This window comes from Oryctolagus cuniculus, chromosome 15, assembly GCF_964237555.1.
Source record: "Oryctolagus cuniculus chromosome 15, mOryCun1.1, whole genome shotgun sequence".
In the NCBI taxonomy this organism is placed as follows: Eukaryota; Metazoa; Chordata; class Mammalia; order Lagomorpha; family Leporidae; genus Oryctolagus; species Oryctolagus cuniculus.
Genome location: NC_091446.1, coordinates 51,897,208 through 52,041,386, shown reverse-complemented (window position 1 = coordinate 52,041,386; position 144,179 = coordinate 51,897,208).

Here is a 144,179-nt window from a genome sequence, read left to right as displayed (position 1 = left end):
CATCTCTGCTGATTGCCTTGTCTCTGGTCTCATCTCCTACAGCATCAGCACATCCCCATGAGACAGATAAGCTTTGAATATCCTCCTCACTTTATCACAAGGAAGGTGAATAGTAAAAAATTAACATGTTCAAGATCACACCATGAATTTTAGGAACCTCACTTTATCTCTTGATTCTCATTTAGTATTCTTATATTCACTAAACTACCCTCTATCTCACTTCAATTGCTATCTCAAATTCTATTGGTAAACCCATACTCCACAATCTGTTTTCTCTGGGGGAATAGAGAATGGCAGGCTATCTATCATCCATCTTTGCTTTAGAATGAAATGTGACGTTTATGTTACTATAGTAATATATGTATTCTGTAAAAATGCCTCGCAGTCTGAAAATGCTGCAAATAAATTTGGAAATGAAGACAAATGCACTACTGAAAGGTTATAATTTTCAGCTCTCAGCATGAATTAGACTCCTTGTGACAATGTACCCTTGAAATGAGGCTGACAGTTCTCCAGCAATAGGCAGAAGCACAGTAGAATTATACATGTCTTGTGCCCACCCCCACAAAAGACACAAGGAACTAGGAACTTCTTGTTGGAAGAGTGAACCCCAATGCCTCATAGCCTGACAGTAATGTTCTCCTGTTAATTTCATAGATATCCAATTTGTTGTTACTGAATTGTCGTTGTCAGGGGTATTTGACATCTAACAGCCCTGTAACTTGCTTTCGGGTATATTCTCATGTAGAATGCTGAGAGAATTAAGTACTGGAGGTATCAAACATCCTCAGTATCCAAAGTGATCTTCACAAAAGCTACACACACACACACACACACACACGGCAGGAGGGAACATGCATGTCAACAAAAACCCGATTTTCCAATTACTTCATCTCTTCTGTATTTATAGGTCGAAGAATGAAAGATCAGAATTGAATGATTATATCCGTGAGTCTGTCAGGAAGTCAAAAGTGAAATTCTCCACATTTTAGGATTGTGGGCTCTCAGAATTTTAAAAATTGTTCAGTTTTCTTTCAGAGTGGTTGATGGAAAGACTGTAGATTGAGAGGCCTGATTTCAAGTTCAATATCAACACTTACTTGCTGTAGATTTTTGAGTAAATTGGATCATCTCTTTGACACTCACTTTTCTCATCTGCAATATGTGGACAGGAACACCTACCTCCTAGGGTTAGAATATTAAATAAGGTATTATAAGAAATGACTCACATAGTGCTTGGACAACCCATTTTAGGTTCAGGAGCTTGAGCTGTTGGGAAAATCTGCCCTATCTAAATATACTTCTCTAACTAGAACATTGGCCTTTGGTCAGTCTTCAGAAGGACAGTAAAAGAAAAATCTAAGCTTTCGGGGGCTGTGGTATGGGTAAAGCTGCTGCCTGCAGTGCCAGCATCCCACATGGGCACCAGTTTGAGTCTCTGCTGCTCCGCTTCTGATCCAGCTGCCTGCTAGTACACCTGGAAAAGCAGTGGAAGATGGCGCAAGTGCTTGGGCCCCTGCACCCATGTTGGAGACCTGGAAGAAGCTCCTGGCTTTGGATCTTCTGAACCCCGGCTGTTGCAGCCATTTGGGGAGTGAACCAGCAGATGGAAGATGACTCTTCCCCTCTCTGTATCTCCCTCTTTCTCTCTCTGTAACTCTGCCTTTCAAATAAACAAATACATTTTTTAAGAAAAGAAAAATATAATCTTTCTTTTAAATTAAAATCCTATTTATATGCAAGATTCGCTCTGATGGCCACACTAAGCCTTTTCTTCTTACCAGGTGTCAGTTTAAGACTCATCACCACTGTAATTCCTGCCAATGTCCCCTGTGTTTTTTTTTTTTTTTTTTTTTTAGATTTTATTTATTTATTTGAGAGGTAGAGTTAGTGAGAGGGAGAGGAGAGAGAGAGAGAGAAAGGTCTTCCATCTGCTGGTTCACTCCCCAGATGGCTGCAGCGGTTGGAGTTGAGCTGATCTGAAGCCAGGAGCTTCCTCTGGGTCTCCCACGTGGGTGCTGGGGCCCAAGCACTTGGACCATCTTCTACTACTTTCCTAGGCTATAACACAGAGCTGAATTGGAGGTGGAGCAGCTGGGATTCAAACTGGTGCCCATGTGGGATGCCGGCACTGCAGGCAGTGGCTTTACCTTCTACACCACAGCGCCAGCCCCAGCCTATATATTTTAATTTCTATTATTGGAGCTCGAGAATTGACTAATTTTTTGGTAGCTACATCTCAGAGTTGTACTAAGTTACTTTTCCATATATCACTATTTTACAGGGTGAGACAAACTGGGCTATGACATCTGCAGATTCACTCCCCAAAACTGGGAGTTAGGAACTCAATCCAGGTCTCTCACATGGGTGGCAGGAACCTAAGTACTTAAACTATCGCCTGTTGCCTTCCAGGGTATGTATTAGCAGGAAGCTAGAATTGGGAGCAGAATCAGGACTCACACATAGGATTCCCACATGGGATGAGGGTATCCCAATCATGTTCTAACCATTCTCAAATTGTTATTTTTAAAGACCTCTTTTGATTGCTGATGAAAACCCAATTAAGCCGGATTAAGCAAAAGGAGGGATTACTTGGAAGGATAGTGAGGTACTACTCTTGGAAAGGGCAAGCCATGTGGGTGACAGAGCGGCTACTGAACTTGAAGAAATTGTAAATGGAAACAGAGACCAAAACACAATCAGGATTTGATTTTGACCTCCTCTCTCAGATTCTAAGTTCTCACCTTTGTTCTTGTTGTAGATTGGCTTCTTCCTATTGGCATAAAACATTTCCTGGTAGTTCCTGAGTTTATATCTCTCTGCTCCAGCTGGAAGAGAAAGAATAACATTACTTTGGTTGTCTCAAAGACCCACCATTCTAGGGAAGGAGGTCTTTGGCTCAGCTTTGGTGGGGTATCTTCTCAAGTGATCAGCTGTAGAGAGTGAGCTGGGTCTGATGAAAACATGGCAGTGCCTATGGAAATCATTAGGTAGTGTGGGAGGCAGGTGTGCAGTTACCAGGCCGGGAATAGCAGTAGGGGTCTTTACTATTGGGCCCTGCATTGTCTGCAGAACCACCCACATGTCCTCCTTGTACGGTCATCATTGTGAATGCTGCGTTGTCATCTTTCATCTGTGGGCTTTTGCTCATTTAATTTCTCTTCCTTACATTCTTTTTCTCCTTTCTCTTAGTTACTCCTGCTACCCCCTTTACTTGCAATTTAGATAAACTCTTCCATGACCCCTCATGTCTGGGGTTGGTGTCTAACCTATTAGTAAAGCGATCCAATTATAGCCTAAATATCTCACATCAAAGCAAGTATCACATTATATCATCTCAACTCTAGTAGGCCTGTAAAACCAAAAGGGCATAGAACTGATTTATCTTATTTCTAGGTCTTTAGCACTTGCCCTAACATGTAGTGAGACCAATTGTTCAATAGATAATTGCTGAATAAATGAAAGCCCAAGCACAAGAATGGAAATGAGCACATTCTAAGAGCTGAAGAAATTACAGGAAGGTCACAATGGTAGGCTACATCGTTCGGGACTTTCTTGAATACTACTCCCTATTGCCAGTTTAAACACAAGGTGGCAGGCATTGTGGCACAGAGGGTTAAGCCTCTGCTTGGGACACCTGTGTACCATGCTGGAGTGTCAGTTTGCGTCTTGAGTACTCTCCTTCCCAGCCAACTTCCTGCTAATGTTTTCTGGGAGGCAGCAAATGATGGCTCCAGTGCTTGGGCCCCTGCCATCTTGTTGGAGACTCAGATGGAGTTCTGGGTTCCTTGCTTTTGGGGATGAAGATTCATATTCATATTCATTCTCCCCCATCTCTCTATCTCTATCTATGTCTCTGCCTCTGTCTCTGTCTCTGTCATCTCTTTCTCCCTTTCTCTTCCCTTGCCTTTCAAGTAGATGAAAAGAGAAACATGAAAAATTAACACTGATTTTTTTCCTTCCCATATCCCAAACTTGACACACTTTATTTCACTTAGTCTCTGTGAGTTGGGCTTTAGAATTTAAGTAACGTGTCCACGGTTCCACTGTAGCTGGGATGAGACATTTGATTGTACGTCCTATGTCCTTAAGTATTATCAAGCACTGACTGCTCTAAGCAGCTTGCAGATGACAGACAATGGACTCTAGATATTCCAGCCCTAAAAGTCTTCGTGACAGCAATTTTTCAGGAAGGAAGGGAATCTAGTACTTACAGGATCTTTGGCAATTACACAAGTCGCTAACAAGTTCTTTTTCTTCCTTATAGTGGATTCAAATGTAAAAAATAAAACCAGCAATTATATTTCAAATATAAGGGGAGAAAGAAAAACTATCTGATTAATCATTTGATGATGTTTGTTGAGAATCAATGGCATAAATTAGAGTAAAAACATGCTAAATTTGATCCTGATTTTCATCTTCCAGTATTATAGTGGGCATAAGTAAAATTTTATAGTATCTAATGAATTATCAGGTCCTGAATGACTCAATTTAGAAACAATGTCATAATTACTGAAGTTTTTTCATTTGCTCTGTTCTCAGAGTGCATGCTTTCACATGACAAGCTTGCAGGTGAAACCTAATTATCAGAAATTCTTTCAAATCTATATCTAGTTTATTCTGATGGAAAATTTATCTGGGCTTCTCCTGAATGCAAGTTTCTTGCATTTTCTTCTGTATCATCTATATTTCAGAAATCAAAATATGTATGTGACAAATGGAAATTTAGTTCATTATGCAGATAGCCTTTTTTTTTTTCTTTTGGTGCTGGGTGACACTAGTCCAAGAATATCCCAGGGTGATTATCCTGCCATCCCGAGGGACATGCCATTATACAAACGTGAAGGCTGACAATGTGCTTGTGACATTGACTTCCATTTATGGATATTCTACACTATAATCATTTCCTGATTTTATAATTATAAACCCTAGGGTTGATTTTTTTAATTGTAATTTACCAGAGCTACAATTCTTGCAATTGCAATAAGCTCATCAACCTTTAGGATCAGCGTTGTGTATTCATGCTTATGCTCAAGCACATGAAAAATTTGCATCTATTTCTATAGCCTTGTTCTTGTGGTGTTTGCTGTGCAGAAGCTTCTTAGCTTGCTAGGATCTGGTTTGTCTATTTTTGGTTTTATTGCCAGTGCTTTTGAGATCCGGAAATCTGAATTTTAACAAGGACCTTCAGGAAGTTGTGTGAGAACCATGGACAGGTTTGGCAAGATGGATACAATGCATGGCTCAGCCTTAAGTATGAAGAATGGATAGGATAGCATAGGATAGGATAGGATAGCATAGGATAGGATAGGTAAGCTTTGCTATGGATGAAATAGGCTGCTTGGGGTGGCTACTTGAGTTGTCTTTTTGGCAGCCCCTTCATTTTTGCACCTAAACCTAGTTTCAGGCCTGCTGAGACTCTGCATACTTGATAGATATGTGGGACCCAGCACTTGCTGGTGAAAACCATGGGGCCACAAGTACTGCCTCTTAGCTGACAATTTCACACACGTTACCCACACGCTGGCCCCATTTCCCCTCAAGAAATCAGGAGGAACAATCCCATCAACTTTATAGAATTTGCTGTGAGGGAAAAAATGGAAGAATCCATGTTAAAGACTTAGAACAGTACCTGTGGCAGAACAAGGGCACACTGCTTGTGCTACGGAATGGTTTTGTCCTCTGCAAGAAAGCTTAACCTCAGTCTCCAGTGGTAAATTCATGCATTTCCAAAACACAACCCATTCAGAACCCAGGTATGTCCAACCTACATGGCTGTGTCTTTGCCATCCTTTTGAGGACGATGGCCCACAGGGGCCACTGTTCTTCCAATGTTAATTAAAAAGGCAGAGCTGAGAGCAGCAAACCACACCCAGGTACCTGTGATTGCTTTCACATTAGCCAATGTCTCTCTTTAGAGGAGCACTGCACCCTTGATTGATATTATCAACTTAGTAAACAACCTTCACACAGCCTCCTAGAGGAAGATGTCGTATTAAAACAGCATTGTTTAAAATGAGGCTTCTGTTCCTGAAGTGAAATGGACACTATGAGAAATGGTGACTTGATCAGCATAGCCCTGACTGCTAATGGACAACTTAATACATTATCCCTCATAGTATTTTTTTTTTGTCTGTTCTACTTAATATGACTGGTTTAATTCTGTAATTATCACACAGTTATTCTTAAGTGTTGAAAATTAACTGAAATGTGATCCCTGTTAAACATAAGAGTGGGAATAAGAGAGGGAAGAGATGTATAATTTGGGGCATGCTCGGGCTGACTTGCCCCAATTGGTAGAGTTGGAAACATACCAGGGGATTCCAATTCAATCCCATCAAGGTGGCATGTGCCAATGCCATCTCACTACTCCAAGTGATCAATTTCAGTTCACAATTGATCATAATGAAAGGACTAAGAGTCAAAGGGAGCACATAAACAAGTCTAGTATCTGCTAACACCAACCGATAGAATAAATAAAGGGGAGAGTGATCCAACATGGGAAGTGAGATACTCAGCAGACTCATAGAATGGCGGATGTCCTAAATAGCACTCTGGCCTCAGAATCAGCCCTAAAGGCACTCGGATCTGGCTGAAAAGCCCATGAGAGTATTTCAGGCATGGAAAGCCAAGACACTCTGGCAAAAAGATCTCTGTGAATGAGATCCCAGTGGAAAGAACAGGTCTTCAAAGAGGGAGGTGCCTTTCTCTGAAGGGAGGAGAGAACCTCCACTTTGACTATGACCGTGTCTAAACAAGATAAGAGTCGGAGAACTCAAGGGGCTTCCATAGCCTTGGAAACTCATAACTGGTGAATAGGGAGATTACTGATGCCATAAACAGGAGTGTCAATTTGTAAAGTCAACAACAGGAGTCACTGTGCACTTACTCCTCATGTAGGATCTCTGTCCTTAATGTGCTGTACACTGAGGCTTAATGCTATAACGAGTACTCAAACAGTATATTTCACTTTGTGTTTCTATGGGGGTGCAAACGACTGAAATCTTTACTTAATGTACACTAAACTGATCTTCTGTAAAAAAAAAAAAAAAAAAAAAAAGAAAGAAATTATCAATTCCCAACTTGACTCTCACTGGGATTAAACATGACAATAGGTCAGATCTGATTTCATCATCATTTTAAAAAAAATCATCTATTATTTTTCACTTTATGTTTCTGTGTGGGAGCAAACTGTTGAAATACTTACTTAAGGTATACTAAGGTGATCTTCTGTATATTAAGATAATCGAAAATGAATCTTGATGTGAATGGAAGGGGAGAGGGAGTGGGAAAGGGGAGGGTTGTGGGTGGGAGGGACGGTATGGGGGGGGAAGCCATTGTAACACATGAGTCGTACTTTGGAAATTTATATTCATTAAATAAAAGATAAAAAAAAATAAAATGAGGCTTCTGTTCAAATATGGTAAAACATATAAATGCTTAAAAATACATCAAATGAGGGAAGTAAAATTAAAGGAATTTTATTTGAGACCCTAAGATCATTAAGAGAAACATGAAGTGTTTCAACCTAGTCTTTGTTATTTTATTGTTGTGGGTAGAAAGATAAATGGGAAATTGCAGATAATTCTTGAGGCACATGGAAGGGAATTGTGGGCATCTTTTCCACTTTGTTGGTGTTCTTAGTGGTCCATTATTTGATGTTTCCACAGTCCCAGAGTCTGCGTCTGCCTTACCTAACCTGGAGAGCATTTCTCAATAGGTCTTTCTTCAGCCTCTTGCTGCATGAACCCATTGGAGATCTTCCTAAGCGCATTCTGCATAAACCACCGTCCCACTCCAGAACCTTCGATGATCCCCTAGTACCAGAGTAGCAGCTTCTCAACAGGCTCCCTTCCTAAACATGCCCTCCTCCCGGCTTCTCTCAGCCAACCTTGGCATGCCCTTTGTGCCAGACATGTGAGCCCTCTACCTTCAGAGGTCGCCTCTGCTTTCTGACCTCCGTGCCTTTGCTCATGTTGCCTCCTCCTCTGGGCTTTCCCTGTCCAGCCTTTCTCCTGTGACATCTCCTATCTTGACTCAAATATGCATTTCTCTTTTTCTCTGAACTGAATCTCCTTCAGGATGGGAGGAAGGGTTCAGGCTTCTTTGTATTCCTTGCCTCTAGCGTCCTGGATGCTCACTAAACATTTGTTGATGGTGATGATAATGATGTTGACTAAAAATCAGATTGATTCTTAAGGCTTTGTTGTGATTAGACTCTGAATTAATAAACCTAAATTGCTCCCCACGTTGGCAAGAAGGGCTATGATCAGGAGGAGTACTTCCCAAAGAAATCCCAAGTAATTTCTTTCCTTGCTTTGGTGTTAGGTGGTACAACTTGAGAATCATGGGTGGTGCCAGTAGTCTGCTAACAGTTGCTGTTTACCACCATTGCTTCCAGCAGATCATTTAAGACTAGAGAGATTTTTAAAATTGTCTTCTCACTTCCAAATTCCATTTTTCCTCCCAGCTGCAGAAGGATGCCAGGTTTAATTTGCCACTTTCCCCCATCGCTCCCTGATTCTCAAGGATAATGCAAGAAGGGAACTAGCAGGTTCTGATTTCTGCAAATCATTAAAGACATGTTATTAAAAGTTCATGTATTTCCTTTGCCAGATTTGGAACTCATGTAGCAATACATTGAATGATGGGGAGGAGAGAAACAGAGAGAGAGAGGGAGAGAGAGAGAGAGACAGACAGACAGACTGACTGAGGGTGTCTACATGAGGAGAAACCAGCTAGTGGAGGGAGAAGGGCAGGAGACAAGCAGTGCACATCATCTGTTGCCATAGCATCCAGAGCAGCAAGGCAAGGGGGATGTTGCCTTCTCAGTCGAGTAGCCCTGATTAAGTCTCTTCCATCTACAGCCTCTCTGCTGAACCTGAGTTTTGGGGCCAGCATGGTCATGTTGAAGCTGACGTTCCTGGGCACCTGTGGACATTTGTATTGAAGGGAGAGAGAGCTCCCAGTTCCTGTAGTGCATGGTGAAAAGTGAGAGCTGCAGATCAGGGTTGGAGTCTCAGTTCCGTCACTGACTCGCTGTTATTCAACCAGGAGGTCTCACTTTCCTCTCCGGGGCTGATAGTAGTATCCCATCCACAGAGTGGTAAGGGTTACATCACAGCAGGAGGATGCTGACCAGTGTCTAGTGCATAGCACATTTGCAATGAATGGCAGCTAGTTCTATGACTACAGAGAGATTTTAGCTCTACTACTTCTGAATTGGTGAAAACAAATTCAAAATTCTTCCTGCATTGCTTCTCTCTTCCCTTCCATTATTCTTTCTGTCTTTTTCTTCCCCTTCCACACTGTCTTATCTTCAAGACTTTATCATGAGGATCTTCCAACCATGAGGAGAAAGAAAATGGACTTTTGCTTCCAGGACCTCAAGTTGCCCCACTGTAAAGTGGAAGGTTGAGCTAGAAGAAGTGTGACAGGGAGTCCAGTGGGTTAGAATCTTTCCCCCACATGACTGTCTGTATTAATGAGAAGCTACTCAGTGAGAACCCTCGGCTTTAAAAAGGGATAGGGAAGGTGAGTGCTATTCCTAGGGAGCGTTCTGAGGGAGGCCGGGCCTTGGCCTACAGAGGAACAGGTGTTGGTGCCCAACACTCCTTGGCGAGCTGGTTGCAGGGAAATGTGAGGTGGCAAGCTGCTGGGCTGAGGTCTGCAGAGCCGGGGGCCCCCCAGGGTGGACAAATGGAAGGATGGGGGTCGGTGAGTTGATCTCCAGGGTAAGCAGCTGGGTCCGACCGGGTGCTGACGACCATCTGAGAGAGGAGCAAGTGCTATCTTTCAGTCACACCGGCGGCTTCCCATCATGACTCGGCTGCTTACTAACATGGCAAATGGGAAGCTGTCGTACTTCTTGTGGCCTTGGCTTCCTGCTTTGTTAGAGAAGGATTTGGTTACTAGTCTTGAGGGCTTTCATGAGGGTTTAGTGTAACTCAGATGTGACCATGTGCTCAGCAAGCAGCAGCAACTATTAGTAGTTCCCTCCTTCTGTCAGGCAAGAAAACCAATGCCAAGGAAGTAGGTGCCTGGGCTGCTGGGTTGGGAGCTGCAGCCCTGCTTCCCTGACTGTCATGTGTGCAAAAATCAGCTGGGAAGCCCCTCCCCCCCCCCCTTTTGACAGGCATAGTGGACAGGGAGAGAGAGAGAGAGACAGAGAGAAAGGTCTTCCTTTTGCCGTTGGTTCACCCTCCAATGGCCGCCGTGGCCGGTGCGCTGTGGCCAGTGCACCGCGCTGATCCGATGGCAGGAGCCAGGTACTTCTCCTGGTCTTCCATGGGGTGCAGGGCCCAAGGACTTGGGCCATCCTCCACTGCACTCCCTGGCCACAGCAGAGAGCTGGCCTGGAAGAGGGGCAACCGGGACAGAATCTGGTGCCCCGACCGGGACTAGAACCCAGTGTGCCAGCACCGCAAGGCAGAGGATTAGCCTAGTGAGCCACAGCGCCAGCCGGGAAGCCCTTTAAAGACCTCAATCTGGTTTGGTAGATCCAGGTGGGGCCCAAGAATCCGCAGCTCTGACAAGCTCCCCTGTGAGGCCTATGTTGCTAATTCACAGACCAGGCTTTGGGTAATGAGAATCTACATAAGGCCACCTCTAAGGCTGTGGTGAGTTTAAATAAAATACTTAGTAAGCAGCCTGACCAATGGGAGCCCTCTGATTTATTGTAGCTGCTGGTGTTATTGTAATATTCCAACCTCCAGGTCAGTAGACTGCCCATTTTATTTCTGGAAGCAGCTGTAAAGGGGGTCAGATTGTCTGTTTTTCACAAGAGGCAAGAGCCTTTTTGACAAAGTGTTTGTGGAGCTGTGCTCCTTGAAGTCTGGCCAGAAATGGGCAGAAACTTTTCCAGCTCAGAAGGAAATTTGTGGAGACAGTCACAAGCATGGGTCCCAGGCTGTTTTGAGCTTTTAGCTCTCGGTGAAGTGGTTATTTAGAGGGTCTGTCTTCAGCAGCTCCAGCTGCCAGAGAGACAAGCCAGGTATGAGACATCCAGTGTTGTTGAAAAATCTGTCCTGAAAGGCAAGGAAGAGAAAGATCATCCAAAAGCAAGATGGACCCTTCTTAACTGTGCTCCTCAGAGGCTAGTTTATAGCCCAGAACGGAACAGCCTGTTCTCTGTGGGCCCAGAGAGCACCGATCTTCAAGTTTTATGAGGACATTCTAGCACTTACAATGATATTAAAAATTTAATGCCTCTGCTTTGCTCAGCTAACAGTATTCTTTTATAAATGGAACTGGATACCTGTCCAAACTTCTTAGGCATCTGTCTGGTGCCCTGTTTGAGTCACCTCTTTGTGCTAAGCTGTCCCTGGCTGCTTGGGGCAGACATTCACTTGATATGCCCGTCATAAGACTCAGTTTTGTTTTTACTTGCTGGAGATGTGTCAGAGCTCTTGGAAGTTCTTTTCAAAAGTTAGCTATTGGAATAATTTCCTATCACCAGTCTTCTGACCCAGTGTCATCTTCTATTGTAGCTTTCCATTAGATTCACAGCAGGATTAAGAAAAGGTCCTGTAGGCACCTCACCTTAATATGATCAGGTGCCAAGGAAATCTGTGGCATAGATACGTGAGGCTTATTGCTTTTCAAAGCAACTCACAAGCTTTTACATGAAAAAGCTGATTATACGAAAATAGATTAAGCCTTGTCCTAAATCCAAAGCAAAACTGCAAAGTCAGTGAAGCTCAGATTATGTATCTCAATGCTTTTGTTTTGTGCCCTTATCATCCACAAAACCAGGCTTTATGATGAAACTCTTTTACATTTATTACTGTATCCTATATCTGTGTTTATCCAAGAGTAGTCCATGGATCCCCTGGGTCAGGGTCGTCCGGGTAACTTGTACACAACACACTGCCACTTGGCACCACCCCAGGCCATCTGAACATAGGGTTATGGAAGTAGGAACCTCCACTTCGGCATTCTGGACCAATCCACACACTCTTATTCACGGTCAGTGATTGGGATGGTTAAGAGGAGATTGTTTCTGGCTCCTAGGGGTCTTCATAAAATTTTATTGCAAAATAATGTTTCCATGACTAAAAGAAAAGTTAGAAAATCTCTTCTGTAAGGAGTAGAAATGATTCTATTGAGTTTAAATTCTGACTGCCAGTTGTTTTCTGTATGACCTTAGGCCAAGGTCTGGCAGATGATGACCAATTGCCAAGGGCCAGCCAGCCTATTTTGTAAATGAAATTTTATCAAAACACAGCACTTTCCTTTCATTTACTATTATCTATGGATATTTTCAGCTATAATGGCAGAGTTGAGTACTTATGACAGACTGTGTGGCCTGCTAAGCCCAAAGTTGACCATCCTTTTTCTTTTCTTTTTTTTTTTTTTAAGATTTATTTTATTTGTTTGAAAGAGTTAGAGAGAGAGGTAGAGACACCGAGAGGTCTTCCATCTACTGGTTCACTCCCCAGATGGCTGCAACCAGGAGCTTAGAGTTTCTTCCAGGTCTCCCACATGGGGACAGGGGCCCAAGCACTTGGGCCATCCTCCACTGATTTCTCAGGTGGGTTAGCAGGGAGCTGGATTGGAAGTGAAGCAGCCAAGACTCAAACTGGTACCCAGGTAGGATTCTGGTGCTGCAGACCAGGGCTTTAACCCACTGTGCTACAGCACTGGCTCCTGACCAGACTTTTACTTGGATGAATTACAATATCTCTCAGCTTCAGCTTTTCTCATCAATAATATAAAAATAATAGCACTTATCTAATATGGTTATTAAAAAATTTAAAGAATATCATGAATGGAAATTTCCTAGTATGGTTTCTAATGGTCATGTTGGCTACAATTTATCAAGAGCTTGCTGTGTGCTAGGTACAGATCTAATCACTTTGCATAGATTTCTTATTCTTTATAACAACACGGTGAGTTCTTATCATTATTTCAGTTTTATAGATGAAACCATGAAAATGGAGAGATGTCGTGTAATTTGTCTAAATTACACAAACTATGAGTGATTAACTCAGGATTTGATCCTTGAGCCTGTTTTCTTCATTGTTGTGCTGAATTTCTTCTCATGAGCTTAGTTTCCTGTCTTTCTTGACCCTCCTGCTGGTGGAACTCCCTGTACTTGTGCTCAACAATCTTAAAATCAGCTCCCCGAACAGGAGAGGAGTCTGAGGTGGACAAGGATCACAGAGACTTCAAAGTCATGAAACCTGAGATGGTGGGCCCAAAGTTCCATGGTCAGGTATGGGCAAAGCCAGCTCTGCTACTCCGGGGAGCCCGTCTTCACCAGTCACATGAAAACAATGAATGACTGACTAATTCCCCTTGGGGTTGAACAGTTAAATCTTTTCTGCCATCCAGGTTCAAAGCTCTTTCAAATACATCCATAGTAAACGAGTTGAATCTTTAGTGCTCGTCATACCCTGACCACCTCCTAAGGTGGCCATATTAAATCTGTCAAGTCCCTGGCTCTCCTCATCCCTAATTCAACTTTCAGTGAGATCCTCCACAATGGCCATATTGGTTATTAAAATATTGAAATACTTCTGGATCCATTAAAAATCATGGTTGCCCCAAATCTGCCTGGTGTCCTCCCACTGACCTGGATGTCTGAACTTCTATTTCCCCTCAGCTGCCCATAATCCAGCAGTTAAAGAGTTAATTCCTGACAACTTAAGGGAGTTAGAGGATCCTGCCCCAGGTTCCAGGTTAACATTCCTTCTCAATGTTCACTGTGAGTGCAGAACTGATTACTAACTGCAGAAATCTGGATGTAACCCCAGCCTGGAGTTCACTCACTTAGTACAATACAACGAGATGAGCTAATCATATTCTCTCTCTAGAATTTCTACTTAGTGGCTGGTGCTGTGGCATAGAAGGTTAAGTCTCCCCCTGCAGTGCTGGCATCTCATATGTGTGCTGGTTCAAATCCCAGCTGCTCCACTTCCAATGTAGCTCCCTGCTAATGCTCCTGGAAAAGCAGTGGAAGATGGCCCAAGTACTTGGGCCCATGCACCCATGTGGGAGACCCAGAAGAAGCTCTTGGTTCCTGGCTTCAGCCTGGCCATTGTAGCCATTTGGGGAGTGAACCAGCAGATGGAAGATTCTCTCCCTCTCTCTCTTTCAAATAAATAAATAAAATATTTAAAAAGAACTTCAGATTAAAATAAATTTCTACCTAGAAGACAAGATGGTAGAACTTTAATAGCAGGAGTTGTACATTTAAGAGGATTCTGGAAACGCTTGTGGCCAGTGTGGGCTCTGAGTAAGATTAAGAGGCAAAGAAGGCCGGCGCCGCGGCTCAGTAGGCTAATCCTCCGCCTTGCGGCACCGGCACACTGGGTTCTAGTCCAGGTCAGGGCATCGGATTCTGTCCCGGTTGCCCCTCTTCCAGGCCAGTTCTCTGCTGTGGCCCGGGAGTGCAGTGGAGGATGGCCCAGGTGCTTGGGCCCTGCACCCCATGGGAGACCAGGAGAAGCACCTGGCTCCTGGCTTCGGATCAGCGCAGTGCGCCGGCCGCAGCGCGCCGGCCGCGGTGGCCATTGGAGGGTGAACCAACAGCAAAGGAAGACCTTTCTCTCTGTCTCTCTCTCTCTCCCTGTCCACTCTGCCTATAAAAAAAAAAAGGCAAAGAAGTTGAATCTCCAGGAGTAGCAAAGATTAGAGGGGAGAGAGAAGAGATGGAGCACATTTGTAGAAGGAAGCAGTGACACCAGGAGAGACAGCATCAGGTGACCCAGGAGAGGGACAGTCGGTCCTAGGATCCACCTTGGTCATTTATTATCTTCTAGGTGTTCCCTTACTCAGTCTTAGTCCATGGGACTGCTATAACAATAACAGAGACTGAGTAATTCACAAAGAATGGGAATTTATTTTTCACAGTCTGGAGTCTGAGAGGTCCAAGATTAAGGCACTAGCTTCTGGTGAGGGCCTTCCTGCTGTGTCCTCACCGAGTGCAAGGTAGAAGAGCAGAAAAAGAGCCCAGTTCCCTTTATGAAGTCCTCTTAACAGAGCAGTGATCCACCGTGAGGACAGAGCTTCCATGACATAAACACTTCCTCCAAGTCCCCACTTCCCCAGGCTGCTGCACTGTGGCTTAAGATCCCAACATATGATCCTTGCAAGACATTCAGATCCTAGTAGACTCCCCATAGGCACCTAAACCAAATCTCTTTTCCTGAATAAATCTGTTCATTGAAATAAAAAAAGATCAGTATACTCTTTTTTTTTTTTTTTTAAAGTTTTTAAGGATTTTATTCAGTGAGAGGAAGGCACAGGAAAGTGACGGCTTTAACTGGGGGAGAGAGCGAGATCTAGAAGCTAAGTTGGGTCCATACCAGGCAGAGAGCAGGACAGGAGCCACGTGGATCAAGCATGCAGGCAGGAAAGCAGAGAGTGGGTGGCCTGAAGGCCACGTGCCCACGGGGCAACAAGGGCTCAATAGTCCTCCATTCCATTTAGATCAAATCACCAGAGACACATTTAAATAATGGGATCAATTGTGAGTAGCACCATACACTGGATATCTTTGACAGCATCTGCAAGACTCTTCAGGCACTGAGAGAAATAGGCCCTCACTGTGCTGAGGTTAGACAAGATTAGCAGCTGGGCCTAGAAGCCAGAAGAATGCTCTTCTCTCATTATTGGCCGTGATTCAGGGCGACTGCCCAGGAGCACATATTATCACGTTTAATAATAAAATGGACATTGAAATGGTAATGAGAATATTATGGTTTTCCAAATGAAAGGCCTCAATCTAATACATTTTCCTTTGAGAACGCTAATTTGAAAATAAAATCATAGTTAATTTGAGTTCAGTACAAGGAACAATGGAAAATAACTAGCAAAGCCATTTATACCACTGCTGTTACACCAGCCCATGTACACCCACATGGCCATCTTCCATTTCTTATTTCCCAGGAAACTGAGGACAATGGATGACAGATCTATCACAACTGGATATTCTCCAACTATTATTTTTAAGTGAATATAAAATGTACACAAATTGAAAATATCAAAAACTAAAGAGTTGAGAAAATTTTGTGTAAAATGTTGATAATAGGCAAGATTATTGCTGGTCTAGCTCTCGGAATGGAGTTTCAAGATGATCCAACAGTCAGGAGAGGAGACATCCCAGAGCTTGCCATTCACAGTCCTCCAAGATCTGCACCAGAACCTCATGCTCCTGCCTTCTTTGCTGCATACCCTCCACGCTGCCCACTCAGGGACAACCCTACAATATTCCCATCCCCATGCTTTCGGAATCGCTATTCATGATTATGAATTTTTATTGCATTTTGCAAGGCTTCTCACCTTATGACATTTATTTATTTATTTATTTATTTATTTATTTATTTTTTGACAGGCAGAGTGGACAGTGAGAGAGAGACAGAGAGAAAGGTCCTCCTTTTGCCATTGGTTCACCCTCCAATGGCCGCCGCAGCCAGTGCGCTGCAGCCGGCACACTGTGCTGATCCGAAGCCAGGAGCCAGGTGCTTCTCCTGGTCTCCCATGGGGTGCAGGGCCCAAGCACTTGGGCCATCCTCCACTGCACTCCCGGGCCACAGCAGAGAGCTGGCCTGGAAGAGGGGCAACTGGGACAGAATCCGGCACCCCAACTGGGACTAGAACCTGGTGTGCCGGTGCCGCAAGGTGGAGGATTAGCCTATTGAGCCACGGCACCAGCCAACCTTATGACTTTTAAAACATAATGCTGGCCAGCGCTGCGGCTCAATAGGCTAATCCTCCGCCTGCGGCGCCGGCATACTGAGTTCTAGTCCCGGTCGGGGCACCGGATTCTGTCGCGGTTGCCCCTCTTCTAGGCCAGCTCTCTGCTGTGGCCCGGGAGTGCAGTGGAGGATGGCCCAAGTGCCTGGGCCCTGCACCTGCATGGGAGGCCAGGAGAAGCTCCTGGCTTTGGATCAGTGCGGCGCGCCGGCTGCAGCGGCCATTGAGGGGGTGAACCAACGGAAAAAGGAAGACCTTTCTCTCTCTCTCTCACTGTCCACTCTGCCTTGGAAAAAAAAATGCCAACCCTGTTATCCAATGTGTGTGTGTGTGTAGAGGGGTGGAGTACATGCTCTACTTTTTTTTTTTTTAGAAGTAAAATCTTCAATTTTATCCCTTCTGACAAAATTGGTTTGACTATCGAAGGTTTTTTACGTCTTCATATGTATTTTGGAGTGAAATATTGAGATAATTTGTGTCAGGGCACACATGACAAGGGGAATTGCTGCATCTCTCAAAGGGGCAGGACGTCGGTGGGATTAGACATCTTCCCAGGGCAGGTGTTTGGTACAGTGGTCAAGATGCCACTTGGGACACCCTCACCCATGTAGGAGCACCTGGGTTCAGGTCCTGCCTCTGCTTCTAATCCAGCTTCCTGCTAATGTGCAGCCTCAGAGACAGCAGGTGATGGCACAAGCACATGGGCCCAGCCACCTAGTGGGAGATGTAGATTGAGTTCCCAGCTCTTGGCTCCAACCTGGCCCAGGCCTGGCTGTGTGTGCATTTGAGGAATGAACCAGCAGATGGAAAGTCCCCTTGTGCCTTTCTGTCTCTGCCCTTTCACATAAATATAAATAAAAATTATAAAAAAATTCGTCTTCCAGGGAGGTCTAACCAACCAGGACACACTGTAGAAACTGAACATCTGTGATCAGAGAGGCTTGTTATAGGTTCAGTTAGGTCCCTCCAAAAAGATGTTTTGAAGTCCTAACCCTCAGTGCCCCAGAAGGTGACCTTATTTGGGAATGGGGTCTTTTCAGGGGTGGTCAAGTTAAAATGAGGTCTTTGGGGTGGGCTGGAGCCCTGTTTGAATGATGTCCTCATGAAAAGGGGCAGTTTGGCCACACAGATGTACACAGAGGGAAGATGGTATAAAAAGATGCAAGAGGAGATGGCCGTGAACGAGCCCCAGACCACGGGAGGCTCCCAGCAGCCGAGAGAGGAGCCTAGAAAAGTCCCCTCCTCAAAGCCTGCAAAGGGGGGATGCTCTAGTGACAGTGATTTCAGGATTCTGAGCCCCCAGATTAGAGCACTTTGTTACAGCAGTCCCAAGAAACAAATACAAGGACCCTGCAGTAACTTGGAGTGGGGTCTTTAGGCTGCCCAGGAAACCCGAGATTCGAGGAGCTGAGGATGAGACTGCAAGTCAGGATGTGAACTGAGGTGAGAAAAATCACACAGGCTTTGGAGCTAGGCACACCTGGATTCGAATCCCAGGTTTGTCAGCTTGTAACTGTGTCACTTGTGGCAAGCAATCCAACCTCTCAGCCCCATCTGCTGAGTGCGAATGGTAATGGCCTTGGCCCAGAAGAGTTGCTTTGTGTTCTTCAAGGAACATGTGTCTGTTAGTTAGCTCAACAGTCAACAAATGGGGCCCAGTGCTGTGGCAGGGCCAGTCGAGCTGTCATCTGTGACCCAGGGATCCTATAAGGGGGCTGGTCCAGGTCCTGCTGCTCCACTTCCAATCCAGCTCCCTGTTGGTGTGCCTGGGAGAGCAGTGGAAGATGGCTGGGTCCTCGGGCCTCCCGTTGCCACCCATGTGGGAGATCTGTGTGGGGCTCCTGGCTTCAGCCCGGCCCAGCCCCGAACACCACAGCCACTGGGGAGTCAGCCAGCAGAGGGTAGGCCTCTGTGTCTCTTCTTCTCTCAGTAATTTGCCTTCCAGACACAAAATGAAGCTCTCCATCGATTTCTGTGCTGAAAACGGCCAACCAGGCTTACTCTTCGCTTGTTTGTGGGCTGCCCTAGGAGGTGCCAGATGCAATTCTTTGGGTTTCTCACTCCAGACCGTTTATTTTTTAATTTATTAATTTTTTTGAGAGGCAAAGTTGTGTCTCCCACGGGGTGCAGGGGCCCAAGCACCTGGGCCATCTTCCACTGCTTTCCTAGGCCATAGCAGAGAGCTGGATCAGAAGTGGAGCAGCTGGGACTAGAACCAGTGCTCATATGGGATGCCAGCACTGCAGGCAGCGGCTTTAACCCGCTATACCACAGCACCGGCCCGCCTCTATCTCCTATATCAGGACTTATTGCAGATAAAGAAGCCAACATGCTGTTTTCTCTCGGGCAGCGGTAAGCTCAGTAGCCTTGTGCAGCAGGTGATCTCTCCTACCAGAACCTGTGCCGCCTCTTGAAGTGCCATTTGGGCTTCATTCCACTTGGGGTCAGTATTGCGCTCCTGATGGCAGCGGTGTTCTTGTTTTTGTAACTTGTTTTTGTAACCCGGGAATCTCAGTGGAAATATCCATATAGTAACAAAATTGGAAAGTGAGAGCCTGATCCAGCCCTGGTTCCTGTCTCCCCGGTCCTCGATTCCAAGGGCCAGCCACAAACTCATTTGGTAGCAAATTTGGTGGCCAATTCATTATGACTCCTTGTCTTGGTAACTCTTTTAATCCCTCTTGAAGCTTTTTATTCTCCTAAATGCTTTTCAGACATGTCTTACAGGGATAGTTTAGCATGTACACAGGTTTGTGACAAAGGCTTAGTAAAAAGGTGTGCATGTGTGGGGGCCGGGGCTAAAGGCAATGTTTTACCTGTAGTTGCTCTTCACTGCTATCAGCAGGAGCCATTGGGACTATTAAATAGTTACAACTAATTATTTGTAATAGATGAAAACACAAAAACAGTGGTTCTCATCCTGGGCTGCACACTAGAGTCTCTGAAGAAGATGAACTAAAGTCCCAGTGCCTAGGACACAGCTTAGAGAGGAGATGGGAAGGGGGTCACTTGGGAGCAGCATTCAGGTATGAGCAATTTTTAAAGCTGCCCAGGTAATTACAACTGACTGAAGGAAAATTGGGAGGGCTGGAATAACCGTACTCACAGAATTCTGGAGATAAGGTAGGCTGAGAATGAGCCAGAAATCAGGAAACCTGGGTTCTACTTCCTCCTATTCTATTTATTATTAATGTCATGTTGGACAAGTTACATCACTACCATCAGTGGTGGTTCTGTATGTGCTGCAAATCAAAGGTTATGGAATGTGACAATCATTTAAAACATTTTCACGTCATTTTAATATTGTACCATTTTGCTATCTTGATGGGGTTAAGTAGTATCTTTCCTATTTCTGGGTTTTACTCTGTCATTTCCTGAGCTTCATGCTGATATAAAAGAAGCAGAATCTCCTGGATGGGTAGTGGGCAGAAATGTGCATTTTAAAAAAAGCCACCTGTAGGACTTCCACTTCTAGAAAAATGGAGCAAATGCTTTTCACTCCAACCTTCCCACTGGGCACAGCTATAACCCTGGATGTGATCTGTAAAACAAACAGGAAGCCTCTGAGAGGTGGAGAGAAAAAGGTGGCCTTAACTAGGGGCTAGGCAGGAATAGTGGCTAAAAATGGTACAAAAACTTAAAAAAATCCATGCAGTTATTTCTTATTTTTTAAGATTCATATATTTATTTGAAAGAGTTACAGAAAGAGAGAGAGAATGAATCTTCAATCCATTGGTTCTACTGGTTCATTCCCCAAATGGCCACAGTGGCCAGGCTGAAGCCAGGAGCCAGGGGCTTCTTTCAGGTCTCCCACGTGAGTGCAGAGTCCCAAGCTTGGGTCATCCGCCACTGCTCTCCCAGGCACATCAGCAGGGAGCTGGATCAGAAGTGGAGCAGCTGGGGCACGTGCAGGCTGTGTTGCAGGCTGTGGCTCAGCCTGCTTTGCCACAATTCCAGCTGTACATTATTTTTCATAATACACACTTTCCATGACCTTTTTGAAGACCCCTTTGTATGTAGATGGCGAACCTAGACTTCCCTGCACCTGGAGGCAGTGTGGCGCTTCTTCCTCTCCATGCTGACTTGGAGTCCAGGGAAGCGCAGTAGGGGGCCTGAGTGTCTCCCTCTGCACTCTGGTGTCAAGCACCACTCCCAAAATGCTTCCCTCTGGTTCAGTGGAGGCCTCCAAGCAAGGAGCATGAACTTCCTGATCCCTTTGCTGATAATGAAGCTCCCTACCTCCCTGACATGGTGATACATGTGGGGTTAAGGAGTCTGGCCTTCATCCTCTCCCAGGAGGAAGAGAGACCGTCCCCCATGGCCAGCTCAGTTTCATCACAGGCCAGCCAAAACAAAGGAATTCAGTGAGAGCTAGAGTCTCCCAATACCCTGGTTGTCCAGAATCTGATAGAAAATCACCCGTCGTACCAAGAACAAGAATATCTCAACCGAGAGAAGAAAACCAACAGATGCCACCATCGAGATGCTGCAGGTGTTGGAGTTTTCTAAGTCTTTTATAAAGCAGACATCTTTTTTTTTTTAGATTTATTTATTTATTTGAAAGAGTTACACAGAGAGAGGAGAGGCCGAGAGAGAGAGAGAGGTCTTCAATCTGATGGTTCACTCCCCAGATGGTTGCAATGGCCAGAGCTGGGCTGATCTGAAGCCAGGAGCCAGGAGTTTCCTCCCGGTCCCCACGTGGGTGAAGGGGCCCAAGGACTTGGGCCATCTCCTACTATAAAGCAGACAACTTAAGTCTACTTTAATGAGCATTTATGAGCAGGCCTGAAACAAAGGGAAACAAACTGTTCAGGTGATGTTTTGCCTACCAACATTTGGAGATCACCACTTCAGTCCTGTCAGAGGGGAGGCAACTGGCCAACTATGTCTTAGTTTCTTGAACCCTAAACAGTTCCCTGAGGGCTCAGGGCTGCTTAATATCAAACACCTCCTGAAGGCTTCCCGCTTGTTTCTTGGCAGTCTTGTGTTGAATTAAAATAGCCTGAATCAGAGCACATACAGTATACAACCTCATGGGCTGTTATGGCTGAAAGCTTTAGCAACCAAGAAGTGACATCATTTCATGTTACATAATCAAAGTACAGCTGTCTTGGACCAGCTCAGACCCAGCTTAGGCCACATCTCTTATCTCCAAGGACAACAACTTTGCTTGTTGCTCCTACTCATTGTAGCTCTCAGATGCTCTCCACTACTTACTACTTCACCCAGTGTCAGTCCAGGGGAGTGTGGGACGTGTTTGGGCGGCGGTCATTCCCTGGATATTGGTGGGAAATGGAGGAACAAGGGGAGACCGGGTGTTCCTCTCTCTCCTTCCACTGTTCCTGCTTTCAGTGGAGCCACTGACACAGAACTGTTATCTGGCCTCCCTCCTCTTTAAGATCCACAAGAATGGGAAGAATGCAGTGAGTTCCACTTTAGTTTCCCACCACTGCCTGCATGAAAATGGAGGTTTAGAGAACCCTACAAAAGCTCTGTGCTTGGGAGGAGGAAAAATTCTGTCTCTGGGCCTCATCTCTCTCCCTTTCCAACCGGGCTAGCCAGAGTCACCAATCTGGTGTCTTCTCAGCGATACTTGTGAATGAAGAGATTCTTTCCTGCCCATTCTGACCCTGAAATGAGGAGGAGTCCCAGGCAGCAGCAGCACTTGTATCCAGTCATACGTGAGCATCTGACAGTCCCAGTCTTCTGAAAGTCCTACCTTGAACTTGTGCCTTCCCTACCCACCGATAGGGAGAAGGCATTGCTTCCTGTCATGCGTTCAGTTTTAGGCTGCAAAAGGGTACACAAGCAAAAAAACCTCTCCTCTGTCTTGCCAAGTCCCATGATTCCTTGGTCCTACTGATAGATTGTCCAAAATTCTCTGAACAACCAGCTCTTCTCCATATGACTGGGTGATTTTAGAGAGAGGCAATTGGTCAAGGGAGTCCCAGGGTCTACTTGGTAAGTTAAATACAGCTGGTTGATTCCTGACCTTGCTCATTTATACAGATGTCATTTTTGGTAAAAGCCCACTCCATCTGCAAATAGGAATAGGTAAGGTTTAGAAGAGGAAAGAGCAGTAGGCAATGGAGTTGAGACTTTTGATGTATTATTTCCCTAGGCTTTTCTGTGTGAGGGTACTGTAAAAGGTTCTCAGAAAGTTGATTTAAAGGTGAGTTTATTTTGGTGCAAAAATTGCTGGAAATCCATGTGTACATTTTCATAAAACTCATTTTCCGTGACATTTTTCAAACACCCCAACCTAGTATAGATGGATTTTGAAACTTTTTGTAGCAAAATGAACTAAACTTTTAAACTTCATTTCCGTGAACAGCCGGGAGTACCCTCCTGTTTTCTTATGCAGGGATGCATGACTCTGGTGATTCTTCTCCATTCACATGGAAGGGCTCCAAGTCTTGCTGAACCGGAGGCAGTGGGAGTTAGAGTTTCCCAGTTGAGTTTGTCTCTGTCATCATCAGGTGGCTCTTCAGAAAGTCGGGAGCTTTGGAGGGGGTTTGTGGTGAGGTTTTTAAATAGCAATGGAAGTTGCAAAGATGGGTTAGTGATGAATTAGGGAATGTCATGATCCAGGGCTTATTGGAAATGAGGTAACTACTAAGAGAGGCAAGGACTTGCTGGCAGATGTGATGGCACAGAGGATGCGGCCTTGAAGAAGAGCCACGTGAAATAAAACATAGCTTTTAAGCAGTGACAGAGTGCCTATGGAAAAATATCTGAGGCCTCTGAAGTGGGGAGTTTTGAGAGAGGTTTTAGGGAGGTGGCCATAGGTGCTGCTGAACATGACTCCTTATTTTTTTTTTAACTTTTATTTAATGAATATAGATTTACAAAGTACAGCTTATGGATTACATTGGCTTCCCCCCTCCAATGACTTCCCTCCCACCTGCAACCCTCCCCTTTCCCGCGCTCTCTCCCTTTCCATTCATATCAAGATTCATTTTCAATTTTCTATATATACAGAAGATCAGTTTAGTATACATTAAGTAAAGATTTCAACAGTTTGCACCCACATAGAAACACAAAGTGAAAAATACTGTTTGAGTACTCGTTATAGCATTAAATCTCAATGTACAGCACATTAAGGACAGAGATCCTACATGAGGAGTAAGAGCACAGTGACTCCTGTTGTTGACTTTACAAATTGACACTCCTGTCTATGGCATCAGTAATCTCCCTATGCTCCAGTCATGAGTTTCCAAGGCTATGGAAGCCTTTTGAGTTCACCAACTCTTATCTTATTTAGACAAGGTCATAGTCAAAGTGGAAGTTCTCTCCTCCCTTCAGAGAAAGGTACCTCCTTTGAAGACCTGTTCTTTCCACTGGGATCTCCCTCACAGAGATCTACAGAGATCTTTCATCTAGGTTTTTTTTTGGTTTTTTTTTTTTTTTTTTTTTTTTTTTTTTTTTTTTTGCCAGAGTGTCCTGGCTTTCCATGCCTGAAATACTCTCATGGGCTTTTCAGCCAGATCCGAATGCCTTTAGGGCTGATTCTGAGGCCAGAGTGCTGTTTAGGACATCTGCTATTCTATGAGTCTGTTGTGTATCTCACTTCCCATGTTGGATCGCTCTCCCCTTTATTTATTCTATTGGTTAGTATTAGCAGGCACTAGAGTTGTTTATGTGATCCCTTTGACTCTTAGTCCTTTCATTATGATCAATTGTGAACTGAAATTGATCCCTTGGACTAGTGAGATGGCATTGGTACATGCCACCTTGATGGGATTGAATTGGAATCCCCTGGTACGTTTCTAACTCTACCATTTGGGGCAAGTCAGCTTGAGCATGTCCCAAATTGTACATCTCTTCCAACTCTTATTCCCACTCTTATATTTAACAGGATGACCCCTTATTTTGTAGTATGCAACAGGAATCCCAGAAAGTGTGGCTGTAATCTCCAGCATCCCCACCGTTCTCCCATTGACCAGTGGGAAGGTAGTGTCAGTTAAACAAGTCCATTTCACGCAACCTGTGCACTATACCCTCTTGCTCCATCCCAGGAAATTGATTGAGGTCAGGAAATGCAATCAGATCAACTAACAAATGCAGTGGGGTAACCTGAGTCCTTCACCAGTTGATCATGACCAAGAGGCTGAGTGGTCTGCCTTGGCAAATACAATTTCTAAATAAAAAGCCAGTGAATTCGGGTTGGGATTCTTGGCTAATGTGGAAACTGGTGGGTATAAAGATGGAAGGTGGAGGGCAACATGTGATTCCTTCAGACTGTCCGTCCCTCTCCTCTCCGTCAGGGCCACGTGTTTGTGTGTGAATGAATGACTTTTGTGGTATCCATTGCAGCACTCAAAGCCACTACTTTCACACGATTTTCTTCTTTATGCTTCACTTTTGTGCAGACTGAGCTCGCTTGTCCTTAGGGAGCAGTCATTCTTTTCTGACTAAATAATACTCAGTACACAACATTCTTAGCAAAGCAGATTCTGTATTTCCTGTTCAAATGATTTCTTTAACTCCTTTGACTTCATTTCAGTTATCTCTGTTGTTATTGTCTGACTTCCTTTAGGATCAGAAACTAGAGTGAACATTAAAATGGATTAAGAAGTACACAGAAAAGAAAAAGTAACCTTGTGATTCTGACCTTATTTATTACCAGTAACAGCGACCATGCTGACCCAATTGGTAATAGGACCACACGTGACTTTACTGATTTCTACCCACAGTCAGACTTAGTGGTGTATTATGAAGTGACATTTGTTTTAAACAATTCTACCATAGTATAACTGATATACAGCGAGCTGCACTACTTAAAATATAAGCGTTAACAAATGTTTACACTTGAGAATGCATCACAAACTCAAGCCGATAAGCAGAAGCATTATCTCTGGAAGTTTCCTTTTGCCCCTTAGTAATTCCTCCCGCTCACTCGCTTCTACCTCAGTCTCCTACTGCTCTGCATTCTGCTACTGTGGATTAGTGTTCAGTTCATTTAGGCTGCTTTTAGTTTATTTCAGCACCATTTTGTAGTTTTCAGGATAAGATCCTACATATCCTTTGTCAGATTTAGTCCTAAGTACTGCATATTTTTGATGGTATTGTAAATGATAATTTTGAAATTTCAACTTTAGATTGCTTTTGGTATATACAGTTGATATTTGTACACTGACCTTGCTATTTGCTAAACCAATCTTCAGTACCAGTAAGTTTTTTGGAAATATATTTTTCTACCTAGAAAATATTAAATGAATGAAGAGAATTTCACCTGTCCCTTGTCAAATTTGCTGTCTTTTATTTTTTTCTTGCTTTACAGTTCTGGCTGGTATCTCTACTGCAGTGTTGAATGGAAGCAGTGTTAAGTGGACATTCCTACTTTGTTTTGGATTTTAGGGGGAACATATTCAGTCTTTTACCATTAAGTATGAAGTTACCTATAGGGTTTTCATAAAAGTCCTTTGTCATGTTGTGAAAATTCCTTAGTCCCTCCTTCCCTCCCTCCTTTGCTTCCTCTTGATTGAGGAATGACTGACATATAAAAAGTGAAACATTGACTTTATATATTTCTATGCATTTAGAGATAAATACCATAAACTCATGAAGTGATTACTACCACCAGGCCTTAAACATAGCCTTCACCTCTTGAAGTTTCCTTCCACTCCCTAGATTCTTTTTACCATGTATTTTTTGGAGTGAGGGAAAGAACATTTAACAAAACATCTACTTCTTAGTGATTTTAAGCATACAACATGGTGTTGTTAACTATAGACAGTGTATTGTATAGATTTCCAGAGCTTATTTATGCTGTGTTACTGAAATTTTATACCCACCAGCCATCACCTCCCATGTCTTCCTCCCTACAACTCTTGCAACCACCATCATATTTTCTGTTTCTACGAGTTTGACTATTTTAGATTCTACAAATAATTGGGACAGCATGAGCATTTGAGTGTCTGCCTTATTTCATTTAGCATGGTGTACCCCAGGTTCATCTGTGTTGTCACAAACAGTAGGATTTCCTATTTTTAGTTTGTGAAAAGTTTTAATGACAGCTAGATTGCTTCTGTTGACCTGACCAGATGGTTTTCATTTTTCTAGACTTTAATAAGGTGACTTGCATTGGTTGAAATCCAAAATTTGTACTAACCTCACTTGTTTATAATATACTATTACTTTTTAAATATATTGTTGGATTTGCTCTAAAATTTCACTATTTTTGTAATCTAGGTTCATAAGGGAAATTCATCTTGTTTCCATAAGGGATATTGTTTTCAGTCTTGTAGCATGCTTGATTTTGGTATCAGAGTAATGGTGGCCTCAAAGAATGAATTGAAAACTCTTTCATTCTCTGCAGTTTTCTGGAAGAGTTTGTGTAAAATTGTTATCTCTTCCTTATATGGAATTTACCAAAGAAGTTATCTGGGTCTGTAATTTTCTCAGAGCAAAGATTTGGTACCTACAAATTTAATTTCTTTAATGGATATAGGGCAACTCAGTAATCTAATTCTTGAGTTCACCTTCAGTAATTTCTGTTTCAAAAAGCCTCTAGATTTCATTTAAGTTGTTAGATTTATTGGCATATAAAAGTATTTAATATTCCCTTATTCTTTTACTATTTATGGACTCTGAAATGATGTCTCTTCTTCTATATCTGGTACTGATAATTTGTGTCATCTTTGCTTTTTTTCTTAATCATTTTGGCTAGACATTGGCAATTTTACTAATCTCAAGAATCAGCTTCTGGTTTTGTTATGTTCTTATTGTATAATTTACAACTTTGTTGATTTCTGTTCTGGATTTTATTATTTCCTTTGTTCTGTTTAATTTGTGTTTTATTTGTTCTCTTACTAGATCTTAAAAATGTTTATTTATTTGAAAGGCAGAAATACAGAAAGAGAGGAAGGAGGTTGGGTGGGAGGTGAGAGAAAGGGAGAGAGACAGAGAGAAAGAAGATCTTCCATCCGATGGTTCACTCTTCAAATGGCTACAACAACTGGAGCTGCACTAGGCCCAAGCCAGGAGCCAGGAACTTCTTCCAGGTCTCCCATAGTGGTAGCAGGAGCCCAAGCATTTGGACCATCTTCCATTGCTTTCTCAGGAATATTAACAGAGAGCTGAATTGGAAGTGGAACATCCAGGACTCAAACCGGCACCCGTATGGGATTCTGGCACTGCAGGTAGAGGCCTCACCTCCATGCCACAGAAACAACCCCCATATTTTTTCAAAGGATTTATTTATTTATTTATTTGAATGGCAGAAATACAAAGAGAAAATAGATTTTTCTTAAAGATGAAAGCTAAGGTCATTCATTTGAAATCTTTTTTTTTTCCATTATAATACATGACTTATTTATAAATCTTCTTTTAAGTACTATTTTGTCTGCATTCCATGAATTTTGCTCTGTTGTGGTTCCAATTACATTTATCCTAAAAATATTTTCAGTCGTTGACTTAGTACTTCTTTGACCCATAGGTTATTCTGAAGCATAGCTGTTTATATCCAAATATTTGCAATTTTCAGTAATTTGATTATGATGTATCTTGGTGTAGTTTCTTTTGCCTGAGCTTTATTTAGCTTCCTTAATCTCTCTCTGTATATATAATATTTTGTTGTTGTTTTGTTCTCTTTCTTCCTTTGGGGACTGCAATACATGTATGAAGGTACTTTTAAAAGTTTATGGAAAAGTGGAATTAAGAGATGTTTGTTTTGCTACAAAATAAAATTGTAAATCTCTGCATACTTTTTTGATAACATACAATTTCCATGAAACTTTAAAAATGTATTTATTACTTCAGTTAAAAAACTTTATATGAAAGTACCAAGGATTTTCAATCATTTATCCTTTTTGCCTTAGTTTTTTTTGCAAATAAGATACCTGACTATTTAAAAAATGATTTATTTATTATTTGAAAGGCAAAGAGAGAGAGAGAGAAAAAGAGAGAGAGCACTCTTCCATCTGCTGGTTCACTCCCCAAATGGCTGCAATGGTCTGGGCTGGGCTGGGCTGTGCCAAAGCCAGGAACCAGGAGTTTCATCTAGATCTCCCCCATGGGGACGGGTACCAAAGCAGTTCTTCCATCTTCCACTGCTTTCCCAGGCACATTAGCAGGACGTTGGATCAGAAGTGGAGCAGCTGGGAAGTGAACAGCACCTATATAGGATGCCAGTGTTGTAGGCAGTGGCTTAATCTGCTTGTACCATAATATTGGCCCAACACCAGACTATTCTAATTGGCATTCTCTCTTTAGTGTTAATCCATATATGTACTGAAGTTGTAGAACTCGCATTTTATATTTCCACAGAGTCATGGAACTGATACTGCTTTTGGCTCAAGTCTTCAACAAGAAAATTATAACCTGAGAAAAAGAAATATTACTTTTAAGCTGACTGAATTCTCAAAAAAATATTGTATGTAGGAAATTCAGCATTCAAATTTTCCAGGAGCCATGAATATATCACTCATTATTATGCCTAGTGAAGCCTGGATACGTACTAAGCATTCACTAACTCCATGTTTATTTGTTCATTAAGTTGGTAAATATTCATTAACACCTATCATGCATCAGGGCATGTGTGAAGCACTAGATTCATAAAATCAAATAAAAGATAATCTCTGAAATATAAGGGAGCTTGCAATTCATGGAGAATGCTGAGTAAATAAATAGTCATTGTTCGTTAGTTCAGAAAGAACTGAACATTCACACATGCACAGATATTATTTGAGGACCTACTATGTGCCAAATACTGCTCAAGCATTTGGGGATACGGGAGCAAACACAAGAGATACAGTCTGTCCCTGGAGTTCAGGATTTGATGTATAAGACAACTTAGAAAGCATACTAAGTCCGCATACTTGAATATGCAGAAGAGGAAGCCAAGACTTGAACAGTAAATGAAGGTTATTTAAGAGAAGGAAGGCAGTCACCAAGAGTGAACGTGCACCAGTGGTGGTGAGGCTTGCACAGGGCAAATCCTGCAGGGGAAGGAGAATGACTGTGTAAGCAGCAAAGATGAGCCAGTTTGGCTGGGACGAAAACATGGGGTAAGTGGGAAAAACTGGGGAGAGGCATGTGTGTGGTGGTGCAGTGGGTTAAGCCACCACCTGGGACATCTGCCTCCCGTATTGGAGTGCTTCATTTGCATCGTGGTTACTCTGTGCTTCTGATCCAGCTTCCTGTTTGTGTGTCTGGTAGGCTGCACGTGACAGCCTGAGTATCACCCACGTGGGATATCTGAATGGAGTTCCTTGCTCCTGGAATGGCCTGACATAGTCCTGGCTGTTGTGGGCATTTGGGGAGTGAAGACCACCTCTCTGTCTCTTTCAAATAAATAAGTAAATAAATGTTTTCAAAACAAATATCTGACAGGAGAGGCGGATTAGGTCATGCCCACCTTGCAGAGCAGGTTAAGGGCTTTGGTCTGCTTTAGGAGCAGAAGGTGGGATGAAGAAGACAAGAACAGGTTCATCTTTAACATGATCATGCTGTAATTGCACTATGACTACATGAGAGAATGTCTTTGTTCTTAGGGAACACGCACATAAGAGTGTAGCGGTAATAGGGTATGCTGTATACTTTCAGGTGTTTCTGAAAACATTGTGTGTATGTGTGAGAGAGAGCCCAACTAGAGACTGAGTGAGACTGAGCCCAACCAGAGTGAGTGAGATTGTGGCAGTGAAGTTGGTTAGTCGGGGAGAGATGGAGAACTTGAATCAGTGGGGAAAAATGCAGGCAACAAGTGCACCTGATAAAGGTTGCGTGTATACTCCTTGTACTATCTTGCAACTTTGAGGCAGTGCTGTGGTGCAGTAGGTTAATCCTCCACTGTGGCACCGGCATCCCATATGGGTGCCGGTTCGAGGCCTGGCTGCTCCACTTCCAATCCTGCTCTCTGCTATGGCCTGGAGAAGCAGTAGAAGATGGCCCAAGTCCTTGGGCCCTGGAGGAGGCTCCTGGCTCCTGGCTTCAGATTGGCACAGCTCCAGCTGTCATGGCCAATTGGGGAGTGAACCAGCAGATGGAAGACCTCTCTCTCTCTCTCTTTCTCCCTCTCACTATCTGTAACTCTACCTCTCAAATAAATAAATAAAATATTTAAAAAATGTTATCTTGCAACTTTAAGTTTGATATTATAGCAAAGTAAAATTACCAAAAAATTTGCCCAAGTGGTGTGGAGGATAGATGGCCGGAGACTTAGGAGGCTGTTTGTGCCAGAACAGGCAAGAGATGCAGGGGGCAGGGGTGGAAGCAGTCCAGGAGAGATGGCTGTAATGATGAGTGCTGGGCTTGGCGGAGGACTCCCATGAAGCCAAACATCTTCGCTTGGATTTCAGGAATGGGGCCAGGAGGCAGCGGGGTGGGTAAGTCAATAGCGCTTAAGAGGTGACTTTTGAGCCGGCACCGAGGCTCACTAGGCTAATCCTCCGCCTTGCGGTGCCGGCACACTGGGTTCTAGTCCCGGTCGGGGCGCCAGATTCTGTCCCGGTTGCCCCTCTTCCAGGCCAGCTCTCTGCTGTGGCCCGGGAGTGCAGTGGAAGATGGCCCAAGTGCTTGGGTCGTGCACCCCATGGGAGACCAGGAGAAGCACCTGGCTCCTGGCTTCGGATCAGCGCAGTGCGCCGGCCGCAGCGTGCCGGCCGTGGCGGCCATTGGAGGGTGAACCAACGGCAAAAGGAAGACCTTTCTCTCTCTCTCTCTCTCTCACTGTCCACTCCTGCCTGTCAAAAAAAAAAAAAAAAAAAAAAAAAAAAAAAAAAAAAAAAAAAGGTGGCTTTTGGCACCTCGGCCCTTTGACTTGGAGATCTGCACGATCAGAGTTGATGCAAGGTCCAGGTCACAGACAAAAAGCAGCAGTCACGCTGTTGATGCCACACATTTTGGAAAGTGTTGGTGAAAATGCCTCGTTTTCTTTCCGTGAGGAGAAGTCGTGCTAATAGTTTTCTCGACGTGCCTGGATTCTCCTGCTGTGTCTCAGCACTCTTTCTCCTTCTCCTTTTACATCCTCCACCTTGGCTGCTGCAAGAAATGTGCATTTCGCCCACGCAGAACCTGTGAAACAGCCCACGCTATTCTGCCCACGCGCTGAGAGCTGGCTGCCCCAGTGACCTGTCGTCAGTAGCCTTGACGTCGTGGTCCATGGCTGACAACACGCTGTGATGACTCAACCAGAGTTCCTTACTCGCTGGCTCCACGGGACTTCGGTCTGGGCATTTTTAGCTGAGGAGGGTACAGTTTCCTTACTTTTGCCCAACCCTTTCTATAAATCATCTCCTTCCATTCTTTGCACTTTGCAAGGAAGTTATGGAAATTGAGGTCAAACCAGCATTTTAGTGCCGCAAATGTCATGTTTCTTTCTCTTTCTTATCAATTTTCTTAGTTTGAACGGATGTGTTGTAAGAACGCCTTTGTTGGCTAGTGACGGAAACTTCAACTAATTTAAGCAAAATAGGAAAATGTCTTGGCTCATATGACTCAGAAGTCAGGGACGTAGCCTGCTTCAGGCATAGAAAGATCCTGAGTTTCAATAATGACATCTTTTTCTCTCCCTCGCTCTCTCTTTCTTGATTTTGAGGCAAACTCTTTCAGCATTAGGAAAATGGTCCCCTAAAATCTTTAGCATTTTTAAAAGCTTTTTAATGGTTTAATTTCATCTATTTGATTTTTAAAGTCTTTTTTTAAAAAAAGATTTATTTATTTGAAAGGCAGAGTTACACAGAGAGAGGGATAGACAGAGATCTTCCATCCGCTGGTTCATTCCCCAAATGGCCACAACTGGGGGCTAGGCCAGGCTGAAGCCAGGAGCCAAGAGCTTCTTTCGGGTCTCTGACATGAGTGCAGGGGCCCAAGTACTTAGGCCATCATCTGATGGCTTCACAGGTGAATTAGGAGGGCACTGGATTGAAAGTGGAGCAGCAGGGCCTCAAACTGGCACCCATGTGGGACTTGAATTGGCACTATGATATGGGATGCTAGCATTACAAGTGGCAACTTCAGCCACTGCACTGCAACTCCAGCCCCAGGAGTATAACCTTATACTGTTCTTGAATAAGAAACCATTACTACACGGAAAGGAGGGTATCTCTTCCTTTGTGTGATCCCTACAACCTATATCTCCCAAGATAAAACCAGAATCAGATACCTATGTAACCATGCTGCTAATGACTATTTTACACTGAAATAAGCATTAGACAGAATGCAAGAATGGAAACATCTATTTTTGAATATATATATATGTGTGTGTGTGTGTGTGTGTACAAGAATAAGTTCTAAGGTGAATAAAGAAGGATTTGAATTTTTTATTAGGCAAGACATTTGCAGGGATGGCTCTCTTGCTTGCAGGGACTGTAGGGTCACCTCTGTCTGCCTTATTTTGAAATAGCCCCAGGTGACCCACAGGCACCAGTGTAGTCTGGCTTTATTTTATTATCTCAGGTGGTTTCCAGATCTTTATTCCAGGAATCACTTAGCTGCATATTTATATTTATATGTATATGTATATAAAATAGGACTTTGCTGCTGTTCATCAGAAGTTACCAAGAAAGATATTGCCAAAGGTCTTGGCTGTCTTGTCTGTGTTGACCACAGAAGCTTTTTCAAAGGCATCTGCCAACACAGAAGCTGTGTTTGCGGTTGGTTGTATCATCTCTCCAAGTGTTCTAGGGAGTCAAGTTCCCCTTGTTGTTTTCCGTACAAGATCAAAGAAAATGTGTCACACAATTTTATCTCTGATTCAGAGTGGGAATAGAAGGTAGGGATCTTGAACCGGGGGGAGTGCAGCATGCAGGCCAGTGATGCTAAGATTTCCTCACAGAGATAAGATGAAACCTAAGTGTACATGAGTGCTTTAGCCACTGCTGCCAGCAAGCAGTTCCTGATGTGGTAAACAGCATGCAAATCCATAGCATTTCATAAGATATTCTGGAAGTGCTTTTTATTTTTCAAAGATTTAACAGCTTCAGAGACTAAAGAAATGAAGTAGTGTTAACGTCAAGTTGTTGCTTAGAACGGAGGCCAACTTGGTAAGCCGACCTTGTGGACTTGTGTGGCTCTCCAGGTTCCCAGGAGCTTAGAAAAGGCAATTCTATCAGTGATGTGGTTGAGAGATTATCCTTTAGACATTTTGTTCCCAGCTGCCTAGCTCTGCACTTCAACTTGGTGTATTTCTTTCTCCTTTTTTTAGGAGTCATTACTACAATCAGTTGTCCAGGGCCACAGGGAGGATGCCGCTGTTGGCGGTGAGCATCACTGTCCTGTAGCACAGAGACTAAGCTAGTCATGTGCTCAGTAAAGGCAGGTGATTCTTGATGAGTATTGGGATCTAAGCCATTGGCGCTGGCCTCCACCCTTCTTCAAATCACTGATTCCCCTCCCCACCCCCACGGGAGACTCCTCTGTGCCCTGGATTCTTACTTTCCTCCTTGCCTTCTTTCCCCGGTTCAGATCATAGTCCTCTTCATCACTCTCAGATTCCTGGCTATTCCTGTTTCTGGACAACTTAGCAACAAGGCAAATTTTAAAAGAGGAAAGCAATTGCTTCTCTTGCCTCTAAATTTTTATTGATTTCTCAAATGAATTGGTGTTCTGTCTTCTGCAATCCTTGAATGCCTTCTGAGGAAGGCACCCTCTATGTTACCCTATGCCATATGATCTTGAGTGGACACGGGAATTGATGATTCCTTCTCCATCCTTCCTCTAAGCTAGGCTAGGGCAGCAGGAGGGCAGAAGTCATGTCCTATTCAGCCCTTTGCTCTCTGTTTCCTAATATCCTGCTTAGAATGTCCTAGGTAAATAAACACGGAGTAAATTTAGTAATGATGATCTTCTGCACATTATGATTATGACCTCTTCTGCATTTCACCTTGGTAGAATTAGAGAGCTGGAAAAGGAATTCAGAGAACTCTTTAATTCCTCCATGATTTGGAAAATGACAAAATTGTCATCCAGAGTAGTCAATATCTTGTCCCAGATCCAGCAGCTAGTAGTTTTTTGACAGTAGTGTTGGGAGCCTCACCTCTAGTTTCTCTCTCTCTCTTTTGTACTTCCTCAGAAATACTGGACATTTTAATCAACTGAGACTACATTCCATCAAGTACTGACTCCCACAGAGATAGACTGCAGTGGCGCATACCCAACGTTGCACTCACTCACTGTGGCGCAGTTAGCATTGCCATGGTCACATGCTTTCTTGATAGCTAGCACACAACTTTATAAAGTTGGCTGAAGTTTTTAAGGAGATCTAAAGGATATTATTGAATGATACGAAGGACTCATGGGAAGACTTGTTTTGCAAATTTTGGAATTTATTCCTCATGATTGTCATGATATTGTTGGAACTCAGAATTTGAAAGTTTATACTTGTAATCTTTTTGGAGAGAAACTTGGAACAATGAAAATCATTCAATAGTTAGCAGGATGAATCACCCAGAGCCATCTGGAAAGTATCCTGAAATACTCGAAAAACTTTTTTAGGTACCTAATTACAGACAAACCTGTGAATGTAGAGCAAAGTGTGAGTGTATCTTTGTGTGACTGACATGGAGAAGGCAGGGAAGTTGAAGCTGCCGTAGGAGAAAGTCATTATCCTGGGAGAATTGCAAGGAGAAAGAATTAAAGCAGAATAAAACAAAAGCCAAGAATAATAAGTGGATCAGCAGAGGCTATGGCTGAGATTCAAATCAAGTAATCAGGAAGTTCGTGGTCTTTATCTTCTTTTCTCCCAAACTAAAAATAAGATGTGATAGAAGCAGCTCTGCCCAGACCTAGGCAAATGGAAACTCTAGAAAATCAGTCACTGAATTTGCTTCACGGTTATTTATCTAGTTGTTAACTTTAAGGCTACTCCTGCAGATCATTCTGGATGGTGTTCCTTTGTTGTGAAAGGTCAGGCTGAGAAACATGATGTTACAGTACATCCTCTGGGGGTCTTGATAAGTGTCTCTCAAGCAACAAGCTTCCATTTTTGGAATGCTACTGTGCTTACAGAGGTGAGGCATGCGTGGTTATTTGAACAATCCTTGCTTCTAAAATGTTGGCCTTTGGAAACTTGCTAAAAGTTTGTTAATGGGTGAATGATATAGCAAAATGGAAGCTGGGCTTTGACAAAAGTTGTTGGTGTAGCAGGGAGGGTTTCAACCAGGGAAACAGCTTCTGTTTTTGAGTGCTGCTCATGAAACTTCCTTTTACAAATAAGGGGTTGTCTTGGACAAGTTGAGTGACTTTCCTGTTGTGCTCATTACCATGAAATGGTGCTATGGTTTGGATGTGTCTCCCAGAATTCATGTGCTTGAAACTTAACCCCCAGTGTGATAGTGTTTGGAGATGGGACCTTAATGGGAGGTGTTTAGGTCAAGAGGGCTCTGCCATCTTGAATAGATTAATGCCAGTATCAAAGGGCTTTGTAGGAGTGGGTTTACTCTTGAATTCTTGGTCCTTATACCATTTGCTATGTGAGAGTCCAGAGCTCATCCACTCCACAGAATTCTGCAGCATCTTGGAAGAAGAGAATGGCTTCATCAGATACCAACCATGCTGGCACTTTAGCCTTAGACTTTCCAACCTCCAAAACTGAGCCAATACATTTTACTTCTTTATAAATTACTCTCTCACAAGTATTCTATTAGCCCACAGAGGAGTAAGACATGGGAGAGTGAGTGATCCTAAAATTCCTGTGGATTATGGGAATATCTGATCTATAAGTACAAACCATGCTCCTAGCTATCTTGGGACATTTATTTGGCTGTTGGCAATTCAATTCACCTGGTCTCTAAAGTTCTTTTAACCTCACCAAGTCATTCTTTCATCCCTAAGTTGCTATTCTATTGTACTCTTTGTTTTAACAGAAAGAGGTCTGATCATTTAAGCAAATCAATTATAATGGATTAGATAACTAGTATATTACCTTCTCAAACAGAAAAAAATGCCCTGTTCAGAATAAGACATAATAAAGTTGAAAATTCTAGGCAATATTACCAAGGTGTGTGTGTGTGTGTGTGTGTGTGTGTAGTGTTTAAGGAAGAACTTGGGTTATCAGTCAGGCTTAACATACCAAGTTGCTGAACATGAATGTATGGGGTCTAGACACTCAGATCAAGTGTTACCTCAACACTTGAAGACTCTTTTTGTAAGCCAAGAGTGAGAGTTATCCAAGCAAGCATTTTCCAGACTCCTTGGTTGCAGAGCCTACTTTAATTAACTCACTAAAGAGGTTTATTTTAAGAGGGATGGTAATCAACTCTTAACAAATTTCAGCAGAGTAGACCCAAACAGCAGTGCAGGAGAGGGAGAGAAGTAAACTTTTTAGGAAGTGAGATACAGAAGATTCGGTGAGTGTTGGCTCCATCACAACACTGGGTCTCCACCTCCATGTTTTACCTCAGTGATACTCAGCTATCCTCAGGTCTCCTTTCTGTCCTGCTGCTGACTGACTGCTCCCTTCTCAAACTGCTTCTCCTAACTTGAGTGACTCAGTCTATTGTGACCTCTTAGCACAAGACTCTACAACTCATAAAACAACTTTTACCCATGTGGTTTGGTTCAAATTTCTTGAAAATGTAGTCTGATGGACCCAGTTTCTTAAGCAGTGCTACCCAGGTCTTTGGCCAGATATTGGAGTGGTGGCATTTTGCTTCATCTGGGGCTGAGTGGGCATGTGAAAGTCAATATGGTCATGTGGAAAAAATCCTGGCTGGGGCCAATGTTGTGGTGCGGTGGCTGGAATCTCATATGAATGCTGGTAGCCTCAGAGACCTGGATGGATTTCCAGCCTCTTGGCTTTGACTTTGCTCAGTGTGGGGCCATTGAAGTCATTTGGGGTATGAACCAGTGACAGAAGACAGAGACTCTCTCTCTCTCTCCTTTCCCTCTTCTCTCCTCTCTCCTCTCTGTGTGTGTCTGTCTCTTCCTCACTATCTCTGTAACTCTGCCTTTTAAATATATAAATTTTGAAGAAAAGAAAATTCCTGGCTGTCCATTCACTATAGTAGATGTGCAAGTATCCCTTGGAAGGACATAAGAGGAGGGCAAACAGGGCAAGTTTTATAAGAAGTCAAAGTAGCTCCAAGCACATTCTCATTTTATCTACATGCTGACATTGTGATGTAAGCCTGGCAAGGGATAATATCTATTTTATGAATATGTTTTGACATCTTTTCTCATTCTTAGAATATTAGAGACAGAAAATCAGATTTCAGTCCAGTCACTTATCTACTTACTTGTATAAATCATTTTTTTTTCACATGAGCATAGACCCAGAGAGGTCACCACAAATTGTTCATTATGGAATTTACTCATAAGAATCAAAGAAGCTATAGATTTTATTCAATGCAAACCTCAAGAGATAAGAGGAGCTCAGTTTTAATAATGCTGGGTTCACTGTGAGACCATTCTTTCTCTGTTTATCCCATTTTCTCTTTTACAAAGGAATAATTTGAGATCACAGAAGAAAAAGGTCATACAACAAGATTTTCCTGAAATTTTCAGCAGTCTTTAGGGGTTATACATTCTTGACTCTCAATTTAACCAGGGCAAGGCTTAGTTTATTCCAACTGGGTTCCAGTAGCAATCTGAAACATTCCATAAAGGTGGTACTAGTGAAAAGCATCCTGTTTCTGCACAGAGCAGAAACTTTTCAGCCTGGTCTCTCCAGAACAGATCAACTGCTGGATAGTGAGGACAGCATCCTAGGAAAGGGTCCAGCTATGTGAGCCTGGGATGGTCCCTTTGACAAGCTTCATCACAGCTGGTTCTTCTTCTTGGAAACTCTGCTACATTAAAGTCTTGAGATCCTCATAATTCCACAACAAATACAGTCCAAACACACTTCTAGAAATGTAGAGGAAGATTCAGAATCAGCCCTTAAGGCATTCGGATATGGCTGAAGAGCCCATGAGAGTATTTTAGGCATGGAAAGCCAAGGCACTCTGGAAAAAAAAAGAAAAAAGGAAGACCTAAATGGAAGATCTCTGTGAGTGAGATCCCAGTGGAAAGAATGGGGCCAGCAAAGAAAGAGGTACCTTTCTATGAAGGGAGGAGAGAACTTCCACTTTGACTATGACCCTGTTGGAATAAGATCAAAGTCGGTGAACTCAAAAGGCTTCCATAGCCTTGGCAACTCATGACTAGAGCCTAGGGAGATTACTGACACCATAAGCAAGAGTGTCAAATTGTTAAGTCAACAACAGGAGTCACTGTGTACTTACTTCTCATGTGGGATCTGTCCTTAGTGTGTTGTCCAATGTGAAGTAATGCTATAACTAGTACTGAAACAGTATTTTACACTTTGTGTTTCTGTGTGGGTGCAAACTGATGTAATCTTTACTTAATATATGCTAAACTGATCTTCTCTATATAAAGAGAATTGAAAATCAATCTTGATGTGAATGGAATGGGAGAGGGAGCGGGAGATGGGAGGGGTGTGAGTGGGAGGGAAATTATGGGGTGGGGGAGCCATTGTAATCCATTAACTGTACTTTGAAAATTTATATTTACTAAATAAAAAATTAAAAAAAGTAAATAAAAGCTTAAAAGTTAAAAAAAAAGAAATGTAGAGGAAGATTTCACTTGCAAATTTTCCCCTTAGAGATTGCATTTGAGACAATCATGATATCTTCTTATCAGTGAATTTCTCCAGTTCCCTCTCCTTTCATAGGCTGTGTAGGGCACATACAGGTGCATCAGTATCTCTTCTTCCATAGAGTGCGTGAGGCACTTGCAGGTGCACATTGCTGCTGATGAATATTGCAGAACTCTCATAAACCAGTGTTCACAGCAAATCTGAAGTAGCTTGGCTCATGGGAAACAAATTAAGAGCTCAGGTGGAGTATATCAAAATAAGATTCATCTGGTTTTAACCAAAAAGTTGGACCTTCTACACCAATCGGCAGATCAGTGTGTCCAACAATTGGAAATTACTTGGGCTGGGAAATGGTTAAGAATCTTCCTAAATTCTGCATATAGAAAAAAAGTGAAGAAGAAAGTGTTGCACAAAACAGTGTGAGTGGCAGTAGCGTCCCTGATTTCTGGATTTCAGCCATAGCTGTAATTAGTTAGCTTTCAAATTAAGTGTTTTTAGTGATAAAATTAAAGATTTGTCTAGGCAATTGCTAAGTCTCCTTTAATTCAATGATACTGTGAAATTAATGGCAGGAAATTCAGTTCTGCTTGTGACCATATTTTTTTCCTTTGGCCTCACTGCTGCTGTGAGATCATAACATAAAACCTCAGTAGCTGCCGTGGAGAAGCTTATTCATGATACAGGTTGCTCATAGTATATGCTAATAATCCTCCACATCTTGTTCTGGTCTTTTATTCTCATCTCCTTTGAGACTCACACCCAACCCACTGATAAACTTGATATCCATTTTTTTATATTTTAAAAAACTGGCATCACCTTTAAACATTTGGCAAAATGTATTTAATTCTAAGAAATGAAATACTAATCTGATTTAAATTCTCTTTTGCATAATAATTTGAATGAAGCAAGGATTTCTTACTGGAGCTTGGAAGGAAAGGTAGACAAGAACTGTATTTATGTGCTTATCTTGCCTTTAACCTTGCTTCCCCTTCCCCCACCATTTTTGCCTGGGCCCTGTGGTTGCCATAGAAACTGGCATGGCCTCCTGCTGAGATTCCTCTGAGACTTAATTGCATTCTGAATTTCATAAACTCTCTATTAACCTTTGTCTGGCAGATATGTGTATGATGCAAAGCGAGTTGGTTTAATAGCTTTAAGTGATGTATATACTTGGGTTTCATATGTGGGATGCTCTCTTTCAGTCAATTAAGCATACTTATAAGTAATTGCGATAGTGTTATTGTTGATGTGCTTCTTTTTGAAAAATAATACCAGGTTTAATATGTGCAAATCTAAGAGATCTAAGAGATAAGGGTATTTCTAAGGGAAGGCTCAGAATGGAAGCTGAAAATGCCATGTATATGTTTGAATATATTTAGGTATACTATATAGCTACATGTATCTAAAATAAACATGTTTGCATGTCTACTGCACTGTACTCGGTATTTAGCATGTATTATTTAATCCTCTTAGCAACTCTGTGTAACAGATACAGTGATTATCACCAGTTATCAGTTTAGATAACTCAGAGTTAGGGGTCCCACAATGACTAAGTGGCAGGACTGTGTTTAAATACCAACCTAGTTGGACCCCAGAGCTCTTAAGTCTTCCACATGTACCCATTTGGTTGGTCCCCTGGAAAAGCCTCTAGAACCTGCCTGGAGACTTGATGCAGGGCTCCAGTGAAAGTCTCATTTTCTAGGGGGAGATTCTGCTTCTGATCCAGGGGCAGAAGAAGTGAATAAATAAGGCACAGTCTTTGCCATCAAGGACAATCTGGAGATGGGAGTGGTGCAGTGAAAGGAGATACATGAAAATACATTCCCAGTTAAGACTTGCAAGACAGATGTCACTAGTACAAAGCCCCAGCCTCATCACACAGCCACGTTCCAAGCACAATGGCTTGAATGTAGAATGACTGGAAAACACTTGCTCTCTAGCTCCCTCTCGCGGTCATCTCCTTTTTATGAGAATGTATGTATTATATTATATATATCAGTCTTTCTGGTGGCTCTCCTTTTGTTCTTGAATTGCCCATATTTTGAATGATGAATTGCTGTTGGGTTGGCAGAATCTGGGCTTTCTCTGCCACCGGGGAATAAACTGAGTGTGGTGGGAGTCAGGGAAGGGTATTCAGTTGTTTTCATCCATGGACGAGGGGACAGGGAATAACAGAAGCCACTCTTGGAGGATGAGAGACTGTTTTCCTGGTAATGAGAGAGGGAGAGAGGGGAGCATTATCAACTAAGGGAGAAACATTCCCCGAAGTTCACAGGCATGTGCAGGCATGGTGAACTTGTGGAGATGATCCTCTCTGAGATGTGCAAAACTTGCACACATAACATTGCTGCAAGAAATGAAAGGTGGCACTAAATGGGGAACTATATCATGGTCATACATCAAAAGACAATATTGTTGAGATATCAATTCATTCCAAAGTTATCCATAGAGCTAACCTATTCAAATTGAAATCCTAGAAGGATTTGTTGTAGAGATTTACAGATTGATTATAAAACTTACATGGAAATACAAGGGACTTCAAACAGCCAAAACAGACTTGAGAAATAAGAACAAAACTTAATGACTAATGATACCTGATTTTTTCCTAAATGCCTTTTTGTTTCTTTTTTTTAAAGGATTTATTTATTTATTTGAGAAGTAGAGCCACAGAGAGAGGAACAGACAGAAAGAAATGTCTTCCATCCATTGATTCACTCCCCAAATGGCTGCAATGACCAGAGTTAGGCCAATCCAAAGCCAGGAGTCAGGAGCTTCTTCCAGGTCTCCTACATGGGTAAAAGGGCCAAAGCATTTGGGCCATCTTCCACTGGTTTCTCAGACCATCATCAGAGAGCTGGATCAGAAAAGGAGCATCCAGGACATGAACAGGCACCCATAAGGGGTGCTGCCACTGTAGGAGGAGGCTTAACCTACTACCTAAATGTTTTTTTTTAAATTTTACTTAATGAGTGCATTTTTATGTAGATACAACTTTAGGAATATAGTGGTTCTTTCCCTATACCTTCCCCCACCCCAGCTCCCATCCCACCTCCCTCTCCTTCTCCCATCTCCTTCTTCATTATGGTTCATTTTTAGTATGACTTTATATACAGAGGACCAACTGCATGCTAATCATAGACTTCAACAATTTGCACCCACGCATACACACCCACATATGGAATACAGTTTGGGGAGAGAATTTGCAGTCGACTCTCACATTACAATTCAATAGGGACAGAGATCCTACATGGGGAGCAAGTGCACAGTGACTACTGTTGTCCCTTTAACAGTTAACACTCTTTTTTTTATGATGTCAGTGATCATCCGAGGCTTTTGCCATGGGCTGCCAAGGCTATGGAAGCCTTTTGTGACCCTAGACTCCATCGGCATTTGGACACGGTCATAAGCAAAGTGGATGTTCTCTCCTCCCTTTAGAGAAGAGTGTCTCCTTCTTTGATGACCATTTCTTTCCTCTGAGGTCTCACAAAGATCCTCCATGTAGGATTTTTTTTTGTCACAGAGTCTTGGTTTTCCTTGCCTGAAATGCTCTCACAGGCCTTTCAGCCCGACCAGGAAGACTTAAGGGTTGATTCTGAGGTCAGAGTGTTATTTACTGTGAATGTCAATAATACCTGATTTTAAGACTTTCTATACAGCTAGTAATCAAAAATTGGAGTAAAGATAAACAAATAGATCAATGGAAGGAAACAGAATCAGTAGTGATCAATACACGGAGATTGATTTTTGACTATGGTGGTATGACAAGCAAGTTGGGAAAGGATAAATTTTATAAGAAATTGTACTGGAATAGTCAATATGCAAAAAAAAAAAACCATAAACCAGAACTTTGGTCTCTACCTCATAGTGTATATAAAAATCAACCCTAACTGGATTAGAGGCCTATTATCAAACCTAAAATTCTAGAGGAAAATATAGAAAATTTTAGTGACCTTGGTTTGCAAAGAATTGATTATGATACACAAGGGGTGAACTCTCTAACACTGTTAAAAAATGAAAAGACATGCCACAGATTGAGAGAAAACATGTTTATAAAACAAATCTAACAAAGGATGTGCACATAGAACATATAAAGATCTATAACTGAATAATGAAGAGGGGAAACCCAATTTAAAAATTGTTAATTTAAACAGACTCTTCATGGAAGAAGATGTAAGGATGGTAAATGAACACATGTAAAGAGGCTTACAACTTTAGTTCTTAGGAAATATGGATTAAATCTATAACAAGATGTCATATTCTTATTAGAAGGACTGAATCTAGACCCACTGGCCATGCCAATCAGGTTTGAGGATGTGAAGTAACCGGAAATCTCCTACATCACAGGTGGGAATGGAAAATGTTATAATCATGTTGGAAAATAGCCTGGCAATTAAAAAGTTACATATTTACCTACTATGTGACTCAGCCATTCACTCTTAGCTGTATTTCAAAGAAAAGAAAACATATGATCAAAGACTTGTACATGAATAGTCATAGCCACTTGCTTCATAATAGCCCCAAACTGAAAATAACTCAAATGGTCCATCAAAGGTGAGTGGATACACAAATTGTGTTATAGCCACATAATATAATACTGCTCAGCAATAATAAGAATTGAATTCTTGATGTAGACAACAATACTGAATTATCTCAAAACAATTATGCTGAGAGAAGGAACAAAACAAGCCCATGGTTTATGATTCCCTTTATGTACAATTTCGGGAAATGGAAATGAATCAAGAATAATAGGAAACAGATCAGTAGCTTGTTCAGAGAGCAGTGGAAAGGTAGGTAGAAGGAGAAGTTTTGAGGATGTAGAAAGATAGGATTATGAGGAAGTATAAGAATAATTTGGGGGGTGATGGGTATATTCATTACATTGTAGTTTTGCCATTGGCATAGAATTACATCACATCAAAAATCATCCAAATGTATGATATAACCAAGTATAGATTATTGTGTATTAGTAATATCTCAATGATGTTGGTAAAAAAGTTTTAAAAATAAAAAAAAATACTGTCAATATATGATCTTGCTTTCATAATAATCTCACACATGTTACGTTCGTAAAGACTTGGAAAGATATATAAATTCTTCATACACAAATGAAGGTACTTCAAAAACTTCACAGAAAATGGAATTTAAAAATGCTTATTGTTAATTTTTAGAAGGTGAGGCAAAGAGAGAGAGAGAGGTCTTCCATTCGCTGGTTTACTCCCCAATTGGCCTCAAAGGCTGCCACTGCACTGATCCAAAGCAGGAGCCATGAGCTTCTTCTGGGTCTCCCACGCAGGTGCAGGGGCCCAAGGCCTTAGGCTATCTCCTACTGCTTTCTCAGGCCAGTGGAGCAGCTGGGGCTTGAACCAGTACCCATATGGGATGCCGGCACTGCAGGCAGGGGCTTTACCTGCTTGCTACATCACAGCGCCAGCCCCTAAAAATGTTCATTTTTGTGCAAAAAATTTTAAAGTGCATGCATGGTGTTTTCATAACACATATTACACACATGAGCTTTTTGAGAACTTCTCATGTAAATGTAAAATGATGTTAAAATTGCATAATTAAAATGCAATTTAAAATAAACAACAGAAAATACAGTACAGTGGAACACACTCCATGAAAGATGGTTTTAGACTTGCATGCTAGCCTGAATAGTGTCATTATTGCATTTTGTGTCTCTCAGGAATTATTTTCAGTTTATTTTTTAAAACAAGTGGTAAGACTGGACACTCTTTTAGATCCTAAAATTCAGAGTTTCGTTCACAGTTAACAGTTTGGTGATGTTGCTTACATCTCACATACCAGGTTGATTACTTTGATTCTCATACATGGTCGCTATCGAAAATTGGAAAATTCAAAAAATCAAATCACTGCTAACATTTCAGAATAGATTCTTCCAAAATACGCATGGAAGTTCTTGCGTCCGTTTCTGCACTGTCCTTTTTTCTTCTGTTCCAGGATCTTACTTAGGATCCCACATTGCTTTTAATTCTTGCTACTCCGGTCTATCACAGTTTTTCATTTTCATGCCCTTTATGTTGTTTAAGACTTTGGGGGTATGACTTTGTAGAATGTTCCTAATTTGTGCTGGTCTGAAGTTTTGTCATGATGATTGAGATTTTGCATTTTGGGAAGGATAGCAGAGAGATGGTGTGCCCTTTTTAATGCATTGTATCACAAGAGGGTGTGTGTTGTCAATAAGTCTTGTCAAGTCATGACTGAACAGCAGTACTTGGCTATGGATACAAGAATTAGATGAAAATCAATGAAAAAAATCTTGGAGACTCAATTGGCTGTGTGGAATTCACAATAAAGAATACTGTTTTTTATTAAAATTTTTATAATTTATTTATTTATTTGAAAGGCAGAGTTACAGAGAGAGAGAGAGACAGAGTCAAAGAGACAGAGACAGAGAGAGAGAGAGAGAGAGAGAGAGAGAGAGAAAGAATGAGGCATTCTATTTTCTGGTTCACTCCCCATATGAACACAACAACCAGGACAGGGCTGGGGCAGATGGAAGCCAGGAACCAGGAGCTTCATTTGGGTCTCCTGTGGGTGCAGGGACTCAAGCAGTTGGGCCATCTTCTGCTGCTTTCTCAGGTGCAATAGAAGGAGCTGGATCAGAAGCGGACCAGCTGGGACTTGAACTGGTGCCGATATGGGATGCTGGTGCTACAGGTGGTGGCTTAACCCTCTGTGCCACAGCTCCAGCACTGTAAACAAAGGGTTTTAACTTGGGGCCATCAATTATCAATACAAGACCCTGTGGAGCAAGCTGAGTCAGAGAGGCCCAACAACCTGCTCCGCATCAGGAAGTAGCTCGAACTCTTGTTTGGTTTTTCTCTTACGACATGGAAGGACTGAGAAGGCAGATGGTAAAATGACTGGTGGGAAGGGAGCAGGCCTCCAACGGGAAACAGCCCAGATGTCCATGAAGAGAACGGAGAACTGAGCTGCAGTCCGTCCATATGATGGAGTACTACTCAGCAGTGCACAGGAGAAGGGTGCTGCCACCCGGTGCTAGGCTGGGTCCCAGCCGCAGTGCACTGAGGGAAGCTGTGCACAAGGCAGGGCCCTGTAGAATCCCATCACGTGTCACTGTAGAATAGGCAAAACAACTATGGCAGAGAAGCATCAAAATGTGTGGCAGACATGGGGCACTGAGGTCCCTGGGCTCTGTCGAGGTGGAGGTACATGATGTAAAGCCTGCTCCTGGCCTACTGAGTCCCGACACTTAGATGTCTACACAGCCAGGAGTGGAAGAACCTATATAAATGCTGTGAGGACAGGGGCTGTGCCATTTTGCTTCCTGTTGTTTTCTAGTGCCTATGCTGGACTTGGCTTATAACAGTCCCTTAATAAACAATTGTGAAATAAGGAAATCCATCCACAAGTTGATGTTCATTTGCTCTGAATCCCTGTAATCGGTGCCACATAATTTAGCACTTGATTATAAATCACATGGTAGGGGCTGGCGCTGTGGTGCAGTGGGTTAATGCCCTGGCCTGAAGCGCCGACATTCCATATGGGTGCTGGTTCAAGACTTGGCTGCTCCACTTCCGATCCATCTCTCTGCTATGGCCTGGGAAAGTAGTAGAAGATGACCCAACTGCTTGGACCCCTGCATGCACGTGGGAGACCTGGAGGAAGTTCCTGGCTCCTGGCTTTGGATCAACGCAGCTCCAGTTATTGTGGCCATCTGGGGAGTGAACCATCGGATGGAAGACCTCTCTCTCTCTTTCTCTCTCTCTCTCTCTCTCTCTCTCTGCCTCTCCTCTCTCTGTGTAATTCTGACTTTCAAATAAATAAAAAAAAATCTCATGGTAATGTTTTCTGATATGTGTCAGTGTATCACACCAGTCACCTGTACGAACATAGTAAGTGAATGAGAGAGAGCAGGAGAAGGACATGTGAGCCTTGCGGTTCTGAGGGGACTGCGGACACTGTGTAGCAAGCAGATGAGGCCCTGCAGACACTACATCCATAGTTCCAGCCTTGCTGGGAGTTTGTGATGGGAGTAAAGTCTAGTAAACACATGCTGTGGCCAGCCCTGTGTTGGGCGCTTGGGGAAAATATAGGAGATGCAGAATAGATGGTCTTGTAGGACTTAACCTGGATGCTAGGAATATATGGTAAATACGAATGTAACCAGTGCCCTGTTGAAAAGATGTAGGTGAGGTATCACTGCTCTGTTTGCAGTACTCGTGGCAAATGTCACTCTTCAGCCACAGCATCTTGGCATCCTTTGCTACTGAGCCCTGTTGTGTCTCAGGATGGTTTTCCACACAGGCCTGCCCAGAGCCACCCCAAACAACTAGAATCAGGACATGAGATGAACACTCAACAGCTTGATGTTTCAAGAAAGGCACGCACATCAAGATTGGTGTGAGGTTTAGAGGCTGGGGAAGGCTTCCTGGAGATAGTGACTCGACTTGAATGGAAAGCCTAGCTTTACACACTGGGGCTTTGTACCGGGCTAGGTCTGAGGCCCTTGTTCGGAAGCTTGCAGTATCTTCAGTCAGTGCGGCTCAGCGCCTCTCGGGAGCGACTGTGCTGGCGGTTGGTCCCGTTCTCAGCAGTCTCCCATACGGGCTTGTCCAGACCAAAGCTGCCCTGTGGTGCGCTGACAGCTGAACTTGCAGTGCACGGGTCTGGGTTGTAGCTCAGCAGGGCTTTTCTGGCAGCCTGTTTAATGCACTTCAGCAAAGACCTCCCGATGCACAGCGTCTCAGAAAGGGGATGACACTGGGGTTGCAGCTACTCCTCCTCAGGCTGCAGAATCCCCAAAGCGGCTGGAGCGTCTGTGCCGAGAACAGGGACTCAAGCTGTGTGACTTGCACAGAACGTAGAGCCACTGTTACCCTGCTTACAGCCCGATCTTACAGAGGCAGGGTCTGGAGAGGTGCTTCCTCCTCTTAAGAACGGCTGTTGTGTGGGTTTAGAGGCTCTCTGCTGGGAAAGGAGTAGAGACGGTCTCCTCAAAGATGGGGCCTCAGCAGGCTTTTGTAGCTACAAAATCTCGTCAGATAAGGACACGGAGGCTTTCCCCGTCAGCTTTGAAAAAGAGCAGTGATCTTTCCCCTTCAGCCAGCGTCAACCCCTGGTCAACAGTTCTGTGTTGCACTTGGCCTTCTTCCTAGAAGTGTATGAGATGGCTTGAAATAAAAACAAATGGCAGGGTTGCTGCCGTGGCATAGTGGGTAATGCCACCCCCTGCAGTGCCAGCATCCCAAACAGATGCCAGTTTGAGTCCCTACTGCCCCACTTCCAATCCAGCTCTCTGCTATGGCCTGGGAAAGCAGTAGAAGGTGGCCCAAGTCCTTGGACCCCTGCCCCCGCATGGGAGACCTGGAAGAAGCTCCTGGCTTTGGATCGGCACAGCACCAGCCATTGCAGCCATTTAGGGAGTGAACCAGAGGATGGAGGACTTCTTTCTGTTTCTGCCTATCTATGTAACCCTGCTCTTCGAATAAATAAGTAAATCTTAAAGAAATGGCAAGATCATTGACCAAAAAATGAGACCCACAATGTGGGAGGTTTGTCTGAGGAAACACTTTGGCTCTTGCCCTGTAGCATCAGTCACTGGGGCGTCCCTCTTTCCACCCTGAGTCCCATCACAGCCGTATCACCCCTTCCAGAAATCCCTACTCACTCCCACTTGCCCTCAACTTCTACTCTGTCACCTTCCCAGAAAAATTTACATTTTTTTCAATCAAATGTTTAGCAATGTAAAGGCGTTTTTCCTTACTGTATGCTAAGGTCAAGTGAAGGTCAAGGGACTGGGACTGTCTTCCATAGACCGACACACTGCAGGACCACAACTTACTCCACCAATGGGGAAGACTGCCCTTGACTTTGCTTTGTGAAACTGCTGCATGCACACTTTTCCCGTTGGATCAGTATTTTATATTGGAAAAAAAAGTAAACCTCATTCTCTGCAGTAAAACCTCCTATAACTTCTTTTTACTGACTTAATGGTTTTTTCTAGAATGGATGATGGATGAAGCCAGAGAACTGTCTGGCTATAAAAGACATATTGATTTGATCAGATTTGCCAGGATACAACTGCAGGGAAAAATCTAAAAAGTGACTCAAGAAATCAATATGCTGCCGAAGCAATTTCTTAGCCAGGAATCTTTTGGCTGCTGCTTGTCTTAAATTCTTTCATTTTTGCATTGCGAAAAGTGGCTGTCAAATTAAAGCCCAAATCCTAAATGCAAAAAGATAAATGCTGTTTGCTGCGAATTCTGATTACTTCTCTTGAATGAGTAACCAAGAGCCAATTTCTCATGTAATAATAGTTTTGCATGTTAATGAGAAGCAGAATTGATTGGGTTCTACAGAGGCCAATTCTAGCTGAGTAAAAGGAAAAATACTTTAGAACCAGAAAGGACTCTGGAAAAGCATTTTTTTTTTTCTTATTTGAAAGTCAGATGGGGGGGGGGACGAGGGAAGAGAGAGAGAAAAACAGAGAGAAAGGAGAGGCAGACCTTCTATCTGCTGATGTACTCCTTTTTTTTTTTTTTTTTATCTTTTATTTAATGAATATAAATTTCCAAAGTACGTCTCATGGGTTACAATGGCTTTCCCCCCCATACCGTCCCTCCCACCCACCACCCTCCCCTTTCCCACTCCCTCTCCCCTTCCATTCACATCAAGATTCATTTTCGATTATCTTAATATACAGAAGATCAGCTTATTATACCTTAAGTAAGGATTTCAACAGTTTGTTCCCACACAGAAACATAAAGTGAAAAATAATAGATGATTTTTTTTTAAATGATGATGAAATCAGATCAGACCTATTGTCATGTTTAATCCCAGTGAGAGTCAAGTTGGGAATTGATAGTTTCTTTCTTTCTTTTTTTTTTTTTTAACAGAAGATCAGTTTAGTGTACATTAAGTAAAGATTTCAACAGTTTGCACCCCCATAGAAACACAAAGTGAAATATACTGTTTGAGTACTCGTTATAGCATTAAGCCTCAGTGTACAGCACATTAAGGACAGAGATCCTACATGAGGAGTAAGTGCACAGTGACTCCTGTTGTTGACTTTACAAATTGACACTCCTGTTTATGGCATCAGTAATCTCCCTATGCACCAGTCATGAGTTTCCAAGGCTATGGAAGCCCCTTGAGTTCTCCGACTCTTATCTTGTTTAGACAAGGTCATAGTCAAAGTGGAGGTTCTCTCCTCCCTTCAGAGAAAGGCACCTCCCTCTTTGAAGACCTGTTCTTTCCACTGGGATCTCACTCACAGAGATCTTTTTGCCAGAGTGTCTTGGCTTTCCATGCCTGAAATACTCTCATGGGCTTTTCAGCCAGATCCGAGTGCCTTTAGGGCTGATTCTGAGGCCAGAGTGCTATTTAGGACATCCGCCATTCTATGAGTCTGCTGAGTATCTCACTTCCCATGTTGGATCACTCTCCCCTTTATTTATTCTATCGGTTAGTGTTAGCAGATACTAGACTTGTTTATGTGCTCCCTTTGACTCTTAGTCCTTTCATTATGATCAATTGTGAACTGAAATTGATCACTTGGAATAGTGAGATGGCATTGGCACATGCCACCTTGATGGGATTGAATTGGAATCCCCTAGTATGTTTCCAACTCTACCAATTGGGGCAAGTCAGCCCGAGCATGCCCCAAATTATACATCTCTTCCCTCTCTTATAGCCACTTTTATGTTTAACAGGGATCACATTTCAGTTAATTTTCAACACTTAAGAATAACTGTGTGATAATTACAGAATTAAACCAGTCATATTAAGTAGAACAGACAAAAAAAAAATACTATGAGGGATAATGTATTAAGTTGTCCATTAGCAGTCAGGGCTATGCTGATCAAGTCACCATTTCTCATAGTGTCCATTTCACTTCAGGAGGTTTCCTTTTTGGTGTTCAGTCAGTTGTCACCGATCAGGGAGAACATATGGTATTTGTCCCTTTGGGACTGGCTTACTTCACTCAGCATGATGTGTTCCAGATTCCTCCATTTTGTTGCAAATGACTGGATTTCGTTGTTTCTTACTGCGGTATAGTATTCTAAAGAATACATATCCCATAATTTCTTTATCCAGTCTACCGTTGATGGGCATTTAGGTTGGTTCCAGGTCTTGGCTATTGTGAATTGTGCTGCAATAAACATTAGGGTGCAGACCGCTTTTTTCTTTATCAATTTAAACTCCTTTGGGTAAATTCCAAGGAGTGGGATGGCTGGGTCGAACGGTAGGGTTATATTCAGGTTTCTGAGGAATCTCCAGACTGATTTCCATAGTGGCTTGACCAGTTTGCATTCCCACCAACAGTGGGTTAGTGTCCCTTTTTCCCCACATCCTCGCCAGCATCTGTTGTTGGTAGATTTCTGTATGTGAGCCATTCTAACCGGGGTGAGGTGAAACCTCATTGTGCTTTTGATTTGTATTTCCCTGATTGCTAGTGACCTTGAACATTTTTTCATGTGCCTGTTGGCCATTTGGATTTCCTCTTTTGAAAAATGTCTATTGAAGTCCTTGGCCCATCTCTTAAGTGGGTTGTTGGTTTTGTTTTTGTGGAGTTTCTTGATCTCTTTGTAGATTCTGGTTATTAACCCTTTATCTGTTGCATAGTTTGCAAATATTTTTTCCCATTCTGTCGGTTGTCTCTTCACTCTCCTGACTGTTTCTTTTGCAGTACAGAAACTTCTCAATTTGATGCAATCCCAATAGTTGATTTTGGCTTTGACTGTCTGTGCCTCCCGGGTCTTTTCCAGAAATTCTTTGCCTGTGCCAATATCTTGAAGGGTTTCTCCAATGTTCTCTAATAACTTAATGGTGTCAGGACGTAGATTTAGGTCTTTAATCCACGTTGAGTGGATTTTTGTGTAAGGTGTAAGGTAGGGGTCTTGCTTCATGCTTCTGCACGTGGAAATCCAGTTTTCCCAGCACCATTTATTGAATAGACTGTCCTTGCTCCAGGAATTAGTTTTAGATCCTTGATCAAATATAAGTTGGCTGTAGATGTTTGGATTGATTTCTGGTGTTTCAATTCTGTTCCATTGGTCTATCCATCTGTTTCTGTACCAGTACCATGCTGTTTTGATTACAACTGCCCTGTAGTATGTCCTGAAATCTGGTATTGTGATGCCTCCGGCTTTGTTTTTGTTGTACAAGATTGCTTTAGCTATTCGAGGTCTCTTGTGCCTCCATATGAATTTCAGCATCATTTTTTCTAGATCTGCGAAGAATGTCTTTGGTATCTTGATTGGGATTGCATTGAATCTATAAATTGCTTTTGGGAGAATGGACATTTTGATGATGTTGATTCTTCCAATCCATGAGCATGGAAGATTTTTCCATTTTTTGGTATCCTCTTCTATTTCTTTCTTTAAGGTTTTGTAATTTTCATCGTAGAGATCTTTAACGTCCTTGGTTAAGTTTATTCCAAGGTATTTGATTGTTTTTGTAGCTATTGTGAATGGGATTGATCTTAGCAGTTCTTTCTCAGTCATGGCATTACTTGTGTATACAAAGGCTGTTGATTTTTGTGCATTGATTTTATATCCTGCCACTTTGCCAAACTCCTCTATGAGTTCCAATAGTCTCTTAGTAGAGTTCTTTGGATCCTCTAAGTACAGAATCATATCGTCTGCAAAGAGGGATAGTTTGACTTCTTCCTTCTTGATTTGTATTCCTTTGATTTCTTTTTCTTGTCTGATGGCTCTGGCTAAAACTTCCAGAACTATGTTAAATAGCAGTGGTGAGAGTGGGCATCCCTGCCTGGTGCCAGATTTCAGTGGAAATGCTTCCAACTTTTCCCCATTCAATAGGATGCTGGCTGTGGGTTTTTTATAAATTGCTTTGATTATATTGAGGAATGTTCCTTCTATACCCAATTTGCTTAGAGTTTTCATCATGAAAGGGTGTTGAATTTTATCAAATGCTTTCTCTGCATCAATTGAGATAATCATATGGTTTTTCTTCTGCAGTCTGTTAATGTGGTGAATCACATTGATTGATTTGCGAATGTTGAACCATCCCTGCATACCAGGGATGAATCCCACTTGGTCTGGGTGGATGATTTTCCTGATGTGTTGTTGTATTCTATTGGCCAGAATTTTATTGAGGATTTTTGCATCTATGTTCATCAGGAATATTGGTCTGTAATTTTCTTTCAGTGCTGCATCTTTCTCTGGCTTAGGGATTAAGGTGATGCTGGCTTCATAGAAAGAATTTGGGAGGATTCCCTCTTCTTCGATTGTTCTGAATAGTTTGAGAAGAAATGGGATTAGTTCTTCTTTAAATGTCTGGTAGAATTCAGCAGTGAATCCATCTGGTCCTGGGCTTTTCTTTGTTGGGAGGGCCTTTATTACTGTTTCAATTTCTGTTTCAGTTATGGGTCTATTTAGGTTTTCGATGTCTTCATGGTTCAATTTTGGTAGATTGCATGTGTCCAGGAATCTATCCATTTCTGATAGGTTTTCCTGTTTGCTGGCATACAGGTCCTTGTAGTAATTTCTGATGATTCTTTTTATTTCTGTGGTGTCTGTTGTTACGTTTCCTTTTTCATCTCTGATTTTATTGATTTGGGTCTTTTCTCTTCTTTTTTTAGTTAGTTGGGCCAATGGGGTGTCAATTTTGTTTATTTTTTCAAAAAACCAGCTTCTCGCTTGGCTGATTTTTTGTAATGTTTTTTTGGATTCAATCCTGTTAATTTCTTCTCTGGTTTTAATTATTTCTCTTCTCCTACTAGATTTGGGTTTGGTTTGCTGCAGTTTTTCTAGGTCCTTGAGGTGCGCTGAAAGCTCATTTATTTGGTACCTTTCCAATTTCTTGATATAGGCACCTATTGCTATAAATTTGCCTCTCAATACTGCTTTTGCTGTATCCCATAAGTTTTGATATGTTGTGTTGTTGTCTTCATTTACTTCCAGAAAGTTTTTGATTTCTCTTTTGATTTCTTGAATGACCCAGTGTTCATTCAGGAGCATGTTGTTCAGTCTCCATGTGTTTGCATACTTTCTGGGGTTTCCTGAGTTGCTAATTTCCAGCTTCATCCCGCTGTGGTCTGAGAAGCTGCATGGTATGATTCTAATTCTTTTAAATTTGCTGAGATTTGCTTTATGTCCTAGTATGTGATCAATCCTAGAGAAGGTTCCATGCGCTGCTGAGAAGAATGTGAAGTCTGTAGATGTAGGGTTGAAAGTTCTGTAGATATCTGTTAGATCCATTTGGGCAATAGTGTCAATTAAATCTGCTGTTTCCTTGTTGATCTTCTGTCCGGATGATCTGTCTATTTCTGAGAGTGGAGTATTGAAGTCCCCCAGTACTATTGTATTGGAATCTAAATCTCCCTTTAAGTCCCTTAACATATCTTTTAAATAGACCGTTGCCCTGTAATTAGGTGCATATACATTTATAATAGTTACATCTTCCTGTTGAATTGAACCCTTAATCATTATATAGTGTCCCTCTTTGTCTCTCTTAACAGTTTTTGTATTAAAGTTTATTTTGTCTGATATTAATATGGCTACACCTGCTTTTTTTTGGTTTCTGTTGGCATGGAATATCTTTTTCCAACCTTTCACTTTCAGTCTGCATGCCTCTTTGTTAGAGAGATGTGTTTCTTGTAGGCAACAAATAGTTGGGTTGTGTTCTGTGAGCCAGTCAGCTAAACGGTGTCTTTTAACTGAAGAATTCAGACCATTAATGTTCAATGTGACAATTGATACGTAGTGACTTTGCCCTGCCATTTTCCCGGAAATATTTTCTAGTATATGCTTTGAGCTTCCCATACTCTTTTACTGGTAGGTGTTCTTCCTTTCCCTTCTTTCATATTGATGGCCGTGTTTCTGTGTTTCTGAGTGTAGCACATCTTTAAGTATCTTTTGCAGGGCCGGACGAGTGGCCACAAAGTCTTTCAATTTCTGTTTGCTATGAAAGGTCTTTATTTCACCTTCATTCACAAATGAGAGCTTGGCAGGATATAATATTCTGGGCTGGCAATTTTTCTCTCTTAGCACCTGTGCTATGTCTCGCCATTCCCTCCTAGCTTGTAGGGTTTCTGATGAGAAGTCAGCTGTGAGTCTGATTGGAGATCCTCTGAGAGTAATCCGACGTTTCTCTCTTGCACATTTTAGGATCTTTTCTTTATGTTTCACTGTGGAGAGTTTAATTACCACGTGTCGTGGTGAGGATCTCTTTTGGTCATGTTTATTGGGGGTTCTATGAGCTTCCTGTACTAGGATATCTCTGTCCTTCTCCAAACCTGGAAAGTTCTCTGCTAGTATCTCACTAAAAAGGCCTTCCAATCCTTTCTCTCTCTCCATGCCTTCAGGAACTCCTAGAACTCGAATGTTGGTTTTTTTAATAGTATCCTGTAGATTCCCAACAATATTTTTCAGGTTTCTAATTTCCTCTTCTTTTCTTTGGTTTGACTGTATGTTTTCCTGTGCTCTATCTTCTAAGTCCGATATTCTCTCTTCTGCTTCACCCATTCTGTTTTTAAGGCTTTCTAATGTGTTTGTCATTTGATCTATTGAGCTCTTCATTTCATTTTGATTTCTCTTGACTATTACACTTTCCTGTTCTACTAGTTTCTGAGTTTCATTTTGACTCTTCCTTAAAATTTCATTTTCACGAGAAAGATTTTCAATCTTGTCCATTAAGGATTTCTGTAGTTCAAGGATTTGCTTTTGAAAACTTCTAAATGTTCTTATCATAAATTTTTTGAAATCCGTATCTTGCATTTCTTCTATCTCATCATCTTCATACTCTTGGCTTGGGGTGTTTTGCTTATTTGGAGGCATCATAGTGTCATCGTTGATCTTGCTCCCTCTATTTCTGTGTTTGTTACTCGGCATAGTTAATTCTTCTTGCGTCACTGTGCGCTTTTTTTTTTTCCTTTTTTTTTTTTTTTTTATACTGTGTCCGTGTTAAGTGGACTGCCTGCTGTTGGAGGAGCCTTGGAGGCTTGAGATGGGTGCAGCCTGAGAGCTCTGCCTGGTTCTTCCAGGTTAAGGGTGTGCAAAGGTGACACCCTCAGGTTATGTGTGGTAAATCTCTCTCTTTTTATTTATTTATTTATTTTATTTATTCAGGGGGTAAGTAACACTGCAGGGCAGGGCTGTGCAGAATTGATGGTATTTAGCTTCCAGTCTTTGGCTCCTCTGGACTCCCACTGGGTTGCCTAGGCTACTGAATTGTAGTGACTCAGTTCCTTAACTCTCCCCCACTGATATGTAAATCCAAAGAGGAGGCCTGCTCTTTGTCTCTTGGGAATTCTTCAAGTCTGGCAGCCTTGTAACCTTTGCAAGGTTAGGGGGAAGAGAAACCCTGAAGCTTTTTTTTTCTCCTTCTTTCCGGTAGTGAGTTTGCTGCACTTTCCGGCCCCCCTCTAGATTCTGACCCCCGTTTCCCCACCAATGTCTCGGGTTATTGAGCTCACCTCCCCTTCCAGCGCCGATGTGTGGACTCGGAGCCCTGAGCGTCTCAAGTCTCCCCGCTGTTTTCTGTGTGGCGTGCACTCTCCTTGGAGCACTGTCGCGCAGACCCTGGGGCTTCTGCGGCTGGGTCCCGCGACTTTGCTTCCTTGCGGTGGGCGACCTTGTTCTCCCAGTAGGTCGTCCAATTCACGCCTGCTCCATTCAGAAGGGTTTCCCCTGCAATTTTTGTTTGGTTCTATTTTCTGCGGCTACCGTAACTCCCCTTTTATTAAACTAAATTTTCCCGGACTATCGGTGCGCGCCCTCACTATTCCGCCATCTTGGCTCCGCCCCTCTGCTGATGTACTCCTGAAATGGCCAGGGCTGTGCCAGGCAGAAGCCAAGAACCTGGAACCCAATCTGGGCCTCCCACACGGGTAGCAGGGACCCAACTACTTGAGCCAGTATCCGCTGCATTAGCAGCAAAATGGAACCAGGAGTGGAGCCAGAACAGAGCCCTTGGGAATAGGATTTACAAGTGTCCTAAGCAGCCTCTTACTTGCTTCATCAAGTGCTTACCCCTAAAAATCTAATTTAATCCCTTCATTTTATAGAACCAGAGAGGGTCAGAGCCTTGCCCGAGAGCACACAGCCGGTCTGGTGCTCTGGGAACACTGGGATCTCCGTCCCTGACTTTTACCCAGTGTGTCAATTTACTGACCTTTCTATTGTCAGCAGGGTTGTTTGTCATTGTTTAACTGGGTCCTGGCAAGATGACATCTTGTTTCTTAGAACTGAGAGTCAGAAATAAAGGAATAATGCCACATATGCAGGATCAGCACCCAAGACAAATCTATTTAAATTTGAAAGCCAGAGTGCTGTTAAACTATGTTATAGGAGGCCTGAGAGTTTTTTTTTTTTAAGATTTATTTATTTATCTGAAAGTGTTACACAGAGTGGGAGAGGCAGAGAGCCAGAGAGGTCTTCCATCTGCTGGTTCACCCCCTAGTTGACTGCCATGGCCAGAGCTGTGCCAATCTGAAGCCAGGAGCCAGGAGCTTCTTCTAGGTCTCCCACACGAGTACAGGATCCAAGGACTTGGGACATTTTCCACTGCTTTCCCAGGCTATAGCAGAGAGCCGGATCAGAAGTGGAGCAGCCGGGACTAGAACTGGCGCCCATATGTGATGCCGGCACTGCAGGCGGAGGCTTTACCTGCTAAGCCACAGCGTTGCCCCAGGCCCGAGTTTTTGAAAAGGGATTTCTGTGTCAGCAGACAGACACTGAGCCCAGAGGAAGGCCCTGTTGGAATAAAACATGGAGATGGTGTTGAGAGAAAATGGATCTCAAAGACTTGCTGCAGTGGACAGCACTGGACCCCAGCATTCCTCGGGTCGGCAGCCCCAGGGCATGAAGGCAGCCCCTGCCCCGTTGACGGGAAGCCTGCAGCCATACTGGGCTCTGAACAGAGCCACAGCTCCTTCCTCCCCTGTCATCTGGGAAGGGCAGGCTGCATGCGGTCAGGACACACATGGCCAGTTCCCTCCTGGACAGCTCTGAGCTTCAGCAGCATAATTCAGCTAGTGGATGCCTTGTAGACGGTTGCAGATGACAGAACTCATGTTTTAGTTTGCAGTTTTGTGATGGAGATGTGTTTGCTCCCCAGACACTGTTCTGTAACACACACACGGCATCATCCAGTGGGATTATCCAGTTACTTGACTTTCAGGCTCACCCTGAGAGATGTCTGGCGTTCTTTCTCTTCTCAACTATTCGGCGATGACTGTATTCCAGCTGGACAGAGAGACAGATCTCTGTTTTCTCTCTGACTCACTGTTGCTAGCAGTTGTCAGGGAAGCAGAAACCGGCTTTAGTCTATTGATGTGATCCAGCTGTGCAACTTTGGATATTGTGTTTTCACTGAAAAAAAAAAAAAAAAAAAACAACTTGGTGACTTTTTCTAATGCCCCTGCTGTTAAAAAAAAAAAAACAACTGTTGTCATGGGATACCAATTTTCAGTTTTTCAAAAAGGTTAAAAATTGATGACTCATTCTCTTGCTAACACAACTGGGGTGTTTTGAAAAGCTTTAAAGCCTCAAAATAATTGTGGGACTTCATGTAGGCCCTTCATGGTGGCTCCAGACACCCAGCTTCCAAACCGAAGATTTATTTTATGCATTGAACTATTGCAAAAAAAAATTCTTTGGAAGTATTAAAACTATTTTACTGAGCTAGAATTCACATACCGTATAATCAGCTTTCGGTCCAATAGTATACTTACAGACTTACGTAGTCATCACCACCATATTAGAGTGTTTCATTACCCAGAAGGAAAGCCCCATTCTCCTTCTCTGTCGCCACAGATTAACTCCACTGCTGATTCCCTTAGGCAACTACTGATCTGCTTTCTGCCTCCCATGGATTTGCTTACTTCGGGCATTTCATACAAATGGAATCGCACAGTGGGCCTTTGTGATTAGCTTCTTTCACATAGCGTATTTTCAAAGTTTCTCTGTATTGTAGCATGCATCAGTCCTTAATTGGTTTGAATGCACACATCTATCTGTGCCACAGTTTGTTTCTCCGTTCACCTACTGATGGCATTTGGGTTGTTTTCATTTTTGGCTCTTAGGAGTAATGCTGTTATGAACATTCATGTTCAGATTTTTGCATGATTGTGTATTTTCATCTTTGGTTGTATGCCTATGAGTGGCATTGCTGGATATATGGTATATTTCGCCTTTTGAGAAACTATCAGACTGTTTTGTGAAGAGGCTGTCCTGTTGTACATTTCCACCAGTAGTATGTCAAGGTTCCAAGTTTTCCACATGCTCTCCAGTACTTGTTATTCTATGTCCTTTTTTATTACAGCCATCCTAGTGGACATGCTAGTGGTAGAGGCTTCTTAAACTGATTTAAAAAAAAAAAGATTTATTTATATGCAAGGCAGAGTGACAGAGAGAGGGCTAGATGTATTTGGAGAGAACTTCCATTCACTGGTTCACTCCCCAGATGACTGCAATAGCCGAATCTTGGGCCAAGCTAAAACTAGTAGCTAGGAACTCTATCCTGGTCTCCATGTGGGTGGCAGGACTCAAGTACTTGGGCCACCCTTTGCTGCCTTCCTAAGGACGTTAGTAGGAAATTGGATGCAAAGTGGAGCAGCAGAGCCTCAAATCAGCACTCTAATAACCTGGCATCCCAAGAGGCGTTCTGAACCTGCTGTGCCACAACACCAGCTCCTTAAATTCATTTTTCAGGTATTATGATGTTCTTAACCTTAGGTGGATTCTTTGTTGGAGAGAAAGGAAAGTGGGTAGCACCAACCCAACACATGTTCCTACTGAATATACACCATACGAAGGCTGTAACTGTTCACTGCTCGTCCCCAGTGCCTAGAACAGGGCCAAGCCTGCAGTAGGTGTGTGAAGCATTTGCAGAACAAATGACTGCATTGAGACAATGGGGAACCTACTGTGTGCTAGCACTGGTATGGATGCAGAGGGACAAAAGGCCCTGCTCCTGAGGTGCTGACCTTCTGCAAGGGGAGACAGTATCATTATTCCTGAAAAGAAGCTACTGATAGGGAGACGTAAATGGTAGGGGAAAGTGTACTCATTTCTAAGCCACTACAATTTAGAGGGTAAAAATCTGAGCTCCTCTGGCCTTTGCCTGATTTGTAAAGTCTGGCTTCTAAAAAATCAGAGTATTTGCAGGATTTTAGTGATTTGCCCATTTTCTTTCTTCCTTTCCCCTCCTTTCTTCACTCATTCCCTGTTTCCTGCTCCTGCCTCCTTCGCTGCCCACCTGTTTATCCTCACTGCTTCTCTAACAACAGTCTCACCAGCGTCTGAGGTATATTTTAGATAGTTTCCGGCAGAGTTAATACATAATGATGGCTATAAATGCACCATCATTTACCTAGCAATTCTCTGAGCATTAACTTTTACTTGCATTTTGTTGTAAATAATGCTGCAAACGAATGTGTTCATCATTTTTTCTTTTCCAAATTTGGAATTTTAGCAAAGAGAGCAGTCCCATTGAGTTCTTGGGCTTCAGGCTTTCCCTTCATGATGGTTCTAAGAACCAAACTCCTCCCATCTGTGGTGCCCATCCTCCAGGGTGTACAGAAGAAGGGGGAGGAGTCCGGGAAAGGACTTATTAAGAACATTGCCCGGAAGTGGCACCCATCCTGCTGTTGCCAGAGAGGGGCTGGCTGGGCAGACATTACTAACCACTGCATGTTTTTACATGGGGACAGTTGATCTGACATTATGAACTTTTAGTGGGAGGCTCACTGTTCATTTTGATAGCTTAATACATTTTGTACAGTGTTTCCCCCCATGCTCATTTAAATATTTTCATTTTGTTTGCTTCTGATGATAGAAGATGATACGTGTTTGGTCTTAGTCACTTCCAATAATGTATGCATGAGACTTGTCCTTTATTTGTGGAATCAATGTATCTAATGCTTCCATTTAATATTTCCTTGATTAATCTTACCTGCTACTTTTGGGGTTAATGCTTTTAACACTCTGGTTAATTATTTTGACTTCTGTTACTTTATAGAGCAATTGGTTAAGACCTTATCAATGATGATGCATGAAACAGCAGGGAGAGAGTGGCTCAATCGATTTTGAAAAGATTAAAAAGGAGCCAGTAACCAAAGAAATTGGTTTTTCTCCAAGCAAACTGAAGAACTGCAAAAATATCTCAGCTTAACTATAGGGTCTTATTCAAAATAAGAAGTAACTTAGTATTATCTGGAAATATTTTCATTTATCATTTTTTTTCTTTTTCCTGAGCTAGTCATTTTGCATATATCTGCTTTTGCTTTCAAAATGATTATAATTAAGATGCCACTCTTTCTAGATGCATAATTTTGGGCTTCATTTTTCGTTTGTAAGACTTAAGCATTGGTTTGAAACACTTGCCCCAAATCTGAACAAAAATCCACAAGTATTTTAAATGTTAGTATTACTGTTATTACAAAGTAACACAATTTTTGCTTAGCTAAAATGAATCTCTATTTTATTTGATCCAGTCCTTGTTATTTTTTCTTTGGGAAATTAAAAGGTACATATAATAAAGCCTAATGAAGAACAAGGAATTAAAAAAATTTTTTTTATTTGACAGAGTTAGACAGAGAGGTCTTCCTTCCATTGGTTCACCCCCAAAATGGCCGCTACAGCCGGAGCTACGCTGATCTGAAGCCAGGAGCCAGGTGCCTCCTCCCAGTCTCCCATGTGGGTGCAGGGCCCAAGTACTTGGGCCATCGGCCACTGCCTTCCTGGGCCACAGCAGAGAGTGGGACTGGAAGAGGAGCAGCCGGAACTAGAACCGGCACCCATATGGGATACCAATGCTGTAGGTGGAGGATTAACCAAGTGAGCCAAGGCGCAGGCCCCAAGAACAAGGAATTTTGATAGCTATAACTACTTAATTGGAGTATCTCATAAGTGACAGGATAAGTTGCACAATATCTGGAAAGGAAATTGATGAAGCAGAGTAAGGAAATTGTGCCAGATTCATTCGTTCATTCATTCAATATAGAGTCACCTTTATCTGCTGAATACTATTCTAGTCAGAGGATAGCTAGATACATGTAAGGGTCTAGATTTCCTTGATTGGGATGTACCAGGAAATCAAAGATTCCTGCCTTACCTTTTAGCAGAGTGCAACAATAAGGAAGTTGAAATACAGTGAATATCATACTCTGCTTCATGACAAAACATCATTAATAATTGCTGGTTATATTTTGGATGTATCATCTCAGAGTAAAAATTCATATGGGCAAGGAGCTGAAATTGTAAATGAGGTGGCCAGGGTAGCTTGAGAATATCCATTTAAGACCTGAAGGACAGGCGGGAGTGAGCCAGGCACAGATGATGGAGGGATTTCTAAGCAAAAGGAATCAGTGCAGAGCCTCAGAGTAGTGGGGAGGTACCTATGATTTGAAGAACAGCACGAAGGTGGGTGGATTGGGGTTGTGGGGGGCAGGGTTAGGATGAAGTAAGAAAGGAAATGGAGGATGATGGACATATAACATACGGTGTTAAAAACTGTTACTCATTGTAAAGACAGACTTTGATTTTGTAAAAACAAATGGAGATTGGTAAGAGTTTTAAGCAGAGATGACATGATCAGCCACGGGATCAGCCAGCCTGCTGTGTTAAGAATACGCAGCAGGGAGGCAAAGACAGAAGCACAGTTGGGGGCTACTGCAGTGTTCCAGGGACCAGATGGTGGTGTGTTGGACCAGGCAGGTGGTAGTGAACATGGTGATCCATGGGTATATTCTAGATATATTTTGAAGATAGAACTGAGGATTTCTTGATGGATTGGATATGAGATCTGAAAGAATCAGATTTTGTAACAGCTTGTATTATTGCCAAAATATTTGCTGACAGTTTGTGGTGGGACCACCCTTCTGGGAGAATTATCCTTACACCCCACTGACATCGGGCTTAGGCATGTATCTTTCTCTGTTTATCGAGTTTGAAAGTTACCCCTTTCCAGAAAAAAATCTTAGACTACCACCATGTGGGACCTCTTTTCCCTTCTGCCATGAGAAATGCCATGTCCCAGATGGGGCTGCTCCTTCAGTCTGGATCCTGGAGTGGAAAAAGCATGAAACAGAGACACGGCCCATCTTCTGCTGATATATAACATGAGCGAGCATAGTACGTTGTTGATGCAAGCATCTGAATTTTGAGAGGTTTTGTTGTAACAGAACTCAGTGAAAAAGTTTGTGGTTTAGATGTCTTTAAAGATTTTTTTCCATCAACTATGAAAGGATGGAGTTTCCATTGTTTCGATTGTGCAGGGGATATTAAAGGGAATGTGCAGAGTTCTGTTTTGAATATGTTAAGTTTGAGATATTGTGTATCCAGGTAGGGAAACATCACAGCAGATGCTCTTCTTAACAGCTGAGCACAAACTTTTTATTTTTCTTGGCCTATTTCTCTGTTATAAAGAGTAGAAAGAAGCCAGCATTTACTATGCATTTAGAGTATACTGAATAGCGCACTAAGCGGAGTCATACACTCATTACTCCTCACAACCACATTGTGGAATAATTATGGTTACCTTTCAGGGTCTTTGAAAGGGGTCGTGACCTAATTAACATCAACACTTATTACAAGGCAGCTGAAATTCAGGCTAATGACAAATCCTGTGCTTATGTCTCCCTTGTGCTTTGAAAAAAATTAAATATTTTTGTGAAGCAAATTTCATGAACATTTCCTGTTACATTCACCAAAATACCAAGTGAAAAATTTGACCTTTGTTCTGTTCAGGGTTAAGCAACCAGTTGCCAAACTGATAGGGTAGAAATTTCCCCAGTTCATAATGATGCTTGCATATGTGTGATATGGAGCCCCCAAATGGTGTCCTAGTGTAACAGCCACTTCTGCTTCCATTGGTTTCGTTAATTCCTGCCACCCAAAAAGAACAGGTGGATCAGGTGGCAATGGATAGGCTCTCATTAGCTTCTGTGATAAAACTTTTTTAAAAACTCTGTCAATGGAATTATGTAACTGGAGGCCTAGGCATTCATCACACCTCATTTATAAAAGAAAGTGACCACTCAGTTTTTGTTGAAATGTAAAGGAACATATAATATGTCTTAGTTCATTCTGGGTGCAACCTCAAAAGTACCATAAACTGGGTGATTTATAAACAAGAGGCATTTATTTCTTATAATTCTGGAGGCTGGGAAGTTTAAGATGAAGATGCAGAGAAAATGTCAGGGAGGGCCCGCTCCTCACAGATGGAACGTTCTCCTGGGGAAGGGGGAATGGGCTTCCTTGGGTCTCTTACATGGGCTTTAATCGCATTCCCGGGAACTCTACCCTCGTGCCTAATAACTTCTTCCTCCTACTATCTCATGGAGGAGTAGGTTTCACTGTATGAAGCATTCAGGTCTTAGCACTAAGATATAAATTAGTTATTATTTTGAAGGTCACTGTAACTTCTGTTGTTTTAATATAAACAATGACTTCTAGCGGCCTGCAGCAGAAAATGCATAGAAAGGCTGCCCGGGAGCTATTAAAGCGGTGTGGTTTATTGCAAAGCTTGAATTGACAAAAGGGGGATCTAGCAGGTGTGCGGAACCTTTTTTCCTGACATGGGCCACTTGGATATCTATAACATCATTCACGGGACACGCACATTTCTCAACGTAAAAATTAACCTGTTAGAGATTTAGTGAATAATGAGTCCAGCCTGCAGTTGCCTTGGCAGGCCCAGAGCAGATGGTTTTGTGGGCCTTATACAGCTGGCAAACTGGATGTTCCCCACCCCTGGATAAAGGTTAATAAGTCACTCAGAAAATCTAAGAGTTTGCTTGCAGTTCTTCACATCTTAACTGTGTGACAGCAGTTCCCTTATCTGTGGTTTTACTTTCCACGGTTTCAGTTACTGTGATCTGAAAATATTGATGGAAAATTTCAGAAATAAACAATTCATACATTTTCTAAGCTTTTATTTAATGAATACAAATTTCATAGTTACAGCTTTAGGAATATAGTGGTTCTTCCCCCCACCCCCATACCCACCTTCCCACCTCCACTCCCTCTCCCATCCCATTCTTCATTAAGATTCATTTTTAATTTAACTTTATATACAGAAGACCAACTTTATACTAAGTAAAGATTTCAACAATTTGCATCCCCAATACACAAAGTATAAAGTACTGTTTGACAACAAGTTTTACAATTAATGCTCGTAGTACAACTCATTAAGGACATAGATCCTACATGAGGAGTAAATGCACAGTGACTCCTGTTGTTGATTTAACATTTGACACTCTTATTTATGGCGTCAGTGATCACCCAATGCTCTTGACATGAGCTGCCAAGGCCATGGAAGACTTTTGAGTCCACAAGCTCTGTCAGTATTTAGACAGAGGCAAAAGCAAAGTGAAGTTCTCTCCTCCCTTCAGAGAAAAGTACATCCTCTTTGATGGCCCCTTCTTTCCCCTGGGGTCTCACTCACAAAGTTCCTTTATGCAGACTATTTTTTGCCATGCCTTGGCTTTCCATGCCTGAAATGCTCTCATGGGCTTTTCAGCCACATCTGAATCCTTTAAGGGCTGATTCACAGTGTTGTTTAGGGTGTTTGTCATTCTCTGAGTCTGCTGTGTGGACTGCTTCCTATGTTGGATTGTTCTCTCCTTTTCAATTCAATCTATTATTTTTAGCAGACATTTGGTCTTATTTATGTGATCCCTTTTACACTTAATCCTATCTATATGATCAATTACACACTAAATATGATCACTTTACATGTAAGATGGCATTAGAACCACCCAGCTTAACAGGATTTGGAGTCCCATAACAAGTTTTAGCTTTATCTTTAGGGTTAAGTCCATGTGAATGGTGCCAAACTGTACAGCTAATTCTTCTCTCATTCCCACTCTTGTTTTTTACTAGGATCTATTTTCAATTGAATTTATACATCTATGATTAATTCTATGTTAAGTAAAGAGTCCAACCAATGGTATTAAGTAGAAAAAATTTTTAAAAAATGAAATAATAAACTGTTCCTCAACAGTCAAGACAAGGGCTGTTCAAGTGTCAATTTCACTTCTACAGGTTTCCTTTTAGATGCTCTGTTAGTTGTCACAGACCAGAGAGAACATATGATATTTGTCCCTTTGGGACTGGCTTATTTCGCTCAGCATGATGTTTTCCAGATTCTTCCATTTTGTTGCAAATGACTGGATTTCATTTTTTTTTTTACTGCTGTGTAGTATTCCAAAAAGTACATATCCCATAATTTCTTTATCCAGTCTTCCATTGATGGGCATTTAGGTTGATTCCATGTCTTAGCTTTTGTTAATTGATTGCAATAAACATGGAGGTACAGATAACTCTTTTATTTGCTGATTTCATTTCCCTTGGGTAAATTCTGAGGGGTGGGATGGCTGGGTCATATGGTGGGACTATATTCAGTTTTTTGAGGTATCTCCAAACTGTCTTCCATAGTGGTTCTACCAGTTTGCATTTCCACCAACAGTGGATTAGGGTACCTTTTTCCCCACATTTCTCCAGGATTTGTTGTTTGTTGATTTCTGTATGAAAGCCATTCTAGTTGGGGCAAGGTGAAATCTCACTGTGGTTTTGATTTGCACTTCCCTGACAGTTAGTGATCCTGAACATTTTTTCATGTGCCTGTTGGCCATTTGGATTTCCTCTTTTGAAAAATTAAGTCCTTTGCCTATTTCTTAACTGGGTTGTTTGTTTCATTGTTGTAGAGTTTCTTGATCTCTGTGTAGATCCTGGTTATTAATCCTTTATCAGTTGGATAGTTTGCAAATAATTTCTCCCATTCTGCCAGTTTCTTTTGCTATGCAGAAACTTCTCAATTTGAAGTAATCCCATTCGTTAATTTTGGCTTTGACTGCTTGTGCCTCCGGGGTCTTTTCCAAGAACTCTTTGTGCCAATGTCTTGCAGGGTTTCCCCAATGTTCTCTAATAATTTGAGGTTGTTGGGTTCATAGGTCTAAATCTTTAATCCATGTTGAGTGGCTTTTTGTGTAAAGTGTAAGGTAGGGGTCTTGCTTCATACTTCTGCATGTGGAAATCCAGTTTTCCCAGCACCATTTGTTGAAGAGACTGTCCTTGCTCCAGGGATTGTTTTCAGCTCCTTGGTCAAATATAAGTTGGCTGTAGATGTTTGGATTGATTTCTGGTGTTTCTATACTGTTACATTGGTCTAGCCATCTATTTTTGTACCAGTACCAGGCTTTTTTGATTATAACTGCCTTGTAGCATATCTTGAAATCTGGTATTGTGATGCCTCTGGCTTTTTTTGTATAATATTGCTTTAGCTATTCGAGGTCCACTGTGCCACCCCATATGAATTTCAGCATCATTTTCTCTAGATCTGAGAATAATGCCTTTGGTATTTTGATTGGTATTGCACTGAATCTGTAAATTGTCTTTGGAAGAATGGACATTTTGATGATATTGATTCTTCCAATCCATGAACATGAAAGATTTTTCCATTTTTTGTATCTTCTTCTATTTCTTTAATGTTATGTGATTCTCATTGTAGAGATCTTTTACATCCTTGGTTAAATTTTTTCCAAGGTATTTGATTTTTTTATAGCTATTGTGAAGGAGATTGATCTTAGAAGTTTTTTTCTCAGCCATGGCATTGTCATGTATACAAAGCCTGTTGATTTTTGTGCATTGATTTTATATCCTGCTACTTTAACAAACTCTTCTATGATTTCCAATAGTGGAGTCTTTTGGATCTCCTCTATGTAGAACCATGTCATCTGCAAATTGGGTAGTTTTACTTTGTCGTTCCTTATTTGTATCCCTGTAATTTCTTTCTCTTGCCTAATGGCTCTGGCTAAAACTTCCAGTACTATATTGAAGAGCAATGGTGAGAGAGGGTATCCCTGTCTGATACTGGATCTCAGTGGTAATGCTTCCAACTTTTCCCAATTCAATATGATGCTCACCTTGGGTTTGTCATAAATTACCTTTATTATGTTGAGGAATGTTCCTTCTAGATCGAATTTGCCTAGTTTTCCTTATGAAAAGGTGTTGTATTTTATCAAATGCTTTCCCTACATCTATTGAGATAATCATATGATTTTTGTTCAGCAGTTTGTTAATGTGATGTATCACATTGATTGATTTGTGAATGTTGAACCACTCCCGCATATCAGAGATAAATCCCACTTGGTTTGGGTGGACAGTCTTTCTGATGTGCTGTTTGATTCAATTGGCTAGAATTTTGAAATATTTGTGTCTATGTTCATCAAGGAAATTGGTCTGTAATTCTCTTTCTCTGTTGCATCTTTTTCAGGTTTAGGAATTAAGGTGATGCTGGGTTCATTGAAAGAATTTAGGAGGATTACCTCCCTTTCAATTGTTGTGAATAACTTGAGAAGAATTGGAGTTAGTTCTGTTTTAAATGTCTGATAGAATTCAGTAGTGAGGCCATCCAGTCCTGGGCTTTTCTTTGTTGGGAGGGCCTTTAATACTGATTCAATTTCCTTCTTGCTTATGGGTCTGTTTAGGTTTTCTGTGTCTTCATGGCTCAATTTAGGTAGGTTGTGTGTGTCCAGGAATCTATCCATTTCTTTTAAGTTTCCCAGTTTGCTGGCATACAGCTTTTTGTAGTAATTTCTTTTGATTCTTTTTCTTTCTGTGGTATCTGTTGTTATATTTTCTTTTTCATCTCTAATTTTATTGATTTGGGTCATCTCTCTCCTTTGTTTTGGTAGTTGGACCATAGGTGTGTCAATTTTGTTTATTTTTCCAAAAAATCAGTTCTTCTTTTTGCTGATCTTCTGTATTGTTTTCTTGGATTCAATTTTGTTGCTTTCTTCTCTAATTTTAATTATTTCTTTTCTCCTATTAACTTCTCAAAAATTTCTCTGCTGTATGAAATATATTAATTTTCATACTTCAGTTTTGATCCAGTGAAAATATCAAGTGCTTAAATTAATACTAAAAAAAAGCATGGCTTAGCTCAGTGTCTTAGTCAGCTTTGGCTCTGATCATGAAATGTCACGGACTGGGTGGATTAAACAAGAACATTTATTTCTGAGTCTGGGAACTGGAAGGTCCAGGATTAAGGTGACATCACAGTCAGGTCTGGTGAGGGCTCTGTTGTTGGAGTGCAGCTCCTGCTTTTCACTGTGTCGTCAAATGGAGGAGGTGGAGGGAGAGACAGAGACAGAGGCAGAGGCAGAGGCAGAGGCAGAGGCAGAGGCAGAGGCAGAGGCAGAGAAAGAGAAAGAGAAAGAGAAAGAGAAAGAGACAGAGACATGGTCAGGCATGGAACAGTAGCTCTGGTTTCTCTTCCTCTTTTTGTTGGGGCACTAATCCAATCATGGGGCACCCCACCCATGATCTCATCTAAAGTTAATCATCTCCAAAAGACCTTGAACACAAACATTCAATCCATAACACTGGGGAAGAGATTTTGCCATAGAGTGTAGGAAGGCAGGAAGGGGAATTGAAAGAAGACATATGTTTAAAGAAGATGAAATTTCCGTTTCCCTCAGAAACTCGCCCTTTCAGTTCCAGGGGGGCAATACATTCTCTCTCTCATTTAACCCTATTTAAATGGGGTTTCTGTCAGTTGTAATTGGAAGAACTGGTTAATTCTTCATTCCTTTGAAGGTGTTACAAGTATTATTCTATTACTTGGAGTTATATAATTGTGTAATTAGGGGTTCATTTCTAATGGAGATTTTTCCAACTCATTGATTCAAATAGTTTTCTTATCCAGTGAGTCCCTCTCATCTAGTATAGTAAAACCCAATATTAATCTCTGTCCTTTGTATAAACATGAGGAGTACAGGTATTGAGAACCTTCAGAAGAGAGCCAATGAAAACTCAAAGCAGGAGAAAATATTAAAGCCTAATTACTAAAGCTGGACTTACAAAGTCTAGGAAATATCAGCGAAAATGAAGATAATATAAATGTGGAAGATCTCAATTTTTAAGGAAAATTCTTCATTTTCTAACAAAGTTAATTTTACATTCCATTTCAGTACAGCTTGACTCTCCTATATTTTACTCCTCAGTTTTTTATATTAATGTCCTATTCTGCTCCATGAAGAGGACATTATTAATAATTTGTTGTTACATTAGAAATGCATCATCTCCAAGTTTGGGCTTTGATTAATGTCCTCCATCAAGGTTAAGCTCCTGCCAGCTGGATTCTTGCTCAGGCAAAAGGAAAGTGATCTAAGAAACTGATGAATAAAACTATATAATTTCAGAAATGACTATATTTTTATAGCCTTAATTTGGGCTCCACAAAGAGGGAAAAATTAGAAATGCTAGAAAGAATGTTTTGAAAAAATTAAGTAGGAAATGAAATCAAATTCTAAACTAAATTAAAATGTATAATCTAAGTTGATGAATGCAATAACAGAAAATTTAAAGACTGTTCTTAGCTTGGAGAACCCTTAGCAGAGTTTATGCTCTTTTCGCAGAGTAGTACATTTTCCTGATCATGTAAAAGTGACATGATGTCTCACTTGCTTATCATCCCTTTTTCTATAGAAATGGAGTTAGCTGTATTTTGGTTGTAAATAAGTCTAATGGTGCCCTCTTGAAGGAAGGATAAGTCAGATAGCCTGAAGTGTTGCAGAGGGAGAAAGGCAGGGATGGAGGGTGTAGGTCAGAGGAACATGCTGCCTTTTCCTTCCCAGTTACCTCCAGTCTCCAAATGCAGATGCCTGCCCTAGAGTTAGTACTCAGGGTAAGATGATGGCATCATCCATTTTCTGCTGCTATAATAGAATATCAGAGCCTGGGTAATTTATAAAGAAAATAAATGTATTCCCTCAGTTTTGGCAACATGTTTCCAAATATCAAGGTACTGGTGCCTGGATCAGCATTGTGGCTGTGTTCTCCAATATAGCTGAAGGTGAGGGTAAGAGAAGGAATTAGATGGAGAGGAAACAGGTCAGATTTGGTTTGGTAACAAACCTACTTCTGTGATAACAAACACACTCCCACAATAACAGTACTAATCCATTATGAGTGCAGAGTCCTCATGCTCTCATCAACTCTTAAAGCTTTGCCTCTTGACACTTGCATTTGGGATTAATTTTCAACACATGAACTTCAGGGAACTCATTCAAACCATAGCAGATTGTATGGTAGGAAAAGAAGTTTTTTTGTTGTTGTTGTTAGAGTTTCATCTCTTAAGATTTATTTATGGCCGGCACTGCGACTCAATAGGCTAATCCTCCACCTGTGGCGCCGGCACACTGGGTTCTAGTTCCACTCAGGGCGCTGGATTCTGTCCCGGTTGCCCCTCTTCCAGGCCAGCTCTCTGCTATGGCCCAGGAGTGCAGTGGAGGATGGCCCAAGTCTTTGGGCCCTGCACTTGCATGGGAGACCAGGAGAAGCTCCTGGCTCCTGGCTTCGGATCAGCGCGATGCGCCAGCTGCAGCGCACTGGCTGCGGCGGCCATTGGAGGGTGAACCAATGGCCAAAGGAAGACCTTTCTCTCTGTCTCTCTCTCACTGTCCACTCTGCCTGTCAAAAATTAAAAAAAGATATTTATTTATTATTTTACTTTAAAATTTATATAAGGTGAACAAATTTCATACATTTCATAAATAAAGATTTGGGAACATAGTGACACTTCCTACCCTACCCTCCCTCCACCCACACTCCCACCCTGCCTCCTCCTACTTTTCTTATTCTTTCTTTTTATTTTTACAATGACATGCTTTCAGTTTGTTTTATAATCATAATCATAAGCTTAACCCTCTACTGAGTAAAGAATTCAGCAACAATAATAATAAGAAAAAAACCACTGTTCCTCTATAGTACAGACAAGGGCTGTAAAAAATAATTCTCAAAATATTAATTTTGTTCATATGCATTATTCTGTACTCTATTAGTTACCAGATATCAAGGAAAACATATGGTGTTTGTTTTGGGGACTGGCTTGTTTCACTAAGTATAATGGTTTCCAGTTGCATTCATTTTGTTGTCGAACAGGCTTTATTCTTTTTTATAGCTGAGTAATATTCCATAGTGTAATATTCCAAAGTGTATACCACTTTTTCTTTATTCATTCACCTTTTGACAGACATATGGGCTGATTCCATATCTTAGCTATTGTTAATTGAGCCACAATAAACATGGGGCACAGATAATTCTTTCATATGCTAATTTAATTTTGTTTGGGTAAATTCCCAGGATTGGGATGGCTTGGTCAGGTAGATCTACTTTCAGCTTTCTGAGGAATCTCCATGTTGTCTTTCATGATGGTACTGGTTTACATCCTCACCAACAGTGGATTAAATTAGTCTCTCTATATCCTCGCCAGCATTTATTGTTTTTGGATTTCTGTGTGAGAGCCATTCTAACCATGGTGAGGTGAAAAACCATAATAGTTTTTATTTGCATTTCCATGATGTATAGTGTTCCTGAGCATTTTTTCATGTGTCTGTTGGTTATTTTAATTTCATATTTTGAAAAAATACCTGTTCAACCTTTGCCCATTTCTTAAATGAATTGTTTGTTTTGTTGTTGTTGAATTTCTTAAACTCTTTATAGATTCTAGATATTTTTTTTTTTTATTTTTGACAGGCAGAGTGGACAGTGAGAGAGACAGAGAGAGAAAGGTCTTCCTTTGCCGTTGGTTCACCCTCCAATGGCCTCCGCTGCAGCTGGCGCACCGCACTGATCCGATGGCAGGAGCCAGGAGCCAGGTGCTTTTCCTGGTCTCCCATGGGGTGCAGGGCCCAAGCACCTGGGCCATCCTCCACTGCACTCCCTGGCCATAGCAGAGAGCTGGCCTGGAAGAGGGGCAACCGGGACAGAATCTGGTGCCCCGACCGGGACTAGAACCCGGTGTGCCGGCGCCGCCACGGTGCCGGCCAGATTCTAGATATTAATCCTTTCTCAGTTGCAGAGTTTGTAAATATTTTCTCCCATTCTGTCCTTTGCCTCTTCATTTTGTTAAGTGTTCCTTTGCAGTGCAGAAGCTTCTTAGCTTGATGTAACCCCATTTGTCTATTTTTACTTTGATTGTCTGTGCTTCCGGAGTCTTTTCCAAAAAGTCTTTGCCTATGCCAATGTCTTTCAGAGTTTCACCAATATTTCCTCTAGTAATTTGTTGGTATCAAGTCATAGATTTAGATCCTTCAAACCATTTGTTTTGATTTTTGTGTAAGGTGTAAGATAGGGGTCTGTCTTCATACTTATGCATGTGGAGGCCCAATTTCCCACAGCATTTTTAAAAAGAGACTTTCCTTTCTCTAGGGATTGATTTTAGCTCCTTTGTCAAATATTAGTTGCTTGTAGATATGTGAATTGGTTTCTGGGGCTTTATTCTGTCCCATGATCTACATGTCTAATTTGGTGCCAGTACCAGGCTGTTTTGATTACAACTGCCCTACACTGTGTCTTGAAATCTGGTATTGTGATGCCTCCAGTTTTGTTTTTGTTGTATAAGATTGCATTAGCCATTCAAGGTCTCTTGTGTTTCTATATGAATTTTTACATCATTTTTTCTTCATCTGAGAAGAATGCCATTGCTATTTTGATTGGGATCTCATTGAATCTGTAAATTGATTTGTGTACTATGGATACTTCGATGATATTAGTTACCCAATCCACAACCATGTAAGATATTTCTATTTTTTGTGTCATATTTCTTTATGTAATGTCTTATCAGTTTCATCTTAGAGATCTTTCACTTCTTTGGTTAAATTTATTCCAAGGCATTACATTTTTGATAGCTATTGTGAATGGGACTGATGTCACAAGTTATTTCTCAGCCATGGCATTGTCTGTGTATATAAAGTATTGATTTTATGTGTTAATTTTATATTCTTCAACTTTACCAAGCTCTCTTATGAGTTACAATTGTCTCTTAGTGGAGTCTTTTGGTTCCCCTACATATAGAATCACATCATCTGCAAATAGGGATAATGTGACTTCTTCATTTCTAATTCCTATCCCTTTGATTTCCTTTTCTTGCCGAATTGCTCTAGCTAAAACATCCAGAACTATAGTGAATATCAATGGTGAAAGTGGACATCCTTTCCTGGTTCCAGATATTAGTAGAAATACTTCCAGTCTTTCCCCATTCAATATGATGTTGGATATAGGTTTGTCATATATTGCCTTGATTGTGTTGAGGAATGCTCCTTCTATACCTGATTTGCTTAAGGTTTTCATCATGAAAGGATGTTGTATTTTATCGGATGCATTTGCCACATTTATTGAGATAATTATGTGGTTTTTATGCTTAAATTTGTTAATATGATGTATCACATTTATTGATTTGCCTATGTTAAACCATCCCTGCATAGCAGGTATAAATTCCACTTGGTCTTGGTGAATAATCTTTTTGATGTGTTGTTGGGTTCAACTACCTAGTATTTGGAGAGGAATTTTACATCTGTTTTCATCAGTGATATTGCTCTGTAGTTCTTTTTCTTCGTTGTATCTCTTTTCTGGTTTTGGAATTTTGATGATGCTGTCCTCATGGAAGGAATTTGGGTGAATTCCCTCCCTTTCTCCATTGTTATGCATAGTTTGAGGAGAATTGGAGTTCATTCTTGTTTAAATGTTTGGTAGAATCAGCAGTGAAGTCATCTGGTCCTGGGCTTTTCTTTGTAGGGAAGGTCTTTATTATTGATTCAATTTTCATCTTGGTGATTGGTCTACTTAGGTTTTCTGTCTTTATGACTTAATTTGGGTAGACTGTATGTGTTCAGGGATCTATCCATTTCTTCAAGATTCTCCAATGTGTTTGCATATAACTGTTTGTAGTAATTTCTGATGATTCTTTTTATTTCTGTGGTATCCATTGTTGGATCTCCTTTTTCATCTCTGATTTTATTGATTTGAGTCTTCTCCCTCTTTCTTTGTTTAATTGGTCCATTTGCGTATCAATTTTGTTCATTTTTTCAAAAAAAGAGCTCTTCAATTATCTAATTTGCATTTTTCGCTTCAATTTTGTTTATTTCGCTCTGGCCTCAGAATCAGCCCTAAAGGCATTCGGATCTGGCTGAAAAGCCCATGAGAGTATCTCAGGCATGGAAAGCCAAGACACTCTGGCAAAAAAAAAAAAAAAAAAAAAAAAAGACCTAAATGAAAGATCTCTGTGAGTGAGATCCCAGTGGAAAGAACAGGTCTTCAAAGAAGGAGGTACCTTTCTCTGAAGGGAGGAGAGAACCTCCACTTTGACTATGACCTTGTCTAATCAAGATAAGAGTCGGAGAACTCAAAAGGCTTCCATAGCCTTGGAAACTCATGACTGGAGCATAGGGAGATTACTGATGCCATAGACAGGAGTGTCAATTGGTAAAGTCAACAACAGGAGTCACTGTGCACTTACTCCTCATGTAGGATCTCTGTCCTTAATGTGCTGCACACTGAGATTTAATGCTATAACGAGTACTCAAACAGTATATTTCACTTTGTGTTTCTATGGGGGTGCAAACTGTTGAAATCTTTACTTAATGTATACTAAGCTGATCTTCTGTAAAAAAAAGAAGAAGAAATTATCAATTCCCAACTTGACTCTCACTGGGATTAAACATGACAATAGGTCTGATCTGATTTCATCATCATTTAAAAAATCATCTATTATTTTTCACTTTATGTTTCTGTGTGGGAGCAAACTGTTGAAATCTTTACTTAATGTATGCTAAACTGATCTTCTGTAGATAAAGAGAATCGAAAATGAATCTTGATGTGAATGGAAGGGGAGAGGGAGTGGGAAAGGGGAGGGTTGTGGGTGGGAGGGACGTTATGGGGGGGAAGCCATTGTAATCCATAAGCTGTACTTTGGAAATTTATATTCATTAAATAAAAATTAAAAAAAATTGTTTATTTCTTCTCTAATTTTAATTTTTTATTTCCTCTCAATTTGGTTTTGGTTTGTTGTCATTTTCTAGTTCCATGAGATGCATTGATGGCTCAATTATTTGATGCCTTTACAATTTCTTGATATAAACACTAATTGCTATAAGCTTTCTTCTAACATTGCTTTTGCCATATTACATGAGTTTTTATATGTTGTATTGTCATCTTCATTCATTTTCAGGATTTTTTTAATTTCTATTTTGATTTCTTCTATGATCCAGTGTTCATTAAGGAGAATGTTGTTCAGTCTCCATGTGTTTACATGTTAATTTCCAGCTTCCTTCAGTTGTGGTTAGAGAAGATGCATGGTATGATTTTGATTTCTTTTAACTTGCTGAGACTTGCTTTATGGCCTAGTATATTGTTTATTCTAGAGAAAGTTCCATGCCCTGATGAAAAGAATGTGTATTCTTCAGCTGTGGGATGGAATGTTCTACAGATGTCTGTTAACGTTCATTTAGCCCATAGTGTAAATGAGCTCGTTGTTTGTTAGAGTCTCTGATGACTATTGTATTGGAGCCTATGTCTCTCTTTTGATACATTAACATTTGTTTTAAATAGCCAGGCACCCTGGCTTTGGGTTCATACACATTTATTATAGTTACATCTTCTTGCTGATTTCATCCCTTAAATATTACATAATATCCTTCTTTGTCTCTTATAACAGTTTTTGTGTTAAAGTCTATTTTTGCCTAGTATTAGAATGACAACAGTTCTTTGGTTTTACTTTCCATCAGCATGGAATATCTTTCTCCATCCTTTCACTTTGAGTCTGCTTGTATCTTTGTTGGTGAGTTGTGTTTCTTGTAGGCAGTAAATTGATGGGTCTTGATTTTTGATCCATTCATCAATTCTGTATTTTTTAATTGGAGAATTTAGGCCATTTACATTCAAGGTTACTATAATTAATAACTTGGCCCTGCCATTTTTCCATAAATAATCCTATTGTTTGCTTTAAATTTCCTTTTTACTTTTTCTGGGAGATTTTCTGCCTTCACATTCTTTTATAATGATGACTCTCTTTCTGTATTTCTGTGTGTAGCACATCCTTAAGCATAATTTGTAAGGCTAGATGAGTGGTGAAAAATTCTTTCAGAAAGGTCCTTATTTCACCTTCATTTATAAATAGAGCTTTGCAAGGTACAGTATTCTGGGTTGATAGTTTTTTTTCCTTGTAAGACTTGGACTGTGCTTCTCCATTCTCTTCTAACCTGAAGGGTTTCTGATGAGAATTAGCTGTCAGTCTAATTGGAGCTCCTCCGAGGGTAATCTGGCATTTCTCTCCTGCACATTTTAAAATCTTTTCTTTTTGTGTTTACGTTGAAAGTTTGACTACAATGTGTAATGGTGAAAATTATTTCTGATCATGTCTATTAGGAGTTCTATGTTCTTCCTGTACTTGGACATCCATTTCTTTCTCCAAATTAGGGAAGTTTTCTGTTATTATTTCACTGCATAGGCCTTCTATTCCATTCTTTCTTTACACACCTTCAGGACTCCTAAGACTGGTATGTTGAATAGTTTGATAGTATCCCATAAATCTCAATAACTTTTTATTTTTCAAATTTCTTCTTCTTTTTCTATTAGAATAGATACTTCTTTTTTGTTTATTTGAAAGTCAGAGCTACACAGAGAGAGAAGGAGAGGCAGAGAGAGAGAGCTCGCTCGCTCATCCATCCACGGGTTCACTCCCCAGATGGCCACAATGGCCAGGGCTGTGCTGATCTGAATCCAGGAGCCAGGAGCTTCCCTGGTACTCCCATGTGGGTGCCTAAGGACTTGGGCCATCTGACGCCAATATGGGATGCCAGCACTGCAAGCAGTGGCTTTTCCCACTATGCCACAGTGCCGACCCCAGAATAGAGATTTCTAAAAATTTGTCTTCTAGCTTTGATAGTCTTTCTTCTGCCTCACCAAGTCTGTTGTTGAGGTTTTCCATTGTATTTTTTTTTAATTTGACATGTTGAATTCTTCATTTCTGCTATTTCAGCTTGATTTCTCTTCAAAATCTCTTATCTCATAGGAAAATTTTTCATCCACATTATTTATGGATTTCTTTAACTCATAAATTTGCTTATCATTGCTTCTGTGTAATCCTATGATCATTCTTTTGAATTCCTTTTCAGGAATTTCATCAATCTCTTCATCTTCTCATTCTAATATTGAAGTGATGTTTGTTCCTTTGGGGGAGTCCTGTTGTCTTCCTTCTTTTGTTTCTTAAATTTCTGCATTTATTTTAGGTATTTGTGGAAACACTTGTTGATTTTTCTCCACTGACGGGTTTTATCTTTGAACTATGCCTTTTTGGCTTAGTGGAGTGTCTGCTCCTTCAGAGAATACCCAGAGACATGTGCTGAGTGGGGCCAGAGTCTTGGTCAGTGCTTAAGGGTGGAGTAGATTCCAAGGTGACAACAAAGTTGGGTGTGGTAGATCTCTGTTGTCAACAGGGAGTTGGATATGATCATACCTTTTGGCATGATCACACCCTCACCTCTTCTCTTCCAAGATAATCAATGTCCAGGATTAGCCCACAGTGGGTACAACCCTCACCCATGCTGGTGCATGAACTGTATAAAGGAATTACGCAAATCTTAGTGTGAGTGTGGAACCCTCTGCAATGACCCAACCCAGGCAATCAGGGAACTCTAAGCCTCTGACTCCAGGCAAAGTTATTGCTCAGACACCCAGCTACATCCCCATGCCCTCTTTTGCATTTACAAAATTCCCACAGTTGTAGGACTTAGTGGATCTCCTCCCACCCCTGTGACCCTGCCCTGTCCATGGAGAGTACAGAGACATTCACAGAGTCAACTCCCTGTGGTTGCTCTGCCTTGAGAGTTGAGTCTGTGATAGGTTGAATGGGTTCACCCCACAACCCTAAGTGGGTGTCCAGCATCCTGACAACCTTCCCAGCCAGACTAAAAGTCAGTGGGAATTGCAGATTTTTCCCTTTGGTTAAATAATGTGGTTGTGTGCATGTGAGAACCGCCACAGCCTCTACTGGTGTCAAGATCGCTCCTTCTCCCCATTGGATACCTGGTGCCCCTATGGGGGGATAGGTAGGGAGAACTGTGCATTTGCTGGATTAGGTGGGTACCCTACCCTACCACCATCACAAGTAGGGCTCCAAGCAGGTCTTAAAGTCAGTGTGGTCCCCAAGGGTCTCCCTCAGGCAATATCACCAGTGGCAGAGGCTGCCACGGTCTGCCCTCACCTTGCTCTCAGAAGCTGGTGTATCCTCCAGCCCCTGGTTGCAGGAGTTGTGTGTGTGGTGTCCCTGCTCACTGCTGTGCATCCATTCTTTCCACACTGCTCCAGAGAGACCCTCTTTTTTTCTGTAGAATTTCCGGTGCAAACTTCTCTCTCCAACTCTCCCTGAGAATACACTTCCTCTGCTTTTCTTCTGCTATCTTCTCCTAGTCAAAATCAGCATATCTTGGCATCCCCAAGCAAGAAAGTTTGTTTTTACACCTTGTTAGCAAGGGTATTCCAGCTCTTACACTTGTCAGTTACATGAAATTTGCCAATTCCTTTTCCTCTTGGAATCTTTGTAAAAACACGAATGACGGCCGCAACTGTGGGTCACTTGGAATCCTCTGCCTGTGGTGCCAGCACCCCGGGGTTCTAGTCCTGGTTGGGGCGCCAGATTCTGTCCCGGTTGCCCCTCTTCCAGTCCAGCTCTCTGCTGTGGCCTGGGAGTGCATTGGAGGATGGCCCAAGTGCTTGGGCCCTGCACCCACATAGGAGACCAGGAGGAAGCACCTGGCTACTGGCTTAGGATCGGCACAGTGCGCCGACTGCAGCACACCGGCCGTGGCGGCCATTTGTGGGGTGAACCAATGGAAAAAGGAAGACCTTTCTCTCTGTCTCTCTCTCTCACTGTCTAACTCTGCTTGTCCAAAAAAAAAAAAAAAAAACACAAAAAACAAAAAACAAAACAAAACAAAACAAAACACCACAAATAAAACACGAATGACAGTATTCCTTTCCCCTAGGACATGTAGATTTGGACAGGTATGAACTGCTTCATGATGCTCCAAGTGTAAAATGAATTCTTAGGTGCAAGTCTGGCTCTGATCCACTTTTCAAAATCTCTGAATGTACAGTGTTAAGACGGTGGGTATAGAGGCTATGGATGTCCAACTATTTTTGTCATTACTGGAGTTTATGCAGATCAGTGACTCTATTTATCATAGGGACCACCTCTCTGTGCCAGTTGCTTAAAGGCATTTTTGCTAATGTTTCCCAGGGACCCTCACAGGGATCCCCAGAGCCACTGATGTTTGTAACTTTCCCATGTCTGTCTCCAAAAATCTAAAGGGAACCACATTCAGAGACTAGACTTTTCCCTGTTACCTTTGATCATTCTCCCTTCCTATCTACACAGGTCAGTCTCCTCAAAGGCATTAAAAAAAAGAACCTGATAATTTTTTTTTGCTGGGGATGAGAGAAGTTCAGATCTCCAGGATCCCTTTCTTAATCTTACTTGTGGTTACATCCGTGATAATAATATAGCCATTTTTTGAACAGTTTTAATTGTCCTGTTGTGTAAGCTACAAATTTTTTTTATGCTTTTCTAGCTATAAGCCTGTGAGAATTGAAGTTGCTTAAATCCTGTTTAATTGGAGAAGAAATTTTGTTGTAAGACAAAAGAATGGAGGAAGAAAGGGAAGGAGGAAGAAAGGAAGGGAGATGCTGAAGGAGAAAGGAAAAGATAGAAATGAAGAAAAGAAAAATGGATGACATTGCTAATCCCTACAGACATGTTCCATAACCTAAGGAAAACTGCATCCTAAAAATCAATAGGGCCGGCGCCGCGGCTCACTAGGCTAATAATCCTCTGCCTTGCAGCGCCAGCACACCAGGTTCTAGTCCCGGTCGGGGCGCCGGATTCTGTCCTGGTTGCCCCTCTTCCAGGCCAGCTCTCTGCTGTGGCCAGGGAGTGCAGTGGAGGATGGCCCAAGTGCTTGGGCCCTGCACCCCATGGGAGACCAGGAAAAGCACCTGGCTCCTGCCATTGGATCAGCGTGGTGCACTGGCCGCAACGCACCGTCCACGGCGGCCATTGGAGGGTGAACCAGTGGCAAAGGAAGACCTTTCTCTCTGTCTCTCTCTCTCATGTCCACTCTGCCTGTCAAAAAAATAAAAAAAAATTAATGACCATGACGACGATGCACAGAAGTAGAAGGCCTCATACACTGCTGGGGGCAATGTGAGCTGATGTAGCTGCTTTGAAAACAGTTTGGGAGTTCCTTAAACATAGTTACTATATAAGCTAATAATTCCATGCCTAGGTATATTCCCAAGGGAAATACAAACTTGTCCACACAGAGCTTGCACATAAATATACTTAGCAACATTATTCACAATAGCTGAAAAGTCAAAGTAACCCAAATGTCTCTCAGCAAATAAACAAAATGTGCAAATCTTTATGATTTGCTGCATGTCCTTTCAATGGAATTTTATTCATCTGCAAAAAGCAATAAAGTACTGATAAATGCTCCAACAGAGGTAAACCTTGAAGACCTTATGCTAAATGAAAGAAACCAGACACAGAAGGCCACATAGTGTATGAATCTACTTATATGAAATATCAAGTATATGCAAATTCATAGAGAGTAAAATTACTTATGATATAGAGGGTGGGTGTGGGGAGTAACTGCTAGTGGGTATGCTATTTCTTTTTGGATATACTGAATCGAAAGTAGTGATGGTTGCATAGCCTTGTGAATATATTTTTAAAAAGCATAGAATCATACACTTTAAAATGGTGAATTTTATAATTTGAGGATTATAGTTCAAAACAATTGATCTATGTAGAAAAGAGTGAACATTATTCCTTGAATCTGCAGGAATGTGCAGAAGCTACGTGTCACCAGGATCTTAGCTGATAACAATAATCAGATGATAAACTTCACATTCCATTCTGATGCTCACAATCAAAAGGCAAGGGTGTATTTTCTTTCCATGTTATAGATGAGGAGTGGGAGAGGCTTAGAGATATTAAGTGACTTGATGGAGCTTTCTCGATCAGTGAACTGACTCTGGACCTCAGTTTGAGGGATGCTGGTAACATGATGCTTAGGAATTCAGCCCCAGGGTTTCTGCTGCTCCCTGTTGCCTTGGCACTGAGCTCAGTATGATGTCAATTACCATCTCAGGAGGTTTGCCCTATTTGTGAATCCAACTGCTGACATTCAGGGTCATTCAGGGCTGGAGGAGAGATCATGGGAAATGAGAATGAGACCTCCCATAGTGACCTACACTGAACTCACAGACAATTTCAGTAGGGGTAGGGAATGGTAAGTGGCTATAGGGTAAAACATACGGAAAGAAATGACAAAATAATGTTAGGGTACCATGTGGGTGAAAGGCTGAAGAACTAAAGCTGCTGTAAAGAGATTTAGAGACACACCTGTGTATTCCTTCCCAAACTTGTGCGCTGAGGCCACCTGAGTTGTAGGGTCCCCTTTCTCCATAATGAGACTGTCAGAATTTCTGCTTTCTGAAAATAATCTACAGAATTCTCAAGTTGTGTTGTTATTTGCTCTTTGGAAAGTGAACTGCTGAGCAGACTAATTGTCATGATGGCTTTGCTAGCCAGGGAGAAATTAGCATCAAGGTTTTGTTGAAGAGAATGTTGAGCCAACATAATGCATGCCAAAATTGTCTTTTTCTAATGAAAACCAGTGTCTGCCTCTGGGTAGCTCTGAAGACTACAAATTATTTCCTTTCCTTTGAAGTGCATGATAATTTAAAATATTCTTCTTTATGACTTGCTGCATGTCAATGAGATGTGTTAGTCAGGTGATGGGTCTCTAAGTAGTGAAGGGAGATTAACTAGTAGAAAAAAAAACCCACAAAAATTGAAGCAAATATTATCAATGAGACAGTAAAGAGGTTGAGAACACAAGAGATGCTTTTCCAGTAGCGTTTCCTTTCCTCTCAAATAGCTGCTCACGGTACTGAATTTTGCTTTAGAATAATAACCGATTCCTAGCATCATTGAAAATCTGTCTGCAAAGTGCTAAAGTTTTTCGAAACTTCTTCAAGGAGAAGAGTAGTAACAGAGAAGGTAAGGCAAGCAAAACATTCAGAATGATGATTTAGAAGCAAAGAAATACAAGTGCGATGCTTTTATGAACCCTGAAGCATAGAACAATGTACAGTAAAAGCAACAGAGTAGAATAAATCATAGGAAGGTCTTCCACCCTTGCCTCCTTGCTTCCTTCATTCATAAAAAAACACCTATTGAACATTTATGCATCAGATGCTATTCCAGGCACTGGTTATAAACAATTAACAAGATAGAACACTCTCCTGCCCTCAAGATCTTATAGTCTCCAAGCTACATTTTTAGGATTGGATTGTTTCTAGAATTGTCCTAAAATTAGGCTCCTATTGCCGTCTTCAATTTAGTGGATTTTTAAAAAATAAGAATTTGGCTTCATCTGAAAAAATCTGGGCAGAATCAGAAGTACTTATAAAACGCTTCGAGAGAATTAAAAAGGGAGGTATTGTGTGGACAGATGGAACAAATGGAAAGTTCTACACAAAGATACTGAGGACTGATGACAGGATGTGTGTGGGCAGTCAATCAAAAGTAGTGTGGCCAAGGGAAGGAGACTTCAAAGTAGAGTAAAATACAGATAAATAAAGAAATCTCCTTAGGTGGAAAGGACAAATAAATGATGATTTTGCCTCTTTGTGGAGGGGAGTGTTCTGTTAAAAGCTCATCTTAGGATATTATTGAAATATACTCCTGAATTCAGATTTGCTCACTTACTTTTGGTGTTTGGTGCCTGAAAGCTGACTGTGAAATAGATTTTGGCAGGATTGAAATAACTACAATTATGAAAACCTGTAACTGTGACACTGCAAACTAATAGCTTATGGTCACAAGGAGATATTTACTATATCTATGTGTCTGTCTGTCTATCTATGTATATATGTAGTTATTTCAATCCAACATGTAGCATTTATATTAGTCTTTTACTTTAACAGAAAAAGTCTGCAGTGGATCTCAGAATAAAGTGCAAATTAAAAAGATAAATTAATATGAAGGATATGGTCAGATTGCCTCCAGGTCTTATCTTTGGGCATCTATTGGTTATTGGAGATGCGATTCAACATATTTCCTTGAACCTCATCCTAAGTATCAGAGAATGACTGCTATTCTGAGTTTGGCTGAACCATTTGCTTTTCTTCTGGTCTTGCTCTTACTTCAACAGGGAAGTCTTGGGGTGTTGATCTCCTGAGTCCTAACCACATACCTGTTTATTTGGTAGGTGTCCTCATGCACTCATTTTTTTCTCTTGTGATTGTAAATCTGAGTCCAAAAAACTCAGCTTTGAATGTAATTCAACTCTGGATTGCAGTCAGGGAAGATTAAAGTTTGATCTCTACTGGGGATCTTTCTTTAAGAAATTGCCCCCTGATCCAGGGCCCTCCTCCACTCACTGCTTGACATGTTTTGGGGGATAATCTCCATTCCCTGATGAGAATCCTAGGGCACTGCACAGGACGAGTCCCACTGCTGTCCAGAGTCAACAATCTCTCTCCCCACTTTTCCTCCACGGTCTTAGAGAGAATTACCTTCTCCTCTCTCTCCATCCTCAGACATGCTTGCTTCTCTGCACTAGGTTCCTACTCACAAATGAACTAAAGCGTTTGAAAACAATGGCCAGTGAGGGAAGGATCTTAATGACCATTTTTTGTCTTTATCTCAGCCAATAATCTGCTGTGGAAAAAAATCACAAAAGTTCTGGTTTGAGATGACTCTTTTCTCTAATCTGATCTTTCACAGCATTAGTGGCAGCAGTTGTCATGTGGAGAGTGACATGGAGCCATGGGCTCTCACTGCGTTTTCAAAAGGTGCAAAAAACTCAATGTCCATCAACTGATGAATGGATAAGTAAAATGTTGCTTATCCATATGGTATGAATGGTGCATTCATGCACAAAAGGGGAAGTACAAATACATGCTACATTGTGAATGAAACTTGAAACATTACACTAAGTGAAAGAAGCCAATCACAGAAGGTCTTCTATTGTATGATTACATTTAGCTATAATAGCCAGAATAGCCAAATCTTTAGAGATAGAAAGCAAATTGGTGGTTAATAAGGGCTGTGGGGGTTGAGAGAGTTTGACAGAGAGACTGATAAAAAGGTAAGAGGTTTCTTTTGGGGGTGATAAAAATGTTCTAGAATTTACTGTAATAATTACACAATTCTCTGACTATACTAATAAATGTTGAATTGTATCTATATGTATATATTTGAATTCTTTAAAAGTTTTTCTGGGCATGTATTACTTTTACAGTTTTATGGAGTGCAGTGCGATGTTTTAATACATATAAACAGTGTGATGTTTCAGTACATATACAACAGCAATACACATAAACAGTAAATCAACTAAACCAAACAACTAGCGTTTTATTTCTTAATCTTTTCTTTGTATTCTACTGGCTCCTCTCTTCAAGGTCTTTATACAATCTATAATACATTATTGGTGATTATAATCCACCCCACTCTGCTGTAAAATACTAGAACTTATTACTTCCATTTGATTTTGGTTACCTAACCAAACCCTCAACCCTACCTCTATTTGTCCACCTCCACACACTACCCAGCCTCTAGTAATCACTATTTCATGTTAAGATCAATTAAAAAATACTTTTAACTTCCATATATGAGAGAGAACATGTGTTCGTCTTTCTAGGTTTGGCTTATTTCACATAACATGCCATCCTGTTCCATTTTGCAGCAAATGTCAGTATTTTATTATTTTAATGGCTGAATATTATTCCATTGTGTATATATGCTGCATTTCTTTACCCATTCAGTCATTGGTGAATACCTAATTTGATTCCACAGTTTGAATATGGTGAATAGTGCTGTAGTAAACATGGGAGTAAAGGTATCTCTTTCATATGCCAGTTTCATTTCCTTTGGATATATACCCAGTAATAGGACATCTGGGTAATATAGTAGATTAATTTTTAGTTTTTTGAGGAACCTACATTCTGTTCTTCATAATGACTGTACTAGTTTATATCCCTACCAAGATTGTGTCAGAGTTCCCCTTTCTCCACATTCTTACCAGGATTTGCTTTCTATTCCCCTACCCCCATCTTGACAATACCCATTTATACCAGTGTTAGATGATAGTTCATTGTGTTTTTAATTTGTATTTCCATGAGTACTAGTGATATTGAGCATTTTTTCATGAATTTTAAATTTTTATTTACTTATTTTTGACAGGCAGAGTTAGACAGTGAGAGAGAGAGACAGAAAGAAAGATCTTCCTTCCATTGGTTCACCCCCAAATGGCCACTATGGCCGGCGTGCTGTGCTGATCCAAAGCCAGGAGCCAGGTGCTTCTCCTGGTCTCCCATGCAGGTGCAGGGCCCAAGCACTTGGGCCATCCTCCACTGCACTCCCGGGCCACAGCAGAGAGCTTGACTGGAAGAGGAGAAAAATATTTATTCAGATTCTTACCCATTTATCTCCACCCTCACCACTGGAAAGTAACTTTTATTGAGATCCCACCAGCTGCACAATCTTTACTGTCATTAAGCTCCTTCTTCCTTTGTGATTCCATCTTTCCTAAACAGTCCCATGAATACCTTCTCCTCCAGTCTGGAAGCAGCCATGACCAAGCTTGGAGCTAGTGTTGATTAACTTAAGGTCAATCCTCTCAAGGGCCTGCTATCTGGTCTGCATCAGAAGGGGCTTGCAGAGAGTGAGCACTCACTTCTTGGTCCCATCACACAACCTTTCAGCATGCAACGTCATTGGTCACTTCACTGTAAGGCACAAAGCCATGCAGAAGGTTGGTGTTCTTGTCAGACAGGTCATTAGTTGGTAAAGGCATTGGTCTCAATGTGTTTGCCATCCTACCCATCGTGTAGATCTTCTTGTTAATCTCCTTTCTGCCTAGCCCTTGCCACAGAGAAGGCCATATGCACAAAGTGCCAAGCCCCAATGCAGCGACCTTGTGCTAGGCAGCTTGGTGTGCCAGCTCCTGGTGACTCCTTTGTAGATTTTGCCCAGGTGACATCAGTCATCTTGTCTGTTCTTGTAAAAATGCCTTTTGTGCTCATCACTGATATACTTGGCAAAGATGATCTTGAAAGTCTGGAGGCCTGTGATGCCTACAACCACCATGGACAGTGTCTCCATGATAACAGCCTCTACAGCTTCCTTCTTGTTCACCTTGGGTCCCAGCCTGTGAACTTCTCACGGCTGGCCATGTAGCCCAGGAAAGCTGGGCAGAGCAAAGGCTTGGAGGAATTATCCATGGGGATGCTCTTCACCTTCCTGAGATGCTTGTTTCCACACTTCCAAGGTGGGAAGCCCAGGAACCCATGCCTGGGCACAGAGAACTTCCTGTGAGATATCCTGCTACCAAATCCACTGATAGAGCCTATGCCCATTTCTTAAGTGGATTGTTTCTGTTTTTTTTTTTTTTTTTTTTTTTTTTTTTGCTAAGTTTTTTTCAGGTTGTTATATATTCTGGAGATTAACTGTTTGTCAGATGCATAGCTTGCAAATATTTTCTCCCATCCTGTAAGCTGTGTTGATTGTTGTGTAGAAGCTTCTTAGTTTATTATCATCACATTTGTCTGTTTTTATTTTGTTGCCTATGCTTTTTGGGTCTTATTAAAAATCCTTGCAACTCCCCCTACCACCACAAATCCTTGCCTATACAATGTCTTTCAGCATTTCCCCTAAGTTTTCTTCCATCAGCTATTTAATTTTCGTGTACACATTAGGTCTTTGACTCATTTTGAGTTGATTTTTGTAGAGAATGAGAGTTAGGGGTAAAAATTTAATTGTCTGCACATTCAATCTCCCAAGTACCATTTATTGAAGAGATTGTCCTTTCTCCAGTGTATAGTCTTGTTGTGTTTGTGGAGAATCAGTTGGCTATAGAAGCCTGGATTCATTTCTGTTATCACAAATAAGGCTAATTTAACTTTTTCCTTTCATGTTTATCTATATACCTTTATTTCTTTCTCTTGCCTAATTGTTATGTTTAAAACTTTCAGTGCTATTTGAAATAAAAATGGTGAGAGTGGACATCCTTCTCTGGTTCCAGATCTTAGAGGAAATGCGTTCAGTTTTTCCCACTCAGTGTGACATTGGCTGTGGGTTTGTCACTTATAGCCTATTTTATGAAGCATGTTCTTTCTAGATCTAATTTGTTCAAGATTTTTTTCAAAAAATCATGAATGGACATTGAATTTTATCAAAAGTGTTTTCTGTGTCTACTGAGATAATCATATGATTTTTTATCCTTCATTCTGTTGATGTGATGTATTATGCTTGCTAATTTGCTTATGTTTAATTATCCCTGCATCTCAGATAAATTCCACTTGATCGTGGTGAAGGTGTTTTTTTGATGTGTTCTTCTTTTCAATTCACTAGTATTTTATTGAGCATCTTTTGTTTCAATGTTTAGGGATATTGATCTATAGTTTTCATTTTTGTTGTGTTCTTTTCTGGTTTCAGAATTAAGGTAATGATGACCTCAAAAAATGAGTTTGGAAGAATTCTCTTTCAGTTTTGTGGAATAGTTTCAGAACAACTGGTGTTAGTTTTTGCTTAAAAGTGTGGTAGAATTCAGTGGTGAAGCCATCAGGTCCTTGACTTTTCCTTGATAGGAAGCTTATCTCATTATTCATTATTAGTCCACACTGCCACATCTCAGCTGTGGGATCTTGAGCAAGGAGCTCAACCCTGCTTGTTCCTATCTTCCTCATCTGGAAAATTGGGCAAATAGTCATACCAGCCCCTTAAAATTAAGTGGCACGATTCCCAGTGTCTGTCGTATAATAGAGGCCCATGAACTATTATCCATTGTATTAGCCTGCTTTTTATTAACACAACTAAAATATCTGACATGTTCTCCTATGAAAGAAGAAGGTTTATTTTGTCTCACGGTTTGGAGGATCACAGTTCAAGACTGAGGGGCCCTAGTAGTCTGGCATCTGATGAGGGTGGAAGCCAGCAGTAGCAGACCATGATCATAGACACAATCATAGGGGGAGACAGGTTGCAGAAGGAACACAACTAAGCTCAACTTGGCTAATACAATCCACTGTCTTGCAAGAACTGTCTTCTGAGGGCACACCTCCAGTGAAAAAAGGACTTCCCACTAGGGCTACTTCCTAGACACCATAATTGGATCAAGTTTCTACCCTGTAACGATCATTAATCCATGACTTGGAGGGTTAAACATCTCCATTTGCTGGGGTTCCAAATTCTGTTCAAACCATAACAGCCATTATTATGAGTGATTATACAGACTTTCAATGTACTTTGATCTCCACAAGTTTACTGGTTAAAAGACAGCACTCCTTTGAAGTTTTCATCTTCCCTAACCAAAGCAATCAAAGTTGATTTCACATAGCCTGCTGTTAAGCCATGTCACTCCTCTTACTCCTGCAGCTATAGTTGACAGACCTGTAAATTTTTTTTTTTCATTTGTTTCTGTTCAGTTTCACCTGCCTTTGTGAGTCAGTTATCACAGACTATTATGTTATTTTCCAATCCTAAGTAGAAAGGCAATGGCTGAGTCTGTCTTACAGGAATTCATACCCAGTCTTGGAATTTCTGCTGGACCATGTATAGATGCTGCTGGTAGATGGTAGTCAGTAACTCAGTTGTTTTGTCCATCCCTCAGACTGTGGCTTGCCACTTATTCATTCAATTTATTTTTCTCCTGCTTTGCTCTTTCCATCTCGGGCCCAATTTCAAGTACTATCCTGCACATCTGGCTTAATTTCCCAAGTGAAGTCTGACACATCCTCTTTCTTCTCCAGTACATAACCACTTTGCTACAGACTCCCCCTACCTTTAATCTTAACCCCTGTAAACTTCCCAGTAGGTCATAAACAATACCACCTAATCCCACCTCATCCTTAAGCCCACCTAACCACAGAGTCTGTTCATTTAGCTCTAAATATAATCTTACTTCTTATGCAAGACTTTTTGTTTAGTACCCAAAGTTAAGCTATTAAATAAATAAAAATGAATTAATAGACATTAATAAAAATTTAGAAAACATGGACATCTTTTGACTTGATTACTTTTTATAGACCTTACCTATATTCCTGCTGAAATATGGTCTTATTTCTTATTAAACTCTTTATTTAGTGGAGTATTAAGCCTTTGACTATAACATAAATTTAAAATGTTCTCTCAAAAATAAAAAAGTGGAAGGATTGAAGGAAAGAAGAAAGGAAAAAGTGGGAATGAGAGAGGAAAAGAGGGAGGAAGTATTATATTCTTAGAATTGTACCTAGGAACTACATTAAATCTATTCTCTTTGTTGTAGCATCACATTAACATGAGAATTGATGAGAATTATAGTAATTATCATGCATTTTCTGTGACCTTCAGAATTTAATGTATTAATAAATCCCTTTAAAAAACATAAAACAAATTTTAAAAAAGAAGCCTACCAAATTGTGTGCTCTGTTTCTCAACTTCCATCATGTTTTAGTGCTAATATTACAAATCTCCTGACTTTATAACCTAATGCATGCATCTTTGTGAAAATCTCAAAACCAGTTATTTCTATAAAATGATTGTATGGCCACAGTTATAATGCAAATTCTGTATATTCATTGGATTTGCATTGTATTTCATCAACACAGAGTTCAATTGAGTTTTTTTAAAAAGAAAAGTGCTGCAGTGGGCATTTGGCTTAGTGATTAAGTGCTTGCCAATTACGATGCCCACATCCATTTTAGAGGGCCTGCACTCAGGTTGTAACTGTGCTTATGATACCAGCTTCTTGCTAATGTGCACCCTGGAAGGCAGCAGGTGATGGTTAAAGTATTTAAGTCTTTCCCACGCACACTGGAGACCTGAATTGAGTTCCTGGACTTTGGCTTTGTCTTGAGCCATCCCCAGCTATGGTGGACATTTGGCAGGTGAAGGAGCAGATGGGAACTTTGTCTTATTTGTCTCTCTTTCCCTTTGTCTCTGTGTCTCTTAAAAAAATAAAAACAAATACACCTATTGTGGGGAGCAACCTGGACTGGACTGAGTTACTGGAATTAAGACTTATTCTATGCATCTGCTCTCCCACAATATGGCGCTGGGAGAGGAGGCAACAGCTTCTACCCAGCTGCCTCTCACCAACTTGACAAGCTGCAGGACCTGCTCCTGATTGGAGGAGAGCAGCGTACTCGGCGTGTGGGCAGCCGAGTTAGGATTGGCGGAGGAGGACTATAAAGGAGGAGAGAGACGGCATACACCAGGAACATCTAAGGGGAACACCTGTGCAGCCCCCGAGAGAGCTGGCCGGTGGTGTGCCGCTCCCCTGTGGAAGTGGGGAAAGTGGCCAGGGGGAACCGCCCTTCCACGGAGGTGGAAGGGACAGCAGCCAACCCGGGAAGAACCAGCAGCAAACCCGGGGAGGGCCGAGCAGACGAAAGAACAGCGCAGGGTCCTGTGTCGTTCCTCCACGAAGACGGGGAGCGACACCTATTTTTAAAAATGCAGAAAAATCAATCTTTTCTCACTCTGCTAATGAGTTTTTTTATAATTAGTTCCCTGTGCCATTGAAAATATGTTCATTAAGCAACTTAATACATTGCTTTTTCAATGGGTACCAACTGATTTCCTTAGCATCTTGATTATTGACTGTGTTAGCTTTACAGAAAGGCTTGGGAGGATTATAAAGGGCAGGTTGTTCACTTTTATTATATTATATATGGAAGAAATGAGGTCTAGAGAGTAAAATTGAGCCAAGATCACACAGCATTGAGCTTCAGGGCTTGATCAAGTCCTCTGAATCTCAATCAAGTTTAGTAGATTCTGTATTTGGCCTTGGACTGGCTATCTGGTAGCTACCTGGGAAGTTCTTTTAAAATAGCAACCAGCAGATCCCTGGGAAAACTTGACATGTTCTGGGTTAGAGGTGACCTGGAGAGGGATTAGGAAATCTGTAATTTAGCATGGCCTTCCAAAAGACTATGATGCACTCTCAGGTTTAGGAACATCTAACTATTTAGGAATGCTCCCTAGAAAAGAACCTGCACAGTTATTGACTATGGCCCAGCGGCAAAGACAAGGTCTTTGCAATTTTCCATGCTTCAAATGTCAAGAGTGATCTACCTCTATCTTCATTTTTCCTTTCTTTTGCTAATTCTTCAAGTAAAATGAGGCCTGAATCAGAATGAGTATTCTGTTAATGTCCCATCTTAGATCAAAACAAAACTTATTCAGACTACACAGTCAGCCTAGAAACAATAAATCACATTACACATGTTAGATGTCAAATGTTGAATGGTTACTGTCAACCATCTAATTTCTGACCAGGGTCAAATATTGTCAGTTGCTACCATTGCAGGTATCAGTCTTGCAGCGTATAATATCCCCAAATATAGGGTAGACTGGAAGATGTTAAAATGGGTGAATCCTATGAGAAAGACAATTGGATTATTCCAACATCTTCATCAATCTTTGACCATCAAAAAAAAAAAAAAAAAGAGAGAGAAATGGAGGAAGGGGAATGTTCTTGTGTTGTTTCTTATCTGTATTTGAGGGTAGAGAGACAAAAGAGAGAACTTCCATCTGCTGGTTTACTCCTCAAATGCCAATGATAGCCAGGGTGGGCCAGGCTGAAGTAAGGAGCCTGGAACTCCATCCACGTCTCCTAGGTGGGTGACAGGGTCCCGAGTAATTGAGCCAACATCTGCTGCCTCTCAAGGTGTGCGTTTGCAGGAAGCTTAATCAGAAGTGGAGGAGCTGGGACTCACACCAGGTACTGCCTTCAATATGGGATGAAGGCATCTCAAATGGTAATGTAAGTGCTATGCCACATGCTGCGTGCATGCACACACACACACACACACACACTTTGAAAATATTCACTTAATGCCCAAATAGTGGATTTGTGGGAAAACTATTGTTGTTACCTTTCTGTTTCATACATGTAACTGTTAACATGCTATGGTCCTTGGAACAGGAAGGCAAATGCATGTCACAAGGAAAATCCACATATATGGTAATAAAGCAAAAATTTTTCCGCTGGATGAAAATATTTTAAATATTTATTTATTTGCAAGTCAGAGTTAGAGAGAGAAGGGGAGAGAGAGAGAGAGGTCTTCCATCCGCTGGTTTACTCCCCAATTGGCCGCAACGGCTGGATCTGCGCCCATTTGAAGCGAGGAATCAGGAGCCAGGAGCTTCTTCTGATTCTCCCACACAGATGCAGGGGCCCAAGAACTTGAACCATCTTCTACTGCTTTTCCAGGCCATAGCAGAGAGCTGGATTGGAAGTGGAGCAGCCGGGACTTGAACCAGCTCCCATATGGGATGTGGGTACTGCATGACTTGACTATTAAAACTTATAGTAAATAATACAAATTCAACCACTTCCTAGTTTTACAGTTACAAAAGCAAGGCATCTCTTGATAAGCATCTCATCCAAGGAGAAGAAATTTCTGGTTTACTAACTCATATTTTTGTATTTGTTTTCTCCTGAAATCTTTGCTGGAAAAGAGAAAGAAATTAAAAATTTTGAGATTCTGTTAAATGTTTCTTTACAAGATAGTAAGACTTTGGTTGATAGCGCTTGCAAGTTATTTGGTTTCCTGATTTTATATTTAAGTAATATATTATATTTCTTTGTTTTTACAACCAGGTCAACCAATCTTCAGAATGAACAGATGTTTAGCAGACTTTGAGTAGTGTAATACAGTTGCCAACCAGCATTGAAGATAAGACACTTTTGGTTTCATTATTTTCTCTTCATGGAAGTATTAAAATAATATATATATGTATACATATATATAATGTATGATCTTTAAATTTGTATTTATACTTATAAATAGTTAAAATTACTGTAGAATCAGTACTGTTAATGAAGCATACAATTCACAGTAACTACTTATTTTTCCCTCTGAAGAAAATTACAGCTGTACCACGTAAACTTCATGGTCATTGGAGCTTTGACATGTGCTGCGGTTTAGAAGGGAGCTTAGATGTTGAATGTTCCCCATGTTTGAAAGGCTTGGTCCATGGTAGCACTACTGGGGGATGAGAAGCATTTAGGTGGTGAGGCTTACTTGGAAGGTCCTTAGGTTGCTGATGTCTGGGGAGGTTTGTCTCACAAGAGTGTTGTTGAAAAAGGCTGAGCTTGCACCAGCCTCTCTGTGCTTTGCAGCTCGCTATGTGATTCCTCTGCACACGTACTCAACCATCCACTCTGGAGGCGTCACCAAAACTTACATCATGCTGTTTGGATTTTCAGCCTCAAAAACTGTGAGCCAAAAGATCTTTTTCTCTCATGAGGAGCTAGCCTAAGTTGTGTTGAAGCAATGAGAAGCTGACTGACAAAATATGTATTTATACACAAAGGATTGGTATTGAGGGAAAAAGCTGGTTCCATTCAAAAACACCCAAAGTATCAATTTCTTTCCATTTCAAGGAAGATTTTATGGGGAGAAAGTGGTGGTATTTATGACCACATTTAATCTGAATGTTCTAAAGAGTCCAAATTACATGTTGTGTACTTCTTTGGCTCTGTATGAAATTTAATGTGGCTTGATTATTTGGTTATAGCGTGGTTTGATTATTTGGCTATAGCATCAAAGGCTTTTTGTTAATTCCCTCTTTTTATTTACTTTTAAGAAATGTTAAAGAGAACAGATTTCATTCATTCCATAGGTACAGTTCCGAGAAGACAGCCATACTTCCCCGATTCCCCACCTCCCCCTTAACCTCCCTCCATTCTTCCTTTCTCTTCATCAGTTTTTGCAAAGACAGAAGTTGAATCTACTTTATATTTACAGGCTTAGTTTGCCACGAACCATAATATTCAACAAGTAAAAAGCAGGAAGACCATAGTTTCACAGTAGTATAAACAGGGACTGAAAATAACAATCACATCACAAAATGTCCATTTCATTCCTGTACCTTTTTTTGTGTTCTCTATTAACTGCCACCTATCAGAGAAAACATACTGTCTTTTTGAGACTGGCTTATTTCACTAAGCATAATGGTTTCCAGTTGCATTCATTTTGTTGACAAAGACAGAATTTTACTCTATTTTCATGGCTGAGTATTATTCCATAGTATAGATATGCCACCTTTTCTTTACCCAGTCATCAGTTGATGGACATTTGGGTTGATTAAATATCTTAACTATCATGAAATGAGTTGAGGTAACATCAGGGTACAAATAACTCTTTCACATGCTGACTTTATTTCATTTGGATAAAGTCCCTTTGCCTCCTACAGTAATGGGTGTTTGTTGCATTTCCTGAGGCCTCTAGGGGAAAATATTCTTTTCTTTCTGTTAGTGGCTCTAGGGTTTGATCATTTTTTCAAAAAAGCTCTTTTGCATGTCTTAACTACATCAATCTTTGCATGGTATAAACCTGTTTCTTCTCATTTCTGAGTACATGTGATGAACAGCTATTGAGCAATCTATACATGACACTTAGTCCACTTTTTCATAATCTAGTTGTAAGGGGAAAAGGAGCTTACTAAAGCAAAACAAATTTTATGTGATCTGTTGTGTAAAGATTTTGAATTGTATTTTGGCAGGTGATAAGGTATGGTTAAAGCATTGTTAATCTGCTGCCAGCCCCACCCCTGAGCATGTGTTGGTTGTGAGAGCCATTGGCTGAAGCTGCCTCATGTAACACTTGGCATTTCACACTCAGGGACACTGCCTGCTGGGAGCAGCCATATGCTATAAGTATTCCTGCCCTCCCACCCCTAACTCCCAAACCTCTTGCTACAACTCAGGAAGTGAGCTTCCTACATTGTGGAGGCAGCTGATGACTGCCTGTCCTGGACTCATACATAGTTTAATAAACGCTTAAGTGAAGTGTGATGATACAGCCCAGCCACAAGCTTCCTGGTAACACTTGCAGAATCTTTGGCAGCTTACGCAGGCAGCAAGCCCTATGACCCACATACCTTGTACTTTCTCACTTTTTAGTGAAAGAGGAATTTGATGGTAATGAGAATAAAAAAGGCACACAGATAATTTGCTTTAATAGAAAAGAGAAACTTAACCTTTTACACAGGGTTATACATTTAGAAGTCCTGTCATTCAGTTGTGCAATATCTACTATAATTTCAGATGTGCATAATTTATGATTCAGACATTCCTCTTCCCATTCATACATAGACACTAGGAAGCACCTACAGAGATATTCACAGCAATATTATTCATAGCAGTCAGAAAGTAAAACAATTAAAATGCCCATGAACACCAGCACTGTGCATAAATGAAAAGAAGCAGATCTCTTTGTATTGACACAAAAATATCCACAAGGTATACTAGTGAGTGAAAATAGTAAGGTATGTAACTATACAATAACTATCAAAAGTATGATTTTTTTAAAAAAAGTATACCTCATATTTCACACAGGTGAATTTATGTACAGAAGAAATGGTGAAACATTTGGAAAGCTGCATGCCAATTTGATACTTCTATTGGCTCTGTCCAGTGGTCAAATATAACTTTAGTTTTTTCTGTGATGTTTTATCTTTAAAATAAAAATATTATAGTAAACAGTACTTTCACATGGTCGCTGAGATCCACACTCCTTGGGCCCCTGCACCTGCGTGGGAGACTGGGAAGAAGTTCCTGGCTCCTGGCTCCTGGCTTCAGATTGGTGCAGCTCCAGCTATTGCAGCCACTTAGGGAGTGAACCATTGGATGGAAGACCTCTCTCTGCCTCTCCTCCTCTCTCTGTGTAACTCTGACTTTCAATAAATAAATAAATCTTTTGAAAAAATGCTCAATATCACTAGCCACCAGAGAAATGCTGATCAAAACCACAATGAAGTCTTACCTCACCCTGGTTAGAATGGCTTTCATACAGAAATCAACAAACAACAAATGCTGGCGAAGATGTGGAGGAAAAGGTACACTAATCCACTGTTGGGGGAAAGTAAACTGGTAAAGCCACTATGGAAGACAGTGTAGAGATACTTCAGGGGTCTGAACATAGACCTACAATATGACCCAGCCATTCCACTCCTGGGAATTTACCCAAGGAAATGAATTCAGCACATGAAAGTGCCATCTGTACCTTAATGTTTATCACAGCTCAATTCACAATAGCAAAGACATGGAATCTACCCAAATGCCCATCAGCTGAAGACTGGATAATGAAATTAAGGGATATGTGCATCGTGGAAAACTACACATCAGTGAAAAAAAAAGAAAAGAAAGTCCAGTCATTTGCAACAAAATGGATGAAACTGGAAAACATCATACTTGGTGAAATAAGCCAGTCCCAAAGTGACAAATTCTATATGTTCTCCTTGTGTGATAACTAATAAAGCACCTAAAAGGCAACATGTAGAAACGAACCTGACACTAAGAAGCTATGACTTTGAATAGCCCTTTTCTTGACTGTTGAGGAACGGTTTTTTATTATATATTTTATCTTTTCCTTTATATTATTTTCTTTATCTTTTTTCTTTCATATGAATCATTGTACTCTTTACTTAACATGGAGTTAACCATATATGCATAAATTTAATTGAAAATAGATTTTAATAAACAATGAGAATAAGAAAGGGAAAAGGAAGGGTGGTGGGAGTTGGTGTGGCATTACAGGCACAGTGGGAAGAATTACCAAGATCCTAAAGTTGTAATTGTGAAATGTATGATGCTCATAACTGCAAAGAAGTATAGTCCTGCATACATTCCTATGGACTTACTTCTAAGGGTACAGCTAAACAACTTGCCGTGGGACCCCAAATTCTCTTAAGCTAGCTGGTAAAAATAGCAGCTTAAATGTTATAGAGATCAAATGGATAGGATTAAGTGGCAAAGTGACCATATAGATAGGCTCAAGTGTTAAAGTGATCATATAAATAGGACTACGTGTTTGGAAATAATAATAGGCAGAATTGAAAAGGAGTGAAGAGGGGCCAGCACTGTGGCATTGTGGGTGGGGCTGCTGCCTTGGTGCCGGCATCCCATATGAACAGGGGCCCAAGGACTTGGGCCATCTTCTACTGCTTTCCCAGGCCATAGCAGAGAGCTGGATCAGAAGTGGAGCAGCTGAGACTTGAACTGGTACCCATATAGGATGCCAGCACTGCTAGTGGTGGCTTTCCCTGCTACACCACAGCTCATTTATTTTGTGCCTTTCCAATTTCTTGATGTAGGCACCAATTGCTATAAACTTTCCTATTAACACTGCTTTTGCTTTATCCCATAAGTTTTGATATGTTGTATTGTCATTGTCATTTGTTTCCAGAAATTTTTTGATTTCTCCTTTGATTTCTCCAATGACCCACTGGTCATTCAGGAGCATGTTGTTTAGTCTCCATGTATTTGCACATATTCTAGGGATTCCTGAGTGCTTGATTACAAACTTCATTCCATTGTGGACAGAGAAGATGCATGGTATGATTTTGATTTTTTTTTGAATTTGCTGAGACTTGCTTTATGGCCTAGTATGTGGTCAACCCTAGAGAAAGTTCCATGCACTGCTAAGAAGAATGTGTATTCTGTGGCTGTAGGGTGGAAAGTTCTGTAGATATCCGTTAGGTCCATTTGGTCCATAGTGTCAACTGATTCTTTTGTTTCTTGTGGATTTTCTGTCTGGTTGGTCTGTCTTGCTGAATGTGGGGTATTGAAGTCCCCCATTACTATTGTATTTGAGTCTATGTCTCCTTTTAAATCCATTAACATTTCTTTTAAATAGGTGCCCTGTGGTTATGTGTGTATACATCTGTAACAGTCACATCTTCCTGTTGAATTGATCCCTTAATCACTATATAGTGCCCTTCTTTGTCTCTTTTAATAGTTTTTGTGTTGAAGTCTAGTTATTCTGATATTAGGATGGCTACACCAGCTCCTTTTTGGTTTCTTTTAGCATGGATTATCTTTTTCTGTCCTTTCACTTACAGTTTGCATGTATCATTGTTGGTGAGATGTCTTTCTTTTAGGCAGCAAATAGTTGGGCTTTCTCTTCTAGTCCATTCAGCCAGTCTGTGTCTTTTAACTGGCAAGTTGAGGCCATTTACATTCAGGGTGACTATTTGTAAATGAGGACTTTGCCCTCCATATTTCCATTAAAAGTCCTATTTTTTAATTTTGGGTTTTCTTTGTTTTATTGGGCGATTTTCTTCTTTCACCTTTTTTCTTTTTTTGTAAAAAGATTTATTTATTTTACTTGAAAGTCAGAGTTACGCACAGAGAGGAGAGGCAGAGAGAGAAAGAGAGGGGTCTTCCATCTGATGGTTCACTCCCCAGATGGCTGCAATGGCCGGAGCTGTGCCGATCTGAAGCCAGGAGCCAGAAGCCTCCTACGGGTCTCCCACATGGATGCAGGCGCCCAAGGACTTGGGCCATCTTCTACTGCTTTCGCAGACTGAAGCAGAGAGCTGCACAGGAAGTGGAGCAGCCGGGTCTCGAACCGGTGCCCACATGGGATGCGGGCACTTCAGACTAGGGTGTTAACCCACTGTGCCATAGCACCAGCCCCCCTTCGCCTTTCTTCGTAGTGATGTTCCTGTTTCTGTGTGTAGCACATCCTTGAGCATCTTTTGTAGGGCTGGGGAGATAGTTACAAATTCTTTCAATTTTTATTTGTTGTAGATTTTTATTTCACTTTCATTCGTAGATGAGAGCTTTGCAGGGTAAATTATTTTTTCCTCTCAAGACTTCGATTATATTTCACCATTCTCTCCTAGCCTGTAGGATTTCTGATGAGAATCTGCTGTGAGTCTAATTGGGGTTTATCTGAATGTGATCTGGTATTTCTCTCATGTGCATTTTAGATTTTTTCTTTATGTTTTATTGTGGAGAGTTTTACTACAAAGTGTCCTGGTGAAGATATTTTCTGGTCATGTTTTTTAGGAGTTCTGTGTGCTTTCTATACCTGGATGTCCCTTTCTTTCTCCAAATTGGGAAATTGTCTGTTATTATTTCATTAAAAAGGCCTTCTAATTATTTTTCTCTTTCCATGCCTTCATGAACTCTTAGGACCCATATGTTGTGATGTTTGATGGTATTTTGTAGATCTCCAACAGTGTTTTTTGGTTTTCTAATTTTTTCTTCTTTTTTTGGTCTGACTGTAAAATTTCCAGAAATTCATCTTCCAGTTTGGATACTCTTTCTTCTGTCTCACTTACTCTGTTGATAAGACTTCCAATGCATTTTTATTTGATTTATTGAATTCTTAATTTCTATATTTCATTCTGGTTTCTATTTAATATTTCAATTTCATGGGAAATTTTTTCATTTAGTCCATGAATTTGCTTCTGATTACTACTAAGTAATCTGATTAGTTTTCTGAATTTCATTTTTGGCATACACTCAATCTCTTCATTTCACCTTCTATTGAAGTGTTATAGTGTTCCTTTGGGGGGGCTCATACTATTTCCCTTATTCCTATTTAGGTTTCTTCCTTTGCTTTTCAGCATTTGCGTAGCTTTTTTATTGTCTGGTAGCATTTGTCTTTGATTTATGTCTTGTGGCTTAGTGAAACGTCTGTACTTTCAGTGAATACCAAGAGGTGTGTGCTGGGTGTAGCCTGCGTGCTCTGTTAAATATTCCAGGGTAAAGAAGTTATCCAAAGTAAGGCTCCCCATGAGGCTTTGTGGCTCTCCTCTGGTTATCTGGATGAGGGGGGTGGTCACTTCTGGTGCGGGATGCCCTGGTATTAGTCCCTGGTTGTTCAGCACTGATTCACACTACTTAATGAACTGTACCTTTGATCTGTGGATTCTTTCCTGTGAGCAGGTTCCTTCTGTTATGAGCTTTTATAGGTAACCAATGAGCTTCAGGGTGCAGGGAAGCATTTTGTGGTTGTCCATGGCCTAGCCACACTTTGTCCTAGACTCAGCTCCCATTGAGTCTTTTTAAGGTCTGTGGGTTGCAGGCCAGTGTGTGCAGATCCCCTTCCCACTGGAGCCTGGTCACTTGTCAATGGTGGTGGATGGGTATGAATTTCCCATAGGCGAGCTTTCCCCTTGCTTGAGTGGAGGGGGAAGGAATTATTCTGAATTGTTGTGGCCCTCACTGTTTGGGTTGGGGCTGAGGCCACCTCTGCTACTGCTGGGTGCATGCACAAGAGATACGGGTGGCAGGCACCTGCCCTCCCTCCCCTCCCCCCAAAAAAACAGACAAAATGACTTCTCCTGGCTGGCTGTAGCTCTCTTCTGTAGTAGGGTGAGGGGAAGGGGGGAAGGAGATGAGAGAGATGAGCCACCTCTTTATTTATTCCACTCTCCCACCTCCCCCCACCCTCTGCTGTCTTAGGGGCCTTGCATGGAACTTCAAAAGCAGTTTGCCAAGCTCTCCCTCTCGCTGCAATGGACAGCTTCATGAGCCCACAGATTCCCCTCTCACCTGGTCTGCCAGGGCCAGCATTCTCCTCCTGTGTCCGAGCATCTGCTGCTTTTTTTAATTCTTATTTGCTCTTTTGGTGCTGACCTGGACCATCTCTGCTGTTCTCGTTGGTTTTTCTGCTGTGAATTGCCCATGGCTTTATTTTAGGTGTGTAGTTTCTCCCCTTTTTAAATATTAACTTTGCCCCACATGATTTGGACTGTCCTATTGCTATTCCACCATCTTGGAAACCACCTGCATATTTTTTAATAATGCATATCCCCAGCCCCAGTGTCGGAAGACACTTCATTTGCATGGATTTAAAAAAAGTTTGCATCAAAATAAGCTTATCTTTTAATTCCCTTTCCAGCAATCTTTTTAAAGTTCCCTCATGTTTGAATTTTAGTTGTTTACTTAAAAATATCTTGATGTTACCACAAAAATTAAAGCTTAGTTACACTTAACATTCTTAGTAGTTTGTGAGCATTAATTGTACTTTTAAAATGAATCTTGGGAGCTGTATATCATTCATCAAAGAAGACAAAAGACTTGTATATGGGTAAGGTTTAAGCTGTCTAAAAGACCCTATAGTCCATTCTTTGAGAATTGGCACCTAAGAATTCATTTGGTTCAACCTCCTAGAGGTTGGTCCTACTTTATAGGTGGTTATCTAGTTGAATTGAGCATCTTTAAAGCTGACACAGAACTCAGTACTACACAGGGACCCCATATCTCTGTCTCTCTGTCTCTCCCCTTCTCTCTGTAACTCTGACTTTCAAATAAATAGATAAATCTTTTTAAAAAAAATTGGCTTCCGTAGAACTCTCACTCTCATGAGAGAAGTGATTCTAATTTTTAAATTGAATGCTAATTTCCCGAGGTCATCCCTGAGTAGAAATCCAAATTTCTTACATGTTTACGGAAGCTGAGGATTAAAGTATTTGTGTGCACAAAAGATTTATGAATCATTGATGATGTACTTTTGGTGCCATGAGAATAGGGGAAAGCAAGGGTTTGTCTAAAATAAGTAAGAACAAGATGTTTCCACTTTAGCTAGCAATTTTTTTTAATTTGCTTACATAAGTGATTTTGTGGCTGTAAGTAGAATCAAAGTATTTCAGAAATAAAATAAACCAAAACCATTTATAATCCACTTATCTTCCCAATTTTTTCTTCTTTTTAAATCAACCCTAGTTTTTATTTGAAAATTTCTGGTAACATAGAATTCTGTTTGGTGAGGCATCCGATTTTTTTAAATTGACAAATAAAAATTGTACATATTTATGATGTGCAACATGTTCTTTTTTTAAACATTAATGCATTTTGGAATGGCTAAATTAAGCTAATTAACATTTGTATTACCTCTCATACTTATCTGTGGTGAGAATATTTAAAGCCTTCTCTGTCGGCAATTTTCAAGTATATAGTTCATTGTATTAATTATAATCATTATGTTGTACAACACATCTCCTGAATTTATTCCTCCTAACTAAATTTTGTGATTTGGATCAATGTCTTCCCAGTCCCTCTTCCCCACTACTCCCACCATTCTTCTGCCAGCTTCTATGTGCTCAGCTTTCTAAGATTCCACATTTAAATGAAATTATGCAGCATTTGTTTTTCTGTGGCTGGTTTAGTTAATTTTACATAATTCTTCCAAGTTCATTCATGTTACATATGACAAAATTTCCTTCTTTTTTGAGACTACATAGTATTATAGTATGTATATATGCCCCATTTTCTTTATCCAGTCATCTGTTGATGGGCACTGAGATTGGTTCCATATCCAGGCATATTTAAAATTTTCCCCCACACAATTAGTCTATTGGTCATATTTTCATCAAAACAACTGAATAGCTGAAGCAACCAACTTTATAAAGATAAAAGGTTCATTTAGCTCACAATTTTGGTTTCAGATCCATGATTGGATGGCCCTATTGACTTGGAATCTTGTGGAATGGCAGATTGTACTAGTGGAGCAAGCATGGAGAAACAACTACATGGCAAACCAAGACGCAGAGAGAGTGGTTGAGCCCAGGCTCAGACTTCTGTAACACCCTTCTCTTAGGAGAAGTGCTTTCCCAGGTCATGGTCCCAAGTACTGAAGACCTCCCTCTGTACCTCACCTCCTAAATGTTATGCCACCTCCCTGTAGTGCCAACCTTGGGACCAAGCCTTTAATGTGGGCTTTTTAGGGCCATTCAACATTCAAAATAATATCCAGTTAGATTTTTAAAATTTGACATCTGTGTTCTCTTAACTAAATTCATCATTTCTGTTTTGTCCTTGGAGTCTGAACAGAACTGTCTAATTGATTTTCCTGTTGGACACTTAAAGCCAGCTGTCATGTCCTCCCCTAAGTCTCCTGTTCTCAGCTAACCATCTCTGTTTCTTTCACATCTAGTTAAAGGAACTAAGGGAAAAGGAAGTTTTAGAGTGTGTCTGGATGTATAGGTATATGACCTTCTCCTTTGTCCCTTATTGAACAAATAACTAATGAAGACCCTGGTCCTTTACATTTGAAGTGTTCCAAAGACATTGTTGAGACTTTGGGCCCTTCTAATTTTTTGGAGAGAGCCAATGGGAAGAGCAAGATGCATGGTGATAACAAGTTACTAACATTTAAATGACAGCCATTTTCTTTCCAATTCCCATGTGGACCTCAGAGTCTACATCTCTTGACCTTCAGGGCCTGACCAAGGAAACCAATCAATACTTTCTATTCCATGGTACAAAACTTCAGATATCAAGTGACACAAAAGATACAAAATTAAAATGCTTCAAAATAATAACAGTGAAAAGTAGCTGTTCTCTAGTTCCTGAAGCTTCCTTTCCCATTACCAGTGTCTTGTTCATATTTCCAGAGATTTACCGTGCACTTAGAAATCTGCATTTATATGACGTGTTTCAACACCAGAATGGTAGCACATTATGCAGACATATCTTCAACTTAATTTTTTCCCACTTCACAGTGTGCCCTGGAGATCTCCTGATATCAGAACCTGCAAAGCTGCTTTGTTGTTTTATTACCTGCATAATATTCTATGGTAGAGATGTACCTGAATCATTTTAACCTATTACTTTTGATGGTCATTTAGGATATTTCCTTTTTTAAAATTTTGCAATTGCAAGCAGCATTGCAAAAATACTTATACATACATGTGCTTGGACATAGAAGCAAGCATATATGTAGAAGAGTAGTTTTTAGATGTTAGCATGTATAGAATTCCCCGGAAGGCTTATAAACAAATGGATTATTGGCCCCAAATCCTTGCATTCTTGATGTAACAGATTTTAGGTACAACAAAAAAGCTTACTTTCCTGACAAGTGTCCAGATGATGTTGACACTGCTGGTTCACACATTGAAGATCACTGCCTTGGGATATCCAGATATTCTGTTAAAGGCTCCTCATGTTGTTAATTTCGATAGATTTACAAACTAGCTTATGCCAGGCCAAATCTCTTCCTATCATGTATGATCAGGTATGTTTCTCTCTCTCTTTTTATACTCTTCAAGTTTTTGATCCTTATCCAACTGGCAGGTGAAATGGAATATGTTGTCTTGGTGTCCAAGGGAATGGAGTCAAGCACAGCTTGTTAGAAAGAGCATAAACTAGAAACTGGGATATCTGGACCTAGTAAGGATCCATTTCTCACTGCATCACCTTCTCTGGTATTCTCATTTAAAAATGTAAGTAAAAATAGTACTTCCATATTATCATAAAGACCATTAGGTCATAAAGCCCTTGGGAGCTACGATGAGCAGATACTTCCAAACTACCTAAAACTGAGCCCACAGAAAAGTTTGCTCTGAAGCCAACTTGATGTCATTTTATGTTCAGAGGTAGTCTTTGTACTCATCAGTGCCAAGACTGAGATCCTGGTAAGAGGAGTAAAGCAAGTACAGGTCCAGAACCCCTTACCATAATGTTTGGGGCCAGAAAATATTTCAAATTAAGAATTTTTCTGATGTTGGAATATTGGCATTTACATAATGAGATCTTTTGGGGGTGGGACCCAAGTCTAAGCATGGACTCTGTTTATGTTTCATATACATCTTACACACATAGCCCAAGGGTACTTTTATATAGTACTTTTAGTATGTGTGCATTTTGACTGCAAACTGTAACTTGAGGTTATGTATGGAATTTTTTCACTTATAGCATCATGTCATTGCTCAAAATGTTTCAGATTTTACAGCATTTTGGATTTTGCATTTTTGCATTAGGGATGCTCAACTTACAGTATAAATCAATTTTAAGTACATCACCTGCCCTCTAACCTTGAGCTGATCCTCTTCTGGAACATCTGCCCTGGATACTCGTAGATATCAGGGTTGGTTCTTTCTGAGGAGTGGTACAAGAAAGCTCTGTGCCCGCTTGAATAGTAACTTGCTTCCCCACTTTCCATGTTGAGTCTGTATCCAACATAAGAATAGAACTCTGGGTGAAATAACTGGACGCTTAATTCTTACTAGCCCCATTTGTCAGGGTCTAGTCATCTCAGGAGCCGGGGAGGCGGCCCTTGGAAACATTGTGGGGCTGACGTGGGGACATTGTGAGAAGTTGTAGGGCAGGAGCATTTCTTATCCAGGATCCACAATGAAGTCCTACTGATAAAACCAAATTAAAAATGAATCTCTGGGAAAGACCATAAGTAGTATCTCCATTGTTAAACCTCTCACAGAGCAAGTGGCATTTGTAGTAGTTAACTACACTATCTGACCCAAACACAGGTTCCTACCTTGGACAATCTACACAGCAATTCTAATAAGTGTGAGTTGCTCCATCTGGAAAGATACCAGAGATACGGGGTGTGTAGGCTTCATGCTTTGGGGACTGCAAATGGAAACTTCCCTAAGGAGAGACGAATGTCTGCATTAAGCTTAAATGTGCCGTCTTAGGTCCCAGACATTCAGGAGCTTGTTCCTTGTTGGGCGTGCAGAGTTTGAAGTTGGCTGGATGTCATGTGGGCTGTGTTACCTCAAGCATTTCCTATAATGGGCCCCGTTTTCCCCAGCTGTAAAGTGGGATGTTAATACCCCCTCAGAGGATAATAGTAGAGTTAGATGAGGTGATTCAGGTACAACACTGAGGCAAGTATCTGCCAACTGGGCTTGGTGCACCCAAAGTGAGTGTCCTGGTGTCTCTCTCCATTTTCTCCATTGTGATTCTTTGAGTCAGTGCTAAGTCTTTGAGGCTTGTGGCTAATATTCTACACTGAGAAAGAAAAGAATTTCACATAAGTAAGGACCTTCTCTTTTTTGTGCATGTGCTTCTGTACTCTAAAAGGAGGGAATCAAGGGATATGGGAAGCCAGAGGAAGCCGTATAGACTATGGGAAGCCAGTAGACTCAGGCCACCTCTCAGTATGGAGAGAACTTGGCTTTGGGCTCAAATTTCAGTCCTACCGTGTATTAGTTCTGAAACCTTGGGCCTTAGGAGCTATATGATACCACTTTTCTATAAAATAGGTATCCAAAGAAAAGGCATTATCTGTTAATTCAGGATTTTCCCAGCGTATCTGATAAGATCATTTCAAATTCGGATTTCTAACTCTTCCCCCAATATGTCTCAGGAGATCAAAGGTTGGGGCCAGGGATGGAGCTGACCCAGATAGGTCATGGGATCCAACTCTCTGAGCCAGGAGTGCTATGTTGATCACAGGGCTTTATGGTCTCATGAGAGGGTAGCTCTTGTCCTGCGCCCTCACTTACAAAGATTACAAAGATGGTAATGACTGAAAATCATTCAATGCCCTCCTACCCCTAGCTCCCAGGTAGGCTAATCCTTGGCCAAGGCCAAGTGTTTTGCATGATTTCTTGCTGCAGAACCCAAACTTCTTTGGAAAATGCATGAATAGGCCTTTATTCCAGCAATATGGACTATCCAGCTTGCATATAATTTGGAATTTGAAATGTCTGAACCACCTCAAAGAATGGGGCTTGGAACTGGGTGGAGACCCAATAGGAGAAGGCGCTAACAGGAACTAAAGATATGCTTTGAAAAGTGTTTGTTTAAGGGGCGGGGAATGTGAGAGAGATTTTTATCTACTGATTCATTCACCAAATTCCCACAAGAGCCAAGGTTGGGAAAGGCAGAAGCCAGGGTCGGTGCCGCTGCTCAATAGACTAATCCTCCGCCTGCGGCGCCGGCACCCCAGGTTCTAGTCCCGGTTGGGGCACTGGTTCTGTCCCGGTTGCCCCTCTTCCAGGCCAGCTCTCTGCTGTGGCCAAGGAGTGCAGTGGAGGATGGCCCAAGTGCTTGGGCCCTGCACTCGCATGGGAGACCAGGAGAAGCACCTGGCTCCTGGCTTTGGATCAGCATGGTGCGCTGGCCACAGCGTGCAGGCCACAGCAGCTATTGGGGGGTGAACCAATGGAAAAGAAAGACCTTTCTCTCTGTCTCTCTCTCTCTCACTGTCCACTCTGCCTGTCAAAAAATAAAAAAAAATTTAAAAAAATGCTGAAGCCAGAAGTCTGGAACTTCATTTAGATCTCCCTGGTGGATGGAAGGGGCGCGAGCACTTGAGCCAGATAGCTAGCTTTGAGGACACAGCAACAGGAAGCCAGATTGGAAGAGGAGTAGACAGCAGTTCAAACTGTGCTCCCCTATCCCAAGTGATGGCTGAAACGACTGTGCCACAGTAACCACCCCAGAGATAAACTTTTTTTTTTCTTTATTTAGGACTGGTCCCAAATGTTTGTAAAACTAGAAAATTGAAAATTTTCTACTGTCAGTGACATGAGAATATTAAAAACAATCTCAAACATTTTGGAGTACTCAGCCACTGCCAGAACTGCTTTCTGCAAGGCAGAGAAGAATTTTTAATGATCAAAATTAACTCTCTCTCTCATTTTCACTGACCATGCCTCTAAGGCAATGAATACAGCCAGAAGCAGCCTGCTCCAAAAGAAAGAACTGACCTTGGTCTTGCCCTTCTAGAATCAGCCTGGTCTTTATTTTTTTCTGTACACAATTTTCTCTCTCGCTTGCTGGCGAAGGTTTCAAAAAGGAATCTCTTCAGGGCATGACCTGAGTGTCTCCCTGCTCATTCTCAGAAAACAAAACACAGTAATATTAAGAACAACACAAAGGTACAAACACAATCATTTCATTTCACAGCAGATGCATGGTCTGGAAGGGAGAGTGATTACTTTAGGAAACAATGTCTGACCTTGATGCCACCTTGAGAGTGAAAGTAGGAATGAATCACCGAATTCTAGCATTCTTAGTCTTATAATTTTCTTCTCGTGCCTACCGCACATTAGCGCTGCCTTAGAATCCACTTCCCTGAAGGCAGGATGTTGCTAACTTTGGTTGTAGGTGGCAGCATCAGGCTATCTATTTGAAAATCTGTATTTATGTATCAAACATGAGAAATACATTTTGAAATAGAATTTGGGCCGGCGCCGCGGCTCACTAGGCTAATCCTCCGCCTTGCGGCGCCGGCACACCGGGTTCTAGTCCCGGTCGGGGCACCGAATTCTGTCCCGGTTGCCTCTCTTCCAGGCCAGCTCTCTGCTGTGGCCAGGGAGTGCAGTGGAGGATGGCCCAAGTGCTTGGGCCCTGCACCCCATGGGAGACCAGGATAAGTACCTGGCTCCTGCCTTCGGATCAGCGCGGTGCGCCGGCCGCAGCACGCCAGCCATGGTGGCCATTAGAGGGTGAACCAATGGCAAAGGAAGACCTTTCTCTCTGTCTCTCTCTCTCTCACTGTCCACTCTGCCTGTCAAAAAAAAAAGAAAAAAAAAAAAAGAAATAGAATTTGAATTAGTAATAAATTATAAGTAAAGTGGAAGAAGATTGAACATATTTAGAAAAGAAAGAATGTGTATAAATAGTATGCAGACAGATGGCCCTTGACACCAAGAAGTGGAGAGAATGCTCCTAGGATGGTGATATTTCTCAGACTATCTTGTTGGTTGTAGCTGAATAAAGATCTTACTGATGGTAAAGTTTCTTCATGAGATGTAAAAGCATTGAGAGGACGAAAATTCAATGAGCGTCAAGTGGTTGTAAAGAAGTGGTTTGGAGAAGAAGCAGAACTGCAATTTCTGCTACTTGATTTTCATTCTAAAGAAAGGCACAAAGTTTCAGACCAGTTTGGTAAGAGAGAACTGCAGATCTAGACAGGAATGATTTCTGTTGTACGTTTTCCCACCCTAAATAATTCAGATCTCTTGATCTGACAAGGTGACTTTGCAGTAAGCATTTGCTATAACCCTTTAAGGAACTCAGTGGATTGGAAAACATGTGAAAAGAATGGAAGGGAAGAAATAGATAAACTTTATTTTAGAAGAAAGAATGTATTTCCTCTTGGTGAGCTTGAGATCTCTCCAAAGCAAAACTGTGGAATTATCAAACAGATGACTCAAGAAAAAGATGATTATTTAGAATTGATATGGATTTCCCAAAACTGAAGCATATTTCATTAAACCAAAATCCTTTCTTGCAAGGTTTATTAGAGCAATAGATTCAGTAAGTGCTTTGATATACTAGGCCTGGATATTACTAAGATTAATAATCATGTGTTTCTTGGTCTCCTCGTAGATGAGATAAATAAATAGGGGCTATGTTATAATCATCTGAAATTTGTTATTGACTATTCAAGCATGATGAACTCAGAAAAAAGTCTCTGGTAATTTGTGCAACACTCTACCTTCCTCTCTGCCTGCTTAATTCATCATTTTATTAATGATTTCGCAAAATATATTAATGGAAGTTCAAATACATTAATGGAAGTTCAGTAAAATTTCAGTGGGGTAGAAAACTGGAAAGTATTTTAAAAGTGTCTGCGATAAATGAGTATCGAAAGATTTTTTGATTGGCTTAAATGTAAACTGAACTCTAGTAAGACAACCTTGAAGAGAAATGGATAAAAAAATCCCCATGCTTAAGTTTAAGACTCTAGTAGGGAAAAATGCAACTGAAAAAGCAACTATGGCAGAATCTGGGGCTTGACGTGGTCCAGACCTGTCTCTGCCACTCACCAGCTGTGTGACTTTGGACAAGTTACTTAAATTCTCTCTGCCTCAGTTTCCTTAGCTGTAATTTGGTGATAATAAAAGTAATTTTCTCTTAGACAACTGAGAGAATTAAATGAGTTTTTTTATATATATATATATATTAATTTATCTTCTAATAAACTGTTCTGTTAGTATTATTATTGTTACAACAAGAAAACAGTTTTGATGTTTTTTTTTAATTTTTGGACAAAAAAGTGAAGAAATTGCACGTATTTTATATACACAGATTTAGCAGCATAGCGATATTTCCCACCCTACCCTCCCTCCTGCCCACACTCCCACCCTCCCTCCTCCTTCCTTTCTTATTCTTTCTTTTATTTTTTACAATCATATACTTTTATTTTATAATCATCAGCTTAACTCTCCACTAAGTAAAGAATTCAACAAGTAATAATAATAATAATAATAAAAAACAGTGTTCCTCTACAGTAGAGACAAGGGCTATAAATAATAATCAACTCTCAAAATGTCAATTTTGCTCATATAATTTTTTGCATTCTGTTAGTGATCACAGATTAAGGAAAACATACGATGTTTGTCTTTTAGGGGACTGACTTATTTCACTAAGTATACTGGTTTCCAGTTGCTTCAATTTGGTTGCAAAGACAGGACTTCATTCATTTTTACAGCTGAGTAGTATTCCAGTGTATACCTATACAACATTTTCTTTATCCTGTCATCAGGACATCTGGATTGATTCTGTATCTTGGCTATTGCTAATTGAGCTGCAATAAACATGGGGTAAAGATAACTCTTTCAGATACTGATTTAATTTAATTTGGGTAAATTCCCATGAGTGAGATGACTGGGTCATATGGCAGATCTATTTTCAGCCTTCTGAAAAGTCTCCATACTGTCTTCCACAATGGCTGTATTATTTTACATTCCCACCAACACTGGATTAAGGTACTCTTTTGCCTGCATCCTTGCCAGCATTTGTTGTTTGTTGATTTCTATATGAGAGCCATTTTAACTGGGGTGAGATGAAACCTCATTTTGGTTTTGATTTGCATTTCCCTGATGGCTAGTGATCCTAAGCATTTCTTCATGTGTCTCTTGGCCATTTGAATTTCCTCTGTTGAAAATTGTCTGTTCAAGTCCTTTGCCCATTTCTTAACTGGATTGTTTGTTTTGTTGTTGCTGAGTTTCTTGAGCTCTTTATAGATTCTGAATACTAATTTCTTAATAGTTGCAAATGTTTTCTCCCATTCTTTTGGTTACTTCTTTGCTTTGTTAAGTGTTTCTTTTGCAATGCAGAAACATCTTAGCTTAATGTAATCCCATTTGTCTATTATTGTTTTGATTGCCTGTGCTTCTGGGGTGTTTTCCAAGAAGCCTCCAATGATATTCTCTGGTAATTTGATGATATCAGAATGTAGATTTACATCTGTTATCCATTTTGAGTTGTTTAAATTGTTATGTAGTTCTCTTTCTTTCTTGTATCTTTTTCTGGTTTAGGAATTATGGTGATGCTAGCTTCATCAGCTGATGACAGGATAAATAAAAGGTGCTATATATATGTTATTTAAAGGCCGGCGCCGCGGCTCACTAGGCTAATCCTCCGCCTAGCGGCGCCGGCACACCGGGTTCTAGTCCCGGTCGGGGCGCCGGATTCTGTCCCGGTTGCCCCTCTTCCAGGCCAGCCCTCTGCTGTGGCCAGGGAGTGCAGTGGAGGATGGCCCAGGTGCTTGGGCCCTGCACCCCATGGGAGACCAGGAAAAGCACCTGGCTCCTGGCTCCTGCCATCGGATCAGCGCGGTGCGCCGGCTGCAGCGCGCTGGCCGCGGCGGCCATTGGAGGGTGAACCAACGGCAAAGGAAGACCTTTCTCTCTGTCTCTCTCTCTCTCACTGTCCACTCTGCCTGTCAAAAAAAAAAAATAAAAATAAAAAAAAAATAAAAAATATATGTTATTTAATATGACTTAAAAATATAAATTTTGAGAAAAAGCAATAATGAAAATTCCACTCAGAAAGATTACTGAGGCATATGTGTTGCCAAATGAGTAAGATCTGGTTTTCTGAACCAGTGGATCAAGTATGGAATGAAATAGACAGCAGTGTTTCTAAGAGTATCTGTGATGAAGTATCCATTTTTTAAAAGATCCAAGTCCACCATGGACTAACACAGGGAAGGCAAGAGCCTTTTAAATAAATACTTGTATTGAATTTGCTCATTAATTTATTTCTTCCTACTTACTTTTTCATGTGAGCTAACTTAACAGATTAGTGTTTTTCTTATTTTAAAATTTTTGATGTTTAATATCTGATAGCTCAGTGTAAACATAGAACTTAATTATAAAATTAAATGTGCAATCTCACAAAAGATTTCACATTGGAGGGTTTTAGAAGATAGTAAGTTGATACTGGAGAACTAGACAGAACCTCAGACATTGACAAAGAGAATCTGGTGGTATTTGAGCAGGTGTTTTTGGAAGAGAAAATCTTTTTTTTTTTTTTTTTTGACAGGCAGAGTTAGTGAGAGAGAGAGAGAGACAGAGAGAAAGGTCTTCCTTCCATTGGTTCACCCCCCCACATGGCCGCCGATCCAAAACCAGGAGCCTGGTGCTTCCTCCTGGTCTCCCATGCAGGTGCAGGGCCCAAGGACCTGGGCCATCCTCCACTGCACTCCCGGGCCACAGCAGAGAGCTGGACTGGAAGAGGAGCAAAAACCGGGACAGAATCTGGTGCCCCAACCGGACTAGAACCCGGTGTGCCGGCGCCGCAAGGCGGAGCATTAGCCTAGTGAGCCACAGCGCTGGCCTCAGAAGAGAAAATCAACAATGACAATGATATGATGCCTTCAGAAGAAAGGCATTTTCCTATCAAAATATTCAGAGGAACCCTTTGAAAAATTGATGAAACTTTCAAATATCTTCATGAAATTTATTCTCATCATAACGCTGCGGGGAAAGGTAAATGATGATGAAGGATACTGTGTTTCATAATCAGTTTTGTCAGAAACATTAGCTGTCTCCCCACTGAAGTGTGATTCACCCTATGTCTTTCCTAATAACTGAAAGATATTTTGTCTAATGTGACTACATCTACGACCAGTAAACTTACTTTCACAAATGTAAAAATAATTGTGGCACCAGTGCTGTGGCATAGTGGGTAAAGCCACTGCCTGCAATGAAAGCATCCTATATGGGTGCTGGTTCGAGACTTGGCTGTTCTACTTCCGATCCAGCTCTCTGCTATGGCCTGGGAAAGCAGTAGAAGATGGCCCAAGGCCTTGGGCCCCTGTACCTGCATGGAAGACCCAGAAGAAGCTTCTGGCTCCTGGCTTCAGATCAGTACAGCTCTGGCTATTGTGGCCAATTGGAGAGTGAACTAGTGGATGGAAGATTCTCTCTCCCTCTCCCTCTCCCTCTCCCTCTCCCTCTCCCTCTCCCTCTCCCTCTCCCTCTCCCTCTCCCTCTTCCTCTCCCTCCCTCCCTCCCTCCCTTCCTCCCTCCCTATGTCCCTCCCTCTCTCCCTCTTCCTGTATTTCCCTCTCTGCCTCTGCCTCTCCATAGCTCTTCCTTTCAAGTAAATAAATAAAGCTTTTAAAAATTATTTGATAAAGTCAGAATGCTTTTAGTCATGAAATTCACACTGAAAGTGTGGTCTCCATGTTTATGCTAAGTGAACTTTTCGGGTGTCTGTTATTCTTAAGGAATGTGGTTTCTCAAGCTCCATTAAACACAGCATCACACAAAGGGGTGGCATGTCAGTGGCACAGCTCTTCTGTGACAGTGCCTTAGTTTCCAGCTGCATGTATCTCAGCAGGCAGAATTTGTCACTCCTTCCAGAACGGATGTGGAATAGGGACATCTCATTCTGCTTTCAGAAATTGCTTTATGTCCCTTAAACACTAAGCAGAAGATGTTTTCTTTAAAGAACTGAATCCGCTGGGGACTGATTTCTGCAAACACATCCACACAAAGAGGAATTTCACATATGGACAATGTTTCTTCTTTGCTTTGTGTTAAGGGATGCTATCCCATTGAATGTAGAGATGTAGATTCTCAGTATTAAAAATTTATTTTTTCATTGTTGGATCTCCTGTGTTACTATTTGTGTAGAGTGTGCAATTTGTATGAAAAGAGGAAGATTTACATATGAAATGATCAACAGAGCTAGACAATGAGCACTAAAGAATGGACATGAATGATATTAACAGTTGGTTTTCTTCATTCATTTATTTGTTCATTTATGCCCCATTTTTTTTTTTCAAAAGGAGAATCCAGACCTGGTTTAGTCAATTTCAAAGAACAGAGGAGACAATTGGAAACTGGAATGATTATGGAAGACTTCCTGGAAGAGGTAAAATTGAAGTGAATTTTTATATATAGTTGTGTAGGATTTCTATGGGGAATGTGTGTAAAGAATAAGAAAATAATTCCCACAGGGGTGGCAGCTTAGCTGGATATAAGACAGTAGAAATGACTTCCTTCTGGGAGACTCATAGGAAGTCAGCAAGTGATGGGAATAGAGGTTCACATTAGGAAGTAAAGGGATATCCAGTTGTATATAGAAAAATGGAGACATATTATAAAACACTTTCAGTGTCTCTACCCCCTTAGCATTTCTCCCTATAATCACAGGCCTTGTGATGCCAATGGAGGTTTCTCAACAATGGAGTAACAGAAAATGGATTGACTCCCTGGTTTGGGGATACATCTCCTTGGTATTTGTCCTGTGAGGAAGCAAATCCTCACCATATATTTAATATTTACCCTACTAAATGACACACCCATTTCCTCCATCTTCATGTGCCTTCCCGTCCCCTCTTCTATCAGAATCCCACCATCGTGCTCTTGCTCCGGTAAAGGCCAGAGAAACTTCTGCAGCTGACATGGCATGTCCCAGCAGGTATCACTGTTGCTTCCTTTACTTCTCTACAGTGGGACTGTGCAGTGACTTTGCAAATACATTCCATGTTTAAGGAGAAGAAAAGCAATAAAACCATCAGCAAGGTGCTTACTTAGTGAGAGCTGACTTCAGGACTCCTGAGGGTATTGCAGGACGAACCCCATTCTTGCTACCTCTGATGAAACATAAAATGCAATTGCTACCCTGCCTGTTTTTATCCCATAAAACTTAGGATGTACATTCTTACAGCTACAGAATTTTTCTTCCAGGTTTAGTACTATAAATTTTTCGTTGAAGGAAAGTCACATGGGAGACTATGAGTTTGAAAAAGTTGTTTGATATTCCAGAGCATAGGCTTGGTGTGGGTAACAAGATAAACTGTCAGTTGTTTGTTTGTAAAATACTTTTCTTCAACCAGAATCTCCTTTGAGACTCGGGATGGCACAGGGGACACATGAGAGAATCCAGCAGCAGTGGACTGGAGAGTGATGTATTTAGCAGGATGGTGATACATATGGGTCAGGAAATAGCAACAGTCATAACAGACTTTTTATAAGTAAAGCATCATTTTTTGAAAGTAAGGTTTCCTCATGCTTTAGAATTTATACATTTCTTGAAATTAGTAGTAATCCCTGATCTTATGGTTACAAATATGGATTTTGATATCTTTATGTTTTATCCACTCCTACCCCATTAATCTCATAATGTTGAAATCAAAATGCAAACATTAATTTATTTTCCTGATGATTAAACCTGCCTTATTCTTATTTTAACCATTTAGAATGAAAATACTTTTAAAGCATTTGCAAAACTCCAGGGAAATACATCGGTTAGAGTGCAGCTGTAACAAACTCATTTTGTCTTAAAACCTAAAGGAATGTCTTGTTTCTTCACTTAAAAGTCTAGCATATGGGAACATCAGGCAGGCATTAATCCAAAGTCTCAGAGAATATCACTGATAACTCAGTGCTTTGCTGTCTCCTTACCTTGCTCTTGTGGCGTAGGCCACATTTTGTGGCTAGCTTACTTCATGTGCAGCTGCCAGCTGTCTCAGAGAAGTGTGTTACCTTAGTTGCTCCAATAGGAAAAAGAAAGTCTTTTTGCACACGGTCTCCTGAAATGCTGAGTAGACTAAGAGTTCACTTCTTTCCATGCCCAGAGCAAACCCTGAGGTCGGGAGGGTACGGAAGCCTCCACTGTTTGCTAGGCCCTGATTCTATCACTCTGGTGTGAGGATGACACTGGTTTAGTTCTACAGGCTGAGGAATATTCTGACTGCTACAACACACAGGACTTTTACACTTATGTTTAGTCATGATAATAAGAAGATCTTAATATTATCAGTAAACAAGGTACTCTCATCTGTTGTAAAATTGGTAGCTATAATTAATAGTAGTGTACAATATTTGTATTCTTGAATATCACTGAGGGTAGATTTTAATTTTTCTCAGCCTAAATCTGATCCCCTATATATAGGATCATGTAATTTTCAAATAGGGATAGTGTGATTTTTCTCCTTTCCAATTTATATCCCTTTGATTTCTTTTTCTTATCTAATGGCTCTGGCTAAAATTTCCAGGACTATATTAAATAGCTATTGTGATAGTGAGCATTCTTATCTGGTTCCAGATCTCAGAGGGAATGCTTCTAGGTTTTCCCCATTCAGTAGAATGCTGGATGTGGGTTTGTCATAAATTGCTTTGATTGTGTTGAGGAATTCTATACCCATTTTGCTTAAGGTTTTCATCAGGCCAGGATGTTGTATTTTATCAGATGCCTTCTCTGTACGTATTCAGGTAACCATATGGTTTTTGTTCTTCAGTTTGTTAATGTGATATATCACATTTATTGATTTGTAAATGCTGAACCATTCCTGCATATCAGGGATGAATCCTACTTGGTCCAAGTGAATGATCTTTTTGATGTGTTGTTTGATTCAATTAACTAATACTTGTTGAGGATTTTTGCATCTATTGTTCATCGGAGATATTGGTCTATAGTTCTCTTTCTTTGTTGTATCTTCTCCTGGTTTAGGAATTAAGGTGATGCAAGTTTCATAGAATGAGTTTGAGAGGATTCCATCACTTTCAGTTGTTTTGAATAACTTGAGAAGAATTGGAATTAGTTCTTCTTTAAATTTCAGTAGAATTCAGCAGTGAAGCCATCCAGTCCTAGGCTTTTCTTTTTTGGAAGGGTATTTATTATGGATTCAATTTCTGTCTTGGTTATTTGTCTGTTTAGGTTTTCTATGTCTTCTTGACTCAGTTTTGGTAGACTATATGTGCCCAGGAATCCATCTAATTTTTCTAAGTTTCCCAATATGTTGGCATACAGCTCTTTCCGGTAATTCTCTTGATTCTTTTTATTTCTGTGGTGTTTGTTGTTGTAATGTTTCCTTTTTCATCTCTGATTTTATTGATTTGGTTATTCAACCTCTTATTTTGTTCAGTTGGATCAATGGTGTATCAGTACTGTTTCTTTTTTCAAAAAAATCTTCCCTTCATTTCACTGATCTTTTTTATTTTTTTTGTTTCAATTTTGTTCATTCTCTTTTTAATTATTTATATTCTGTTACCAGTTTGGAGCTTGGTTTGTTGTTGTTTTTCTAGGTCCTTGAGATGCATTGGTAGCTCATTTATTTAGTACCTTTCCAATTTTTTCATGTAGGTATTGATTGCCATAAACTTCCCTCTTAACACTGCTTTTGCTGTATTCTATAAGTTTTGATATGATGTATTGTCATATTCATTCATTTCCAGAAATTTTTGATTTCTCTTTTGATTTCTTCTATGACCCACTGTTCTTTCAGGAACATGTTGTTCATTCTCCAGGTTTTCCATATGATCCAAAGATTCTTGAGCTGTTGATTTCCAGCTTCATTCTATTGTGTTCAGAAAGATGCCTGGTATGATTTCATTTTTTTTTTTTTTTTTTTTTAGTTTGCTGAGACTTGCTTTATGGCCTAGCATCTGATCTGTCCTAGAGAAAGTTCCATGCACTGATGAGAATATGTATTCTGCAACTGTTGTTGAAAAGTTCTGTAGATTTCTTTTAGGTACATTTGTCCCATAGTGTCAATTAGTTTTGTTGTTTCTTTGTTGATTTTCTATCTAGTTGATCTGTCCATTGATGCAAGTGGGGTCTTGAAGTCCCCCGTTATTATTGTATTGGAGCCTATGTCTCCCTTTAAATCCATCAACATTGCTTTTAAACAGCCAGGTGCCCTGTAATTGGATGTGTAAACATTTATTATAGTCACATCTTTTTGTTGAATTGATCTATTGGTTTTTGTTTTAAAGTCTATTTTGTCTGATGTTAGGATGCTCATACATGCCCTTTTTTGCTTTCTGTTAGCATGCAATATCTTTTTACATCCTTTTACTTTCAGTCTGCATTTATCTTTGTTGGCATTAAATAGATGGGTTTTAATTTTCAATCCATTCAGCCAGTCTATGTCTTAACTGGAACGTTGAAGTCATTTACATTCAAGGTTACTATTGATAGGCAATGACTTGGCCCTGCCATTTTTCCATAGATATTCCTATTATTTACTTTGAATTTCTTTTATGTTTTTACTGTGAGATTTTCTGCCTTCAAATCCTTTCATAGTGATGGCTATCTTTCTGTGTTTCTGTGTCTAGCACATCTGTAAGCATCTTTTGTAATGCTGGATGATTGATGACAAATTCTTTCAATTTCTGTTTGATATGGAAGGTCTTTATTACACCTTCATTCAGAAATGAGAGCTTTGAAGGGTACAGTATTCTGGGCTGACAGTTTTTTTTTTTAATCTTAAGACTTGGATTATGTCTCATCATTCTCTTCTAGCCTGTAGGGTTTCTAATGAGAAGTCAGCTGTGAGTCTAATTGGAGAACCTCTGCTTCTCTTCTGCTCATAATCCACAAGTAGGGTTAAATGACTTGGGTACATTGGTCCCAGAGGCATGACTGCTCTAAGCGTTCTGTCTTGGCTCATTGCTGGAACTCCCAGGGGCAAGATGGCAACGCTGACAAGGATGATGCTTCCCCGTTTTTTGCTTCCCACCACCTGCTCAAGCACATCTTCTGTCAGCCTTCAATCTCCTGGAAATTGTAAGCATTTGGGGCAAATAAAAAGGAGACATCTTTAATGCAAAAAAGTTGATGGGCAGGCACTGTGGTGCAACAGGTTAATGTGCTGCTGGGATACCTCCATCTTATATGGGAGTGCCTTGTTCCAGTCTCAGCTACTCTGCACTTCTGACTCATTTTCCTGATAATGCACTGGGAGCCAACACATGATGGCCCACGTACTAGGGTGCCTGCCACCCATGTGGGAGACAAAGATGGAGTTCCTGGTGCCTATCTTCACTGTGGTCTCACCTGGCTATTGCATTTGGAAGTATGAACCAGTAGATAGAAGATCTCTTTGTGTCTCAGTCTATGGCATTCTACCTTTCAAATAAATAATTTTTTTTTTAAAGTTGATGGCTATAGGGGCTGGAGCTGTGGCGCAGTGGGTTAACGCCCTGTCCTGAAGTGCTGGCATCCCATATGGACGCCGGTTCTAGTCCCGGCTACTCCTCTTCCAATCCAGCTCTTTGCTATGCCTGGGAAAGCAGTAGAAGATGGCCCATGTCCTTGGGCCCCTGCACCCGTGTGGGAGACCTGGAAGAAGCTCCTGGCTCCTGGCTTCGGATCGGCGTAGCTCCGGCCATTGCAGCCATCTGGGGAGTGAACCATCGGACAGAAGACCTCTCTCTCTCTCTCTCTCTCTGCCTCTCCTCTCTCTAACTCTGACTTTCAAATAAATAAATCTTAAAAAAAAGTTGATGGCTGTAATCTATCATGTTCTTGTGGTGATGGTGTGTACAGCAATGTGACACTAGGTGATACAGTGTTGTGTTGTGCACTAGACAAAGTTTAATCCTTGGAATCTGGGAGCTTACTACTAGAAATGGGTTACTCTGTCATATAAATTAGGTTTCCAGTCAGTGCTCACTTTTTGTGAATCTTAGCAAACAGACTTTACAGGGTTTTTTTAAGATTTATTTATTTGAATGGCAGAGTTACAGAGAGGCAGAGACAAAGAGAGGTCTTCCATCTGCTGGTTCACTCCCCAAATGGCTACAATGGCCAGAGCTGAGCTGATCCAAAGCCAGGGTCTCCCACAATGGTGCAGGGGTGCAAGGACTTGGACCAGCTTCTACTGCTTTTCCAGGCCATAACAGAGAGCTGGATCAGAAGAGGAGCAGCAGGGATTTGAACCGGCATGCATATGGGATGCTGGCACTGCAGACAGCAGCCTTACCTGCTACCCACAGTGCCAACCTCAGGGTTTACATTTTTTCTCCAGATTGTTTTTAGCTATTTTCATAACTCTCAGAAAGTGTGGATTTGGTTAGATGTTATATTTTATGTTTTTCTTGGCTAGAGATCTTTACGTGTAAGAGAATGAGTCTGATTCATCTTAGTTGTAGAATCCACAGCAGAGTGGCAGAGATGGACTAGCCCGTTCACCAACAACACGTGCTCTAGTCCTTGGTATAGACCGGTGGCTGGAAGGTTTTGCCTAGCAGGGACTACATTTCCCAGGTTGCCCAGCTTTCTCATCTGTTCCATCTACATGTGACCCGATGACTGTTTCTCACTAATGGAATGTGAGTAGATGTGATTCGTTACTCCCAGGTTGATGTGGCTATGAAGCAGGTGTGCTTTGTCCATCCTTTCCTTCCCATGTGTCCCCTGGAAGGGAAGCACCTTGAGGTCTTAAAGGAAGACAGAGCTGCAAGGTCGAAGGAGCCTGGTTCCTGAATTGCTGCCCTTTGGACAGCAGCACTGAACTGTTCCATGGGTGAGAAATACTCATAATTTCTTATCATGTTAGATCACTGAGATCCTGCAGTTTTTCTGCTCCAGCATAGAGCAATACTTTAATGATGGTCCTCATCTAAGATTGGTGCTAGAACAAAGTAGTGGGTGCTCAATCAGCATTTTTGAACAAATCAGTGAATAAATTTGCTCCCGTTTGAAAGCTCATTTAATGAATCTACCTACAGGGAGCAGGATATGGTTAATGTAAAACCACAGATGTCACAGATAAGAGCCTTTGTTGGAAAAGCAACACAAGAATTAAGCACAGAGTAAATTACTACTGAATATTAAGAAACAGAGTTATCAGATGGTGTGCAGATCAGAGGTTGTTAGTTATCTGACAATTTGCAAACAGCTCAAAAATTCTCTCATTCCACAGAGAAGAAAGCGTACAAGTCAGCTCTAGCAGTCATTGTGTAATACTGGAAGGGAATTGCATTTTAGCATTCGTGCAGCTCTAGGAAGGAAAAGAAACACTAATAGAGGCAAAAATAGCCAGAGTTCTAGAGAAGGCGTTCATCCTGACGGCAGAGGAGAGGCTGAGAACTCTCTGCAGTAGGTCGCAATGGTAAAGATGAGAGAACAGCTTGACAGAGATCAGGGCTGTGTGGTCTGCAGACCTCTGTACGAGATGGGCACTCCCTTACTCCAAGCACAATACACGCTGTTCAAATTGCCTGTGCTCCCATTGTTTCCTGGGCCAGAGCAACTGTAAGGAACAGCTTTCCAGTCCCTCCTATGAGGGCTCATGCGTTCCCACTCAGTCTTCCAGTGTCTCCTACGAGGACTGGTGTATTCCCTCAGCCTTGCAGCTCAGTTGCAATATCACCTCCTCTGTGAGGCCTCGTTTGGTCTTCCTTTGTCTCTTTCTCTAGTTTCCCATAGTTCACTTTCATCCTACAGTTGGGGATCTGATCACATTGTTATAATTTCTATATAAAGATTTTCTCCCATCAGAATGAGATCCTTAAAATTATGTACTGAATTTATCATTGCAGCTAAGGCTGGCACAGTGTTAAATTCACAGGAGTTGCCTCTTGTTTCCAGATGAATCAGTGAACATATAAATAAGAGTTTTGAGCACATATCTGAGCAATGTATTAATTTAATTTTAAAAAATGTTATTTATTTGCATTCCACTTGGAAGGCAGAGAAACAGACAGATGAACAGAAATCTTTCATTCATTGGTTCACTCCTTAAATGCCTGCAACAGCCAAGACTTGGCCAGGCCAAAATATCAAATCTGGAACTCAATTATGGTCTCTAATGTGGGTGGCAGGGACCCCAGTACTTAAACTAGTATCTGCCTTCTAAGGTGCATATTAGCAGGAAACTGGATTGCAAATGGAGGAGCCAAGACGGAAACTTTGGTATGGGATGCAGTCATCCCAAAACGTGTCCTGATGGCTGTGCTAAGCCCATCTCCTTAATTTATCTTAATGCACAATAGAAATTGTTTTTTTAAACTAAACGTGAAATATTTTAGAAAGTTGCAGTGAAGAGTTTGGTTCTGGTTTTGTTTTGTGTTTGCTTTGTAAGATGATACAATGTTTCTTCAAACTGTAGCTCCAAACTCAGCAATATTTGAAAAATAATTTAAGTGTAATAATTTCCTATTGTTCTCAATGTGTTAATATTTGATCTTTAATAAAATAGAGTTACTTTTTAGAACAGTTTTAGGTTACATTAAAATTGAGAAGATAGTAGTGCAACAAGTTCCCTCATACACCGTCACTGAACTTTGCCTATTAACATCTTACATTAGAATTGTGTATTTGTTATAGTTAAGGAAAAATATTGCCATGTTGTTATTAATTAAAGGCCATAATTTGTTCAGTTTTCTTTAATTTTGACCTAATGTTCCTTTTTCTGTTTGAGTTTCACCCAAGATTCAATATAGGTGGTTTTGTCTCCTTTTGGTGTGACGGTTTTTCAGACTTTTCTTATTTCTGGAGACCTTGGTAGTTTTGAGTACTGGCTAAACATTTTGTAGAATGGTCCTCCATTGTAATTTGTCTGATATTTGTCTCACGAATAGACTGATGTTATAGATATTAGGGGAAGAACACAGGGGTAAAGTGCCAATTCATCATATCATATCAAGAGTGCCTACTATAACACAACATACCACTGTTGATACTGACCTTGGTTACCTGGTAATATTTGTAAGATTTTTCCACTGTTAAAGTACTTCCCCCCGCCCCCCCCCCCCCCAATCCATGCTACATTCTTTGGAAGGAGGTCACTAGTTATTCGGTACAGCCCACACGTAAGGAGTGAGGAGTTATATTCCCCTTGAATGTACAGCGTGTACAGAAGACTATTCTTTATGTGTTTATTTAATCACTTACTTGCATCAGTATGGGGTGACATATTCCTTCTAATAATTGGGTTATATTACAATGACATTTTACTATTTTGTTGCTCAGCTGTTCCAGCTTTTGCTGTTGGGATATCTTTCAGTTGGCTCTTATGTCCTTTTGACAAGCAGCTATCAATGTGGAGGTTTTCTAGGGGATATGTTTTAATTTTTTTTAAAAAAATACTTCCTTCCTTGATGGTACTGCTTCCAGTCTCCTCTTCTGGTCTACTTGTCCCAGTATCAGACTTGTTTCAGAATAGGACGTTTCTCCATTGAGCCCTGATTCTTTTGAGAATTGAATCAGAATCCAAAATTTGGATGCTACATGTGTTCATTGGTATTGAAATGTCAGTGCTTCCAAACCCTCTTAGTTAAACAAGCAAGGAAAAAATGCGCGAATAGTAACGTGTATTTTTCGGTATGCAACCATCTGTATTCAGACCAAAGAAAACATGAGTTCTTACTGATATCTCTGACATTAATCCATTATCTTGTAGCTCTTCATTCTTGCCTCCTGCCCTTTGTTCTCTATAAATTCCTACTCTAACAGTGAGAAACTTGGCTCCCATCATCCACCGTCCATTTATGTATCTAAATCTTTGGGAATGTGCATATAACACTATCAGAACTCATGGTCGTATAGGAAGTAACTTCATGGACTAGAGCATAGAGCTTACGTGCAGGTTCTTCTGCATTTAGTCTTACAGACTCTACTATTTTCCAAAAATAGTTAGGCTGGCACATTTTTCTCCCATATCCTCCAGTGAAATCATTTCATTCTTTTGAAAACATTTACTACTTGTTTATTTGATGGGCAGAGAGATTGGGGAGGGGGTGTCAGGCAGAGAGAGACAGACAGATAGGCAGACAGACGTGGAGGGAGCTCCCATCTGTGGTTTCATTCCTCAGATACCAAGGCTGGGCCAGGCTGAAGCGGGAGCCAGGAAGTCAATCCGGGGAGTACTTGAGTGGCAGGGACCCGATTACTTGAGACATCTGATGTCTCCGAGGGTGCCCATCAGCAGGAAGGTGAGAGCAGGAGCCACACCACCGATGCTTGGCCCCAGGTAGTCCAATATGGGATGTAAGTGTCTTAACCAGCACCTTAACTCCTAGGCCAAATGCCCGACCCTGTTGTATACTTTCTAGTGCTGGTAGATTTCTTGTTGCAGTCTACATTTTATCCTGGAATTCTCCTTACTTGCTAACTTTTAAAAAATTTGCATGTGTTAAGTTTCATTTTTTGTACTATAAAGTTCTGTGGGTATTCATCAATGCATAATGTCACATGTCCACTATTGTAGAATTATTCAGAATGATTTGACTGCCCTAAAATATCACTCAGCTTCACCTATTTGATCCTCCCTCTGGCTCCCAATGCCCTGACAGCCACTGATTTTTTATTGTCTCTAAAGTTTTACCTTTTCCAGAATGTTATATAATTGGAATGATTCATTACAAAGACTATTTAGTCTGCCTCTTTAATGTAGAAATACACATTTTAGGTTAAGCCATATCTTTTTAGACTTGATATCTCATTTGTTTTTTTTTCTCTTTCAACAAATATTTATTGTACATTTACTGCGTCATGCACAGGTTTTAGTAAAATATACGTAACATAACATTTTTCATTTTAATTGTTTCAAATATACAATTTAGTGGCATTAAGCACAGGCACATTATTGTGCAACACACTATTTCCAGAACTTTTTTTACCAACCCTAACGTGAACTCTGTATCCTTCAAACAATTTCCATTCTATCTTCCCCAATCACTGGTAAACTCTATGCTGACTTTTCGAGAAAGTATACTCATATAAATGAAATCATGCCACGTTTGTCCTTTTACATCTGATTTATTTCATAACATCATATTTTCAAGGATCATCTATGTTGAGGTGTGTGTCAAAATTTCATTTTTCTTAAGGCTGCTTAACATTCTGGTATATATACATACCATGTTTTGTTTATCCACTTACCTGTTGGTGGGTATTTGGGTTGCTTCCACATTTTGTTTATTATAAATAATGCTTCTATGAATACAGATGTTCACTTCATTTTATTACTGAATAATATTCCATTGTGTAGATATTATATAGTTTATCATTCACCTATTTTTTTAATTTTATTTTATTTATTTGACAGAGTTAGACAGTGAGAGAGACAGACAGAGAAAGGTCTTCCTTCCACTGGTTCACCCCCAAAATGGCCACCATGGCTGGCGCTGTGCCAATCTGAAGCCAGAAGCCAGGTGCTTCTTCCTGGTCTCCCATGTGGGTACAGGGCCCCAAGCACTTGGGCTATCCTCCACTGCACTCCCGGGCCACAGCAGAGAGCTGGACTGGAAGAGGAGCAACCAGGACTAGAACCTGGAGCTCATATGGGATGCTGGTGACGCAGGCGGAGGATTAACCAAGTGAGCCATGGCGCTGGCCCTATCCATTCACCTATTGAAGGGTATTTTGATGGCTTCCAGTTTGGGGAAATTATGAATAAAGTTTCTATCTAATCATTTGCATGTAAGGCTTTCTGTAAATATGTTTTTTTTTAAAACTTTTATTTAATAAATATAAATTTCAAAGGTATAACTTTTGGATTATAGCCCCTTTTCCCCTCGTAACCTCCCTCCCACATGCAACCCTCCCATCTCCCACTCCCTCTCCCAACCCATTCTTCATCAAGATTCACTTTCAACTATTTTTATATACAGAAGATCAACTTAGTATATACTAAGCAAAGATTTCAATAGTTTGCATCCACACAGACACACAAAGTATAAAGTACTGTTTAAGTACTAATTTTACTGTTAATTTGCATAGTACAACACATTAAGGACAGAGATCCTACAAGAGGAGTAAGTGCACAGTGACTCCTGTTGTTGATTTAACAATTGACACTCTTATTTATGACATCAGTAATTAGCCGAGGCTCTTGTCATGAGCTGCCAAGGCAATTGAAGCCTCTTGAGTTCACAAACTCCAACCTAATTTAGACAAGGCCATAGTCAAAGTGGAAGTTCTCTCCTCCTTTCAGAGAAAGGTACCTCCTTCTTTGATGGCCCCTTCTTTCCGCTGGGATCTCACTCACAGAGATCTTTCATTTAGGTCATTTTTTTTTTGTTTTTGCCAGAGTATCTTGGCTTTCCATGCCTGAAATACTCTCATGGGCTTTTCAGCCAGATCTGAATGCCTTTAGGGCTGATTCTGAGGCCAGAGTGCTGTTTAGGACATCTGCCATTCTTTGAGTCTGTTGTGTATCCTGCTTCCCATGTTGAATTGTTCTCTCCTTTTAAATTCTATCAGTCAGTATTAGCAGACACTAGTCTTGTTTATGCGATCCCTTTGACACTTAATCCTATCATTATGATCAATTATGAACTTAAGCTGATCACTTTGACTAGTAAGATGGCATTGCTACATGCCACCTTGATGGGATTGATTTGGAATCCCCTGGCACGTTTCTAGCTCTACCATTAGGGGTAAGTCCGATAAACATAAGTTTTCAAATCAGTTAGGTAACTACCCAGGGGGTACAACTACTGTATTAGGTGGTAAGACTCTGGTTAGCTTTGTAAAAATTGCCAAACTGTCTTACAGAGTGGTTGCAGTATTTCATATTCCCACTAGCAAGGAATTGGAGTTTTTCTTTCTCTTACCAGATTGGGTATTTTTGCTAGGGTGTTAAATTTTAGTCATTGTAATAAATAGTAGTGGTGCTTCATTGTCATTTTAATATGCAATTTCCTAATAATGTGTGATGGTAAACATCTTTCATATGCTTATTTGCCATCTGTATATCTTCCTTGATGAATTTTCTGTTCATATCTTTGCTCATTTTTAATTGGATTATTTCTTATTGTTAAATTTTAAGAATTTTTTATATGTTTCATTTAGAACTCCTTTGTCAGATATATTTGTTAATATTTCCTCTCAATCTGTGGCCTGTCTTTCATTCTCTTAACAGTATCTTTCAGAGTAGGCATTTAAAGTTTCATAAGGTCCAACTTACCATTTTTTTTCTTTCATGGATCATATTTTTGATATTGTATTTAAAAACTCATTGCCAAGACCAAGGCCAACTGGATTTTCACCTACATTCTATTTCTGGGATCTCTATTTTATTTCATACAGTGATTCTGTATCCCCTGTTTTAATAATGTTGCATGTCTTACTTGCTATAGCTTTATTTTAAGCCTTTAAGTTGAGTAGTGTCAGCCCTCCAAGTCTGTTCTTCTTCAGTGCTTATGTTATATTGGCTATTCCAGACTTTTTGCCTTTCCATGTATTTTTTTTTTTTTTTTTGACAGGCAGAGTGGACAGTGAGAGGGAGAGACAGAAAGAAAGGTCTTCCTTTGCCGTTGGTTCACCCTCCAATGGCCGCCACAGCTGGCGCGCTGCGGCTGGCGTACCACGCTGTTCCAATGGCAGGAGCCAGGTACTTCTCCTGGTCTCCCATGGGGTGTAGGGCCCAAGGACTTAGGCCATCCTCCACTGCACTCCCTGGCCACAGCAGAGAGCTGGCCTGGAAGAGGGGCAACCGGGACAGAATCCGGCGCCCCGACCAGGACTAGAACCAGGTGTGCCGGCGCCGCAAGGCGGAGGATTAGCCTAGTGAGCCACGGCGCTGGCCTGCCTTTCCATATTGAATTTAGAATCAATTTATTAATTTTTACGAAGTATTTTCCTGAGATTTTCATTGGAATTTTATTGAATCTATAGAACTAGTTGGGAAAAATTGACATCTTAACATTGAGTCTTCCAAATTATGGACATGGAATAACTCACTGTTTAGTAAAAGTTTTGATTTCTTTGTCCTTGATGATTGTGTTATTCTGAAGGCTGCTTTGTCTGAAATTAATAATTACTTCAATTGTGTTTTGATTAATATTAGCATTAGTATTAACATAGTGTTTTCCTATCCCTTCACCTTTGACCTATCCTTTATGGGTAAAGTAGGTTTCAGTAGACAACACATAGTTATGTGTTACTGTTTTTGTTTACACTGACAATCTCCTTAACTGTAGTACTTTGAGTATCCACATTTAGGGTCCAACGTTGTGGTGCAGCGGGTTAAGTCACTGCTTACAAATATCCAAGCACTCTTTGAAGCCTGGGTTGATTCAACTCCCTGCTGGGGAACTTGAGAAGGCAATGGAAAATGGCCCAGTTATTTGGCAACTTGCCACCTATGCAGCATATCTGTATGGAGCTCCTGGCTTTGGCCAGACTAGTCCTGACCTTGTGGCCATTTGGGCAGTGAACAGCAGATAAAAGATTGATCTCTCTCTCTTTCTCTCTCTTGTTCTCAGTCTCATTCTCTCCATCTCAGTCACACTGCCTATAAGGTAAATAAATAAAGCCTAAAAAAATTCACATTTAAAGTGGCTGTTGACATTGTAAGAGTAATATGTACTATATTAATATTGTTTTTATTTTCTGTACTTGTTTTTTGTTTCCTTTTTTTCTGCCATCTCAAGTTTTAATCAGATATTTTATATAAATCCATTTCCTCTCCTTTCATAGCATATTATATTTCTTTAGAAAATTATTTTCATAGTTGCTCTAAAGTTTGCAGTATACATTTGCAACTAATCTAAAGTTTACTTTCAAATGGCCCTGTACCACTTCTCAGGTGGTAAAGGTGCCTTATAACTGAGTATTCCTGGCTTTCCTCTCCTGTACCTTATACAATTGCTATCACTTTTAAAAGATTATTGATTCATTTCAAAGGCACAGTGTCATGGAGACATGGAAGGGAGGGAGGAGGAGAGAGAATGAGAGAGACAAAGTCAGAGAGGGTAGTGGGGAAGAGAGATCTCCAATCTTCCACCCCCTAGTATACTCCCCAAATGACCACTGCGCTTGAAGCCAGGACCTTGGAACTCCATCCTGGTCTCCCACATGGGTGGCGGGGGCACAAAACTTGAACCATCCTCCACTGCTTTCCCAGGAGCACTAGCAGGGAGCTGGATCAGAAGGAAAGCAGCCAGAACTGGCTCCAACTGGCCAGCATCACAAGTAGTGGTTGAACCCGTTGTGCCACAGTGCTGATCCCCACAATCACTATCATTTGTTTCTCTTCTACACATGCTACAATCACACAACATATCTTGCTATTATTAATCTGAAAGAATCTGCATATTTGATCAGCTGATAATAAGAAAGACGAGTCTTTAGTTGCCCTCATTTCCTCCTGTTTGGCTGTTTGTCTGCGTGATGTGGTGGTAAAGACTGAGTGAGGGGTAGCGTTCTGTAATCCAATAGTTACCTCAGTTTTTAGTGGGCATGGACCTGGGAGCTGCAGTTTCAAAATAAATGTCTTCTTTTTTTTCCTTTCTCCTTTCTTCTTGAGTGAGAGAGGAAGCGGAGGAGAGTTGGATTGGGGCGACTGCTTTCTGCTTGCCTGAGATAAGATTGTGCTGAAGCCTTTTTTTACTGGAGCATATCACCTTATTATGGAAAACATACTAAACATATTTCAAAATGATTATTTTCCCCTTTACATTGCCAAAGACATGAGGTGATTTTTCTTGGTTCTTCACTGTGAGAACCTGGAGGTGAAGTCCATGAAAGCGTGGGAGCCTCGCTAAGACTAGAATCTCCCAGAATGTCTCATTCTCATGCTGGTCTTCTCTCAGCCTAGACCCATTCTTCCAAGCTGCTATTTAAGTGTTTCTACCAAGTTATGGCTCCAGTGATGTCTGTTCTGGGGAAGCTGAGCCTGGCTCTGTTCTTACCCTTATATTCTTCTCTCTATCCAGATTTCAGAGTGGCTGTCTGCCCTGCAACCTCAATCCTCTGATAATCCAAGAAAAGTCATTGATTTTCAGTTTGCTCAGCCTTTTTCTTGTCCTAAGGAATGGAACAACTTCTAAACTCTTTACATGGCAGAACTGAACCTGGAATATCTCGACATTCTTGTTTTAGCATTTAAAACTCATACAAGAGACTTGCACAAATAGCTTTCTATACATTTAAGAAGCAATTATTGTAAACATTTAGTGAATTTTTAAAAGATTTTGTTTATTGTTCATTTAAGAGGTAGATTCACAGACAGTGAGAGGGAGAGACAGAGAGAAAGGTTTTCCATCCGCTGGTTCACTCCCGAAATGGCTGCAATGGCCAGAGCTGGACTGATCCAAAGCCAGGAGCCAGCAACTTCTTCCGGTCTCCCACTTGGGTGCAGGGACCCAGACTCTTGGGCCATCTTCCACTGCCTTCCCAGGTCATAGCAGAAAGCTGGATCAGAAGAGGAGCAGCCCGACTAGAACCAGAGCCCACATGGGTTGTCAGCACCGCAGGCAGAGGATTAACCTACTGCGCCACAGTGGCAGCCCCAAATTTTGTGAATTTGATGGACTGTTGTCATCTTGGAGAAGGAAAACAAACAGCAATTTCATCATTTTGAACAATGAAAGAAGTGATTGCTTCTGCTGCCTGGTGGGCTAGCTACAGGTGTACTGCCAATGTAGACCCCATTTCAGCATTCTGAATCTGAAGTGAAGCTAATCGGAAAGATCGCAGTTGGATGATAAGCATAGCAGCATGGGTCATTTACCCCCCTCTGGAAGCTTGCCGAGACAAGTTACTATAAGTCTCCACCTTTGGCAACATGTCCAACAACAAAAGTGGCATTTTGCCTGGCCCTTCCCTGATCTGCGGCCATGAAACAAAGGAAAGTGAAAATGGAAAATAACAGCATAGCTGAGTTGTCAGGATCCATACTCAGGCTTAGTGGCTGGAAAATCACCCTCAGTGTGGGCCTGCAGTCTTAGAGAGGCAGGGTCAGGGTAATTTGTTTCCAAGTGTGTCTGCATTTCTATCAGAGAGACATAAAGCATGTCAGTATGATGTGATTATACGATCAGCGCAGAGTCGGCTCGGCTGTGGTAACAACCGTGCAATTTCAGGCTGAGAAAGACCTGTAGGGGAACATGGTGATGGTTTCTTCTGTTTGATTTTATCAGAAGCAGCCAGAGGGCAGCACAGCAGTTTGGTTTTAAAGGCCAAAAAAGCTCTCTAAAGAGATCCTCATGCCAAAGAAATCAACCACAGATGGTGTTTCTTATTCAAGGTTCACAGACGCCTCCCACAAACACCAGACAAAGATATAGTCAGGCATTCAAATGAGAATAAGAATAAACATCTAGAATACCAAGACGCTCTTTGAGAAAAAAATGGCGATGAAACCGTGATCCATTAGTCATAGCAGGTAGGAGAAATCTGGGCACATCAAGTGAGGCAGATTTATTCAAAAGCACCCTACTAAAAAGAACCTCCAATCCTAAATTGAACTGGAATCCTCCTAGAGAAAAGCTCAAAACCAAAATAGTTTATAACATGTATATAGTTTTTTTTTTAAACTCATTACCTCAGATGTTCCTTAGAAACTGTTTCTTTTTCTTTTCTTTCTTTCTTTTTTTTTTAAATTTATTTGACAGGTAGAGTTATAAATAGTGAGAGAGAGAGACAGAGAGAAAGGGCTTCCTTCTGTTGGTTCACTCCCCAAATGGCCGCCATGACCAGCGCTGTGCCAATCAGAAGCCAGGAGCCAGGTGCCTCTTCCTGGTCTCCCATGCGGGTGCAGGGCCCCAAGCACTTGGGCCATCCTCCACTGCCCTCCTGGGCCACAGCAGAGCTGGACTGGATGAGGAGCAACCGGGACTAGAACCCGGCGCCCATATGGGTTGCCGGCGCTGCAGGCGGAGGATTAACCAAGTGAGCCATGGTGCCGGCCCCAGAAACTGTATCAAAGTCAGCTCGGGTTTAGTCCAATGGCCTTCATTGTTTGCCTGTCTATATACAGAAATGAGCTCTGAAAAATTACAGAATAATATGGCTTTGAAGCTATAAGAACATTTAATTCTATCACCTTATATTATACCCTTATGAATGGCTCAGACATTTCAGAAAGTTGATTCCCCCTGATCGTTAGGTAATTAGAAAATCTGATTAAGGTTTAGTATTTAAGTGAGTGATTTTCTTTTTTCAATTGTCATTTGCCCACTGGTATTCAAGGGTTTTGGGGATGTAACTAACATTCAGTCTGTAAAACAAAATGAGTTAACATGAAGATTAATTTCTGGGAGTGGATGTTTAGCTTAGCAGTTTAGATGGCCACAGAGCACATTGGAGTGCCTGGGTTTGATTTTCAACTCCAGCTCCTGACTCCAGCTTCCCACCAATGCAGAACCTAAAAGGCACTGGTGATGACCCAAGTAATTGGGTTCCAAGCCACCAAGATCTGGATTGCGTCCCTGGTTCCTGGATACCACCCTGATCCAGTCCCAGACATCGTAGGCATTTGGGGAATCAACCAGCAGGTGGGAGGTCTGTCTCTAAGTAACTTTTATTTAAAATATGGGATTAGTTCATAGTAATATAATAATTTAAGCTAACAATCCTATTGCATCATTAAATAATTATGAGCTATTGTCCGGGGAGGGACTTGATCCATAAATAGATGGATCATGTTTTTTCTGAAAGCCAAATCATGGTGCATAAACATGACAATATTTTTGTAGTTAGTGATAAATTACTCAAAATGTTGAGTTTTCCTAGAAGTTAAGGGTGGACAGCAGCTGTATCCACAATTGCTTTTTTCTGTTGGCTAGGTACACTTGGAGATCTCACTAAGACAGCACCAGATCCATTCATTCATTCATTCATTCGAGGTGCATTTTTTCCAGCTGTCCGGGCACTCAAGAACAAAGGCCATCTGATCTGAGTTGCTTGCTTTGTGTATAACACACGCGCAAAGCATTTTTCCTGAATAGAAGATGGGTCTCTTCTTAAGTATTATTGTCACGGAGAAGGCATCCCTCACAGATGCCTCACTTCAGTCGGGGTCACAGATTCTCCACCAGAAGGCTTTGCCTCAGAAGAACTGTTTGACCAATTCCAGAATCCATAATTAACAAAAGCAAAAAAGCTTTGGTTGCTTCTGATTCGTATTAAGGTCAACCAGTGGAAATAATAGTTGCAGGCCAATTTGTGAAGGCCCAGAGTCTCAGTAGTTATTCATTTTGGAAAAAGGAGCAGTTAAGGAAAAAAAAAAGAAAAGAAAAAGAGGTGAGGGTTTAAGACTTGGTATTTTTATTTGTTTATTTGTTGGATGTATATGTTTCCCTTTAGGAGGAACTGGAATGTCTTGTAGTCTTTAAAACATGAATGTGAAGACAAAAGAGCTTTCCTTGATGACATGGAAAACTGTTTGTAGATCTTTAACCCTTTGCATCTTAAGGTAGTTGTTACTGCTTTTATTTTTTTTTTAAGATTTTATTTATTTGAGAGGCAGAGTTACAGAGCTGGGGGGAGGGGAGACAGAGAGAAAGGCCTTCTATCTGCTGGTTCACTCTCTCAAAGAGCCGCAACGGCCAGAGCTGGGCTGATCCGAAGCCAGGAGCTTCCCCTGGGTCTCCCATGTGGGTGCAGGGGCCCAAGCACTGCAGCCATTTTCCACCACCCTCCCAGGCCACAGCAGAGAGCTGGATTGGAAAAGTAGCAGTGGGGACATGAACCAGCGCCCCTATAGGATGCCGACACCATAGGCGGAGGCCTAGCCCACTATGCCACGACATAAGCACAACTGTTTTTATTAATAATATTGCCATGATCATATCTAGAATAATTTTCTTAATTCTATAATCCAAAAAATATTTCTTAAATGTCTGTAAGTACAAAGCAACACAAATGTTCTCTCTGTGTCCTGTATCTGCATGTCTAGTTTTCAAGGAAATTTTAATAACCGCTAATCACTTTTGGAGTTCACAATTGTCTATCGAGCAACTACTGTCTGCTGGTGAAGTGAAGGAGAATGTAAGCATAGACTGGAAGCCAGTCTTCAACACAGTCCTGAGCATGGAAAAGTGTGTGTTTTGCATTCGTCCCATTCTTCTTGAGCACCTGCGTATATACCTCTCTTCCTGCGTCATTTCTTCTTCCTTTCATACCTGGATATCTGCATATTCACACCCAAAGAGCTTTATATGTTTCTGTGTCAAGCAGAAGCCAAGCAGCTCAGGCCAGAGGACCTCTGTCCCAGTGCCTGGATAGATATCCAAATAAATGGAAGCGTAAATGCATGAATTAATGGGTTTCACACATGTTAGTGAGATCTCGAAACTTTGCCAAGCCAGTGGAAAAGAGCAATGGTAGATGTGGTGATCATCCATCCTGAATTTCTAGGAGAACCTGTGGGGAGCAACTCGGACTAGACTGTTAATGGAATTAAGACTTATTCTATGCATCTGCTCTCCCACAATATGGCGCTGGGAGAGGAGGAAACAGCTTCTACACAGCTGCCTCCAGTTCAACCAATAAACAGCAGGACCTGCTCCTGATTGGAGGAGAGCAGCGTACTCGGCATGTGGGTAGCAGAGTTGGGATTGGTGGAAGAGGACTATAAAGGAGGAGAGAGACAACATGCACCAGGAACATCTAAGAGGAACACCTGTGCAGCCCCCGAGAGAGCCGGCCGGCGGTGTGCCGCTCCCCCGTGGAAGTGGGGAAAGTGGCAGGGGGAACCGCCCTTCCACGGAGGTGGAAGGGACAGTAGCCAACCCGGGAAGAACCAGCAGCAAACCCGGGGAGGGCCGAGCAGACGAAAGAACAGTGCAGGGTCCTGTGTCGTTCCTCCACGAAGAGGGGGAGCGACAGAACCCAACATTTTGAATAATATGTTGTTGTTCACACAAGTATTCTCTCACTTGTCGTGATCCCTGATTTAGCATTCAGAAAAAGGCCCTCTATTCACATGCTTCCAGGATGTGAGTTAACAGTGGCTTAGCTGTTGTCACTCAAAGGGTGTTTACCTATTTGTAGAAAAATATTTGAAGGGTAAAAAGTCTTTAAGAGCCAAAGAAATAAATCTCTAACACTGGAATTTCTGATTATATGAGGTATTGGCTATGGTAGATTTCTTTCTGTATAGAAGATGGCCTGGTCCACCTCACATGATGCCAAGTCATCCACCTTGGATCTTGTTCTGCCTATAATTAAGGCATAATGGACTCTCCTTGTTTATAGTACTTTATAGCTGATAATTCCTTCCAATGCTGGCATGCCTGCCTCAGCTGTACAGTATAAGTATTAATCCTTTTGGGAGTGGTTCCCAGTTTGATATTTGGAAGTTAGAGATTGTAAAGCACTTTCAGACCAGAGGCTATGTTTTATGAGGCTAAATATCCCTCAGGGCACCTTATGTCTATAATGCTCAATAATTCCTCTGTGATTGAGAGCAATAAAGATATATGGTGGCTGCTCTATTCATCAGATGGAAATGCATTTGTCCTCACTTTTTGTTTGAGTAAGTCCAAACATCAGTGACAACAAACCAAAGATGATGACTTCTCTCTTCACTTTTTTTTTTAAGATTTATTTTATTTATTTGAAAGACAGAGTTACAGAGAGAGGTAGAGACAGAGAGAGACATCTTCCATCCTCTGGTTCCCTCCCCAAATGGCCACAATGGCCGGAGCTGCACCGATCTGAAGCCCGGAGCCAGGAACTTCCTCTGGGTCTTCCATGCAGATGCAGAGGCCCAAGGACTTGGGCCATCTTCTACTGCTATCCCAGGCCATAGCAGAGAGCTCAATTGGAAGAGGAGCAGCCAGGACTAGAACCGGCACCCATATGGGATGCTGGCACTTCAGGCCAGGGCTTTAACCTGCTGTGCCACAGTGCCAGCCCCGACTTTCTTTACTTTTATTACTTTTACTTTTTTCAGAGACAGTGATGGTTATTTTGGGGCAAGGAATTGTGTCAAAATAGAATGTACCAAGATATATAAAAATCAATGCATTAAGAGAAACCCATCAGAATTTTAACCTTCTGGTAAAACACAAAGGCAAAGGCAAACTTCTAGTAATAATAATTTTGATGCACTAAGACCTTACGTCATTCTAATGAGAATCATTTTTTAAAAATTAGTTATTTGGGGCTGGCATTGTGGTATAGCAGGTAAGGCTGCTGCCTGTAATGCCATCCGGTATGGGTACCAGTTTGAGTCCCGGTTGCTCCAATTCCAATCCAGCTCCCTGCTAATGTGCCTGAGAAAGCAGCAGAGGATGGCCCTGGTGCTTAGTCTACCCACACAGGAGACTAGGAAGATGCTCCTGGCTTTGGGCTGTCCTGGTTCCAGCTATTGAGGCCATTTGGGGAATGAACCAGCAGATGGAAGATCCCTCTCTCTCTCTCTTGCTCTCGCTTTTGCTCTCACTCTCCTCCCATCCTCCCTCTCTTCCTCCCCTTCCCTCTCCCTCTCTTTCTCTCTTTAGTTCTGCCTTTCAGATAAATAAAAAAAAATCTTAAAAAATTATCTGTTTGAAGGAGAGAGAGAGAAAGCCTCTGACTCTCCTCATCTGCTGTTCACGCCTCAAATGTCCACAACAATTGGGCTTAAGGCCAGGCTGAAACGAGGAGGTAGAAGCCCAATATAAGTCTCTCACATGGTTGGTAAGAACCCAACTATTTGAGCCATCATCACTGTCTCCCTAGGTGTGCCTAAGCAGGAAGCTGGAATTGGGAGTGGAGCCAGGACTGAAACCAAGCACTCAGAGTGTAGGTATCTAACCAGCATCTTAACTGCCAGGCCAAATGCCCACCCCAAGAATCGTTTTACTGCTTTTCCTTCTGGTTGTGGAAGTAACATATTTTTAGGAGATAAAAAGTCCAGATATCAACAATCACCATTGCCTTCTAGCCTTCTGTTTTTAAAAAATGAATAATTGACATGTACATTTTTTTGAAAGATGGAATCATGTTCAAATGTAAAGTTTTGTAGCTACCCTTTATGCCCTACCTCTACTTGGCTTTCCATATTAACAGATGACAATCTAATTGGCCCAATGAACTTTCATGCTGCAGATTTGCTGGAACTGGTAGACATTTGTGTGTTGCAATTGTTTGTTACTCATCTAGCAGTATTTAAAACTGCTCGTTCTTGATTAACTCTCCAGAATGTGCTTTCAGGCCTCTGAAGCGAGGCTGTCCAGTGAAAATGTGATGGACTTGGATCCGTACGCTGGGCCCGAGTCGCTGCTGATGCTTGTTGTTAAGAAGTACCCGAAGGCCGGCGCCGCGGCTCACTAGGCTAATCCTCCGCCTTGCGGCGCCGGCACACCGGGTTCTATTCCTGGTCAGGGCACCAGATTCTGTCCCGGTTGCCCCTCTTCCAGGCCAGCTCTCTGCTGTGGCCCGGGAGTGCAGTGGAGGATGGCCCAAGTGCTTGGGCCCTGCACCCCATGGGAGACCAGGAGGAAGCACCTGGCTCCTGGCTTCAGATCAGCGCGGTGTGCCGGCCGCATTGCGCTGGCCGCAGCAGCCACTGGGTAGTGAACCAATGGCAAAGGAAGACCTTTCTGTCTCTCTCTCCCTGTCCACTCTGCCTTTAAAAAAGAAAAAAAAAAAAAAAGAAAAAGAAAAAAAGAAATACCCGAGTTCTCAGGCCCCTCTTCTTCGGGAAGGACTCTTCTAAGTGGGGTTGTATTTTTTTTGAAAAACTCAAATTGCTTTTCAGGCAGCTTGAAAATGTCCGTGTCTTGCTTCTTACCGCCTTGCTCCTTATCATGCTTAGCCTGAAGGTTTTCGAAATGCTTTTACCTTTATCTACATAGCCTTCCTTTTTTCCAAAGAAATATCCCAAATAAAACTTGTTGAAATCTGTGTCACGATGCATTTTTCCCTGCTAATAATAATACACTTGCATGCAGTAGGAGTGGGACACTTCAAATTTAGGAACAAGGGTTTTTTTCTGCAAGAAGACTTGCTGTGTGGGTTTGGCTTGTGGGTTGTTCTTCAATTATCTTTTTTTTTGAAATAAATCCATTTGGTGATATAACTTCAGATTGTGTTACTCTACTTTTTCTGCTGAAGTGGGAAAATTAGTTTAAAAATATTTTTATAAATAATTTGTTGGACTGAATTCTGATATCACAGAAAATCTAGAATTCTAAAGCTAGAGGAATTGTTAGACTGCAGGTCTGTGGGTCACTAACCTGGGATATTTGACTGGAGGTGAGGAGTCCATAAAGCCCTAGAAATAATTTGTAGGTGTGTGCGCATGTGTGCATATGTATTTTCCTTCTGGACAAAAAGTCCAAAGTTTTCATTAGATTCACAGAAGAAATAGAAAAAAGGTAAAACAAAATCATTCAAAGTACTCATTTTGGAAAAGAGTAAAATCCAGAAGCCTCAGCCAGGCTCAGCTTCTACAACTGTTTAAACGCCTTACAGTAACCAGGATATAAATGTGCTCTTCTCAGGAATGTGTGTCTCTGTGACTTTTAAAACCAACTTCAGTGTCCCAGAAGGGTAACTGAGGTTGGCATGAGGAGTTCTAGGATGATCCCTGATTCTGCCATGTATCTTGGCATATATCTGCATTTGTATTTCCTCATCTATAAAATGGGGAGTTAAAATACCCCTTGTAGTGTTGATTTGAAGTTATAAGGAGTTTGTGAGTCTAAGTTTCTGCTCTAGCCTAGGCATAGAGAAGACCTAAGTATTAGAGAGTGAAACCTGACTATGGATCCCAGGGCGTAGTTAAGACAGTTTTATTCTAGCAAGTGGTTAGGCAGGACTTGGATATCGATTTCCATTTCCTCAGCTATAAATTAGGCCTCAGAACAGAAGCTGCCTGTCAGAGTTGTAAGGAGAATTACTTTAGGTAGCATTCAGAGTGCTGAGGATAGACTGTTTAACGTTCTACTGATGAACACATATTAGCTATATATTAATGTTATATTCTCAGCATTTTATCACATAAAACTTGATTCCTTTACATCATAATAGCCGTGTGGGTTAGCATATATCAACACACAGTTACAAAATATGGTTAAATATATGCATATCCATAGTAAGAGGATTAGAAGCTGTTATATTCTTATTTTACATTTTCTAACCCTCCACATGGTGCACGTATTATTTTCATTATAAATTCATATATTATCAATTTTTGACAAAGGTGCCAAGACAATTCAGTGACAGAGCAGTTTTTAATGAATAGTTCCAGGACATGCAGAGGAGTGAAGTAGGACATCATATGCAAACATGTAAAATTAAGTCACAATGGACCAAAGACCTAAATATAAGGGCTAACAAATAAAACTCTTAGAAAAATAAATAGGCAGTCATTTAGTAGACATGACACCTAAAGCAACTAAACCCCCACAAAAAATAGATGAATTGGACTCCAAAGTAATTAACAATGATTGTACTTCAAAGACACTATTAAAAGAGGAAAAATATAAGTCACTTATATCCAGAATATATAAAGAATGCTTACATCTCAACAACACAAAGACAAATTGCCAATTTAAAAATAGGCCAAAGATCTGGGTAGACATTTCTTCAAAGAGCATATGCAAATGACCAATAAATACATGAAAAGAATCTCGATATTCATCAGGAAAATGCAAATCAAAACCACAGTTAGATTCTACTTTCCATCCATTTGTAGGCTATAATCAAAAGGACAAGCAGTAGTAATGTTGATGAGGATGTGGAGGAATTGGAAGCTTTGTGTAACTGGCAGGAACATATACCCATATAGCCTTTTTGGAAAATAGTTTGGAAGTTCCCCAAAATGCTAATTACAGGTTACTATATAACCCCCCAATTACAACCAGGAGATGAAAACAAATTCACACGAAAGGTTGTGCTGGTACCTGAATGTTTGCAGCCACATTATTCATAGCACCAAAAGCTGGAAGCCACCGGGTCGTCCCTCAGCTGAGGAGTGGAGAAACAAACTGAGTATCCACATGCATGTTTCATGTACCGCTCACAGTGGAATCCTCTTGTCCACAGGAAGAAAGGAAGGACTGACACACGCTGTGACATAGATGGACCTTGAGACCTGAGTTAGAACAAGCCAGTCACAGAGGACCGCATCATTCCACCTGCGTGAAATACTCAGAAGACAAATCTGTATGAACAGGAAGCAGAGTGGTGGTGGCCCCATGAGGGGTAGAAGAGGATTAAGGGATAGTAACTAGTAACAGTTACAATATTTCTTTTTGGGTTGATGAAATGTTTCAAAATTTTGAGGTTGGTTGTACATCTCTGTGAATATACTAAGCATCACTGAACTTTATATTTTAAATAGATTAATTATATACAAATTATACCTCAATACATTTGTTATAAAATTATTATTGGAAGCAGTATAGGGGTTGATTATTTACCTAAACTGGTATTTTTACCTTTCCCTCTTTAACGAGGTAATTTCTCAGTGCAGCCTTCTGCGTGGAAGCCACTAGCTGTACCTGGGTTGACTTTTGCATTTCCTAACCCCACTGGAATTCTTGTGATGGATAGTCTGGGAGCTAAGTGAGCCCTTCAGGATCCAGCACTTGGACATAGGGAGGAGGAGAGGACAGCCTTGCTGCCTGCTTAAACTTCTCAGAAGGGTTTTTGTTCTTCTCTTGAGCAACACTTTCCTATGTTCCATCCAGGCATCCAGGCTGTGGTTGCCACCTTGTCTATCGTAAGCTACCAAGGAAAAGAAGAGACGGGGGGTAAAAACCTGGAGAGGCCTGCATCTTAACTAATTCTCCCAGTTTCTATTTCTACAGCATCTCTCATCTGTATTGGTGTTTCTTCGTACAGTAGTGTTCCTGTAAAATGCAAGGGTCTGTCTCTTCACATGAAAACCATCGCAGGCTCCCTATCATAGTGTGCAGGCCATGAAACGTGTCCACCACACCACCCATCTCCAGCATTGTCTCTGTGCCTTCTCCAGTCCCACGGACTGGACAAGCCAGCGCCTGCTGCAAGACATCCTTCTTCCCGCCAGGATATTCCCTCCATGGGTATCTCAAAGGATCACCTCCTTATTTCACTCAGGGCTCTGTCACCTTATCGGAGAGATCACAGACACACCACGTCGTCATTCCTGTCTGTGCCTTTACTTTACTTCAAGACACTTTTACCGCTGGAATTAGCACATACTTCTTTATTGCCTCTTTTCTAATGAATGGAAATACAGTAAGATTTTGGACTCCAAAAGGTCCCCAATAGAATGGTTGATTTAGGATTTCCTGACTTTATGATGACATGCAAGTGGTACACATTAAAGTGTGGGAGCTACTTTATAAGGCTATAAAAGCTTGTTTCCTAAATTCCTGCTCTTTTATGGCTCCATTTTCATGCATGAAATGAAAATTCTAATGTTTTTAAGCAAAGAGAGACAAAGGCCTAATAAGTGGTCTGGAACAATTTATTAAAAGTGTTATGCACATGGCCTGTAAGAGGCACCCATGTCAGAGGAAAAGAATGAACAGCATTTTAGAAGAGAAGAGTGTAATTTGCAGAGAGGTGCTAGGGAATCAGACATCAGAAGTACTGTCCACTAAACAAAAATACAGTACGCATTTACAGGAAAAAAATCCAAGTCCTTAGATTTCCTAACTGATAATGATTCAAAGATGTTAAAGAAAACAAAGTTTCATAATTGTGGCCAGAAATCCAGGCATTTCTTCAGACATCAGTATTGTAAAAACCAGGGATAAGATTGTTTTTCTGACCAGGAGATGATCAGCATGTCATTTTTTCCAGGGACTAGAGTTTGACAGGCTAGCCTATTATTTTTGGCTTATGTCATTGCAAAGTGGCTTTTTCCTTTCCTGCACGAGCGTCATGATGTACATACTTACTATAATGGCACCAGGGCAGCATGTCTGTTTTGCTCCCATACATCTAAACAGAGTGATTCAGAAATTTATTATAAAAGGATAGTAAAGCTACATCAGGTAACTGCAAACCAAAGCAAAGCATGTGTCACGTTATTAATATCAGAAATAATGTGATGGCGACCTGTACTGCTGCTAATATTGAAGATCAAATTCTGTGAATAAAGGAAATGCCCACGGAAGTACGCCTCGGTAGATTCTTCCACTAGGAACCCCTGGGCCAGGGGTGGGTGTCGGTGCAGCAGTTAGAGCACTGCTCATGCCGCCTGCATCCCACACTGGAGCGCGAGGATTTGGATTCTGGCTCTGCTGCTTACTCCAGCTCCCTGTGAATGCACACTTTGTGAGGCCGCAGGCGATGGCTCAAATATTGGGGTTCCTGCCACCCCTGTGGGGACACTGTATTGTGTTCTAGGCTCTTGGCTTCAGCCTGTCCCAGCCCAGGCTGTTGCAGGCGTTTGAGGAGTGAACCAGCACATGGAAGATGACTATGCCTATCTGTCCCTGTCCCTGTCTTTGACTCTGTGTCTATCTCTGTCATTTCATCTCTCTCAAATAAAAAAAAAATAAAATAGAGATTAAAATCAAAATTTGAAGAAACCAAAACCAGTTGGCCAGAAAAGTAGATTTTGGTCATAGCCAATTATTATTTTGAATTCACTTATTGCTATTTTAATAAAATTCAAGTTTCATCAGTGGAGGGAGGAAAAGGAATTGTTAAGCTTATGCATGATTAAGTCTGCGTTAGCATATCTGCTAAACCAAAAAATTACTTTTTTTTTTTTTTTGACAGGCAGAGTTAGACAGAGAGAGAGAGAGAGAGAGAGAGAGAGAGAGAGAGAGAGAAAGGTCTTCCTTCCGTTGGTTCATCCCCCAAGTGGCTGCTACAGCTGGCGCATTGTGGCTGGCGCGGTGCGCCGATCCAAAGCCAGGAGCCAGGCGCTTCCTCCTGGTCTCCCATGCGGGTGCAGGGCCCAAGGACTTGGGCCATCCTCCACTGCACTCCCGGGCCACAGCAGAGAGCTGGCCTGGAAGAAGAGCAACCGGGACAGAATCCGGTGCCCCGACCAGGACTAGAACCTGGGGTGCCGGTGCTGCCGGCAGAGGATTAGCCAAGTGAGCTGTGGCGCTGGCCCCAAAAAATTTCTTTAAATTAATCCTACCTGGATGATACAGATAGTTCATATTTTGTATGAACTCAAATATTGGGGTCCCTGCCACCCTTGTGGGGAAACTGCATTGTGTTCTAGGCTCTTGGCTTCAGCCTGTCCCAGCCCAGGCTGTTGCAGGCGTTTGAGGAGTGAACCAGCAGATGGTAGATGCCTATCTGTCCCTGTAGGAACTATGTGTATTCAAATTTTTTTCTTCTGTTTTATAAATCATGAGAAAAGATACAGAAAGAAAAATGCTAATGAGCAATTTGTGATTCTAGTATTATGTCCAAGGCTTGGGGGCTGCCTAGGTCACTTCAGTAAGTGTCGAGTCTCCTTGCAAATATCCATGGGGGATATTTTCTGAGAACCTCAACTCCGATAGTATTGATCACCATGAATATTACATATTTCCATGAATATTATAGATTTTCCCTATGATAAGGTTTAATTTATCAATTAGGCCCAGAGGCTAATAGTTAATAATAAAATAGCTAATTAAGGTAATATATTGTCCTGGACGTTGTATGAATGCAGTCTGTCTCTCAGAGTAACCTGACTGTGTTATGCTCACTCTTGTGACGATGTGAGATTACACAACGTCTCTGTGACAAGGTGAAGTGAGGGGAATGGCACAGGCACTGTGATTTCAGAAAATGACTTGTTTTTCTTTCCCGAAGTGGAAAACTTTCAGCTTTTCTCTTGAAGGAAGCACTTTAGGGTTTCCCTTTGTCATAGCCAAATTGCTAGTTTCACTACACTTGTGCTTTGGGGCCATTATTGAGTAAAATAGGTGGTACTTGAACGCAAGCTCTGTGATTTGATGGTGGTGATCTAAGGTTGCCTACGAGGTGACTAAGGGTGGTGGTGTGGGAAGC